Consider the following 144,179-nt stretch of genomic DNA (forward strand, 5'->3'; position numbering starts at 1 on the left):
GTAACTCAAGAACCACATGTCTTTTTTTTATTAAGTCACGTTTTTCACCACGTTAAAAATAGCACCAATGTCCGGATCGTGAATATGAAAGGTCATAACAACATCAAATTCCGCAGTTGCAAAGAAAGAATGTGTGAGCAGGCTAATGCATACATACAAGTAAAGAGCAGAGATTATATTTTCAAAATGGAAACTACCGTATCGCAGCCACGATTCAAATCAATGCATAAATATGTGGGAATGTTCTCAAATGCAAATTGCCCCAATTAAAGTTTTAACTAATAAAATCACTTCCACCACGGCCATTGAACACAACTCAACAATCTTCCAAATCGGACAATTCAATCAATTGAAATTGATTATCATTGGGACAATTGGCGGCCATCTTTGTTTATGGGCTGGTTAAATTTTTAGCGTCTCATTATACATACAGATACGACTGATTGCTTGTATCATTTTTTTCATAATTTACTTTTGCACTTCATCTGCTCCTGGCGTACGAGCGGTAGAATCTAACAGCTGTCAGTGGGAGTCAATAAACAATAATTTATCACATGAGCACATGCACAGCTTTCAGAGAGCATCAAGACACTGATCAGACGAGAGGTATCAAGATGTTGTAGCAGTAATGTGCTACCCCTGCAAACACGCGTGTCAGGTGAGTGTCAAAGTACTGACGAAGTTCTTTACTACCTGGCCATCACACAACAGGCAGGGGACCCTGACGATAGTAATGTAATGATGTGCTATCGGTATGACCACACGCTTCATCAGCGCCTGTCCAACAAGAAATGAAATATAACGTCATTATTAATGTCATCATTTCACTGTTCTTTGAAGTGGCAAATGAGGTAATCTGTAAATGTCAGCACCAATCGCCGACCGCTGATGAGGACTGACGTCGTCTCAGCCAGATGACGCTGTCTGCCCCACCCACTCCGGCGGTATCCGTCACACACTAAACATTCAAAAGCACCGATTCACGAAGCTTGCTTTCAAAAGGCATGGGTTTCTTTACGTTGGAGAGACACAATAGAATTCACTGAATCGAGTCATCCAGCATCGATGGACCATCAACGAAAATGTTTTCAATTGTCTCTAGCAACATTTTAATTCTGCAAATCACTCCATTCTATAAATGAAAGTTAGGATATTAGAGAAAGGAATCCATCCATCTAATAGCCTTAAATGCAGTCGACCTTATAAAATAACCAGAGAAAATCATTGGACTCGAATGCCATATGAATGTAATTACAAAGTAACGTTGGCAGTCGTTGTAACCATCCAAAACCCAACGCCAATGTATTGAGTCTGTTTCCGGCACCCCAAAGACATCGACTCAGACATGGTCACAAGAAGGGACGAAATGATACTATCAATTTGAAATATTTGTTGCTTCTCCTTCATGAACCATTGGGACTGCACACAGTAAGAACAAGTCTATACCTCGTGTCACAGTATCGACCAAAGCTGATAGTTCTTTTTTTTAATACGTTTTGCCAAACCAGAAACAGACTTCACTAAATCAGGTAAAGACCGCGTGTTCTTGTCATTGAAATTTGCAAACAAGGGAATAAATGGCTTGAAGTAAAATACCATTATCAGACAACCACCAGTTTCCCCAAATGCCTTACCATATTTCAAATTGCAGGAAACACCAACAATTTCCTATAGGTACATCATTTCATCCAGGTTGTTCAATTAAAGGAACGTGTTGCAGAACATGGACTTGACTGCTCATGTCATGACGGAAAAAACTACCTCATATGAAGTTCCATAAAAAATATAATGTCTTCAGAAATTAAATAATGCATCTTTCAATACATATTCAAGAAAACGTCACCACCATTTTAAGGTTGTTATTCACAATTTGCAAGTGCATATTCGTGCAAGGCGCACAATTTTGATAGTTGGTGTTTGTTGGGTGTTTGTTTGTTGACGCGCATTTGGTATGCAGCAAACAGGAATAGCGCAAAACGACATAACCAGACGTTGTAATGTTAACCGACACACATTCAATATTAATATCATCTATTTTGATACGTTATCTTCAACTGGACAACACTAATGACGTTCCACGGGCCGGTCATTACGTCGACAAGAGAACCATATTCGGTTGGTGCATCTGCGGAATCGATAGCAAACTGCCACTTTAACAGCTCCGACAATTCCTGTGTTAAGGCCTATTAGTGGCACAACCATACGCAACCGGTTGAGGGAGAACAACTTTCTGGCCCCGACGTCCAAAGAAACGCCCAATTGTGCTTCCACGCTTGGTGAAGACAGCATCTGTGGTTCAAAAAACAAGACTGGTTAATTATGTATTTCACAGATGAGTTCAGGTTTCATCTGGATAGCTCTTATGGTCGTGCAAGGGTCTACAGTCGTCCAGGATGCTTGCGGGTCTCAACGTCGTCAGTAAGTGGGGATTGAAATGTAATCGTAACAGCATTGGCATCACAACTCATGGTAGAACAAAACTTGTTAGTGGCAATTTGAATCGCGTACTACACCGGAACGACATTTGTTAAGGTCATGTTCTACCCTTTATGCTAATGCCGAGACGTAATCCCAAGTTTCAGCTGGATAATGCCCGCCCGTATGTGGCATGTGTTATGTAACATACTTTTAAAGGGTGCATAACATTGCCGTATTACGTGGCAGGCTGTTTCTCCAGATCTCTCCCCAATAGGGCATGTATGGCGTTGACATGGAATGAGGCCCACGACAGGACGAGAACCTGCCGGTAGTCCTAGTTAGGTTGGGCCAATCTTTGGTAGACATTTGTAACGAATTCCCCCAAGTCGTTTTCAATCATCAGGTGTATTCAATTCGCCGCCGCTGCATAGCCTGTATCAACGCTAATGGTGGTAACACCCGATATCGATGTTGTTGATTTGAGTTCTTACACCATCCCTCTTCTGTTACGAGGTATTGGTTTTGTCAGTGAATTTGTTATGATGAAAACCCCCCAGACGAATGACCAAATGTCATGTTGTTATTTTCAATAACATAACATTTACACCACTATGTGAAGCACAGTTACTTTTGTCCGTTAGTATATATTGATCTGTAATGTTCGAGGGCATTGCATTTAACAAAAAATAAAACTCGTCTCCAATATCTGGTGTATTGCAGAGATTGCACGTTGAAGATACACACACTCGCTCGAGCATGTAGTCAATCCCAAAACCAAGTTCTCAAGCACCGACTGTTTTCATAGTGCTACATTGATAAGGAATATTTTATATAAAAATACCAAATAGCATGAGCTATAATGTCGTATCGTTTTGTGCAGAAAATTCACGATAACAACGCTAGGCATTGAGTGGGTGTGTAAAAAGGTTTTTTGCTTGTGAAGAAGTAATTGTGATCTATCACGATCAATACATACATGAAGCTTGTTCAACCACTGGCTGAAATGATGCATGCCTTCTCTCATCATCACAAATAAAAAATTCAAATCAAAGAAGCATATGTTTAATGCAAAACTACAAAAAGTAAATCACAAACATCAGTGCTTAATGAGCTCACTTTAACAGACATTTCTCAGGATCAATATGATTAATCCAGTTTGAATTGACCGGATATAAAAGATAATATCGAAGAAATGGTTGGAAGCTAAGGAGGATGAATAATTAATCATCGCTGTTATAGCAAATCTTGCTAAAAACAACCATTTATGGCGTTCTTCATACGTGGTCTGGTGCTGTTGCTTCGGCTTGTTAACATCGTGCGCGTACAGGTCGGAGAACAAATCTGGTATGTCACGCAACGTGAACACACGTCTCTAAATTAATAAAGAAGTCCGTCGTTTATCTATCATTGGCACAGTCTGAGAAAGAAAACGCGAAGGAAATGTTCTAGATCAAGTTGTCAAAATTTTGGTGGACACATTTCGATACATTTCTGTTGATGCATGATCTCTGCTGACTGACTTGTCTCGATAGTTTCTGGTGTGTCTTTCCATCATAATTTAATCCACAAAGGGTACATTCAATGCCATATATGACGTTTTTAGTTTGACATGATAGGTCTTCAAGAGGATTTGTGTTAGCTGTAAAAATATATTTGAACTCAGGATCAGCACTCAAAATAAAACAAAGTGTCACATGGAGAAAAACTGCATAGACCGAAAAATGTCTTCCAACTTTTAACGATGTTTGCAAATCACACTTCGTTTTCGAAATAGAAGTTGACTTGTTGTAAATAAGTCGATATCATAATTTCCCGAAGGACCAGCGGTGGACTGCTATTCTAAGCAGGAGTCCCGTCTACGGCATAGTGGGGTTCAGATTTCCTTTTGTGTTGTTTTTATACAACATTTTCATTAAATGCAAGCAAGTTAGTTATATATCTCGGGGAAAAAATGACCAAAATCGACTTGGTTCGTGTACGTTAAAGCTGAGAAATATCTGCTGGAAGAGTGTTCATTGTACGATTCAGACTGTATCATGAGCACGTGGTTATGAATAACTATCAAATAGTGATGACACCACCGAGTGTATCCTGTCTACCGGCGGCACCCGTCACAAACACATGCAAAGGTAAGGCAATTTCCACACGAAAACAACGGGAACATGTGGTACAAGTCAAATGGAGCATTGCATCGGACACGTTTTTGTCACTGCGATGACGTTTTGTCACTGATGAGTCGTCGTGGAAAGACACCAAAGGCTAGATGTGCTGGAATATTGCTCAACATAAAAGGAAAGTTGACTATTGGAAAGTTGCATTCATCCCTCTTGTCATACATTCATGCGGAGAGTTGTTCGTCACTCTGAATCTTTATGCCTTGACCTTAATATTAACAGACGAAGCGGTGTCACGGGTCTCCTATATTTCTAGTCCAGGTGGGTAAATCGTTGAACGTGAATTTGCTATAAAGAAAAGCTATATATTTTAGTAAGATTTCAAGATTTAAGTGCTGTCTTCAGTGTGAACTTTGTCAATTTATGGTTTGTATTTCATGTTTCCATAAGTCTTTTGTCATTATGCCTCTGATGCCTGATCCCTGAACCGAAGCATGGTGCTTCACATGAGTGTCCCAGCTTTCTGATTCGTAGCTAAAAAACCCTGTACCATAACATACCCAATGTGCCGTTGTGTATACAACACAACGCAAAGTGCTGCGAGTCCGAGCTTTGGATTCTAACTCTGCACCCCCCAAAGCCAGTGTGAACTCCGCTGTGTCTGGGTGCAAGGCGGGCCTATTACACAATAATTTGAAAAACAATTGATTGCCAACCATCTCATTTCTTTGCTGTGCTTTGCTCTCCCAGTGAATTCACACCTAGTTATCTTCAGAGCGTATTTTTGGTGTCGTCACTTGGTGTTTTTATATGGTTTATTACACTTTGGGGGGCTCTTTTTAGAAACTTGTCTGTGGTTTGAGGTTTATTCATGGCTTTTCAACCTGTTAAATGTCTTTCAGAGTTGGTTAAGTCATTGCGTGATATTGTCATTGGTAGAATGCACAAACTGAATAAGAGGAAACAGAAATCTAATATATCAATTCAGTGCCAACTGTCATCAAAAGTCTGGCTGCTCTACATGAAAGGTTCGTAGTTGTTGCCACTGACAAGGCCTCAAATAGCATCCCCATTATATGTAAGCATCACTGCAATAATTGTTTGATCAAAGAACTTGGTATACGTGACATATCAAACGATGCCACACGTAAGTCTACTATCTCAACTATGGGAGAAATCAGTACTAAACCATGCCTCGGTATTATCATCTTTTGGCTTGACTCTATAAATGGAAGACATGTCCATTCCTCTTTTGTATTGGATTCCAAAGCTCCATAAGATCCGTATGAGAGAGATATATTGCTGGGTCCCGCAAATGTACCACCAAAACCTTGTCCAAGAGATTAACCATACTCCTTAATACTATCATGGAAGGACTTTCTTTATATTCAGTGAAAGTATATAAGACAAGTGGAATTGATACCATATGTGTTCTCAAAAACACAAAGGATTTTCTTGACTTTTTACAAACTCAGAAAACAACCAATTTAGATTCTGTCAAAACTTTTCATTTTTCAACTTTGTACACCACTTTCCCACATGACAAATTTAAGGGAAAACTTCATTCCTTGATTTGTGGGGCTTTCTTTATAAAACCTGGTGACCACAGAGGTTCAGGGCAATTTGCCGTACATGAACGCAAATGCCCCCTCAAGTTTACTGAGAAAACAATATGAGAAATGTTTGACTTCCTCATTGATAACATTTATGTAACACTTGGGGGTACGATACTTAGGCCAGCAGTAGACATCCCAATGGGGCATGGGCACCTCTTGCTGGTTTGTTTCTGTATGGAAATGAATCGGAATTTCAAAACAAGGTAGCTTGGCCAAGAAACTTATCTTCAGCTTCATGTATACCGATGATCGGATATTGTTCAATAACCATCAAATAGCCAACCCCCTTCCACTGATATACCCACCTGAACTAGAAGTAAAGGAGACCAGGGACTAATCTGTTTCTTATTTCGACATTTGCGTTATGATTCAGAACATTGTCCAGGAGACTGTATGACAAGAGGGATGATTTTAATTTTTCATTAGTCAACTTCCCTTTTTATATCGAGAAATATTACTGCAGGCCCAGTCCCTGGTGTCAACATTTCTAAACTTAAGCTTTTGAGGTACAATCAAATATGCCCTTTCTACGAAGAATTCAAAGAGCGTCTAAAATTACTCAAAAGTTTTCGAAAGCTTTCAAAAAGTTTTATTGTAGATAAATATAAGACATGTCCAAATTTGACACATCAGTGACAAAAATTATGTCCAATGAAATTCCCTATATTTACTAGTACCATGTGTTCAGGAGAACAAGTGACTTGCCTTTGCATGTGTTTGCGACGGGTGCCACCATTAGGGCAGGATACGCTCACCTTTTCGCCAATACCCGGTACTATCACGCTTTGACAGCGATTCAGAACCACACGCTCATGATATAGACGGAATCGTACATTCGACTCTGCTTTGGGCGAAGATTTCTTATGAATATAGAAATAAAGGCTTTGTGGCTTTTTATTTTTTTTGTAATGTTTATGACGTTAATTGGAAAGATATGTTTATGCAGTAATGTAATTTGGTATTTTTTCTATTTGTAAAGTAAATTTAGAAGGATGTAATTATGTACATTTATGGTTGTAACATTGTTGAATAGTTTACAGTGTACGTATATTCACTTGTATTTCAGTACAGCTTAACCTGTTGGTAGCCTAGTCATGTTGATATGTAGTATTCATAAGTAAAGTATATAGTTTATTAGTTCATGTTGTGTTTGTTGTGCTTGTTTCGATAAGATCAGGGCAACAGTCGATTTAATGGTCATGGGTGTCTGTGGCATTGCTCACTTATCTCACTGATAGGGTGAGGCTAACATTTGGTTTTCCATGTAAATATTACAAATGTTTCCAAAATATATATAGCAATGTGTATTAATATGCTACATGTTCAAACCTGCAATATAATTCCAAAACCTATTTAATTAACTTAATTGTAGTAGCCTTGAACTACTGTTGTGCCTGTTTATTTATGTTCTAATTTATTGATATTATTTTAATAGGATGGATGTCACGTTTATTAAGATTTGTTTTTTTATATTACCATGTAATGAATATGCATTATCGTGATATGTGATGTAAAGTGTATGCTAATCAGACTTCTTGTACTGCATGGTGTGTAACCTTGGCTTTTTGTTTCATCCCGAACTCAAGTCGTTCATCATAATTGAGGGTGAATTCTATCGGCTGCATCAAAAAGAAAGTTGCAGATAAGACAGTTCGTTAACTTGAATTTAAATTTTGAAATTCAGGAAAAAAGGGGCAACCTCCGTTCTCAAAACCTAATCAGTGCAGCGATGCGCTGTCACGCCATTGCCTCTACCACCACACACATTTTGACAGATAGGACATTTTTTTATGGTCAAGATCGATATCACCCCAATCCATATGGACTTCGGGCAAGTGGTTCTAGATAAAATTAACAGTATGAAAACTGTATTCAAATTTCATGGAAAGACAAATTTTGATTCTGTGCGGCCAAGATGACCGCTATCTGTAAATAATCGAGTCTGGACCAGGCAACCCAGTGACTGTCATCATAAGCATCGATCCACTCAATTGGTAGATACGATACGATGACATGCTTCAACCAAGTCGGTGAGCCTGACCACCCGATCCCGTTAGTCGCCTCTTACGACAAACATAGTCGCCGTGGGTTGCTGAAGAGTTATTCTGACGCGGATCATTCCGGATCTATTTAGGTTCTAGACCTGTTAGTATGTTGGGTAGATGGTAATGATAATGTGCACCACATATTGTATTTATACTAAAAAATACACAATTGTGCACAATGCACTCTGGAAAATGTATTTGGAACCTAAACATAAACCTGAACACGTTCCTTGCATTGTAGTGAGATCCATATATGTTTATGATTTTGTTCAAAAGATAATTTGTTATCACGTTTAGGATTCAGATATGCATATGTTTTCAGGAAAACCATGCATTTTGTCTATTCGTTTTCATAATCTAAACCTGTTTATAACCAAACGATGTTAAGGTGGCATTTTTGTCTGTACAATTTACCCGGTAATCTGAAGGACAGCATCAAAACCAACGGCTAAAACATCATAGGGCTTACTCTTTTTCATTTTTCGTAATTTAAGTGTGATCTAAGTCTACTTCATGTGTCTGGAGTCTGATCGCATTTAGATACAACACTTAACACCATTTATCCGATGAGAATTACAACGCAATCTTCAACACGTTTGGAACTAAACATGTCTGACATGTATTTAACAACTAGTAAACATACATTCACAGTTCATTAGCAATCATAACTAAGATATTCATAACCAAGTCTGGACCATCTAGTCAATTGGGACCCTGTTAGTCACCTCTTCCGACAAGCATGAGTTATCGAAGACCACATCTAACCCGGCTTTACACAGGTTACATTTAATGCGTCCCTTTCACATTACATGGCAACAAGTCGACAATGGCCAATGACCAGTCACTCAGTCGTTAACATGCGTTCTTGATGTTCCAGTTGCCTCATATTTGAGCAAGCACTGTCTTACCGTCGTAATACCTGAAAAACTCCCAGTTCCCAGCCTCCGGAGACATATCCTGTTCCTGACCAGCTGAATCCATTGATTCATGGCAGCAACTCGATGCGATGACATACATCAACCACGTCAGCCAGCCTGAGCGTCTTTCGACAAGCATGGGTTAGTTGCTGAAGACCAATTCCAACACTGATCTTCACGGGTGCATGCAGCCTGTTAGTTTGGAAACTATTATAGTTAATTAGAACATGCATGCAAACTGTTAAGGTTGTACTAACCATACTTCTTAGTTAGGCTAAATCACCCCTCGTACTATGGTGAAACGTACCAGCACGGGAAATGGAACATTCAGAATAATCAGTTTGGATGAGGCACAGAATACGTCCTGTTTCGCTAAATAACCTCAGGCGAAATTAACATCAAGCACTTAGGTTACAGCCGTTCTTTCTAGCAATATTCTTTAAAATTAACACAGGTTATTTTTGATAATATATAATAATGTTCAGAAAAAAACTCATTCCAAAACTTCCTCACAGGAAACAAAGAGGCGTTTTCTATCCTCCGGGTCTTTCCCACAGAAAGTTCACGCGTTTATATCTTTTATTTTCATCTTTTGTAATTCATTTTTTTATTGTATACTGTTTGGTGAATAAAGTTGTTTTGAAAAACGAGCAACTTTAATTTTGTACATCTTCTATAATTAGTGTATATAACCTCCCATGATGATTAAATATCAGTAATGTTTTCCCATTTTTTACACACTGCTGGTACACTTTGCTCTTTTGAAAGTATACCGTAAAAAGTTTTGCAACATTTTGATTGTGATTACTAATTAGATTCAGCAAAAGTTGATTAATTCCGGTGTTCTGGCTTATAAGGACAGTATTAAGTCTCTCTCCAGGCTCTGGGAATATTCCTAAAAACGTTTTGAAGTTTAAATAAGTACCTTTAACATTACATTTCTTCTTAAATTCTTGAAAGGACATTAAGACATCAGAGTTGTAGAGATCTTTAATTGTATATACACCCCAATTGAACCAATTATTAACAAAATGTCGTGAGTTATTGAACTGATGATTGAACCATAAACGTTCAAGAAAATACTAAGTCAGTTTGATCAGTTTTAAAACAACACCTGTACCTTTTCCACGCGGCAAAGGCTTTCTCCCCCAAAGTATAGTTTTTTTTATATTTGCCTAAACATTGCAAGATACTGAATTGGGACTTTACTGATATTTGCGAGATTTGGATTGCAGAAAAATCTCGAAATGGTTATGATCTTCAGTGAGTCAGATCAATACGTATTTGAACATTCATCATTGTAATTCCGCCTTCATTATGGTCTTTGTTTAGATGTCCTCTCTTTATTGTATTAGGTTTACCTTTCCAGATGAAATGGAAAAAGATTCTCTCTAGTTCTTTTACAAATGATTTGGTGGGGAAAGGCGCAGACGTTATGTACTAAAGTAGATTTTGTAGTATCAAATTTTCTATAACTGCTATTTTACCTGTAAACTCGAGATTTCTTTAAGATTTCTGCGATTTCCCAAGACATTTAGAATGATTTGAATTCTTTTCCTTATGTTGATAACCCACAGATTATCTACTTGTTCATTTAGATTTGTTCATAAAACCTCAAAGTTTCCTTGGTGCCAGTCCAAGATAAATTTATGACATAATTTAACTGGACTACCAGTCATCACACCTACACATATTGCCTTAGTTTCATCAATGATTATTTCAGTCCTGACATTCTATAGAATATTTCTAGAGTATTCATTGAAGCCCTGAAGCTTGTCTCGCTGCCATCTAAGAAATGCTGAGTGCTATCCGCGTATTAGCCGAGTTTAGGTTCTTTGTCATTAAATACAATTCCTTTAATATTGACATTTTTCGGAACATAATATCCACAATTTCAGCTACGAACAAAATTAATTAATGGATTCTATTGAAAATCCGTCTTACCCTGGACTTTTATTTTTCATTGACCTTATGGCTCTGGAAATTTCTTCAATTTCAATTGTTTCCTCTAATTTTGCCTTCAAAGAATTTGTCAGTGTTGGTGTTTCTATTTCGTTTAATATATTGAAACTTTCTTCATCGATTTTATTTCTGCAGGAATAAGTATCATTTATGTATCAATGGATACCGCACCTCGAGTGCCCAGGTACCTGCGCTCTTGGCCCTTGTCCCTCACCCGACGTTGCCCTCTCTTTATGATGGTGCCGTCGTACCTGCGCTCCTGGCCTCCTTGTCTCTGACCCGAAATTGCCCTCTCTTTCTGATGGTGCCGTGGTACCTGCGCTCTTGGCCTCCTTGTCCCTCACCCGACGTTGCCCTCTCTTTATGATGGTGCCGTGGTACCTGCGCTCCTGGCCTCCTTGTCTCTGACCCGACGTTGTCCTCTATTTATGATGGTGCCGTGGTACCTGCGCTCTTGGCCTCCTTGTCCCTCACCCGACGTTGCCCTCTCTTTCTGATGGTGCCGTGGTACCTGCGCGCTTGGCCTCCTTGTCCCTGACCCGACGTTGCCCTCTCTTTACGATGGTGCCGTGGTACCTGCGCGCTTGGTCTCCTTGTCCCTCACCCGACGTTGCCCTCTCTTTATGATGGTGCCGTGGTACCTGCGCTCTTGGTCTCCTTGTCCCTCAACCGACGTTGCCCTCTCTTTATGATGGTGCCGTGGTACCTGCGCTCTTGGCCTCCTTGTCCCTCACCCGACGTTGCCCTCTCTTTCTGATGGTGCCGTGGTACCTGCGCGCTTGGCCTCCTTGTCCCTCACCCGACGTTGCCCTCTATTTATGATGGTGCCGTGGAACCTGCGCTCTTGGTGTCCTTGTCCCTCACCTGACGTTGCCCTCTCTTTACGATGGTGCCGTGGTACCTGCGCTCTTGGTCTCTTGTCCCTCACCCGACGTTGCCCTCTCTTTATGATGGTGCCGTGAAACCTGCGCTCTTGGCCTCCTTGTCCCTTACCCGACGTTGGCCTCTCTTTATGATGGTGCCGTGGTACCTGCGCTCTTGGCCTCCTTGTCCCTCACCCGACGTTGCCCTCTCTTTTCTATGGTGCCGTGGTACCTGCGCTCTTGGTCTCCTTGTCCCTCACCCGACGTTGCCCTCTCTTTATGATGGTGCCGTGGAACCTGCGCCCTTGGCCTCCTTGTCCTTCACCCGACGTTGCCCTCTCTTTATGATGGTGCCGTGGAACCTGCGCTCTTGGTCTCCTTGTCCCTCACCCGACGTTGCCCTCTCTTTATGATGGTGCCGTGGTACCTGCGCTCTTGGTCCCTTGTCTCTCACCCGACGTTGCTCTTTCTTTATGATGGTGCCGTGGTACCTGCGCTCTTTGTCCCTTGTCCCTCATCCGACGTTGTCGTCTCTTTATGGTGGTGCCTTGGAACCTGCGCTCTTGGTTCCTTGTCCCTCACCTGACGTTGTCGAACCTGCGCTCTTGATCTCTTGTCCCTCACCCGAAATTGCCCTCTCTTTATGATGGTGCCGTGGTACCTGCGCTCTTGGTCTCCTCGTCCCTCACCCGAAGTTGCCCTCTCTTTATGATGGTGCCGTGGAACCTGCGCTCTTGGCCTCCTGTCCCTCACCCGACGATGTCGTCTCTTTATGATGGTGCCGCGGTACCTGCGCTCTTGGTCTCCTTGTCTCTCACCCTACGTTGTCGTCTCTTTATGATGGTGCCGTGGAACCTGCGCTCTTGGTCTCCTTGTCCCTCACCCGACGTTGTCGTCTCTTTATGATGGTACCGTGGAACCTGCGCTCTTGGTCCCTTGTCTCTCACCCGACGTTGCCCTCTCTTTATGATGGTGCCGTGGTACCTGCGCTCTTTGTCCCTTGTCCCTCACCCGACGTTGTCGTCTCTTTATGGTGGTGCCTTGGAACCTGCGCTCTTAGTCTCCTTGTCCCTCACCCGACGTTGCCCCCTCTTTATGATGGTGCCGTGGAACCTGCGCTCTTGGCCTCCCTGTCCCTCACCCGACGTTGCCCCCTCTTTATGATGGTGCCGTGGAACCTGCGCTCTTAGTCTCCTTGTCCCTCACCCGACGTTGCCCCCTCTTTATGATGGTGCCGTGGTACCTGCGCTCTTGGTCTCCTTGTCGCTCACCCGACGTTGCCCTCTCTTTATGATGGTGCCGTGGAACCTGCGCTCTTTGTCCCTTGTCCCTCATCCGACGTTGTCGTCTCTTTATGGTGGTGCCTTGGAACCTGCGCTCTTGGTTCCTTGTCCCTCACCTGACGTTGTCGAACCTGCGCTCTTGATCTCTTGTCCCTCACCCGAAATTGCCCTCTCTTTATGATGGTGCCGTGGTACCTGCGCTCTTGGTCCCTTGTCTCTCACCCGACGTTGCCCTCTCTTTATGATGGTGCCGTGGTACCTGCGCTCTTTGTCCCTTGTCCCTCACCCGACGTTGTCGTTTCTTTATGGTGGTGCCTTGGAACCTGCGCTCTTAGTCTCCTTGTCCGTCACCCGACGTTGCCCCCTCTTTACGATGGTGCCGTGGAACCTGCGCTCTTGGCCTCCCTGTCCCTCACCCGACGATGTCGTCTCTTTATGATGGTGCCGTGGTACCTGCGCTCTTGGCCTCCTTGTCCCTCACCCGACGTTGCCCTCTCTTTATGATGGTGCCGTGGAACCTGCGCTCTTGGCCTCCCTGTCCCTCACCCGACGTTGCCCTCTCTTTATGATGGTGCCGTGGTACCTGCGCTCTTGGTCTCCTTGTCGCTCACCCGACGTTGCCCTCTCTTTATGATGGTGCCGTGGAACCTGCGCTCTTGGCCTCCCTGTCCCTCACCCGACGATGTCGTCTCTTTACGATGGTGCCGTGGTACCTGCGCTCTTGGCCTCCTTGTCCCTCACCCGACGTTGCCCTCTCTTTATGATGGTGCCGTGGTACCTGCGCGCTTGGCTTCCTTGTCCCTCACCCGACGTTGCCCTCTCTTTCTGATGGTGCCGTGGTACCTGCGCTCTTGGTCCCTTGTCCCTCACCCGACGTTGTCGTCTCTTTATGGTGGTGCCTTGGAACCAGCGCTCTTGGTCTCCTTGTCCCTCACCCGACGTTGTCGTCTCTTTATGATGGAGCCGTGGAACCTGCGTTCTTGGTCTCCTTGTCCCTCACCCGACGTTGTCGTCTCTTTATGATTGTGCCGTGGTACCTGCGCTCTTGGTCCCTTGTCTCTCATCCGACGTTGCCCTCTCTTTATGATGGTGCCGTGGTACCTGCGCTCTTGGTCTCCTTGTCCCTCACCCGACGTTGCCCTCTCTTTATGATGGTGCCGTTGTACCTGCGCTCTTGGTCTCCTTGTCCCTCACCCGACGTTGCCCTCTCTTTATGATGGTGCCGTTTTACCTGCGCTCTTGGTCTCCTTGTCCCTCACCCGACGTTGCCCTCTTTTTATGATGGTGCCGTTGTACCTGCGCTCTTGGCCTCCTTGTCCCTCACCCGACGTTGCCCTCTCTTTATGATGGTGCAGTCGTACCTGCGCTCTTGGTCCCTTGTCCCTCACCCGACGTTGCCCTCTCTTTATGATGGTGCCGTGGTACATGCGCTCTTGGTCTCCTTGTCCCTCACCCGACGTTGCCCTCTCTTTATGATGGTGCCGTGGTACCTGCGCTCTTGGTCCCTTGTCCCTCACCCGACGTTGTCGTCTCTTTATGGTGGTGCCTTGGAACCTGCGCTCTTGGTCTCCTTGTCCCTCACCCGACGTTGCCCTCTCTTTATGGTGGTGCGGGGTACCTGCGCTCTTGGTCTCCTTGTCCCTCTCCCGACGTTGTCGTCTTTTTATGATTGTGCCGTGAAACCTGCGCTCTTGGTCTCCTTGTCCCTCACCCGACGTTGCCCTCTCTTTATGATGGTGCCGTGGAACCTGCGCTCTTGGCCTCCTTGTCCCTCTCCCGACGTCCCTTTATGATGGTGCCGTGGTACCTGCGCTCTTGGTCTCCTTGTCCCTCACCCGACGTTGCCCTCTCTTTATGATGGTGCCGTGGTACCTGCGCTCTTGGTCCCTTGTCCCTCACCCGACGTTGCCGTCTCTTTATGATGGTGCCGTGGTACCTGCGCTCTTAGTCTCCTTGTCCCTCACCCGACGTTGCCCTCTCTTTATGATAGTGCCGTGGTACCTGCGCTCTTGGTCCCTTGTCTCTCACCCGACGTTGCCCTCTCTTTATGATGGTGCCGTGGTACCTGCGCTCTTGGTTCCTTGTCCCTCACCCGACGTTGCCGTCTCTTTATGATGGTGCCGTGGAACCTGCGCTCTTGGCCTCCTTGTCCATCACCCGACGTTGCCCTCTCTTTATGTTGGTGCCGTTGTACCTGCGCTTCACGTCTCACGATTATCTTAACATTTCTGTATTGCGATGTGATTCAGAGCTGAAGGAAATACAGCTGACTCATCTGGAGGTCATCAATTTTAACATACAGATATGGCATTATTGGAAGACTTCCAATCTACTTCCTTTAAACTAAAGCATTTGTCTTTCTGAGACCTGAACCTCAAGCCATCGACTCTGATTTAAAACAGGTAGATGGTAGAAAGTTAAAGCACATAATCTGTTCATTCACACAACACAGTCGGAGATAACTTCTATTTCATTTTCGCATTTGTACCAGGCGGGCAATTCAATTCAAGATGCCGCAGTTCAATGTGCAAAGTTGCGACTCTTAGGCGTGCCAGAAACCTACGTTCAATCCCAGACCCTGATCTAGGACCCACAAGACTTCAGGGTTTCCTATTTCACCGAGCTGACATACCATGATGTCGGATGTAGCATCATAACGTCGGATGTAGCACATAAATGTCGGATGTAGGACCGTAATATTGGATATAACACCTAATGTCAGATATAACAGCTGAATGCCTGATGTATTATCTGAGTGCCGGATGTAGCAACTGAATGCCAGATGTAGCAACTGAATGCCAGATGTAGCAACTGAATGCCGGATGTAGCAACTGAATGTCGGATGTAGCAACTGAATGCCGGATGTAGCAACCGAATGCCGGATGTAGCAACTGAATGCCAGATGTAGCAACTGAATGCCGGATGTAGCAACTGAATGCCGGATGTAGCAACTGAATGTCGGATGTAGCAACTGAATGCCGGATGTAGCAACCGAATGCCGGATGTAGCAACCGAATGCCGGATGTAGCAACTGAATGTCGGATGTAGCACATTGATGTCGGTTGCAGCACCTTAATATTGGTTGTTACAACTGAATATCGGATCCGGCACCTGAATGTGTAACATTGTAATGTATGATGTAGCAACTGGATGTCGGATGTAGCACCTCATTGTCGGGTGTAGCACGTCAATGTCGGAACTAGCTCTTAAATGTCGGATCTATAATCTGAATGTCCAATGGAGCACCTCAATGTCCAATGGAGCACCTCAATGTCGGTTGTTGCACCACAGTGCCTGGTGTAGCACATTTGCGGGTCCATAGAGTCACGGGGCTTCTTAATCGATTCGAACTTTGTGACAACATTCAAGAAAACTATGTAATGAAACAAACATAATATTTATTTACATGTTTATGTACAAAATATACTGCAGTAATATATATATGACTGGGGTCAAGTTATATTACCACAGAGCCGGGAATGTAGCCACATAGTTTTAAACATATCACATGTCACGGTATATTTACACACATACCAATACACAGTGACAAGTTCCCTTCAAGGGAAGGGATATTTTATCAAACTTGTAGTTTGTATTTTAACATTTATCCAACATTATTGTTTTCCTTTTAATATTAATACCATATATAGTTGTATCGGAATTATATGACCATCGCGTTCACGTGTGCTTGAGTGGAGAGTTCCGCATCACCATTGTCCGAAGCATGTGTCGTATGATCTTATCGTATGAAACACGCGTGAAGCACTCCCATCATAATAACCCACCGCACATGTGCACTTCAGAACTTTTCAACACACGTGCCACGTGTCAAATGTACGTGTCATGTCATTAAGCTTCAACTATCGCCATCACTGGCACCCGTACGCGCACGTTGCCTGATGCAAGACATGTCCATACGTCTTACGTCATCGATGGCAAAGACACTGACACGACAACAAGCTTCACCTTTCGTCACCGCTACCATACACACTTGCATATGTCTCAGTGCCTCGATTTATGTCATACCTGTCAACTACACGTTCGTATTATTGTCTTATAAAACTCACGTTCACATATTTGGAACATTTATCTTACGTCACAGCTGTAACGTGAACTTTTACATGTCCAGATATCTCTCTTTAAGACACTGCTGTCAAACACACGTGCACATATTTCATTCTATCACCCTTTTAACCACTGTCATATACCTGCACATGCTTTACCACACCCAGCACACGACCGGCTCTCAGGGTCATTATACTCGTGCATCAATCACCTCTTTGCAATCCCAAGGATGTAACGTTCTTCTTGGCATACTTCATCAGGCAATACAGTAACTATAATAATAAATATATAATATTTTCTAAAATATATTCAAGATTCAGTAGAGTTACCAATTCCTAAACTCTGCGGCAGTGATGCTAAATGTTTTACAAACATCTTTTTATTTATCACACAATATCATTAAAGTTTGCATATATAGACCGGAAGCCGAGTTTCCGTGAACAGCATCTCAAGAATGCGTCAGATGGATGTCAGTATTTGGCTAGAAACAAAATGTAGTCTCGGATTCGGGATTCAAACTCAACAGCTTAAACGATATAAAACTGAATGGTCATGCTACATGGGTGTGGGCGTGCCATGAATGTATGCTAGCTTGACAAGAGTTACGATCAAACAACAGCCACATGCCAACACATATTAATATATACATTCATCAAACGGTTGGCTGGGATGGAGGTATTGTATCACTACAGATGAGCGTACTGAGTTGCCTTTCACAATTCAGGGATAACAATCTATTTTAAACCATGTCACACTTTTAAGGAGTTTTTTCCATTCTAATGAAGAGCTCTAAGCGCTTTCGGTTCTCTACTTGCATGTGTACATTGACAGACATCAACATATTTCTAAGTACACTTGTCGAACTATGGCAAGAACTGTCACGTCTTTAAGGCAGAAAGAATACAATTCCTGTAAGTTACTTCGTCGGTGCACCTCCAGGCAAACATAATGAAGCGACCATACAAATTTCACAGCTCTCAGTTCATCGCTGGATGATTATCAGAAGCCAACAAAGTTGTTAATGTTGGCCCTCGAGACGCTGTTCTCCCGGGAGACAGAGACGAGGGACATGCGGGACTTGGTTGGGGAGCAATTGGGGGCAGGGAGGTAGCGGATGCACCCTGTCGACGACTCAGGACTACGGAAGTACACTCTTTCTGTTGTCTTCGAGGATATGGAACTCTGGGACAGCCGTCGTCCCTGGCGATGTGCGCCGATGAAGGATCGGCTGGTGCTGGTGACCTCCCCAAGTTTCTTGCTTCGCCATCGGGAACGTAGACAGCAGCAACATCGTTTAAATTCTCTTTTGAAATTAATCGTGAACATCCCTGTAATAGACAGTGCGTGTTGAGGAAGCGGTATAGCAGGGATGTATGCAATGTTGACAGTCACAACCGCTATTAAAGAGTCAGCTTCGGAGTATCTAGCAATGTATTGCAAACACAGTGTGACTGAAATATGTGTGTGTTTCAGTTAGACTGTGTTTGTCTTTCTATGTCAGAAGGAGCATGAGTACATGTACTGCTGACCCGTGGCAGATTTACTGGAGAATGGGTTTCCGTTTAATCGTTGTTTAAACCATCTGTGCCATTTCTTGCTTTCTCGGCGAAATGCAGTGGTAAACATGCCTGCAACGAAAAGGCACCTGAGTGTCAATCTGATTGGAAAGATTTTTTTGACCTGCTTAATTAAAATGTATACTTTTGAAATTTGACTTTTTCAATTAGAATATTAAAAAAGCATGCAGTAAATTGCAGAAAACACTTCAGCTAACAAATGAAAGGATTTCAGTGCAGGCATGTATTACAACTTGTTTCGTCGCCACCAGAGGAACACACTTTTACATGAACAGACAGCACACGCAGACCGAAACGCACATATCTAACCAAAGAAAGACAGTGAATGAAAGCAGTGGCCTAGTGTCACTTTTCAGACAGGTTAGGGGCGGTCGGGTAGCCTAGTGGTTAAAGCGTTCGCTCGTCTCGCCGAAGACCCGGGTTCGATTCCCGACATGGGTACAATGTGTGAAGCCCATTTCTGGTGTCCCCCCGCCGTGATATTGCTGGATTATTGCTTTAAAACGGCGTAAAACCATACTCACTCACTCATCGTACCACGTGCCAACCTAAATATACTGATAAATATAAAATCATTTCGATTCTCTTTCTCAACATTGGTATCAGTACGTATTCTTCAGCCACTCAGACGAATTAAGATGAATAGTTTATCTCCTCTCCTCCCTCAGTCATTATCAATTACATGATGAATACGAACCAGATATATAAGAAGAAATGAAGACAGAGTTACTGTGATGCTGGTAATTGCCTTACCACAGCCAATAGAGTACGATATTTAATGTTTTGTGACCCACCGTTAACGAGATGTTTATAGTTTATGTTAAGAGACTGAGATATGATGCTGTTTACATCATGCCGGTGCTAAGCCACCACTGCACTATTCAGATTACCTATTAAAGATACATGGATATATTATATACCTGACATAAGAAAAAATACCTTACTAACTACAGACACTAGTAGAAATATTTCACCCTCCACAGAAACTTGAATATATAATTCACTTACTACAGACACTGTGACAAATCATTAACCAACCACACACTAGGGTTAACCATTCACCTACCACAAACACTGGGATAAATAATTCACCCACTACACACTAGTGTTAAGCATTCACCTGCTTCAGACACTGTGATAAATCAATCACCAACCACAGACTAGAGTCAACCATTCACCTACGACAGACATTGGGATAAATCATTTATCTACCACAGAATAGGGTTAACCATTCACCTACCACAGACACGCGGATAAATAATTCACCTACCACAGACTAGGGTTAACCATTCACCTACTACAGACATTGTACCTGCCACATACGCTATGATAAAGTATTTACCAACCAAACATAAGGATAGATAACATACATACCACTTACACTGGAAAAATTACTTCTCTACCAGATACACTGGGATAATTCATTCATCTGCCACAGTAAATCACCTACATCACAGACAATGGATTACTTCCTACAGACACAGAGATACATAATTCACCTACCGCATACATTAGGAAAAAAAATTCACTCACTGCATACACTAGGATCAATATTTCACCTAACACTGATACTAGGATAAATAATTCTCCTACAACAGACACTGAAATAAATAAACAAATCACCTATGATTCTCGTATTGCAGCCATTAGGATAAATAATTCACCTTAGACATCAGAATAAATAATTATATAATTACACCTACAACAGACAGTAGTATAAATACTTCATCTAGCGCAGACACTAGAAAAATATATCATCGACTATAATAAATAATTTACCAACTACAGAACCTGGGATAAATATCGTACCTACACCTGACCCAAGGATAAATAATTCTTCGACCAGAGGCACTGGGATAAATAAGTCCTGCCAAAAACACTAGGATAATTAATTCATTTACCACAGACACTAAAATATGTATAATTATCCTACCACACACACTGGGATAAATAAACCACCTACCACTTCCATTAAGACACACCATTCACCTACCACAAACACTGAGATACATAAGTCACCTACCGGAGAATAATGACTTCACCTGCCACAGATTTTAGAATACATACTACATCTGCCAGAGACACTAGGATATATCATTTGCCTACCACAGACACTACGATATACCATCTACCTTTCACAGACACCAGGATATATCATTTACCTTCCACAGACAAAAGCATAAACCGTCTACCTATCAAGACACTAGGATATACCATCTAATTATCACAGACACTGGGATATACAATCTACCTATCACAGGCACAAGGTTATACCATCTACCTACCACATACACTAGGATATACCATCTACCAATTACATACACTAGGATGTACAATCTACCTACAACAGACACTAGGATATACCATCTACCAATTACATACACTAGGATGTACAATCTACCTACAACAGACACTAGGATGTACCATCTACCAATTACATACACTAGGATGTACAATCTACCTACAACAGACACTAGGATGTACCATCTACCTACCACATACACCAGGATGTACCATCTACCTATCACAGGCACACGGGTATACCATCTACCTATTACAGACACGAGGAAAAACCATCTTCCTATCAAAGGCACTAGGATGTACCATCTACCTTTCACAGACACCAGGATATATCATTTACCTACCACAGACAAAAGCATAAACCGTCTACCTACCACAGACACTATAAAATACCATCTACCTATCACAGGCACAAGGATATACCATCTACCTATCACAGACACTAGCATATACCATCTACCTATCACAAACACTAGGCTATAACATCTTCCTATCATAGACACTAGGATATACCACCTACCTATCACAGACACGAGGATATACCATCTACCTATCATAGACACTAGGATATATCATTTACCTACCACAGACAAAAGCATAAACCGTCTACCTATCACAGACACTAGGATATACCATCTACCAATCACAAACACAAGGATGTACCGTCGACCGATCACAGACACTACGATATACCATCTACCTATCACAGACACTATGATATACCATCTACCTATCACAGACACTGGGATATACCATCTTCCTATCACAGACACTAGGATATACCATCTACCTATCACAGACACTGGGATATACCATCTACCTATAACAGACACTGGGCTATACCACCTACCTATCACAGACACTGGGCTATACCACCTACCTATCACGGACACTAGGATATACCATCTACCTATCACAGACACTGGGGTATACCACCTTCATATCACAGACACTAGGATATACCACCTACCTATCACAAACACTAGGAAATACCATCTACCCATCACAGTAACTAGGATATACCATCAACTGATCACAGGCACTAGGATATACCATCTACCTATCACAGACACTAGGATATACCATCTACCTATCATAGACACAAGGATATACCATCTACCTATCACAGACACTAGGATATACCATCTACCTATCACAGACACAAGGATATACCATCTACCTATCATAGACACAAGGGTATACCATCTACCTATCACAGACACAAGGATACACCATCTTCCTATCACAGACACAAGGATATACCATCTACCTATCACAGACACTAGGATATACTATCTACCTATAACAGACACTAGGATATACCATCTACCTATCATAGACACAAGGATATATCATCTTCCTATCACAGACACTAGGATATACCATCTACCTATCATAGACACAAGGATATACCATCTTCCTATCACAGACACTAGGATATACCATCTACCTATCACAGACACTGGGATATACCATCTACCTATAACAGACACTGGGATATACAATCTACCTATCACAGACACTGGGATATACCATCTACCTATAACAGACACTGGGATATACAATCTACCTATAACAGACACTGGGATATACAATCTACCTATCACAGACACAAGGATATACCATCTACCTATCACAGACACTAGGATATACCATCTACCTATAACAGACACTAGGATATACTATCTACCTATCATAGACACAAGGATATACCATCTTCCTATCATAGACACAAGGATATACCATCTACCTATCACAGACACAAGGATACACCATCTTCCTATCACAGACACAAGGATATACCATCCTCCTATCACAGACACAAGGATATACCATCTTCCTATCACAGACACAAGGATACACCATCTTCCTATCACAGACACAAGGATATACCATCTTCCTATCACAGACACAAGGATACACCATCTTCCTATCACAGACACAAGGATATACCATCTTCCTATCACAGACACAAGGATATACCATCTTCCTATCACAGACACAAGGATATACCATCTTCCTATCACAGACACAAGGATATACCATCTTCCTATCACAGACACAAGGATATACCATCTTCCTATCATAGACACAAGGGTATACCATCTACCTATCACAGACACAAGGATATATCATCTTCCTATCACAGACACAAGGATATACCATCTCCCTATCATAGACACAAGGATATATCATCTTCCTATCACAGACACAAGGATATACCATCTACCTATCATAGACACAAGGATATACCATCTACCTATCATAGACACAAGGATATACCATCTACCTATTACAGACACTAGGATATACCATCTACCTATCACGGACACTAGGATATACAATCTAACTATCATAGACACAAGGATATACCATCTACCTATCACAGACACTAGGATATACCATCTACCTATCATAGACACAAGGATATACCATCTACCTATCATAGACACAAGGATATACCATCTACCTATTACAGACACTAGGATATACCACCTACCTATCACGGACACTAGGATATACCATCTACCTATCACAGACACAAGGATATACCATCTCCCTATCACAGACACAAGGATATACCATCTACCTATTACAGACACAAGGATATACCATCTACCTATTACAGACACTAGGATATACCATCTACCTATCGCGGACACTAGGATATACAATCTACCTATTACAGACACTAGGATATACCATCTACCTATCATAGACACAAGGATATACCATCTACCTATTACAGACACTAGGATATACCATCTACCTATCACGGACACTAGGATATACAATCTACCTATCACAGACACTAGGATACATCATTCACCTACCATAAACAATAGGGTCCATGCAGGAGTTGGAGACGGCAAACAGGAAGAAACCTTTGTGTATTGTATGGTCCACTTTCCGAGCCGATTCCCTGAAATCACAGCAAACATCGTCATCATACTACACAGCTGGAGTCCACGAAGACTACTTCCATTTACGGTTATTTCTTGTTTGCTTTTCCTTTAATGTATAACTATTGTCCCGATTTCCTACGATAATGTTCATCAAGTTCAGCGTCCCTCAACTAGTTGTTTTTCTGTTTATACATGTCTATTTATTTCATAAGCCAACTGATTTTGTCTCATTAGACAGAACATGCAATCTTATCTTTTAATACGCATCCTTGAGGTAAAAAAAACAAGAAGAAATAATAACGTTAAATAATTCATGATGTGCTTATAAACATTTTTAAGAAATAAATTAATAAATTAATAAATGTATAGTTTGTACAGCAATTAACAATCAGTATCGACTATGGACAGTGCGCTTATCGCCTGCAACCAAAGGATGTTTACAGCGGGATACTTTATACAAGACTATCGGGTTAAAACAGTTCCATGTAAAGTGACTTAGGTGCTGAGGGATAGTACGCAGCTGTCCCGAATGGTCTTTTTTGTGGGATTCGGTTGAGATCCGACACGAGTACCCAGCTGTCCGTTGATTTCTAGTTGGGAGGGATCACCAAAAGAGATTCGACTGCATAGTGTTTAGATATCTACATAGCTTCTGGCGCACTTTCCTGGGATGCGGGTAATGACCGTTTTGAGTTACCCCCATTTCGCTTACGTATTTGCACTCTGACCCTGCTAAGTGATTCATTGAGGGAGATGGTGAAGAGGTGTGTGAGTGATGTTGTACTTGGCACTGGATTTCTGAGGCAACTAACTTGTTCCTTACAGAACTTGTCCATTTCTCTATTGCTTCTGGCATATTCGTTTCCCTGCTGCATCTGATATAATGCTTCATTGATTTTTGTTATTGATTTTCTATTGCTTCTAGAAAAAGACTTCTGTGTTGCTGCTACTGGTATGATGGTCCTTAAATATTTGAATTTCAAGGTGGGTATTACATTTTATATACACCTCAAACCCCTCGCCCCTCCACCCACACACCTATCGTTACCCTCGCTTCCTACGCCCATCAAGATGTGGAGCATGTTGATCATATAATAGTCACATTCTAGAAGGTTAAACGCATGGACGGACATAACATAGTAAGTGCTACTGAATGGCCGTGTTTTACTCTTCAAAATATATATATATATATATCCAAACTTTACATTTGGAGTACAAACGAACTATTACGTACGTTGAGATGTATAGTACTTACTTGTCAAACCACCACCAAGCTGATATGACAAAATATGGTGTCCAACACATGGCAAATACGCCCACTGAAAGCAGAAGAAAATAATTAATAAATTTTAGGGAATGGCAAATAGGATACAACCGACGCCAACACTGATCCCGAAACGTGCCACACCAGACATGTCGACGCACAAATAAAATTTATAAGGCCGGGGAAGAAAGGAATTAATGTCATTTATGCAATTTAGAAGCGAGTATGACGTGGCAAACGTAGAACAACCAATTAATGTCGACATCCTTCAATTTCTCGCCGAAGGTTATTTGAAAAATGCAGGTTGACTTTCCGCCTTAGCACCAGGAGCGCAGAACATTTTTTTTACATTTTTGAAAGGCAAGCTAATTTGATTTATCCAATTACGATTCATTAATAGACTGGTGTTTATTTATAGTCGTTATTCCCTGTACCATCATAACATTTTGTGAATATAAATTGAATCCATCTCATTTGTCTATGACGTAACAATAACCGGATGTTGTTGTTTCATCTGAGTGACCATGTGGTCTGGTAAGGTAATCATATTTAGTTCTGTTACTTTCATATGAGTTCGTTCGATGAGCTAGGGCATAGATATCATGTATACATGTACATATATAGTCACCTGATTACAAAAATGGCAAAATATCTTATTCCGTTCCTTTTGCCTAATTGGCTATGATTGACGACACCTTATTCCATTACCATCATCTTATGACTGTGATATAAACAATATATGTCTCGCTACTTTAATCTGATTGTGTTGAACAACGTCTTATTCCACTCTTGAATCTCATAAGCTATGATGTAACAATAACCTTTTACTTTCACATGATTGACACAAATTTAACAATGTCGTGTTCCACTACTTTCTTCCCAGGAGGTTGCCTTAGAAATAAAAACACTTTTGCTTAAAGTGTCTTCCTTGACAATAGGAGTGCAGAACACTTCTTTTTACTTTCTTGAAACGCAAGTCAACTTGACTTGTCATATTACGTTGAATTAAAGAGATGGGTCTCTCTTATCACTTGACTACCAACATTTTAGTCATTCAAGACATCAATAGCTTTATCTCTATTAAGAGTGTCATCATTAAAACAATATCTTATGCGCTACTTCAAACTGATTGAATATGACATAACAATATGTTATTCCGCTACTTTCACTTGAATGACTATGAAGTAACAATATGTTTATTCTGCTACATTCACTTGATTGACTATGATGAATAAACATCGTACGTCGCTGATTTCATCTGATTGGCTACAATGTAACAATATATTATTCCACTACTGTCACTTGATTGACTAAGAAGTAAACAATGTTTTAGATCACTACTATCACTTGATTGACTAAGAAGTAAACAATGTATTATTTCACTACTATCACTTGATTGACTAAGAAGTAAACAATGTATTATTTCACTACTATCACTTGATTGACTATAATGTAACAATGCATTATTTCACTACTATCACTTGACTGACTATAATGTAACAATGTATTATTCCACTACTGTCACTTGATTGACTAAGAAGTAAACGATGTATTATTTCACTACTATCACTTGATTGACTAAGAAGTGAACAATGTATTATTTCACTACTATCACTTGATTGACTAAGAAGTAAACAATGTATTATTTCACTACTATCACTTGATTGACTAAGAAGTAAACAATGTATTATTTCACTACTATCACTTGATTGACTAAGAAGTAAACAATGTATTATTTCACTACTATCACTTGATTGACTAAGAAGTAAACGATGTATTATTTCACTACTATCACTTGATTGACTAAGAAGTAAACAATGTATTATTTCACTACTATCACTTGATTGACTAAGAAGTAAACAATGTATTATTTCACTACTATCACTTGACTGACTATAATGTAACAATGTATTAATCCACTACTGTCACTTGATTGACTAAGAAGTAAACAATGTATTATTTCACTACTATCACTTGATTGACTAAGAAGTAAACAATGTATTATTTCACTACTATCACTTGACTGACTATAATGTAACAATGTATTATTCCACTACTGTCACTTGATTGACTAAGAAGTAAACGATGTATTATTTCACTACTATCACTTGATTGACTAAGAAGTAAACAATGTATTATTTCACTACTATCACTTGATTGACTAAGAAGTAAACAATGTATTATTTCACTACTATCACTTGATTGACTAAGAAGTAAACAATGTATTATTTCACTACTATCACTTGATTGACTAAGAAGTAAACGATGTATTATTTCACTACTATCACTTGATTGACTAAGAAGTAAACAATGTATTATTTCACTACTATCACTTGATTGACTAAGAAGTAAACAATGTATTATTTCACTACTATCACTTGACTGACTATAATGTAACAATGTATTAATCCACTACTGTCACTTGATTGACTAAGAAGTAAACAATGTATTATTTCACTACTATCACTTGATTGACTAAGAAGTAAACAATGTATTATTTCACTACTATCACTTGACTGACTATAATGTAACAATGTATTATTCCACTACTGTCACTTGATTGACTAAGAAGTAAACGATGTATTATTTCACTACTATCACTTGATTGACTAAGAAGTAAACAATGTATTATTTCACTACTATCACTTGATTGACTAAGAAGTAAACAATGTATTATTTCACTACTATCACTTGATTGACTAAGAAGTAAACAATGTATTATTTCACTACTATCACTTGATTGACTAAGAAGTAAACAATGTTTTATTTCACTACTATCACTTGATTGACTAAGAAGTAAACAATGATTATTTCACTACTATCACTTGACTGACTATAATGTAACAATGTATTAATCCACTACTGTCACTTGATTGACTAAGAAGTAAACAATGTATTATTTCACTACTATCACTTGATTGACTAAGAAGTAAACAATGTATTATTTCACTACTATCACTTGATTGACTAAGAAGTAAACAATGTATTATTTCACTACTATCACTTGACTGACTATAATGTAACAATGTATTAATCCACTACTGTCACTTGATTGACTAAGAAGTAAACAATGTATTATTTCACTACTATCACTTGATTGACTAAGAAGTAAACAATGTATTATTTCACTACTATCACTTGATTGACTATAATGTAACAATGTATTATTTCACTACTATCACTTGACTGACTATAATGTAACAATGTATTATTCCACTACTGTCACTTGATTGACTAAGAAGTAAACGATGTATTATTTCACTACTATCACTTGATTGACTAAGAAGTAAACAATGTATTATTTCACTACTATCACTTGATTGACTAAGAAGTAAACAATGTATTATTTCACTACTATCACTTGATTGACTAAGAAGTAAACAATGTATTATTTCACTACTATCACTTGACTGACTATAATGTAACAATGTATTAATCCACTACTGTCACTTGATTGACTAAGAAGTAAACAATGTATTATTTCACTACTATCACTTGATTGACTAAGAAGTAAACAATGTATTATTTCACTACTATCACTTGACTGACTATAATGTAACAATGTATTATTCCACTACTGCCACTTGATTGACTAAGAAGTAAACGATGTATTATTTTACTACTATCACTTGATTGACTAAGAAGTAAACAATGTATTATTTCACTACTATTACTTGATTGACTAAGAAGTAAACAATGTATTATTTCACTACTATCACTTGACTGACTATAATGTAACAATGTATTATTTCACTACTATCACTTGATTGACTAAGAAGTAAACAATGTATTATTTCACTACTATCACTTGACTGACTATAATGTAACAATGTATTATTTCACTACTATCACTTGATTGACTAAGAAGTAAACAATGTATTATTTCACTACTATCACTTGACTGACTATAATGTAACAATGTATTATTCCACTACTTTCATTTGATTGACCATGAAGTTATATTATTCCACTAATTTCACTTGACTATCATGCAACAACTTCGTACCCCGCTGCTTCTTTTTATTGAATATGATGCAACATCTTATTCCAATACTTTAACCTGATTGGCTACGATGTTCAACCATCGTGTGCCGCTGCTTTCATCTGAAATGCTACTATGAAAGAATCCTTTTTTCAGCGATACGTCACTGACGGTCTACATTTGAAAGCTCTTGGTGGCAATGGTTGTACCCCAGTTGTAGTAAAAAATGGCATGATAGTATTTCCTTGTCTTCTTTTCTCAGTCATTACAATGTCATTAAGTCTGCTAAAGTATAGTATACGCTCAAAAAAAGTATGGAGTAATACTATGATCAGTCGTCAAAGAAAGATCAGTTTTGAACACGTGATTGCCAAAAACAGAAGGGTTTCGGAACCTAAGCCTTACTCCCAAAACTTGCATGTGGACAATGCAGTTCCTCTGTGCACATGGGTAGGGGGGCAGTCTTGATTTCTCACTTCAGGGAAAGGTCGTCAAATCGCAATTTGAATTGTTGATTTTCATTTTATCAGAAACAAGTAAGCTCTCAGCTCTGGCTTTGATGCAGTATCTGTGGTCAGATTGGGAACGCGTCTTCTACAACGTGATGACCGCCTGAGGGCTATTGGCATGTTTCAAACTGGAAGAACACAGCGAGAGAAAACCAATATGCCCCATATGGCTCAGACTGATTTGCAGACTTTGGAAAAGGTTTCTGCAGACACAAAATGTTAATGATCGGCTCCGCACATGGCGACCCAGGTCAACATCAGAAGTCCAGGATCGATTAATCAGAAGCGAGGCCAATCAGCCAGTGAAATCGCTGTTCACTTGCCAGGGCACTGGCGTTAACGTTACTGACCATAAGATTAGAAATCGTATGAATGCAACTAATCTGCATGCTCGGCGCCCCACGTGTTGTATCATCCTCAACAACTCGACAAATTCTTGCCCCGATGTCAATGGTGTTTAGAGCGTAAGGGTATCGGCGATGGTAACGTGTAATGTTTTCAGATTGTTCGTTCCAGATTCACTCCGGACTTTCTGGAAAGGCTTGGACGTGTCTGGAGGCGTCCCAACGAACGCAGTGAAAACGTCACATAAGCCAACATGACATATTTCGGGGTGGACTATACTTGTGCCGTTTGCGCGCCATGCTGGTCCACTATAACGCTCGTGTCCACCGTGCATGTATAGTAACCGACTACCCCGAGCAGCAAACCATCACCTGAATGTAATGGCCAGCCATAGGCCCCGAGCTTTTCCCCAATAGAGCACGTCTGGGACGGGACCAGGATACGTGAACGCCGATGTCAAAGGCCACAACATCATGACGTTTTCCCAATACAGCACGTCTTGGACATGATCGGGGGACGTGTACGCCGACCTAAAAAGCCACAAGCTTCGTCAGCCGAACTGAGCAAGGCGCTGCAAGAGTAGTCGACACGACTCCCTTAAACTGGCATTGGGAGATTGATTTGGGCCATCCCAACCCGAATAAACGAATGTTTGTCTAATCATGGGGACATGGCCATCTCAAACGTTCATTCGTTTACTACACACCCCTATCGACTTTCTTGGTTGTTTGCATCCTCGCAATACACAACCAACATTGATTGTCATGTTGGACCTAGTCCTTCCTTTTTCTTATTTATCCCCGCCGATCATTGGATACCTCTTTGTATTTCTGTACGTATTTGTTAATTTCGACAATCCACTGCATATTTTGGAGAGTATAGATTTATATGCCTGACATATGATAAATCGTTTATTGGAGCTTTATGTGATTCGAGTGTGTTATAACACAATTTCATGTACCTCAAAGCCGTTTATATTTAGATATGAAAAGTTGTAATGGGTATGTGTGGAAACTGACAATTAGGGGAAATTGAGTAGTGAGTAAGTTTGGTTTTACGCCGATTTTAGCAATATTCCAGCAATATCACGGCGGGGGATACCAGAAATGGGCTTCACACATTGTACCCATGTCGGGAATCGAACCCGGGTCTTCGGCGTGACGAGCGAACGCTTTAACCACTAGGCTACCCGACCGCCCCCAGGGGAAATTGAGGATGCATTACATATTATATTGGTATGTGATAAGTATTATCATCTTTGAGAAGAGTGTATTCCGTTTAACAACATTCATAAAAACGCAGCATCGATCAGTGTCCAACTGTGTGGGGGTTATAATAATTGTACTGCGACTCAGAAGAGCACAGACGAGATTAAGTCAGACTGTCACAGATTGCGTGATGCTTTGTCTCTTCCCCTTGACTGATCCCTATAATAATCGCTGTAATAATGGATATTAGAATAAACAAAAGGGCACTTTCCAAATTGTAAGACAATTTCTATAATTATGTAATTTTTATTTATGAGGGGAACTGGTAAGAAAAGCCCTTGCGTCGAACATATCTGTGGTCGTTAAGTAACTGGCGAAACTGTCCTGTATTAAGTATAGATTACTATTCCATGAGCATGTAATTACGTGTGAACAGAAATGGATATGTTCTACATAATCTATTTTAATATCGCTGGATACAAGTATTTGTTGGTTAAACGAGTTTGATCTTTCCCTACATTTGGTCTCAGCTGTCGTATGGGACCGACCATTGTTCATGATTTGTTTCTCTTTTTGTTTGTTGTTGTTGTTTTGGGTGTGTTTTTTGTTGTTGTTGCTTTTGTTGTCCTGTATTGTTTTTTATGTTTTTTGTTTGTTTTTTAAATACTTGTTTTATAATAAACACCTTGCAACAATGTGTTTTGAGGCTGACAAAAAAAGGTTTTATCAATGTGAAGCGCCATTATTCTTTCAAAGCTTTTGTCACAGTATCAGAAGGTCGGTCCCCAAAGCAAAGATTATAAGATCGTGGTTTATTTCAGTGATGGATGTCTCTTCAAAAGGTACCATATAGAAACCATTTATAATGAGTTGAAACTAGAGCCATCCTGTCATCTTTTACCAAGATTTGTTTCATTTTGCAACATACAATCAACTGCAACTGCACCCCGCCCGCAGAAAGGAAATGCAATTTATGTCATCTCGATGACATAGGGAATAAATGCCTTGCTGTCTTACATTGTTATAATTCCAATGACATCAGGAAATTATACAGATTATGTCAGTATCGCAACAGGCCATACATTTCATGTTCTATAAGTATATGGTAAGTATTATCATCTTCGAGAAGAGTATATTCCGTGAACAACATTCATAAAACCGCAGTAATGACCAGTGCCCCACTATGGTGGGGTTATAATTGTACTGCGAAAAAAGCCCAGACGAGATTAAGCCAGACTGTCAGAGATGAAGTGATGATTTGTCCCTTCCCGTTGACTGATCCCTATTATAATGGCTGGCTGTAAGGATGGATCTTAAAATATATGAATGGGTACATTTCAAATTGTAAAGACAACTTCTACAAGGAAAAGCCACAATGTTTTGTTTTTTATGAGGGGAAGTGGTAAGAAAACCCCTGACTACTATACTGTCCTGTATTAAGTATAGATTACTATTCCTTGAACATGTAAATCCGTTTAAACAGAAATGGATATCTCCTTTGTAATGTATTTTAATGTCACTGGATACAAGTTTTGTTCGCTATTTAGCTTTCCTCTTAAAACATAAGCGCTGTTATGAAAATATGAAAAGTTGTAATGAGCATTTTTAGAAACTGTCAATTCTGAAATGCAAAATAGATTTTCTGTCCTGAGTGGGTCGAGGTGCATGGGCCATATGCAAGTGCTGTGAAGACAAGAATGGACGTGAAACAAAAGCAGTCCCTACTTACTGTCTGATGTCATCTGTTCATAAAGTAAAAGGTGTGAAGACAATGGGCAAGCAATAAGGTAACGACTCTGTACATGTTGTAGACGCCACAAGGTCCTATATTGGACACATTATCTACCATATGATATACGTGAATGACATAGACGAATACGCACCAATTACGAGAGTCATCTTCAACGTACGTATCCTTGCCCGTTCAATATTCCCCATTGCGGATCGCCTCAGCCCAATTTTTGCCCTTGATGATGTATCTTGAAGCTCATCTGAAATGACGACAAATTTCTCTCAAAATAAAGTGTGTTAGAATGTGTGAGTTTAATTAGTTTTGAAAAGATCTCTCACGTGTACGTTTTACTTTATAAGAATCTGATCGATTTCTTCCGTAGAAATTGAGTGGGTTTCTTCCACAGTAGGGGAGTAAGGTGTGAAGACGCCGAAAGATGACATACTTTTACTTTGCCTGGATTTTTTTGAGATTTCACAGAGTATGAGCGAGTAGGAGACTGTGATGATGAGAAGCGGCATGCCGTAGACGGCGATCACGTGGAACAGGTTGTAGGCCAGCTCGTGGATGGGCGTCGGGAAGAAGTTGAACGTGACACATTGTGTAAACCAGGGGTAGACCGGGTGCTTCTCCACGTGGAATATGACGCTCTGGAACAATGAGGTTGCACGTACAGATACCTGGTACAGTTATCAGGCTATTAAGTGAAGTAAACAGTACAATGAATAGTATTGTACAGCCTTCTGAAATTTGTTTCATATTTTCATAAAATTAATGCGCATGACACTATTCACACACAAAGCTCGACGTTCCCTCTCAACTGTCAGTGTTCAAATCTCAAAGTGAAACTCTCCCCCACTCTCCTCACAGCATTCAGTGCTCCTCTCCCCGCGCTCCACTACCACCGCGCTCCACCTAATCACACAACGATCCACTGTTCTTATCACCAGTTTCCCTGCACCACACAACATTCTCTAAACACCACACTCAACATACAACGTTCTCTGAACACCACACTCCACTCAATATTCTCGGAACACCACACTCCACACTACATACTCGAAACACCACGCTCCAAACAACGTTCTCTAAACACCACGCACAGCGCAACATTCTCTAAACACCACACTCAACATACAACGTTCTCTAAACACCACACTCAACATACAATGTTCTCTGAACATCGCACTCCACAAAGTATTTTCGGAACACCACACTCCACACAATATTCTCGGAGCAACACCCTCCACAAAATATTCTCGGAACACCACACACTACATAACATTCTCTAAACACCACGCTCAGCACAATATTCTCGGAACACCACGCTCCCCACAACGTTCCCTAAGCACCACCAACAACACAATATTCTCTATACACCAGACTCAACATACAATTTCTCTGAACACCACCCTCCACACAATATTCCCGGAACACCACGCTCCTCACAACGTTCCCTAAGCACCACCAACAACACAATATTCTCTATACACCAGACTCAACATACAATGTTCTCTGAATACCACACTCCACACAATATTCCCGGAACACCACGCTCCTCACAACGTTCCCTAAGCACCACCAACAACACAATATTCTCTATATACCAGACTCAACATACAATGTTCTCTGAACACCACACTCCCCACAACGTTCCCTAAACACCACCAACAACACAATATTCTCTATACACCAGACTCAACATACAATGTTCTCTGAACACCACGCTCCACACAATATTCCCGGAACACCACGCTCCTCACAACGTTCCCTAAGCACCACCAACAACACAATATTCTCTATACACCAGACTCAACATACAATGTTCTCTGAACACCACACTCCACACAATATTCCCGGAACACCACGCTCCTCACAACGTTCCCTAAGCACCACCAACAACACAATATTCTCTAAACACCATACTCCAAACAATATTCTCCAAACACCACGCTCCACACAATATTCTCTAACACCATACTCCAAACAATATTTTCGGAACACCACGCTCCACAAAATATTCTCTGAACGCCACACTGTTCACATTCAATATTCCCTGAACACAAAACTCCAGACAATATTCCCGGGAACACCCCACTTCACACAATATTCCCGGAACACCACGCTCTACACAACGTTGTCTAAACACCACGCCCCACACAACGTTCTCTAAAGACCACACTCTTCACATTCAATATTCCCGGAACACCACGCTCCACACAATATTCCCGGAACACCACAGTCCACACAATATTCCCGGAACACCACGCCCTACACAATGTTCTCTAAACACCTCACGCCACACAACATTCTTCAAACACCGCGCTCCATTCTGCGTGTTTCTCTTTAAACACTTTCCAAACACCAAAACATATACAGTGAATAACTTCACATTCCACGCTATTCTTCAAAACCTCCGGCTCCACTCCCAAAAAACAAACTAAGCATTGCCCCTTTTTCTAAAGATATCGAAAGGATGGGTCTTGCACGCAGCATAGTAATCATAAGATATGACTTAATTTGTTAGCCAGACCAGTAGGCACTGCTGGCAATGAGCGGTAAGTTAGACTGACAATAACACGAGACCAACGTAAACAAGTAAAAGTCAAAACATGTATTGGACAATCTACGATAGCTTGCTTCAAATTCAAGCTGGGTGATTCTTTGCCATAGTTAATTCCGAATTTTCATGAGGACCCTCAGTATTGGACAGTCAAACTGACCCATTATTATGATATGACTGTTTCATGAGAAGACGAGTGTGGTATCGTGGTGTGTAGCAATGATGTTTTTTATATGTGGCTAGTACGATGACTAAGTATTGGTTCAGAATAATACGCAAAATAATGGGAGTGTCGTGTTGTATTGATGATGTATTACACGAAATACACAATTAAAAATTGAATACAACATTCAGCGTCTATGCCTACGAGACATGGTCAACCTTAAAAACAAAAACAAAAAAATAACCGGATTACAAACTTTATCCATACCAAACCATGAGTATGTTAATTAAATGTAAATAATGAATAAAATACAATTAAACAGCTGGTAAAAACTATTTAAAGCGAGGGGTTTACTGGTGATAACTGTCGAAATGAGGATTATAATGAGACAATATCTTTCCAAAGATCATATCGTTAACAAACAACAATTGTACTTCTTCTTTACCACTGTTACTGAACAAAGTTAGTGAATTAAGTGAGTATTCGATGGTGAGAGAGCATTACTTACCCTCGTTACTTGTTTACAAATTAGTGAACTCTCATTATTTCATGATGAGAGCATTGCTAGCACACAATACAACAATACTTTCTTTACTTGTTATTAACTTAGTGAACTTTCAGTATTCCATGGTGAGAGATTATTGCTAACAACGAACACTACCAGACCTTCGTCGTTGGTTTACAAATAAGTCAGCATTCATTATTCGATGGTGAGAGAGCGTTGCTACGACTAAACACAACCATACTTTTATAACTTGTTTACAATGCAGAAAACTCTCATTATTCGGTGGTGAGAGAGTGTTGCTACGACGAAACACAACCATACTTTTGTTACTTGTTTACAATGCAGAAAACTCTCATTATTCGGTGGTGAGAGAGTGTTGCTACGACGAAACACAACCATACTTTTGTTACTTGTTTACAATGCAGAAAACTCTCATTATTCGGTGGTGAGAGAGTGTTGCTACGACGAAACACAACCATAATTTTGTTACTTGTTTACAATGCAGAAAACTCTCATTATTCGGTGGTGAGAGAGTGTTGCTACGACGAAACACAACCATACTTTTGTTACTTGTTTACAATGCAGAAAACTCTCATTATTCGGTGGTGAGAGAGTGTTGCTACGACGAAACACAACCATACTTTTGTTACTTGTTTACAATGCAGAAAACTCTCATTATTCGGTGGTGAGAGAGTGTTGCTACGACGAAACACAACCATAATTTTGTTCCTTGTTTACAATGCAGAAAACTCTCATTATTCGGTGGTGAGAGAGTGTTGCTACGACGGAACACAACCATACTTTTGTTACTTGTTTACAATGCAGAAAACTCTCATTATTCGGTGGTGAGAGAGTGTTGCTCCGACGAAACACAACCATAATTTTGTTACTTGTTTACAATGCAGAAAACTCTCATTATTCGATGGTGAGAAAGTGTTGATACGACGAAACACAACCATAATTTTGTTCCTTGTTTACAATGCAGAAAACTCTCATTATTCGGTGGTGAGAGAGTGTTGCTACGACGAAACACAACCATACTTTTGTTACTTGTTTACAATGCAGAAAACTCTCATTATTCTCTGGTGAGAGAGTGTTGCTACGACGAAACACAACCAAACTTTTGTTACTTGTTTACAATGCAGAAAACTCTCATTATTCGGTGGTGAGAGAGTGTTGCTACGACGAAACACAACCATACTTTTGTTACTTGTTTACAATGCAGAAAACTCTCATTATTCGATGGTGAGAGAGTGTTGATACGACGAAACACAACCATAATTTTGTTCCTTGTTTACAATGCAGAAAACTCTCATTATTCGGTGGTGAGAGAGTGTTGCTACGACGAAACACAACCATACTTTTGTTACTTGTTTACAATGCAGAAAACTCTCATTATTCGGTGGTGAGAGAGTGTTGCTACGACAAAACACAACCATACTTTTGTTACTTGTTTACAATGCAGAAAACTCTCATTATTCGGTGGTGAGAGAGTGTTGCTACGACGAAACACAACCATAATTTTGTTCCTTGTTTACAATGCAGAAAACTCTCATTATTCGGTGGTGAGAGAGTGTTGCTACGACGAAACACAACCATACTTTTGTTACTTGTTTACAATGCAGAAAACTCTCATTATTCGGTGGTGAGAGAGTGTTGCTACGACGAAACACAACCATACTTTTGTTACTTGTTTACAATGCAGAAAACTCTCATTATTCGGTGGTGAGAGAGTGTTGCTACGACGAAACACAACCATAATTTTGTTCCTTGTTTACAATGCAGAAAACTCTCATTATACGGTGGTGAGAGAGTGTTGCTACGACGAAACACAACCATACTTTTGTTACTTGTTTACAATGCAGAAAACTCTCATTATTCGGTGGTGAGAGAGTGTTGCTACGACGAAACACAACCATACTTTTGTTACTTGTTTACAATGCAGAAAACTCTCATTAATGGGGGGTGAGAGAGTGTTGCTACGACGAAACACAACCATACTTTTGTTACTTGTTTACAATGCAGAAAAACTCTCATTATTCGGTGGTGAGAGAGTGTTGCTACGACGAAACACAACCATAATTTTGTTCCTTGTTTACAATGCAGAAAACTCTCATTATACGGTGGTGAGAGAGTGTTGCTATGACGAAACACAACCATAATTTTGTTACTTGTTTACAATGCAGAAAACTCTCATTAATGGGGGGTGAGAGAGTGTTGCTACGACGAAGCACAACCATACTTTTGTTACTTGTTTACAATGCAGAAAAACTCATTATTCGATGGTGAGAGAGTGTTGCTACGACGAAACACAACCATAATTTTGTTCCTTGTTTACAATGCAGAAAACTCTCATTATACGGTGGTGAGAGAGTGTTGATACAACGAAACACAACCATACTTTTGTTACTTGTTTACAATGCAGAAAACTCTCATTATTCGGTGGTGAGAGAGTGTTGCTACGACGAAACACAACCATAATTTTGTTACTTGTTTACAATGCAGAAAACTCTCATTGTACGGTGGTGAGAGAGTGTTGCTACGACGAAACACAACCATACTTTTATTACTTGTTTACAATGCAGAAAACTCTCATTATTCGGTGGTGAGAGAGTGTTGCTACGACGGAACACAACCATACTTTTGTTACTTGTTTACAATGCAGAAAACTCTCATTATTCGGTGGTGAGAGAGTGTTGCTACGACGAAACAGAACCATTCTTTTGTTACTTGTTTACAATGCAGAAAACTCTCATTATTCGGTGGTGAGAGAGTGTTGCTACGACGAAACACAACCATACTTTTGTTACTTGTTTACAATGCAGAAAACTCTCATTATACGGTGGTGAGAGAGTGTTGCTACGACGAAACACAACCATACTTTTGTTACTTGTTTACAATGCAGAAAACTCTCATTATTCGATGGTGAGAGAGCGTTGCTTGGTTGCATGTGCCTATAACAAACAGCGCGATAGTTTGCGTCATTGTCGAATGCCATTTGTTCCAAATATTAAATAAGTCGCTCACGCATTTATTTTCAAGGGATATTTGCAGACTCCAAATCCAGTTAGTAACCTAGAAATCAATCACTGCAGAGTTTTGTTAAAGTTGTTTATTAATGTCTGATCAAGTCAAGTATCAGTTGCTATACTCGATGCACTGAATAATAAAACTGAGACACAGAGATTACCGTTAATGTATCCGTTGTTGTGCGCAGAAAGAATCGCAATGGGTTGTTTTGTATTGCTACGATTGAATACATCGGACATATTCTATAGATATCAGTATATGATGGTGATGTTATGGCAAGAGATCCGTGGGCGGGAGGGGTCGTGAAGCTATGGCAAGAGTTCCGTGGGCGGGAGGGGTCGTGAAGCTATGGCAAGAGATCCGTGGGCGCGAGGGGTCGTGAAGCTATGGCAAGAGATCCGTGGGCGGGAGGGGTCGTGAAGCTATGGCAAGAGATCCGTGGGCGGGAGGGGTCGTGAAGCTATGGCAAGAGATCCGTGGGCGCGAGGGGTCGTGAAGCTATGGCAAGAGATCCGTGGGCGGGAGGGGTCGTGAAGCTATGGCAAGAGATCCGTGGGCGGGAGGGGTCGTGAAGCTATGGCAAGAGATCCGTGGGCGCGAGGGGTCGTGAAGCTATGGCAAGAGATCCGTGGGCGGGAGGGGTCGTGAAGTTATGGCAAGAGATCCGTGGGCGGGAGGGGTCGTGAAGTTATGGCAAGAGATCCGTGGGCGCGAGGGGTCGTGAAGCTATGGCAAGAGATCCGTGGGCGGGAGGGGTCGTGAAGCTATGGCAAGAGATCCGTGGGCGCGAGGGGTCGTAAAGTTATGGCAAGAGTTCCGTGGGCGGGAGGGGTCGTGAAGCTATGGCAAGAGTTCCGTGGGCGCGAGGGGTCGTGAAGCTATGGCAAGAGATCCGTGGGCGCGAGGGGTCGTGAAGCTATGGCAAGAGATCCGTGGGCGGGAGGGGTCGTGAAGTTATGGCAAGAGATCCGTGGGCGGGAGGGGTCGTGAAGTTATGGCAAGAGAACCGTGGGCGGGAGGGGTCGTGAAGTTATGGCAAGAGATCCGTGGGCGCGAGGGGTCGTGAAGCTATGGCAAGAGATCCGTGGGCGGGAGGGGTCGTGAAGCTATGGCAAGAGATCCGTGGGCGCGAGGGGTCGTAAAGTTATGGCAAGAGTTCCGTGGGCGGGAGGGGTCGTGAAGCTATGGCAAGAGTTCCGTGGGCGCGAGGGGTCGTGAAGCTATGGCAAGAGATCCGTGGGCGCGAGGGGTCGTGAAGCTATGGCAAGAGATCCGTGGGCGGGAGGGATCGTGAAGCTATGGCAAGAGATCCGTGGGCGCGAGGGGTCGTGAAGCTATGGCAAGAGATCCGTGGGCGCGAGGGGTCGTAAAGTTATGGCAAGAGTTCCGTGGGCGGGAGGGGTCGTGAAGCTATGGCAAGAGTTCCGCGGGCGGGAGGGGTCGTGAAGCTATGGCAAGAGTGCCGCGGGCGGGAGGGGTCGGTTAGATGAGTAGAACCGTTGTTTATTTTTCGCACCGTCAACACACATACATCCATTCATCTGGATGTGTAACAAACACTCAAATAGTTATGGGATATATTCATCTAATTTCCTGGAAAGTCCAATACAGCAATAGTTACAATCTGGATATAACATGTAATGTAATAGAAACATATACCATATACACTCATTCATTCCAACGGCATACAACGTGCAACATCCGGTTATCTCAAATGCCATCTCAAGTTTACTGAGAAAACAAACTGGGAAATGTTGGACTTCCTCATTTATAACATCTATGCATTGATAATGTAGGCATTAATGAAGCATCCCCATGGGTACTAATTGTTCCCCCTTTCTTGTTGATCTGTTTCTTTATGCATATAAATCGGAATTTCTACTCGGATTGGCGAAGTCAAAACAAAGTAATTTGGTCAGGATGTTTAACTTAAACGACAAGTGTATCGATGATCGAATATCCTTCAATTACTATCAAAAAGCCAATTCCCTTTCACTGATTTACCCACCTGAAATAGAAATAAAGGAGGCCAGTGAGACCGCTTCACCTGTATCATATTAAGATCGATGCATAAAGATTCAGTGTCACAAAGACTGTCTGTCAAGAGGGATGACTTCAACTTTCAAGTAGTCACCTTTCTCTTATATGGAGCACTATTCGAGCAGCTCCTGCATCTGGTGTCTTCATGCCTTAACCTTTGAGGTACAATCAAGGCTACTCTTCCTACTAAGGTGTCTTCATGCCTTAACCTTTGAGGTACAATCAAGGCTACTCTTTCTACTAAGGTGTCTTCATGCCTTAACCTTTGAGGTACAATCAAGGCTACTCTTTCTACTAAGGTGTCTTCATGCCTGAACCTTTGAGGTACAATCAAGGCTACTCTTTCTACTAAGGTGTCTTCATGCCTTAACCTTTGAGGTACAATCAAGGCTACTCTTTCTACTAAGGTGTCTTCATGCCTTAACCTTTGAGGTACAATCAAGGCTACTCTTTCTACTAAGGTGTCTTCATGCCTTAACCTTTGAGGTACAATCAAGCCTACTCTTTCTACTAAGGTGTCTTCATGCCTGAACCTTTGAGGTACAATCAAGGCTACTCTTTCTACTAAGGTGTCTTCATGCCTTAACCTTTGAGGTACAATCAAGGCTACTCTTCCTACTAAGGTGTCTTCATGCCTTAACCTTTGAGGTACAATCAAGGCTACTCTTTCTACTAAGGTGTCTTCATGCCTTAACCTTTGAGGTACAATCAAGGCTACTCTTTCTACTAAGGTGTCTTCATGCCTTAACCTTTGAGGTACAATCAAGGCTACTCTTTCTACTAAGGTGTCTTCATGCCTTAACCTTTGAGGTACAATCAAGGCTACTCTTCCTACTAAGGTGTCTTCATGCCTTAACCTTTGAGGTACAATCAAGGCTACTCTTTCTACTAAGGTGTCTTCATGCCTTAACCTTTGAGGTACAATCAAGCCTACTCTTTCTACTAAGGTGTCTCCATGCCTGAACCTTTGAGGTACAATCAAGGCTACTCTTTCTACTAAGGTGTCTTCATGCCTTAACCTTTGAGGTACAATCAAGGCTACTCTTCCTACTAAGGTGTCTTCATGCCTTAACCTTTGAGGTACAATCAAGGCTACTCTTTCTACTAAGGTGTCTTCATGCCTTAACCTTTGAGGTACAATCAAGCCTACTCTTTCTACTAAGGTGTCTTCATGCCTTAACCATTTGAGGTACAATCAAGGCTACTCTTCCTACTAAGGTGTCTTCATGCCTTAACCTTTGAGGTACAATCAAGGCTACTCTTCCTACTAAGATTTCAAAGAGCGTCGACTCTTGCTTTAAAGATGATTGGTCAAGTTTATTGCATTTACTACATTCATGCGTTAGTGACGGATACGATACGGTCACACCTTTCAGGGAACACCTGGTATCATCACTTGTTGATAGTGATTCATAAACATATGTTGATGGTATAGTCGGAAGAGTACAATCGACTCTGCTTCTGGAAGAGATTTCTTATAGATAGGGAAAGGGTTTGTTGCTTGTATTTGCACACGTCACAGGCCTTCCAGGACGGGTCGACGTTAAGGATCTCCCTGTCGAGCTTTGAAACTGCTGCCGACCTTTTTACGGTGGATTAAAAAAAAGCATATTTTTCTATTTTGCCATTTACGCCAAATGGTTTCGACAGATCGCTATCCAAAGTGTGCAGTGAGGCCGTGTTATTGTTGATAGTCTTTTTGGAGACATATCCGCACATGATTATTACTGAGCACTGTTTAAACAGTAAGTTATTTTTTTAAATGTAGAATAACTATGTAAAATATGACGCTGCATCTGATAACGGCATATTACAATTTAGAATGATATGTTACAATTGCATAATTATTATCATGAAGTGCTCCCTATTTGAAAAACAATATTACAGCAAACGAATATTGCACGTTTTAATATGCTGTCAATTAGAAAGAGATATTACATGTTACACATGATGGGTGCTTAAATGACATGTCTTATTCTAAAATAGGACGTCAGGGTGTATATTACAATGGGGTTTTACCCATGCATTGCGAAGAGGTGCTGACAGAGTAAAGTTAGTGAACAGCTGCCGAGGGCGGCCCGAGATAGGGCATGACTAGTGAGACGGTCCCCTCTTGTAACATGCAGACAGAATACGGGATTTTGCTGTCCCTTGGAGAATCGATGCAGCATGTTTGACAAAGCGAATTCAACGCATGAAGTACACTCAACGCATGAAGTACACATTGTTTTAAAATAGAAGAAACGACTATAAAACCACAAACATTTTTCTTGGAATTACAGCGGAAAGGTGTGTGCCCTTTGAGGATTATTAGAAGACGGCAGGTGTAATAAAAAAAAATTCTGACGGCATGTGACTAATGCAACCATGAAATTAGGACGCAAAAATATATTTTACGAAATAGGAGTATGTTATCACAGGCGTTAGCATTTTTTTCAATCAGCCAAAAAACTTTGATCACGAAAGACACATTGAGGTTCGTGGCAGTTTTTCTAGTCCACGCTCCCCGGAAAACATACTAATTATTTCTTGCGGCGAACTGGCATCGATTACCCGTCAGCTCCACGCCGACGGAGAGACTAAATGAAGAGACTTTCAAACACACGCTCGAGGACGTTTTTTCCGCAACACAATACGTACATCGTTTTATCTCCGCCATCCGCCTCAATATGTACACATGAATAATTGTTTTGATGCATCATTTGCTTTGAAAATGTAGGGATTATCATTGACAGATTATGGAAATTTAAGCCGCATTACTTGTGTATGTTGCAAGTGAATAACTTGCGAAACCACCAAAGCTGTGTTATTACTGGCAGGGTTCAGATGACTCGTGAAAACAGTGAGATTGTTTCTTCATGATTTCACAATTTCTGTATTTCGGTCCCTATTATGTAGCAGACAGAAATGGATGTGTTGTCGCAGTAAATTAGGAAGTAATACGGTCATTCTTTCCAGCTGACTTCATCATGGTTTTAAGATTCAATTAAAGTGAGGAGTTATGCTGTGTGAGTGGTTGAAATTACTTTGACGACGCCTCAACATTTCACCGAAATTAACCGGGAATGTATCGAGAACGTCAGCAAGTAAACCGAACTGAACCCTTTTGTTGTTCACAATTATTTTGCCCTTTACGCCAAATGGAATCTGTTTCTGCCGATAATCAAGACTGGTTATTCTCTTGCATTCACTTTTTATATTTACACTCATGTTTCCAGCAGCGACATTAAATGTACAACTCAAGTATCGATTTACAAATGAATGTTGTAAATGAAAACAATATTACAATGTCATGAACATCTTTTGCGATCAGGTAAAACACACATTCTAGAAATTTGTACAAAAAATTATGAAATATTCTTTCCAGGTTTGAACTCCAGCAAGATTATTATTTAAAATCAAGATTCTTTCCCTAACGTTCATAATCTTGGGCTTTTAAAACGAATTTCTTTTTAATATGTTGAGTTTTATATAATTATATTTATGATTTTTTTCCTGTTTTCAAATGAAGGACAGAAAAAAAGGTTTCCAAACGTTTCGATGAATGAGTGAGTGAGTATGGTTTTGCGCCGATTTTAGCAATATTCCAGAAATATCGCGGCGGGGGACACCAGAAATGGGCTTCACACAATGTACCCATGTCGGGAATCGAACCCGGGTCTTCGGCGTGACGAGCGAACGTTTTAACCACCAGGCTACCCGACCGCCCCACGTTTCGATGAATGAGTGGGTGGTGCAGTGGGTAGGTTGGTGGTGGGGTGGAGCAGAAGCTGGTGGCGGATCGGACTGGCAGTGGGTGTGGATAGGCGTTGCGGGTGTGGGTAGGCGTGGTGGGTTTGGGCTAGAGGTTGAGTTGTATCTTGTTGGTGGGTGTAGGCTAGTGGTTGAGTTGTGTCCTGGTGGCGGTGGGGGATAGTGGTTGAGTTATATCCTTGTGATGGGTGTAGGCTAGTGGTTGAGTTGTGTCCTGCAGGTGCATGTGAGTTAATGGTTGAGTTGTATCCTGGTAGCGGTGGTTGAGATGTAATGTGGTGGCGGAAATGGGGTTGCAGTTGAGTCGTATCCCGGCGGCGGTGGTGGGCTAATGGTTGAGTTGTATCCTGGAAACGGTGGTTGAGATGTAATGTGGTGGCGGTGGGGGATAGTGGTTGACTTGTGTCCTAGTGGCGGTGGTGGGCTAATGGTTGAGTTGTGTCCTAGTGGCGGTGGTGGGCTAATGGTTGAGTTGTGTCCTAGTGGCGGTGGTGGGCTAATGGTTGAGTTGTGCCCTGGTGGCGGTGGTGGGCTAATGGTTGAGTTGTGTCCTAGTGGCGGTGGTGGGCTAATGGTTGAGTTGTGTCCTAGTGGCGGTGGTGGGCTAATGGTTGAGTTGTGTCCTGGTGGCGGTGGTGGGCTAATGGTTGAGTTGTGTCCTAGTGGCGGTGGTGGGCTAATGGTTGAGTTGTGTCCTAGTGGCGGTGGTGGGCTAATGGTTGAGTTGTGTCCTGGTGGCGGTGGTGGGCTAATGGTTGAGTTGTGCCCTGGTGGCGGTGGTGGGCTAATGGTTGAGTTGTGTCCTGGTGGCGGTGGTGGGCTAATGGTTGAGTTGTGTCCTAGTGGCGGTGGTGGGCTAATGGTTGAGTTGTGCCCTGGTGGCGGTGGTGGGCTAATGGTTGAGTTGTGTCCTAGTGGCGGTGGTGGGCTAGTGGTTGAGTTGTGTCCTGGTGGCGGTGGTGGGCTAATGGTTGAGTTGTGTCCTGGTGGCAGTGGTGGGCTAATGGTTGAGTTGTGTCCTGGTGGCGGTGGTGGGCTAATGGTTGAGTTGTGCCCTGGTGGCGGTGGTGGGCTAATGGTTGAGTTGTGTCCTAGTGGCGGTGGTGGGCTAGTGGTTGAGTTGTGTCCTGGTGGCGGTGGATGAGATGTAATGTGGTGGCGGTGGGGGGTAGTGGTTGAGTTGTGTCCCGGTGGCGGTGGTGGGCTAATGGTTGAGTTGTGTCCTGGTGGCGGTGGTGGGCTAATGGTTGAGTTGTGCCCTGGTGGCGGTGGTGGGCTAATGGTTGAGTTGTGTCCTAGTGGCGGTGGTGGGCTAGTGGTTGAGTTGTGTCCTGGTGGCGGTGGATGAGATGTAATGTGGTGGCGGTGGGGGGTAGTGGTTGAGTTGTGTCCCGGTGGCGGTGGTGGGCTAATGGTTGAGTTGTGTCCTGGTGGCGGTGGTGGGCTAGTGGTTAAGTTGTGTCCTGGTGGCGGTGGTGGGCTAATGGTTGAGTTGTGTCCTAGTGGCGGTGCTGGTCGAACCTGGGTTCTGGTTCTAGGTTTGTCAGCACCATACTCGTGGTTTTGACCAAAGAGGTAAACGTCTGAGACCTGCATCACTTCGGGCTTTTCATCCCGCATTAAGCTGACACAACGTGATATACCTGGAATGCTAATAAAAGCTGCGTCACTCACTCACTCATAATACATATAAACGAATTCTCACTCACTCACTCACTCACTCACTCAAAACAGCTATAAAAGCAGTCCTTACGAGTCCATCGTACGATCTCGACTATATCATTGTACGATCTCGACTATATCATTGTACGATCTCGACTATATTACTGTACGATCAAGAGCATGTGTATCGCTATGAAATAGTGATGATACCAGGTGTTCGCGAAACGGTGGGCTTATTGTGCCCCACCGACAAACACATGCAAAGGCAAGTCAATTGTTCACCTGAAAAACACGGGAACATATGGTACAAATCAAAATAGGGAATTGCATCACACATCATTTCTTCACTGATGCGACAAATTTGGAGATGTACTCCCTTGCTTACCATAAAACCCTTTTGAAAGCTTTACTGAGGCACTGAATAATGTAACTAAAAGTCTTGATCAATCAACTTTTGAGTCATAAGATTGTACCTCAAAAGTTGTAAAAGATAGACACCAAAGGCTGGAGCTGCTGGAATATTTCTCGACATAAAGGGAAAGTTGTCATTCAGGAAGTCAAAGTCTGAAGTCTGGTGGATAGTTTTAAAACATATAACTGTTTACTACAAGACATGCTTTACATCTTATAACAGTTTACTATAAGACTGGACGTTGATATGAGTCCAACTGATTGTGAATATTGCTCCTTCCGCACCAGGCCCGTGGTCGCCTATTTCGCAAATTTGCGTTTGATTGCTTGTCCTCCAATATAAAGCTGACACGCCGTGATGTGTCAGAATGTTGTTTAAAGCAGCAATCACTCAATCACTCACACTTCATGTACTCCGATTGAAATCCAACATTCGAGAGATAGTAATATTATCCACTGTCACTTCGCCTTGACAGTATGTTGAACTATTGATACACGACAGTCATTCCTTGAACACATTATCGATACTGTCTACCTTTCACAGTGGATCATGTAGATGACCATAGTGAAGGGATTGTCCACCAGGATATAACATACAGTCTAAGAAATCCTTGATGACACGATACAGTTCTCTCCTCCAGTTGCTTTCCCCGACTATGAACTCTTTTTTAAATAATACAATTCTCTCCTCCATATTTTTCCTGATGCTGATGGGGAAAAAGAGCTGGTTAGGTTTTTTTATAATCCAGCGGTTTGGTTTCCTGACAAAATGTATTCCACAGTCATGGTACAGGACTACGGTTGTTCGTAAAACTATTAACGCCGCAGCTGCGTTGACCATTAACACGCATCAGTACACGTGTAGCAGATGTATATTAATTTCCTTAACGCTACCACACCTTCAGTTTAGGTTCAGTTCATATAATAAACAGCCGGTGTCCATTAAGGCTTTATTCGGAACATGTTTGCAGCTGATCACATGAGAAATGGAGCCTATCAAGTTTATAATACCGGAATGGAATGTTGGTACCACCATGCCCCGTGAAATACTGGCACATTCTGGCACCTATATACCCAGTACTACACGTATAACTGTTCTCCATGGATAATACTGGTGTTTATATAACCACACAATGAAATGTCTTGATGATATTGAATATGCATATTTAAATAACCATTAAATATATTTAAATAACAATTACATCTACAAGCGTAAGATTCTTCAGATTGAACGTACATGTATGTAGGGCCGGACGGCCCAGTTATGTATGGCACCGGATGTGCGTCCCTAACGTATGACAGGATCCACAGATCGCGGGTTCGACTCCAAGATTCAACCCTATGGTCATCATCAAACCCGTACTCTTGAGTTTTAGCAAAGTTGTAAACGTTTTCGACTTACTTGCACTATAGATTCCCCCCCTCTTGCAATATATGAATGACATGATTTTCAGAGCTGCGTTAAACCCGACTTACTCATTAAATACATACACACACAGACTCTTTAAACTTCCTGTGTCGAGTATCAATCAACAATGTAGGGATTAAAGTTACAATGATAGCGTATCTGAACACCGGTATCTGTGGACGCTCCGGTGAGAAGGTAGGTGGAAGTTCTCAACATGTAAATATTCAGCGCATCTTGCATTGTGGTTGTCTACATAGACAGTGTTAACTCTGAATTCACTATTCTGGGTATTGGTTTATATACTCTGACTTGGCAAATGCTTTTAGTTATGGTTGTAGTGGCGTAAGAAGGTCACTGACCATATGTGATCGAAAATAAGACATAAATCTTACTTAAATAAAGCATTTATTTAAAAGACACTGGTAGTTAACGTCCAAGTGTGTGGCCACTTACATACCTGATAATAATTAATTGACTTGATTGACAGTTTTGCTTATTTAATCGTTGCACGTCGCGTTTAAGAGTCAATGAGCAATCCTTAACATCCCAAAGGACGACAGGCGGTCGGGTAGCCTTGTGGTTACAGCGCTCGCTCGTCACGACGAAGATACGGGTTCGATTCCTGACATGGGCACAATGTGTGAAGTCCATTTCTGGTGCCCTCCACCGCGATATTGCTGGAATATTGCTAAAAGCGGCGTAAAACCATATTCACTCACTCACAAAGGACGGACAAATCAACTTGTCATCCTTAATCCTCAAAAAGTAATTTTATTGTGTGACATCAGTGCGGCCATCCTATGATGACTTTAAATATCTTTATGATTATAAACTATGTCAATCTGTATACACACTTTGTGAATTTATAAATATAACAGTATCTGTATGACATTTCCCGGTTGGGTGTGAGTTGATGCCCCGCAATGACAACATTCATGTCTATGTTTAAGGTCAAAAAGATAGTATAATACAAATCCAATTTCAGCAATCCAGTTCCCAATGAGGATCCTTCAAATGGTTATAAGCAACATGAGCTGGACAGACGGTCGTACATGTAAACAAGTGATGCAGGTCACGTCGGCGTGACTGGAAGGTATCTCAATAAGAAGTAAACATGCTGACCTATATGTGTTAATTAGTTTTTAATAACTTCAACACATGTTTACCATAGCAGCTGTGGAGGCTGTGACACACAACTGCGAGACTCATGTTACTTTATCGACTGGTGGGTACACAGCGGGGATATCCACTGACACACTTTCGGTGCGTAAGGTTCAGTGATTTTTTCACTTTTGTGTGGACATTTGATAACTTCTACAATACACGCGATGCCTATGTGTAGATATACACACATCGACATGCGTGGAAACATACACATCGACATGAATGGAAACACACACATCGACATGCATGGAAACACACACATCGACATGAATGGAAACACACATCGACATGAATGGAAACACACACATCGACATGAATGGAAACACACATCGACATGAATGGAAACACACATCGACATGAATGGAAACACACACATCGACATAAATGGAAACACACACATCGACATGCATGGAAACACACACATCGACATGAATGGAAACACACATCGACATGAATGGAAACACACATCGACATGCATGGAAACAGTCACATCGACATGCATGGAAACACACACATCGACATGCATGGAAACACACACATTGACATGCATGGAAACACACATCGACATGCATGGAAACACACACATCGACATGCATGGAAACACACACATTGACATGCATGGAAAGACAGATGCTAACAACCCTTAAATGAATCCGTACAAAATCGTGTAAAGTAATTGTGTAAACATTTTCATATACTGAACTCTTAGGTTGTGCGGCTATTCTACAAAACAAGGACTTGTAAATATCAGGTAAATAGTTTGGAAACAGCGTGCACAATAATAAGCAACATAGAGAGTAACAATACAGACTCCACGTGAGGTGGGCGATTCTGTACGGAGATTTATGATCAGGGAGAAGTTCTTTAACGTTGTTATGTATATATAGATGTGCAGTACGTCGGCGAAGCTCCACGAGAGGGAGCTGTTAGGAGATGTGGTGCGGTCTTGTGTATCGAGGGGCAGTCAGATACCCGCACTATTGATCGACATGCCAATCTCGTTTGTCACACTTAACAAAACGTCTCCAATATAAAACCCACAGATTGGGAGCTAACGGTCAGTCCACTATATTAGAGACAATGACTGGCTTTCTGAGCGCTCGTCAAATTGAATGTTCTCAGTGGATGACAGTATAGCAAGGGGTTAACGTAACCCCGGGGAAGGTCATGCAGTGTCCAAGCGAAGGCTTGAGGCAAACAAGAAGATCCGTTATAACAACGAATTGTGCTGACAACATTAAACGTGCTTCTGTTTCCATAGGTAATCATAAGTACTAATATAAGTACGGATACTATCTTTCATTTGAAGAAGTGGAAATGACTTCCCTGAATTGAAATGAATTTACTATATTCCCATATCCGATGATATAGTGTGCTATTTCCTCAAAACAGTATCCGCTATGGACCTCCCCACTTGAAATAGAATCACATGTCACGAATTTTAATTTACGAAGATGCTGTGTTGAGGTACTTTGAAGGTTTCTTCCAGACAGAAGTACGTATCGTTACCTTCCACTTCGCGATCACAAACAGGGTCAATGTATCGACGCAGACAGATAAACTATCATCGCACCATGTTCTCGTTAGACGCAAAGATCTCCTCTTGTCTGATTCCTGTCCTCATTATCGGCATAACGCTCGTTACAGGTCTCATGTGCGACAGTTCCGATTGCATCAGGAGAGAATGGTCACTACGGATTAATTTCAAGTCACTTTACAGGCTTATAAAGGGCGAATGTTGGTTGGAATAAGGTAGTAACTACATGCATGTTGATACTGGCAGACAGATGAAGGATGTTGGCTGGAGTGTTTGACGCCTGTATCCTAGTGTAGATTTTCAAAAAGTTTAAAAGTTCAACAATATGTTATTTACGTAACTTCAATATTGTGAAAATGTTACGTGCACTCCGACATGAAATCTTTTGTGTATTTGGCTATACGACGGCTGTCTGTAAATACTCTAGTCTGGACCAGACAATCCAAAGACTGACATCGTGAGCATCGATCCACGCAATTGGGATACGATGACATGCCTCAACCAAGCCAGCGTGCCTGACCACTCGATCCCGTTAGTTGCCTCTTACGACAAGCATGTCTTGCTGAAGACCAACTCTAGCGTGGAATTAATTCTTCCTTTTGACATAACAGGGATATAAGTGGATAATGACCAATGACCATTCACCCAGTCTTAAAAATGCGTTCTTGGTGTTTCAGTGGCCTCACATCTGAGCAAACACCGTCGTAATACCTGAACAACTCCAATCAGTTCCCAGCCCCCGGAGACATATCCTGTTCCAGGCCAGCTGAACCCATTGATTCATGGCAGCAATTCAAAAGAACAAATGCCCGGTAATGGCTCGTGATGTAGAAGTATCGGTGAGGGGGCACAGAAGGGGAAAGGCGTTTGTCAGTTTGCAGACACTGGCAGGAGTATAGAACCATGGCTTGACAGTGTAATGAAGTTTTGCGAAAGTCAAGACTAAATCCGAAAATCAATTATCGGTGAGTGTGACACGTATTTGAGTTGTGGTGTATGAACGAGAATCGGTCATCTCATCGATGGGGAAGACGCCAAAGCAAGCATCAGTACTCTCAGAGTTTGACGCTCGGTGAAGCAGAATAGCTGAATCATTGACAAACCGTAGACAGAGAGGGGAATTTAGAGTTTTACATCATATCATTGGAGGACACAGGTCTTCATCGACTTGGTCATAACTCTTCATTATTCAGGGTAAACCTGTCATACAAAGGTCTTTAAATGACCTTGGCAAGAGACCAAAAGACACACAACAACCACAGAAAGGTTTAAATCGTTTTAAGTTTCATTTTACTCTTAAATGTTTAATAGTTTCGATCAGTCGACTAAAATATTCATATTCATACTCTGTTCTGCCTATTTCTAAAGCCCTTAAGAGTTTCCTTTTGTGCCAGAATTGCACGTCAATTCAGTATGCTTGACCTTTATATTGCCATTTGCCTTTATGTGCTGTGTCAGCAATTGAGTCTAGATTTGTGGGTTCCAGAGACATATACGGATATGAAGCCGTCTCTAGATGTTTGAAAAAATAGCAACAGTTATAAATGTTTAGAGTCAGTATAGATAAAATAAGAAATTAAACCACTTCATATTATGAAGCTTAATCGTGTAAATGTTAATGTAAATTCCTTGCAGAGAAAGCCAAATGTGTGTTCAAGCTAATCCTGCAAATCACTGATGTATATATACCAACCTCGTCTTCCGTCTTATTGTAAGTCAACTTAATTTTCTTTAATAGTATCTTGTCGAGTTAATGTTTATAAGTTTCATATATATGCTAACCCTTTTGATTAAATTTGCCTTAGTCTCGTACAAGTACAATCACCGAAATAAAGATGGAATTTTGGTGGCTCTCATCTTTACGATTATGAACGCGAATATAACCAATTCATGTGTATCATATCACATTATCTCCAGGGTATCGACAAACCATGCCTTAAACATGATTTGTTTTTTACACATCGCTTTAGCGGCGTCTTCTCCCCCGACCCACAAGGACTGATACTATACATCACTGACAGGGACAGTGTTCAGTTTGTATGGTATTCATCTGATGTAACCCAGACTGTTAACCCGCTTATGTCGGTGATAGCTGACTACGGGTACCGCGGCGTTATGAAGACTACGGCTTTTCTTTATCTGCTCCCGATACGGAGGACTGTTGGCGTTATCTGTGACACCGGATGTCCATATCGCAATAAGAGGGTGGCTTTGCCGGCACTGAGATTGACAAAAACACTTCAAACTCATCTCAAGAATATGTCATTCAAACATTTCGGCAACATCTCTAGAGTATTTTATAGAAACGTTTCGTATTTCTACGGCTCATAACGTAGGACCTTAGTACATATCTGCTACGGGTAATAGGAGCTATCTCTTATATTAACTACCACTATCTTAAGAAATCCCAGCCCTATCTATATATCGTAAACCCTCTTACTCCAAGCTGACCTGCAGCAAAATATATGTGGAACTGATAGCTGACCCATATCAGTCTAACTCTAACCACGGACACACTATCAGCAACATGAATACCGTTGCTACATGCTGGAGAAAGAAAACGATTTCTCGGAAAGGATATTAGGAATAAGTTACTATAAATCGTCAATGCAAGAGAATAGATAACCCGTCTAGGCTATCCACTGAAACAGATTCCATTTGGCATAAAACAAAATAGCTGTGAAAACTTTATCAATCAGCGATGACACCATTTGTTCTCGAAATGGCTAAGCATATCCTGCCCTCTCGGGAGGACAATGTAATTCTGCCCCGATATCGTTCGAAAGTTAACAGTAACATTCAATGTGCTTCCGCTGTTTCGTGAAAAACTTGCAAATTGTAAATTGGCAAAACTTGTAAATAGGTATAATGTTAAACACATGTACAGTTTATTTTCAGATATCGGGCCACCAAAGTATAATCAAGAAGCCGCCATATATGTAGATATGATCTCATGTACTCTGAAGATGTCAATGAATACGGAATTGTGTTGTGATTGAGGGCAGTGATTAGATTCAGGGTTTAAATTGAATGAGAATATTGCAAACAATTTTTTTTGCAATGTTGATATATTATCAGTGTTCAATACTGACGATAATACCTACCGTGAAGATGTTATTCAGCAATGAAGACTATCAATTATAGTTAAAGGGCCTGCAGCTCACCTGACTGTCTCTGTAGTATGCGCTGCATTAGATAAACGGAAAACGTCAACGCCAGAGAATATCCACTCTCGATTATCGGGCGCAAGAGATTCCATTGGGCTTAAGAGGTCAACTAGCGGTAAAAATGTACGACTGGATCAGTGATGGCACAAGCCGTTCGCGAAAAGAGCGAGCATGACCCACTCCACCAGTAGAACCCGCCACTCACACAATTTGCATGAAAAGGTAAGTGTTTGTTGCCTGACGTGGCGCAGCCGTACTCCTTCTATGAAGGCCATAACACAAGGATAAGAATTAAGACAAGTAAGAATAGTTTTCAACAATATACATCACTACATTGATCACTGGCTGAAAGGAGGCTCAGCCCAAATGCTTGACATAACGTTTGCCTATTTCAATACACATGTATGCCTATGAAGATACAAAGAAAATGTGTCATGTATTCATGTTCTCCCAAGTTGCTATTCATGAAAACTGTCATGTATTCATGCTCTCCCAAGATGATGTCCATAAAAAGTGTCATGTATTCATGTTCTCCCAAGTTGCTATCCTTAAAAAGTGTCATGTATTCATGTTCTTCAAAGTTGCTATCCATAGAAAGTGTCATGTATGCATGTTCTCCAAAGTTGCCGTCTATAAAACGTGTCATGAATTAATGTTCACCCAAGCTGCTATCCACGAAAAGTGTCATGTATTCGTGTTCTTCCAAGCTGCTATGCATAAAAAGTGTCATGTATTCGTGTTCTCCAAAGCTGCTATCCATAAAAAGTGTCATGTATTCATGTTCATGTATTCATGCTATCCACAACAAGTGTCATGTATTCATGTTCTCCCAAATTGCTATCCATAAAAAGTGTCATTTATTCATGCTATCCACAAAAAGTGTCATGTATTCATGTTCTCCCAAGTTGCTATCCATAAAAGGCGTCATGTATTCATGTTCTCCCAAGTTGCTATCCATAGAAAGTGTCATGTATTCACGTTTTCCCAAGTTGCTATCCATAAAAAAGTGTCATGTATTCATGCTTTCCCAAGTTGCTAGCCATGAAATGTGTCATGTATTCATGCTCTCCCAAGTTGATGTCCATAAAAAGTGTCATGTATTCATGTTCTCCCAAAGTGCTATCCATAAAAAGTGTCATGTATTCATGTTCTCCAAAGTTGCTATCCATAGAAAGTGTCATGTATGCATGTTCTCCCAAGCTGCTATCCACGAAAAGTGTCATGTATTCGTGTTCTCCCAAGCTGCTATCCATTAAAAGTGTCATGTATTCGTGTTCTCCAAAGCTGCTATCCATAAAAAGCGTCATGTATCCATGTTCATGTATTCATGCTATCCACAAAAGGTGTCATGTATTCATGTTCTCCCAAGTTGCTATCCATAAAAAGTGTCATTTATTCATGCTATCCACAAAAAGTGTCATGTATTCATGTTCTCCCAAGTAGCTATCCATAAAAAGTGTCATGTATTCATGTTCTCCCAAGTTGCTATCCATAGAAAGTGTCATGTATTCACGTTCTCCCAAGTTGCCATCCATAAAAAAGTGTCATGTATTCATGCTTTCCCAAGTTGCTAGCCATAAAAAAGTGTCAAGTATGCATGTTCTCCAAAGTTGCTATCCCTGAAAAGTTTCATGTATTCATGTTCTCCCAAGTTGCTATCCATGAAAAGTGTCATGTAGTCATGCTTTCCCAAGTTGCTAGCCATAAAAAAGTGTCAAGTATGCATGTTCTCCAAAGTTGCTATCCATGAAAAGTGTCATGTATTCATGTTCTCCCAAGTTGCTATCCATGAAAAGTGTCATGTATTCATGTTCTCCCAAGTTGATGTCCATAAAAAGTGTCATGTATTCATGTTCTCCTAAGTTGTTATCCATAAAAAGTGTCATGTATGCATGTTCTCCAAAGCTGCTATCCATGAAAAGTGTCATGTATTCATGTTTTCCCAAGTTGATGTCCATGAAAAGTGTCATGTATTCATGCTTTCCCAAGTTGCTAGCCATAAAAAAGTGTCAAGTATGCATGTTCTCCAAAGATGCTATCCATAAAAAGTGTTATGTATTCATGTTCTCCAAAGCTGCTAGCCATAAAAAAGTGTCATGTATGCATGTTCTCCAAAGCTGCTATCCATGAAAAGTGTCATGTATTCATGTTTTCCCAAGTTGATATCCATGAAAAGTGTCATGTATTCATGCTTTCCCAAGTTGCTAGCCATAAAAAAGTGTCAAGTATGCATGTTCTCCAAAGATGCTATCCATAAAAAGTGTTATGTATTCATGTTCTCCAAAGCTGCTAGCCATAAAAAAGTGTCATGTATGCATGTTCTCCCAAGTTGCTATCAATAAAAATCGTCATGTATTCATGTTCTCCAAAGTTGTTATCAATAAAAAGCGTCATGTATTCATGTTCTCCAAAGTTGTTATCAATAAAAAGCGTCATGTATTCATGTTCTTCCAAGTTGCTATCAATAAAAAGCGTCATGTATTCATGCTGTCCATGAAAAGTGTCAGGTATTCATGTTCTCCCAAGTTGCTGTCCACAGAAAGTGTCATGTATTCATGCTATCCATAAAGAGTGTCATGTATTCATGTTCTCCCAAGTTGTTATCCATGAAAAGTGTCATGTATTCATCTTCTCCCAAGTTGCTATCCATGAAAAGTGTCAGGTATTCATCTTCTCCCAAGTTGCTATCCATGAAAAGTGTCAGGTATTCATGTTCTCCCAAGTTGTTATCCATAAAAAATGTCATGTATTCATGCTATCCATGAAAAGTGTCATGTATTCATCTTCTCCCAAGTTGCTATCCATGAAAAGTGTCAGGTATTCATGTTCTCCCAAGTTGCTGTCCACAGAAAGTGTCATGTATTCATCTTCTCCCAAGTTGCTATCCATGAAAAGTGTCAGGTATTCATGTTCTCCCAAGTTGTTATCCATAAAAAATGTCATGTATTCATGCTATCCATGAAAAGTGTCATGTATTCATCTTCTCCCAAGTTGCTATCCATGAAAAGTGTCAGGTATTCATGTTCTCCCAAGTTGCTGTCCACAGAAAGTGTCATGTATTCATCTTCTCCCAAGTTGTTATCCATGAAAAATGTCATGTATTCATGCTATCCATGAAAAGTGTCATGTATTCATCTTCTCCCAAGTTGCTATCCATGAAAAGTGTCAGGTATTCATGTTCTCCCAAGTTGCTGTCCACAGAAAGTGTCATGTATTCATCTTCTCCCAAGTTGTTATCCATGAAAAATGTCATGTATTCATGCTATCCATGAAAAGTGTCATGTATTCATCTTCTCCCAAGTTGCTATCCATGAAAAGTGTCATGTATTCATGTTCTCCCAAGTTGTTATCCATAAAAAATGTCATGTATTCATGCTATCCATGAAAAGTGTCATGTATTCATCTTCTCCCAAGTTGCTATCCATGAAAAGTGTCAGGTATTCATGTTCTCCCAAGTTGTTATCCATAAAAAATGTCATGTATTCATGCTATCCATGAAAAGTGTCATGTATTCATCTTCTCCCAAGTTGCTATCCATGAAAAGTGTCAGGTATTCATGTTCTCCCAAGTTGCTGTCCACAGAAAGTGTCATGTATGCATGTTCTCCCAAGTTGCTATCCATGAAAAGTCTGAGGTATGCATGTTCTCCTAGTTGCTATCCATGAAAAGTGTTACGTGTTCATGTTCTCCCAACATGAATACACGACACTGTTTATGGAAGGCAACTTCTTTTAGTCTTTGTATGTGGTATACCCATAGGCGAAAATGCGTATTGAAATCGGCAAACATTGATCATGACGTAGTGAAATACGTCTTTTCAAACTGCAAACGTACATCGAACGTCATGTGTCATGACCTCGTGGCACAGTAAAAAGTGAAAAGAGTGTTTTAATATATCCTGTCGATTCACTTGCTCAATCGTATTTGTAATAAACATAACTTAAAAATGAATTATAGAAAACTAAGTATATTACAAATTGAAAAAAATCAAATTTAGTAGACACTGAAAGTACAAAATTAAGACAACAGCATCTGCATGCCCCATGAAGAGAAGTTGCAACAGAACATGATTTGACCAAATGGCCCTCAGCTTAATACATGATATGGTGAAAATGTCAAAATAAGGAGAAAAACATTGATTAACAAATCTAATAAAATGTAAAATCCATCACTCTCGTGTGTAATGTTAAATGTTAAAAGTCAACTAAAAGTCAGAGATGCCAATATTGCCTAATACTTTTCCGTGTACATCTGTCAATGACTGACTAATATGACAAATGATTGGGTGCACTTTGCTGTCAGTGTTCGTGGAGCTAAGGTCATTTCTGAAAGAAAAATGTTAACCGAGATCGATGCAACATACGTCAATAAAAGTATCAAATGAAGAAAGGTACTCTTTGCACCAAGATTGTTGCATTAAATAGGTTTCCTTTGATATATATGATAATGTTTAAATGTGCGTTAACTCAAAGTTTCTATTTTTGTAGATTCAACAACAGCTGCACCGTGGAAGCAAAGATCTCGAAAATATTCATAAGAAGAATTATGACATTTGTCCGTGCTTAGTATAATATCAAATGAGAACTTATCTGTCTAACTGATGAGATACAGAGAAATTCTAAGACAATATCATGCACTGAATTGAAGTCAAGAAGTTATGTTGACAGTTATTGAACATTATTTTTATTTTTAGAGCCATAGATAGACAGGTTAATGTACAACATAATGTCTTTTGTAACATTAATAGTTATAAAGCTCGTAAGATAGGTCTAGCATGAATAAGCCATGTCTCATACGTTATAAGCCCTTTCGGTATTTAACTTGAAATAGCCTTTCACGACAGAAATTCACCAGAGAATAATCAGTCTCGAATATCTGCCGAAACAGATTCCATACCGTGTAAATAGCAAAATAGTGATGAATATTATATAGATTACGAAACATTTATGATGACACACTTGTCCTTAAAAATCACGTTCCAGTGAATAAGTACATGTACACGCAGATGTGAAAACCCCATGTACAAATCATAGCATGGGATGTCACATTTGATACATTGAATTTCACATTGCATATCTACCATAAAACGTTTGGAATGACTGAAATGTAGTGAAAACCTTGGGTCATTGTAGGTCTGATTGTGGAGTATATGCACAAATAAGAGCGGCATATTGTTATTTCTGTTTCATTAGGCTTGTATTTCAACCTGGTTGATGGTCATCTTGGAGAAGAAAAACCTATCAGGGCAATGTCCTGAAATATTCGGTGAAGCAACATCTGACACCATGCTTAGCTTCATCCGTTCAGCAAAATGACAGATACAGATGCTTGTAATATTTATTTAATAGGGTTTGTCTTAAGTTTCAACCTGGTTTGAGGCCATCTTGACAAAGGTGTCCATCTTGGAGAAAAATAGATTCCTACAACATCCATCACCATGCAGTAACAAAGATTCCTTCTTTATCACCAAGTGCACACTTCACCTAATTTCATCGCGAAACGACAAGACCAACGGGACTAAAGTGAATGAATACGCAATTCATGTGAACGATAAAAGATTCATGATATTATAACGTCATTTTGAAATACAAGGAACGGTGTGAGTGAGTGAGTTGTGCTCAACGCCACTTTTAACAGTATTCCAACAGTGTCCCTGAAACCGCGCAGCAGTACTGTCATCCTCTGCTGGCGTTTCATTCGTCATACATGAGATACGAATATGGTAAATAAAGAATACTACACTCATTCTCGTTAGCTACCATAGAAAGTTCACGAGTTTCGTAAAAATGGTATCAAACGAGAACGAGTGTGGTATTTTATTTATTACCCGCGTTAAATATACATATTTAAGTGTAAATACATAACAACTTTCGTTCGTTGACAGACCAAACTGAAACCGGTTGCAAACTCTCGTTGCGCATGAATATTGATATATGCCCAGATATTATTATTTGCAAACAAAACAGCACCGACGCTCAAGATCCTTTTGAAAGAAATTCTTCAACTTATGGTTATTCAAGCGTACGCTATTGTTAGTACGCAGGACAACTGAAAGAAAATTTAAAAAGTCACATTAGCGCCGCGCTTTGACCCAACAGTCGGTCACTCGCACTGCCTTGCAATCAAAATGGTCCGGTTCCCTTGATCTATCAGCTGAATTTATATTATGTCCATACCATTTGGGAAAACGGAAATCAGAGTGTTCGCCAAATACATTCATGTTAACTGTACCCCCCTGTACTGAAGACGTGAAAATCAACAAACTCAAATCTGCTTGCATGTCAGTGAGAGTTTCGAACGATCGAAGGGCAAGGTCACCACCGGAATAACAAAAGACAACCGTGATCTACTCACAGCGTTTTACGCTAGAGATAGGGAATGTTATCGTTCACATTTGGGATGTTTGGGGCCACAAAATCAGAAGTCAGGCACACTTCCACGGAGTTTTCGAATGATTTGTATCGGAACTGTTCACGTTTAGTGATCGAGTCGTGCTGTTGTGTACGTTCATTCATGAACACCCCCTTCCGAAACAGGGCCACAAAATTCGTTTCGAAGGGGACACTGATGGCACAACCGGATCCTCCTAAGTAAGTCTAGATAGTTGTCCAGATAGTTTAAACAGACTTCATTTCACCACGCTTATCCTTTTAGGTTAAATTAAATTGAAAGTTGCGAAAGTGGTAGGGTGCGTCACGCTCATGGGGACCCTCGCTCTATTGATCGATAGTCGTATATTGTAAACAGATATAGCTCGATTATATTGTTTGGTTTTATAAAGTGTAAATATCTCTCGTTCTCATGAATTTCTTCAGTACTGCTTTGTAGTTGCAAAATGAATGACGTCTCGCGATTTTTTATGAATGAGAAAAGTAGTCCTGATGTGACAGAGGTCACGGTTATCCAATCAAAACGAATAAAACAAGGTCAACCTTGTACGACACACGTGCGACGTACGAATTTAGTATCTTACTACCTGTATCGTCACCACGTGGGTAATAATGTTACTTATTACCCACGAGGACAAACATATCGGGGTTTATAAAAATCATATGTACCCTGGTGTCATATCACGTCACAAGACAACGGTGTATTGTTTCCGTCATTCGGACGGCATTGTTGACATCATTCAAATCTTATTGTGACGTGAGGTCGGAATGACGTCACACTAGAAACGGCGTCATAGCTGAAGATTGTTAACGTCATTCGACAAATTGTGGTTCCGCTGCTGTTGCGACTTGTTTTCCTTTTTTGGTAAACACTAAAATTCGTCTCTGTATGTAGACATCTTCTTCGCTAATACATAGAACATTATATTCGTGTTCATGTCATACTTTGTTTAGAGTGTCTATATCCTGTATTTCCCGGGCGAGAGCGAGGAAAAAACCGGAAATAGACACTATTGTCGTAAACATAGTATGACATGAACACAATTAGAATATCCTTTATACATTGCACGCCTACTGATGCACGTAATATGTCAGTGAGTGAGCGAGCTGGGTGAACCCCGCTTTGCAGTACTTTATATATACTGAACCAAATTAAAGACTTCACAATCCTAAAATTTAACATTTTGACCACTTATCATTGTGGGCCTTTATTGTGTATTTAAACAGTAATGGCAACGTATTGTCTTCAGATAACACCCGTTTTTGTGAAGGTGAATCGATCAAAATCGTGTGCACAGCACTATAGTGGCAAAAGTGGTTTTTCACGTGCAACTAGTCACGTGGCCATAATACCGCACGTGTTTTCAGCCATACTTGTTAGCAGTCATTAACAAAACAAAAACAACACAAGAAAACAAAAGTCTTTACGGCCATTTGCCATGCCACGCCTTTCAAATGTGCAACGTGAACGTGACATCGGCATGTTGCCGACGGGAACGTCCGTAGCTGAAGTCGCAAGGACGATGGGTTGTAGTGGACGGACTATTTATGATTTACAGACGCGTTTACACCAAACGGGTACCACCGTGGATCGCCCTCGGCCAGGTCGACCACGTGTGACGTCACATGAAGAGGATCGTCAGATTGTCTTACGTCACTTCCGTAACCGATTTTTGACGGTTACATCAACCAGAAATGAACTGTTTAGGGGTAGACTGAGTGCGCAAATAGTTCGAAACCGTCCGAGAACTGCTCACCTTCAAGCACGACGGCCATACTGCGGGCCGATTCTGACTCAATTACACAGACGTCAACGTCAATTGTGGGCACAGCGACACTTACGATGGAGGAAATGGAGGAATTGGAATCAAGTCGTCTTCAGTGATGAATCCCGATTATTATCTTCGATTTGCTGATGGTAGGGCGAGGGTGTGGAGGCGCCGTCATGAACGTTACGCCCAGTGTTTTGTACAGGAAGTTGACAGATTTCGAGGCGGAAGTGTCATGGTGTGGGGTGCTTTCTGTGGCAATGCAAGTTCCAGGATTCTTGTCATCCGTGGCAACCTCAACGCTGCTGCTTACCGCGACCAGGTACTGGCACCAGAACTTCTGCCTTTATGGCAGCACATGGTCCCGGTTTGATCTTCCAACACGACAATGCCAGACCCCACACAGCAGTTTTGACAAGGAATTTCCTTCAGAATGCGGGAGTCAATGTCATGGCCTGGCCGTCAAGGTCTCCCGACCTCAATCCCATCGAACACGTCTGGGATGCTCTTGGCAGAAGTCTGCACACATTTCAGAACCAACCACAGAATTTGCAAGATCTTGGCACCATTTTGCAGCAACAATGGCGTCGTCTTCCCAATCATGTGTTCACAAGTATCACAAGGTCCATGCGGGGTCTTGTGTGGCAGTTGTCAACTCACATGGTAGCCAAACACGCTACTGAACTTGTGTGACATCAGATTCTCGTGCTTGGGACTTATGATTTAAACTGTTGATGTTATTACCGAAAACCGTAGGTGCTTGGAACAAATTATGGTTACCACCGTTAATTAAAATCCTTCTTTGGACATTAATGATTAAAAATTACCTTCTCTGATACATTTGTCCGTTGTATATCATATATGGGATTACTGAAGTTTTTAATTTGACTCAGAAAAGTATTCGGCGTTTAAGTTCAATGTGGGTTGAAGGCGTTGATCGGAGAAGAGTACCCCGTAGGTTCAACTCATGAGCTACATTCTTCAAAATACTCCAGAAACTTCCAATTGATATTTAATGCTGCACAGCTAGGCCTCTTACAAACAACTTCCCTGATCGTGTTGGAACGGGACTTGAAGGGTAACAAGGAAACTCATATCGCGGGCTCATTTAAAGCAATAGAGAATGTCTTATATGAATACCACGAAAGGCAGTTCTGGTAAATGTTTGTTAAGCGAAATTTGCTATTACTGTCCACGATGATGTAATAGTTATCGTCTGTGAGCAGTCCCCTGTGGTTAACAACTTCTACGGCCGTTTAAACTCATTTGATCCTCTACATCGAGATCGGCGAGACTTGTGCATCTGTTCATCTTCACCATGGCAACGTACACATCGTCTGCTACCTTCTCTATCAAACTATAGTTTTCAATATCACATTTAGCTTCAAGACATGAGCTTCAAATGCCCAACTATCTCTATGGTTAGATTTTCACAAAGGCGCCGTCTTTACTCACTTTATGTGAGCTATAAATGGCAGTGCCTTTAGCATATAACAGATTCAATGCAGTTATATCACAGGGATGATCATCTTCTCGTATGAAACACGAGATAATGGCACCTGAGGTCATCAAACAAATAAGACAACGGCAGCTGGCAACATATTTACTTGAAATAATATATCCTCAGAGGAGGAAAACTATTCATGTTTAAGAGCATTATTTTTTCGCCATTTTCACAACTATCTCTCCTGACTCATTGCTTTTAATGTAACTTTTGTGCGTGGCAGGTGCTATCTGTAGAGCACGTAATGGCCGCTCTTTTGGCGACCACTTGGTGTCATCATTGATTTTAAGTGATCCGTTCATATCATTTTCATAAGTAATTGCTTTTTTTAGACCATGTGGAATCTCTTTCGGGAGATATTCAAGACTGCTTATTCTGCGTTGACGTTTGTACTAAGATGAACACTTAACAGTAACAATAAACACTGACATAAGATGTCCAACCAACAGCAACAATGGTCACACTACCGCAAGATGAACCCCTAACAACAACGCTGACAACTGGCATAAGATGTCCAATGAACTGCAACACTGATCACTAACACAAGATGAATGCCCAACAGTATCACTGACAACTGGAATACGATGAACTCCAACAGTATCACTGACAACTGGCATACGATGAACCCCAACAGTATCACTGACAACTGGAATACGATGAGCTCCAAACAGTATCACTGACAACTGGCATACAATGAACCCCAACAGTATCACTGACAACTGGCATACGATGAACCCCAACAGTATCACTGTCAACTGGCATACGATGAACCCCAAACAGTATCACTGACAACTGGCATACGATGAACCCCAACAGTATCACTGACAACTGGCATACGATGAACCCCAACAGTATCACTGACAACTGGCATACGATGAACCCCAAACAGTATCACTGACAACTGGCATACGATGAACCCCAACAGTATCACTGACAACTTGCATACGATAAACCCAACAGTATCACTGTCAACTGGCATACGATGAACCCCAACAGTATCACTGACAACTGGAATACGATGAACCCCAACAGTATCACTGACAACTGGCATACGATAAACCCCAACAGTATCACTGACAACTGGCATACGATGAACCCCAAACAGTATCACTGACAACTGGCATACGATGAACCCAACAGTATCACTGTCAACTGGCATACGATGAACCCCAACAGTATCACTGACAACTGGAATACGATGAACCCCAACAGTATCACTGACAACTGGCATACGATAAACCCCAACAGTATCACTGTCAACTGGCATACGATGAACCCCAAACAGTATCACTGACAACTGGCATACGATGAACCCCAACAGTATCACTGACAACTGGCATACGATGAACCCCAACAGTATCACTGACAACTGGCATACGATGAACCCCAAACAGTATCACTGACAACTGGCATACGATGAACCCCAACAGTATCACTGACAACTTGCATACGATAAACCCAACAGTATCACTGTCAACTGGCATACGATGAACCCCAACAGTATCACTGACAACTGGAATACGATGAACCCCAACAGTATCACTGACAACTGGCATACGATAAACCCCAACAGTATCACTGACAACTGGCATACGATGAACCCCAACAGTATCACTGACAACTGGTATACGATAAACCCCAACAGTATCACTGACAACTGGCATACGATGAACCCCAACAGTATCACTGACAACTGGCATACGATAAACCCCAACAGTATCACTGACAACTAGCATAAGATGAACCCCAACAGTATCACTGACAACTAGGATACGATGAAACCCAACAGTATCACTGACAACTGGCATACGATGAACCCCAACAGTATCACTGACAACTAGAATACGATAAACCCCAACAGTATCACTGACAACTGGCATACGATGAACCCAAAACAGTATCACTGACAACTGGCATACGATAAACCCCAACAGTATCACTGACAACTGGCATACGATGAACCCCAACAGTATCACTGACAACTGGCATACGATGAACCCCAACAGTATCACTGACAACTCGAATACGATGAACCCCAAACAGTATCACTGACAACTGACATACGATGAACCCCAACAGTATCACTGACAACTGGCATACGATAAACCCCAACAGTATCACTGACAACTGGCATACGATAAACCCCAACAGTATCACTGACAACTGGCATACGATGAACCCCAACAGTATCACTGACAACTGGTATACGATAAACCCCAACAGTATCACTGACAACTGGCATACGATGAACCCCAACAGTATCACTGACAACTGGCATAAGATGAACCCCAACAGTATCACTGACAACTAGGATACGATGAACCCCAACAGTATCACTGACAACTGGGATACGATGAACCCCAACAGTATCACTGACAACTGGCATACGATGAACCCTAACAGAATCACTGACAACTGGCATAAGGTGAACTTCCAACATCAAAATTGTCATTACTAGTAATAATGACATCTGACATCTCTCAACAGCAACACCAACAGCCGGTTAAAATGGACGCTCCACAGCAACGCTGACGACACATAACTTACATAACCAGCAGCGGTTCCGAAAATGACAAGACATATATGCCAGTCTTCAATACACATACATGTACCACACCCATTTCAGGTGCCTGTGAACGTTCGAAGGGAGATGTAACGCTGAAGTCGACTCCTTACCAAACTGACGTCAACTGATTCATTGTCTGCATATTCATAAAGGATGATAGGCTCAATCTATTATCTCCTTCGTCAAATGTGTGAGCCTGTTATCAAAGGATGGCTGTTTTATATCTGTTTAGGTGGTTTAGATACGCGAAAGAAAAGGAATTGATTATTCTCTGTCATCAGAAGTGGCCAGTGGTGTTAATTATCGCCTGTAGTAAAAGCTATTTCAAAGCAACGGATGTAACAAAGATCGGATCCCTTCGCCTCGAACGTTCTAGGACTGTACATCACACGTCGATCCATAACGCTGATATTCTGGTAAATGGCAACATTGTTTATTGCTTACTGCGGGGTCAAAACCTCTATAGGCATTACACGACACCAGTCACGACAACAGGGAACAACAGGCAGGAACGCCATTTGGGCCGCAAGAGATGCCTACAGCCAAATGCTTCCTCACCGGAAAATTAATTTAACACGTTGGAGGTAAAACCACGATTAGGCAACGATTAGATAAACTGATTTTATGTTATGTCCATGTGAGTAAATCAGATTAACAAATTCAATCCTGTTAGTGGTTGGTGAGGCATGGGGTCATCACGGACGCACCAGAGAGGTGACGGAGGAACGATTACAATCAATTAACTGTAAACAGCCTTGGAATTTCGTTTAAATTTTCCTTACATCGGCACACCATTTACGTTTATGTTTTAACACGTGGAACACGACAAGATACACTGCAGACTAACCTACGTTTGTCCCCTCAGTCGAGTTTACAGATGCGCAAAACAAGAGAATGTCGGTAAGAGCAAGACAGGACAAACATAATTTCCCCCCTTTTCTGGCAACTAGGATACCATGCAGTCAAACAATTGCAAGCCTGTAAAACACAAATACAAATTCTCAGAAATATTGGCTTATGAAGGAGTATTGCCAGATCGATGTAAATATGGCTCAAAACCCCGGTATAAGTGCTTGCGCTGCAATCACTCACGGGGTTTGCCCTTCAATTCTTGGGTTGTTTAAGTGTGAAATATCCTTAAACCCTTTCTATCGTTACGCGATCTTCACTTAAATGACACCCACAGCAAATGTCAGAAATAAAGCTGAACGATTCTTGATCGTTAATATCTGGTTTCGTCATCTACCAATTGAAGGTTCCAGGATGGTAGTGCTTATATATCAACCGTATCTTCAGCTACAGGTTGCTCGGAGCGATGGTATTCCAGTCGACCCTTCACGCGTGACATGGTTCTGCTATCTCTCCCGCTGTACCACTTAACATAAATACATGTGATCTTATGACGTTATCCAATTAAAACTAATCCTCACAAAGGTAATTATGAAACCGAATCAATTCACCAAGGTGAAGGGTAGAACAGGTGCAATCACTGCATCGAACGGCATAGTTAACAAGGTGACTCGCATTACTGTTAACATAGTATCAATAATTAACTAAGCCAGTACAGTTTATATGGAAACTCTCAATAATTATTTCAGTCATTGCTATTTACATGGAGGTGAGGTGAAATGGAGTTTAACGTCGCGTCCAAGATTATTGCACTTATATAACTACGTGCATGTACGCGTGTGTGTGTGTGTGGCTGCTTGTACTAGTCCGGACTGATGCCGATTTATAGTGCTAGCCCACTGAGATACCATGCCGCAGCTTAACATGAATACCCCACTCAGACACAGTATACTGACTCCGAGCCGACCAGTCCTTGTTTAAGCCCCTTAATGCCGAGCGCCAGACAGGGTAACAACCATCTTTTAACATCTGTTGGTATGAAGCGGCCGGGGATCGAACCCCGGACCTTCCGCTCTCCGGGCGGACTCTCTACCACTAGACCACGGAGGCGGTTTTTTTACATGGACATTTTCCACGCTTTTCCAGATATTACGGAGTATATAAGGAGCCTCGCCATTTGTACCTTTTATTGATAGTATGTAGGACGTGCAACGTTTTGTATATGATATATAAATATCATTTTGCTTTCTAATTAACAACGAGCCTGTGAACATTGTTAGTGTATGTGACCAATGCGACAGCTCACCAGAGGCATTCTCATGTTATTCTTGTCATTCGATCATATTGTTGTAAGATCTAGGTCATTCGGGCCCTGATTGATAGGGTCCCCTGTCACAAATTATGGTATCATTGATTCTTCCTTTGGATTTATCGACGCAGTGACAATTAGTTTCAGGGAATATCCGGTTGATATAATAGTATATCAGTTTCCCAGACACTGAAGTGCTTCATCAGTCATCAATTCTCAATGCTGCCTGTACTGAACTGGACGCACTTGCTGTTCTGAGACACGCGGAACGGGGGTTTGTATGGATCTTTGATGTTACTGATTCTGATTACTGACTAGCAAGAGTGATGACTTTAACTTGTAGTAGTCATCTTTCCCTTTAAGTCAAGCAATATTCCAGTAGCTTCAGCCTTTGAAGTCTACATGTAAAACTTTTCAGGTACAATCGCGCGCGTTCCTTCAGTGAAGATTGCCAAAGCGTCATATGACTTTTATTCAAAGGTCAACATTTATTCATCATTCAACGACTCCGTGAAGCTTAAAAAGGTCTTATGGTAGGCATCTGGATGGAATTGCCATATTTGACATAAAGATAATTTGCTATAATGACCGGCTATATAGTTTTTCCTCTGTCTTGATTCCTACACCAAAACAATGCAAGACCGGAGGACAATGGCCACAGAAGCTTACCATTATCCAGTGATAGCGTGAGTGAGTATTGTCTTATGCCGTTTTATGCAATATTCGGCAATATCAGATGGGAACATAAGAAATGGATTTTACGTATTGTGAAGGTGAAGGATGTTGCCTAACTGGTTATTTTGTATACTACCAAACACAATGTGTTTTGCTATTTTTTCAAAATAAATTCTCCAAACATTTTCTGATGTTCTTTTAATATCTTCATATTTTGGCGTCTCTGCAGACAAAAGAACAATTAACTGTAAGTGATATTCCAATGTAATATATCCCTAGTATCTATGAATCCTGTCAAATGCATGTAGACAGATACTACCCATATCAGACTGATTATGAATAGAGTTAGAGCGCAATTACAATAGCAAAACCATGAACACATGGAAATGTACAATGAATATGGAAAAGGTTTTATTGCTTTCATTTTTATACTTGTTATTTTCAATAGTTAATATATTAATAATGTATGTATGACACATTATGTCGTCTCAGGTTATACCTTAAAATATGCCAACCAAAGACGTTGCTGGTGTCATCACAGATTTTCAGTGATCCATATATATAATATTCCCCACTATTTTGCCTCTAACGATACGTTGCATCTATTTCGGAACAATATCGAGATTGGTTGTTCTCTAGTGTTGACGTTTTATATTGTACATCCTTTTATTATTCTTATTGTGTATGACTCATTATGTCTCAGGTTATACCATAAACGATGCGACCCACAGACAATGCATGTGCATCCCTTTTATCAAGGCATGCTTCTTTGTTTCGCAGCACCCTGTACCTAATGTCGACATTTAAAAAAAACTTAACTCATGTGGTTGAATACAAGCAATAGTGATAAGAGCCATTGCAACATTTACTTTTTCAAAACTAAAATCTTACTTCATTTTTAGGAGGTATTTTGTGAGCTGCATTGGCGGCCATTTTGAAATTTGACAATATACAGTTTACAGTTGATAATAGAAGAAGATTTGTTATTCTTAATTTCGTTATCTCTAGATCAGGTTCTCATTTGCTGTATATATTTGATTTCAGCATTATGTATGAGTCATTTATACCATTTCTGTCGTCATTTTCTTTATATATTTCAGTACCGATTTATAAATTTCACTCTGTTTCTGTTTGCTACCCTTTCGTTAATCCAAAGACGCAGACCGATCATATGATACCCTAAGTACAGCCATAGGAAATGCTAAGTCTCTCTCCGTTCGACCTCAGATTCAAGACATCAGAAAGTACAATGTTAAAGATCAGTTATGAGCTACTGGTTCATTCCCGCTGACCGACATTGGAAGCAGTGATCGTCACTGTACGAACAGATGACTCAAACTCAAACTAACTCAACTCAAAAGCTTGTCAGTGGTAAACCACATATCATGCAACCTTACCTTTACATCTGCCCCGTTAAAGAGGATAACAATGGATAATGTGGGTTTTGGGTCCTAATTAGATGTGGTTCAGAGAAGGGGTTGTTTCATAACTAGACACATATTGTCGGTTGTTTGCACCGAGGAACGGTTCAGAGAAGACGGATTGATTTTCAACGAACGCTACACTTATATCGACACTTCGACAAGCATAACACCAACCTACATGTATATGGGACTCCCCAGCACTTAGACCAGTACATCATCACCCCTGCCTATATAGACCTCGGAATAGTTAAACCAGCATAACAGTTCTTTGTATGGACCTCCCCAGCCAGTACATCATCCCTGCCAATATATACCTCGGAACAGTTAGACCAGCATAACACCTCTTTATATGGACCCCCTCAGCCAGTACATAAATCACTCCTACCTATATAGAACTCGGAACAGTTAAACCAGCATAACACCTCTTTATATAGACCTCCCCAGTCTGTACATCACCCCTGCCTATATAGACCTCGGAACAGTTAGACCAGCATAACAGTTCTTTGTATGGACCTCCTCAGCCAATACATCATCACCCCTCCCTATATATGATATGCCGATCTATCGCAACCAATGCTTGTCGTAAGAGGCGATGGGGGTCAAGCTCGGTAAAGCTCGGTCAAGCTCGATTGATATATGTGAACGTATCCCAGTTGCGTAGAACGATGCTTATGATGTTGATTACTGGATTGTCTGTTCCAGAGTCAACCGCTATCACATATCTAGAATATTGGTGATCATGAGTGCGACGTTAAACAACAAACAAACAAACAAACGAACAAACTGGCTACATAGACCGCCATTGCACACAGTACATCATCGCCAATTACTGTATAGACCTCCCCAACACTTAGACCAGCATCACGTACAACAACCCATCTACCTGTTTAGCCCCCCCCCCCCCGCCCCCAGCTTCATTCCTGTCTATATAGCCCCAATTACATATAGAGCTGCATCACTTATTGCTTTATTTACCTCCTCAAGACTTCGACCAGTATCACCCCTGCCAATATGTACCTCTCGAGCACTTAGACCAGCATTACCTCTACCTATATATTTCTCTCGTGCACTTAGACCAGCATTACCTCTACCTATATATTTCTCTCGAGCACTTAGACCAGCATTACCTCTACCTATATTTTCTCTCGAGCACTTAGACCAGCATTACCTCTACCTATATATTTCTCTCGAGCACTTAGACCAGCATTACCTCTACCTATATATTTCTCTCGAGCACTTAGACGAGGCATTACCTCTACCTATATTTTCTCTCGAGCACTTAGACCAGCATTACCTCTACCTATATATTTCTCTCGAGCACTTAGACCAGCATTACCTCTACCTATATATTTCTCTCGAGCACTTAGACCAGCATTACCTCTACCTATATATTTCTCTCGAGCACTTAAACCAGCATCACTACCATCCACAGAGATTGAGTTTATTCCTAGATTCCTGGACAGAGTAAATGAGGTCTAATCACTCATATATGAAATGTCATCATTGTATTGTGCGTCTCTCAGTACAACACGTACAACGGTACAGTGGCCAACAAGACTTCGCCGGCTGCATTCCAGAATGGGGCTGCTTTTTCATAAACACATGACTCGAACATACTAAGACAAGTACAAATATATATTCATTACATTTAAGATTTGATTTGTTTCATTTAGTTCTTCTGCACAAGACCGTGTGTCTATTGCAGTATTTTAACGTATACAACAGATGTGACCAATACGGCATCGGACATCAAATTATTCCTTTCACCGGAATTAAGCCTACCGTAACCAGCAGGTGGGTGAGGTGAGGTGATATGGGGTTTAACGTCGCGTCCAAGATTATTGCACTTATATAGCGACGTGCATGTACGTGTGTGTGTGTTTGTGTGGCTGCTTGTACTGGTCCGGACTGATGCCGATTTACAGTACTAGCTCAATGAGATACCATGCCGCAGTTTAACATGAATACCCCACCCAGACCCAGACCCAGTCTCCGAGCCGACCAGTCCTTGTTTTAGCCCCTCAATGCCGAGCGCCAGACAGGGTAACAACAAGTACCATCTTTTAACGTCTTTTGGTATGACGCGGTCGGGGATCGAACCCCGGACCTTCCTCTCTCCGGGCGGACGCTCTACCACTGGACCAAGGGGGCAGTCGTAACCAGCAGGACACATGTCTATGGTATATGTAGGTATATGGATATGCAGGTAAATATACTACTATGGAAGTGTTACTGTTTTATACGTTATCGTACAATCTGTCATAAATTTTGAACGTTTGCAGCCCTTAGGGGACACTAAGTGTAGCACATAGAATCTGCAATAATAATTCTATAGGTATATATCAAAGTAAACATCGCCATATCGTGATACACCACAGACATATCTCAAACGTCAAACATAGCATTTGACATATCTCAAGGAGAACACGATCCTACTCGGATGTTCTAAGGCAATACCACAACCTTTTGTGCCTTTCAAAGAATAACCTTCATAGATGAATTCTCATTTCCTTCCAGACGAAGAGCCCTCAAGAGATAACCTGCATGCAACGGTTTTCAATACACCAGTGTTCTGACACATAGTTCATCTGACTGTACACATCTAATCAGGTATGCCGTAAAAGGCAACAGTGCTTGTCGTAAGAGGCGACTGACGGTATCGGATGGTCAGGCTCGCTGACTTGGTTGATGCAACAAACAAACAAACAAAGATATGAGCTATTGATGTGAAATGATTGTCATGGGATAGACGTAGTTTGCTTTCTCATTACTGGTAACGAATGTTCCAATCAGTGACGGCGATCTCGACCCATTTGCATTTAACACTATCAAGGGTGTTGCTGACCACCCAAATATACATGTATCATCCCCACTAAATATATGTAGTGGTGGCAATATGCTACTACACAATGTACACATAACATCAATTTACACTTAGATGCTTTTAGAATACCGCTGTATATTTCAACTTGCTAACATCGAAATCAATAAGTCAGCTATAAAAAGGGAGAATTTATATCTAATGAAATATGCATTAGATCTGCAAAATGCCAATCTGGTTTAGGGAGTGTATTCACGTCTATCAGAAGACTGCTCCGCAGTAAGGCTTGGTTATAATAGCACCAACCTTGCTCTTCGAAGTAAATGGTAAATAGACAATAACACACCTACGCGAGGAGTTCACAAAGAACATACATAAGGGATACATTAGTACACCCTGCTGATGGTCCTAACCTTATCGTCTGGCTGCAAAATGGCGTAAGATAGCAATCCATGGCACTGGACTTTCAATATATCAAACAGGAAATATTTAACACTGATCACTTCGTCTGGCGAATTCCTCTCTCAAACCCTCACCGTATCGTTGTTGAAAGAAGTATGGGGTTACATCGTTGTCATATTTCACGACACAGATGTAGATGGTGCCCTTCCTTAACCCCAATACAACTGTCAGTGTACGCAGGTAGCAATGCGTGGCATGGTTAGCTCCAATACAACTGTCAGTGTACGCAGGTAGCAGTGCGTGGCATGGTTAGCCCCAATACAACTGTCAGTGTAAGCAGGTAGCAGTGCGTGGCATGGTTAGCTCCAATACAACTGTCAGTGTAAGCAGGTAGCAATGCGTGGCATGGTTAACCCCAATACAACTGTCAGCGTAAGCAGGTAGCAGTGCGTGGCATGGTTAGCTCCAATACAACTGTCAGTGTAAGCAGGTAGCAATGCGTGGCATGGTTAGCTCCAATACAACTGTCAGTGTAAGCAGGTAGCAGTGCGTGGCATGGTTAGCTCCAATACAACTGTCAGTGTAAGCAGGTAGCAATGCGTGACATGGTTAACCCCAATACAACTGTCAGTGTAAGCAGGTAGCAATGCGTGGCATGGTTAACCCCAACACAACTGTCAGTGTTAGCAGGTAGCAATGAGTTGTGCGAGGCGTGGTTAGCTCCGTGCTGTGCACAGTGTAGCGAGACAGCATTCGCTGACTGAGCTTGAAACTCATATCATATCCGAACTCACGGCATTCAAAGTGGTAGACGTCATCAAGCCATATCATAGCGATATGACTTCTGTACGTCAATGGTAAAGCATTGGCGTTACTATCGCAGCGATATCACCATCGTAAATCAAAGTTAAAGCATGGGAGTTAATACTGTAGCGATATGACTGCCGTACGTCAAAGTTAAAGCATGGGCGTTATTACCGTTGCTCTGTGACTGCCGTACGTCAAAGTTAAAGCATGGGCGTTATTATCGTTGCTCTGTGACTGCCGTACGTCAAAGTTAAAGCATGGGCGTTATTATCGTTGCTCTGTGACTGCCGTACGTCAAAGTTAAAGCATGGGCGTTATTATCGTTGCTCTGTGACTGCCGTACGTCAAAGTTAAAGCATGGGCGTTATTATCGTTGCTCTGTGACTGCCGTACGTCAAAGTTAAAGCATGGGCGTTATTATCGTTGCTCTGTGACTGCCGTACGTCAAAGTTAAAGCATGGGCGTTATTATCGTTGCACTGTGACTGCCGAACGTTAATGTTCAAGCATAGGAGTTAATACTGAAGCGATATATGGGAGTTACGTTCACCTTAGCGCCAAGATAGCTTTGTGGAACTGGGCCCATGTTTAACTTTTGATTTGAGAGTCAATACGAAATAAATTTTCATTTATGTTCTTTGAGTAAGCCTTGTAATGTAATTGCAGCCTAGGTGAAAATGACACGCATTGTGGTAATACCAAAGTCCCTCTCTCCAGAACCACATCCTCCTGCAGTAGCAAACCACAGGTGAGTTCCGAATCAAATGTCACATCCGCAAACGGCAAATATTGAACATATGACGAACAGAAAGGTGTTACTGATAATATATACAATACGGTTTATAGTGTGGTTTATTATGCACCGAAATACACACACACACACACACACACACACACACACACACACACACACACACACACACACACACACACACACACACACACACACACACACACACACAAACACACACATTATAACACACACATTATAACACACACACACACACACACACACATTATATAAAATTAACACTAGCCCGCTAGTCCGGGGCTAGTACAAATTCCTGCGGGCTAGTACAAATTTCAAAATTTCCCCATTGATTTAATTAACATAATAAGGGCATTTTGTTTATTTTTATCCCGGGCTAGTAAAACGTTTGAGTTTACTGCTAACACTGTTATACATATGGCCCCTAATACGTACACGCAATTATCTGCACAGTCGTATTACAACCTTGAACACATGATGAGTCCCAGTTGTGATGTAGACGGAAGTAACTTTGGTCTCTTCAGGCGCTCTCGTTGCAACATGAACTCTGATATACAACGAATTGAATTTGAAGGTTAATATAAATATTCAACTTTGTAGATAATTGCGTGTCCGTATTTGGTGCCAAGTATTATGATTAATATAGGATTCCCTTGGGGTGTTCATATTTTCATCGCAAGCACAGAGAAATCCAAGAATCCAATCAAGATGGAATTGACAGTTTCATTAATAATAATGATTAATGAAATAATGTAGCATAATTTTGTGATGACACAATATGCTCGCTTAACGACCGAGGCCGTCACACTGGGACCACAACATATATTGACGGAGGCAAAATATTACCCCAATTGTTTAGAGATCTTACATAAATTCACCTGATTTGAACTGTCTGAAAACAGATTTAGACGTGAAACGAATTACAGTGACGGGGATAATAATGTTTGTTTCCAAAGATGGATTCTGTTGCACAGAGATTGGTTAGGGCTGTAGGTTTCTTGTTTGAGTTACAAGGAAAAGACGACGTTACTTTCATAATCAAACAGAGTGCAGGACCCATATGTAGAACTGTGATTGAATTCCCTCGCATTAGCTGCCGCTACTTACTTAGGCAATACGGAAGCACATACTGCTACGTGCCCCAACTTATAGAAGATTGTATTGGACGACAGTTTTATTGTTTGCAAAATCGAAATATTGACCACTCTGTCAGCTGGCGTGATCCTACAGCAGGGATAATACTGAAACACGACAGAAACATGTACCAAGAGTTGAATTCTGTCAGCTCATACAACACCGACAGGAAACAAACTTGTATTTTGTATCAGTACATCAACACCGACAGGGAAAAAACTTGTATTTTGTATCAGTATATCAACACCGACTCGGAAACAAACTTGTATTTTGTATCAGTACATCAACACCGACTCGGAAACAAACTTGTATTTTGTATCAGTACATCAACACCAATAGGGGACAAACTTGTATTTTGTATCAGTACATCAACACCGACTCGGAAACAAACTTGTATTTTGTATTAGTACATCAACACCGACTCGGAAACAAACTTGTATTTTGTATCAGTACATCAACACCGACAGGGGACAAACTTGTATTTTGTATTAGTACATCAACACCGACTCGGAAACAAACTTGTATTTTGTATCAGTACATCAACACCGATAGGGGACAAACTTGTATTTTGTATTAGTACATCAACACCGACTCGGAAAAAAACTTGTATTTTGTGTTAGTACATCAACACCGACTCGGAAACAAACTTGTATTTTGTATCAGTACATCAACACCGACAGGGGACAAACTTGTATTTTGTATTAGTACATCACACCGACTGGGACAAAAAAATTGTATTTTGTATCAGTACATCAACACCGACTGGGACAAAAAAAAATGTATTTTGTATCAGTACATCAACACCGACTGGGACAAAAAACTTGTATTTTGTATCAGTACATCAACACCGACTGGGGAAAAACGTGTATTTTTGTACCGAACAGGAGGCAATGTTGTATCTTGTGTCAGTACAAACAAACATGTATGTCAAAATTCCAAAAGACATCACGAGACATGTTGTTTGAATATCAATTTGAATTCAGGACCTCCTGCAAATGCTAAAATGCATTATATATATATGGTACTACCACGTACCCCATGGCCAGATTACCCTAAAATGGACGGGCGGATATGCTGGGATTGATAAATAAGACAAGTTACCTTTAATGACTGGCAAAACATTTATTGTTGGTTCATGGTATTTCAGCATTACAACGTTTTCAATGTACGACATCGAAAATAGAATATTTCAGAACAGCTACAGTTTTAGCCCAGGGTGTAAAATACATTGTTTCTCTTGCTTTCAAACTACTTATATTCGCTTTCTTCCATTTGTTTTATCATGCTTGGAGGACTCGATGTTGGTGAATCAAGTCGGATACATCTCAGGTTGAAGTGAGATTTTTCATTTTCATTTTCATTTAACTCTGTGATGAATTATGTTAGTTTATGCTGTACGGGCGATACCCCTGGATTTAGGTGAGTTGTGTTAACCCATAGGCCGGAACCCGTCTTGTGTTGTCTTACCTGTGGGATGCTTGCGACGAAACTGAAGATCCATGCCAGCACCAACATTATCTTCCCTCGTTTGTCGGCGTCGTTTAAACTGAGAGGGCGCATGATGGCAAAATACCTGTCCAGGCTGATCGTGACGAGCGTGAAGGAGGAAAGGTACAAACCGAAGGCACGAAAGAACATAAGGATGCGGCAGGCGGCTTCACCAGCCTTCCATGCGACTGTGATGTTCCACGTCGTCTCCAACGGCAGCATGACGAAAGTAACTATTAAATCCGCTATTGACAGGTGCATGATGAAGAGATTGACACGGGACTTGATATTCCTGTTCCGAAATAACGTTATGAAAACAGTTAGGTTCCCACAAGCTGCCACGAGGAACAGACAAGAGTAAGCGATCACAGACACCAGGTTGTCATTGTCGAATGTAATTTCTCTTGGTAATGTCCCTGATGCTGGATCCATGCATTTCAACTGGGACACGTTTCCCGTGATGTTGACACAGGGAACTTTGACGGAGTCATTAACCGCCGTCGCTGCATCTGTGCCGTTCATGCCATATGCTCCGGGAAGTTTACCAAATGTAACATTTTCTCCCATCATGAAAGAAAATAACGTCACTGATTTCCTCAGAGGCTGACCATTCCTACACTACATCCCGCCTGAACTCTTCTGAAACACTTGAATCGCAAACAAAAGTTATCTCGCTCCTTCACCGACGTTATCAGACAGTCGTGGCCGGCTAAAGTGGCTGAGACTGCCTTCCTCCTGTATATCGTCATTCACTGATCATAGCGAGCGATCAATACAACCACGCGGCCTCCTATAGGCCGCATCGCCCAACACATGCGCATAGCCATCAACACCAATACATCGGTTTCTGGAAGGTCGATCTTAACAAATCTTCCAATATCAACGTATATACAAATAAGTGAATCAAATCATTGTTGGACGGAAATCCGGCAAAGATGTTGTTAGAAGCCGTGATGCTGCTGTTTCACGGCAGAGTTAATAAGTGTAGATAATCAGCGTCTGATTGTCTGGGGAATAAATAGCTTAGGGTCGACTTAAAGTATCGACAAATTGAAAGGGGAACTCTATGTATTGGCTGGCACGTGCTGCGCTATCATTTCCTTTATTAAGGTCTGTGACAAGCAGGTTCTACAGACATGTATCACCAACTCACCATGCCAAGAATGGGCAACCGTAATACTGAGGTGATACTCTGTTGTGTATATCACACACTGCTGCCTGATATCACTTACATTCACACTGTGCTCAATTGTGGCTGGAAATAAAGGCCGAGGACCATATTTCCATGTCCTTCTTTTATACAAATGTTTTACTCCTTATGTAGACTAACATCCAGACTGAAATAAAAAAAAATAGTTGTTAAATTATCTTAATAAGATATAAGACCCGTGAAGATTCCGGGGTAGAATAGGTCTTGAGCAACCCATACTTGCCGTAAAAGGCGACTATGCTTGTCGTAAAAGGCGACTTACGGGATCGGGTGGTCAGGCTCGCTGACTTGATTGATACATGTCATCGATCCCAATAGCGTGGATCGATGCTCATGATGTCAATCACTGGATTGTCTGGTCCTGATTCGATTATTTTACAGACCGCCGTCATATAGCTGGAATATTGCTGAGTGCGGCGTTAAACAACAAACCAACCAACCAACAAACCAATAAAATGTAAGATAAAGGAGACTCTGTTCAATTTCAGAAACTGCACTAATCTAAAGTTGGCAAATATCATAGACTTGCATGGGCTTGGAGGATATATCTGTTTCCGGGTCTGTATAACAGACTACTCGTTATGCAGTGTATCGATAGATATGTTAAGTTAATGATCAGTGGCGTTGTCCTTGTTGAAAGCGTAAAAGACACTTGATGCCGGGGTCAGTGGTTCCGCGCGTTGTTCAACTTCATGCATACTAATTCCCAATATATAAAGGGGATTGTTTGGGTGAAGCTAATCCAGACGTGTATGGGCAGCCTAGTGGTAAAAGCGTTTGCTCATCACGATGAAGGCAAGTGTTCGATTCCCTACATAATTATGTACAATGCGTGAATTTCTGGTGTTCCCCGCCGTGATATTGCAAAAAGCGGCGTGAGGCCATGCTCACTCACTCACTCATTAGTTACATGTCTGATTATATGAATGTCGGAAGGGTAAACTAGCTTTGTGAGATGTAAAGGTTTGAGTTATGTTATATGAAAATTTAAAAAAAGTGTTTTTCTAAAATATGGCGTGTATTACCGAGGCCTTTGCCATGCAAATTTGCAGCAAAAGGCACGTTCAAAATGGCTTTGGCTAAAATAGACTCATCACTACAGATCGCGAAACGATTCGATCTAACTCCCCAAATGGCGACACACACTCGTATGTTTCGTCAAGCTATCGATAAGATATACTCCTAGAAAGGGATTTTGACATTTGGTATACACACAAAGCTAAGTGAAAAATGATGCTTATGAACGTCTAAACCAAGGATTTTCATGTGTTTGATGTTACATTTAACGTTTGCGATCGTAAAATAATATGCAAAGTTTGCCGCAAGGCACGGTCACGCAGCAGGTTTACGTGCTTGCTCTACAAAAATAATAATTGGACTTGTCGGACTTGAAACACGCAAATAGCGGCTGGGGGGTAGATTCTTTTCCTATTATTTGACTGTGTAGTGTGATATGTTTGATGTGAAGGATTATATGTGGCATTAATGATATGGATTTTGTAATGTAAGAAATTTTCATGTAAAGTTCTATCACGAATGATACGGTAACTTTAGTTTCAGAGATTAAATATATATATTTTATTCAACTTTAATCAATATATATATTCGTGCGTCAAATAGAAATGGAATTTATTTACACTTTGCTTAATTAAATTGTGAAAGGCATTCAATCAAAAGCATTTGTCTTTTCGACAACCTCAAGGACAAGAGAGCTCAAAATATAGTAATTACTATCCCTGTGAGATGTGGGGTATTTAGATTTAAGAAGTACTTGATTTTACTGAACATAAATACAGACTACGTGCTATGGTCAAATACTCTTCTAAGACGCTACTTGCCATTGTTAGGTGACGTATGAATGATACTGGCCATAACATGTAGTAGGTTTCTTTAAGGCATTATCATTGGTTTTTGTCGTAATATACAGAAACATAGTTATTGGTCATAAAATATATACCAATCTAAACTCACACTTACAAATACTAGTGTGCATTTATAAAACACATTGATCCGTCTTGAATTAACCTAGAACTATACCCTTAAATCAAACTTATGTTCTTGTATTTTCATACACATCCCAGATGTCAATTTCATTGACACAATGTGCATATACGACATCTTGTGGATTAGTTCTCTCTTTTTCCAAAGGACCCAAAATATGTTCTGAAGAATGAGTAATTCCTATTTTGCGCTTTGAACAGTATTGTAGTTATAGCAAGGTGTGCTAGCGTGATGTGAGGAAACATTAAGTGATGCAATTCTTGGACGGTAATACTAATTTAATGAAACCCATGAGAACGGACGTGATGCTCACAAGCAAAGAGTCGTAATCAAGGCAAATCTTGAATTCGAAACCTCGATCATAGGATTCTGGCACGCGTAATGGACCATGGTGGTGGTGGAAATCTACCATGGTGGTGTTGATATACATCATGTGATAAACCTGTATGGACGTTTTCAATAATGCTGAGTTGCTGGACATGCTACATGTGAACTAAGGGATGTTCATACATGGCATTCTACATGTGAACAAACGAATGTTCAAACATGGCATTCTACATGTGAAAAAATGAATGTTCAAACATGGCATTCTACATGTGAAACAATGAATGTTCATACATGGCATTCTACATGTGAAACAATGAATGTTCATACATGTCATTCTACATGTGAAACAATGAATGTTCAAACATGGCATTCTACATGTGAAACAATTAATGTTCATACATGGCATTCTACATGTGAAACAATGAATGTTCATACATGGCATTCTACATATGAAACAATGAATGTTCAAACATGTCATTCTACATGTGAAACAATGAATGTTCAAACAGGGCATTCTACATGTGAAACACTGAATGTTCAAATATGGCACTCTACATGTGAATTAACGGATGTTCATACATGGCATTCTACAAGTGAAACAATGAATGTTCAAACATGGCATTCTACATGTGAAACAATGAATGTTCCAACAGGGCAGCCACATGTGAAACAATGAGTGTTCAAACATTACATTTTACATGTGTAACAATGAATGTTCATACATGGCATGCTACATGTGAACCAATGTTCAAACAGGGCATGCTACATGTGAACGACTGAATGTTTAAGCTGGGAATGCTACATGTAAACGACTAAACGTTCAAGCTAGGCATGCTACATGTGAACGGATGAATGTTCAAGCTGGGCATTCGACACTTGAACCAATGGATGTTCAATCTAGGTCTCCTAAGTGTGAACTAAGAGATGTACAGACTAGGTATTCTACATGTGAACCAATGGATGTTCAGACAGGGAATGGTACATGTGAACCAAAGGATCTTCAAACTGGAAAGCTACGTGTGTTCCAAGGGATGTTCAGGCTGGGCAAACTACATGTGAACCAAAGATTTTCAAACTCGCTCTACGGGAAAAACAAGTTATGATCAGGCTGGGCAGGCATCAAGTGAAGCAATAGATGTGCCAACTTGCAATCTTCATGTGAAGCAATGGATGTGCCAACTTGCAAGCTCCACGTGAAGCAATGGATGTGCCAACTTGCAAGCTACATGTGAAGCAATAGATGTGCCAACTTGCAAGCTACATGTGAAGCAATGGATGTTCCAACTTGCAAGCTACATGTGCAGCACTGGATATGCCAATTTGCAAGCTTCATGTGACACAATGGATGTGCCAACTTGCAAGCTACATGTGCAGCACTGGATGTGCCAATTTGCAAGTTACATGTGAAGCAATGGATGTGCCAATTTGCAAGCTACATGTGAAGCAATCGACGTGCTAACTGGCAAGTTACATGTGAAGCAATGGATGTGCCAACTTGCAAGCTACATGTGAAGCAATGCCAACTTGTAAGTTACATGTGAAGCAATGGATGTGCCAATATGCAAGCTTCATGTGACACAATGGATGTGCCAACTTGCAAGCTACATGTGCAGCACTGGATGTGCTAACTTGCAAGTTACATGTGAAGCAATGGATGTGCCAATTTGCAAGCTACATGTGAAGCAATGGATGTGCTAACTTGCAAGCTACACGTGCAGCACTGTATGTGCCAATTTGCAAGCTACATGTGAACCAATGGATGTTCAGACAGGGAATGGTACATGTGAACCAAAGGATCTTCAAACTGGAAAGCTACATGTGAACCAAGGGATTTTCAAACTCGCTATACGGGAAAAACAAGTTATGATCAGGCTGGGCAGGCATCAAGTGAAGCAATAGATGTGCCAACTTGCAAGCTTCATGTAAAGCAATGGATGTGCCAACTTGCAAGCTCCACGTGAAGCAATGGATGTGCCAATTTGCAAGCCTCATGTGACACAATGGATGTGCCAACTTGCAAGCTACATGTGCAGCACTGGATGTGCTAACTTGCAAGTTACATGTGAAGCAATGGATGTGCCAATTTGCAAGCTACATGTGAAGCAATCGATGTGCTAACTTGCAAGTTACATGTGCAGCACTGGATGTGCTAACTTGCAAGTTACATGTAAAGCAATGGATGTGCCAATTTGCAAGCTACATGTGACACAATGGATGTGCCAACTTGCAAGCTACATGTGAAGCAATGGATGTGCTAACTTGCAAGTTACATGTGAAGCAATGGATGTGCCAATTTGCAAGCTACATGTGAAGCAATCGATGTGCTAACTTGCAAGTTACATGTGAAGCAATGGATGTGCTAACTTGCAAGTTACATGTGAAGCAATGGATGTGCCAACTTGCAAGCTACATGTGACACAATGGATGTGCCAACTTGCAAGCTACATGTGAAGCAATGCCAACTTGCAAGTTACATGTGAAGCAATGGATGTGCCAATATGCAAGCTTCATGTGACACAATGGATGTGCCAACTTGCAAGCTACATGTGCAGCACTGGATGTGCTAACTTGCAAGTTACATGTGAAGCAATGGATGTGCCAATTTGCAAGCTACATGTGAAGCAATGGATGTGCTAACTTGCAAGCTACACGTGCAGCACTGTATGTGCCAATTTGCAAGCTACATGTGAACCAATGGATGTTCAGACAGGGAATGGTACATGTGAACCAAAGGATCTTCAAACTGGAAAGCTACATGTGAACCAAGGGATTTTCAAACTCGCTATACGGGAAAAACAAGTTATGATCAGGCTGGGCAGGCATCAAGTGAAGCAATAGATGTGCCAACTTGCAAGCTTCATGTAAAGCAATGGATGTGCCAACTTGCAAGCTCCACGTGAAGCAATGGATGTGCCAATTTGCAAGCCTCATGTGACACAATGGATGTGCCAACTTGCAAGCTACATGTGCAGCACTGGATGTGCTAACTTGCAAGCTACATGTGAAGCAATGGATGTGCCAATTTGCAAGCTACATGTGAAGCAATCGATGTGCTAACTTGCAAGTTACATGTGCAGCACTGGATGTGCTAACTTGCAAGTTACATGTAAAGCAATGGATGTGCCAATTTGCAAGCTACATGTGACACAATGGATGTGCCAACTTGCAAGCTACATGTGAAGCAATGGATGTGCTAACTTGCAAGTTACATGTGAAGCAATGGATGTGCCAATTTGCAAGCTACATGTGACACAATGGATGTGCCAACTTGCAAGCTACATGTGCAGCACTGGATGTGCTAACTTGCAAGTTACATGTAAAGCAATGGATGTGCCAATTTGCAAGCTACATGTGACACAATGGATGTGCCAATTTGCAAGCTACATGTGAAGCAATGGATGTGCTAACTTGCAAGTTACATGTGAAGCAATGGATGTGCCAACTTGCAAGCTACATGTGCAGCACTGGATGTGCTAACTTGCAAGTTACATATGAAGCAATGGATGTGCCAATTTGCAAGCTACATGTGAAGCAATGGATGTGCTAACTTGCAAGCTACATGTGCAGCACTGTATGTGCCAATTTTCAAGCTACATTTGACACAACGGATGTGCCAATTTGCAAGCTTCGTGTGACACAATGGATGTGCTAACTTGCAAGCTACATGTGCAGCACTGGATGTTCCAATTGGCAAGCTTCATGTGACACAATGGGTGTGCCAATTTGCAAGCTTCATTTGACACAATGGATGTGCCAACTTGCAAGCTACATGTGCAGCACTGTATGTGCCAATTTGCAAGCTTCATGTGACACAATGGATGTGCCAACTTGCAAGCTACATGTGAAGCAATGGATGTGCTAACTTGCAAGCTACATGCGCAGCACTGGATGTGCCAATTGGCAAGCTTCATGTGACACAATGGGTGTGCCAATTGGCAAGCTTCATTTGACACAATGGATGTGCCAACTTGCAAGCTACATGAGAAGCAATGGATGTGCTAACTTGCAAGTTACATGTGAAGCAATGGATGTGCCAATTTGCAAGCTTCATGTGACACAATGGATGTGCCAATTTGCAAGCTTCATGTGACACAATGTAATGTGCCAACTTGCAAGCTACATGTGCAGCACTGGATGTTCCAATTTGCAAGCTTCATGTGACACGATGGATGTGCCAACTTGCAAGCTACATGAGAAGCAATAGATGTGCTAATCTGCAAGTTACATGTGAAGCAATGGATGTGCTAATTTGCAAGTTTCATGTGAAGCAATGGAAGTGCTTATTTGCAAGTTTCATGTGAAGCAATGGATGTGTCAACTTGCAAGCTCCGTGTGAAGCAATCAGTTGAACATTGCATGCTACATGTGAACCAATGTCGATGTCGATAGAGATTTAGCGCAAAGAACTGTTTATGTTGAAGAGAATAGCCATGAAGCTTCGGTTACACTGATTTACTTAGGTGCCGCGTGTCTGGTCATAAACCTTTAACTGTCATCCACTAAGTATTGATCATCTGTTACTAAGAATATCGGGTAGGTTGGTAGGTATATTGTCATTCATCAGCTACAGAAAGGAAACAAAGTATAACTCACGTATTGCTTAGAATTCAAGAAGAAATTTAATTTCACCATATTTTTCTTATGTAGTAACGTAGTGATGTCATATCGTATTTATTTAACAATTCCACATACAGCTTGAACAATGAAATTTGAAAAAAAAGAAAAGATCTTACACTCGATGACTTAACCCGCATCCATGTTGTCCGACATCTACCTACCGACGGCTTGTTACAGAATACCACGCTTTGCTTGGCGTTATGTATATACATATATGATATAAAATTCACCTTGTGCTACATGTTATGATCACGTGCTCATGACGGATATTGGAAACTGTTCAAAAGATGTGGACTCAGTCGGGCTTAGTCCGACAACACACTGGTAATTATAGATCTCAAAACTAATCTACCTTTGATGTAATATTAAACGCAACGCTCTGCAGAGTCCAGATCCGTAAATAAGATCTGTGTCACCGTAGGTCTGTATTTTCGCTGCTTGTTTGGGGTATTATCCTCCAGGACAGGAGGGTTACGAGACTGGGGAGGAAATCGATGTCTATACATAGAACGCTAGGGTAACATGCCATAATATAACATTACTTTTTCAGCGTTCCCTGTAGCAGCTCAGATTGGCATGGCTCACCCTTGCCCGACATTGTGCAAACCGAAACGTCTTAAATAACCCTCCATCCTTGTTGTGAAAATGCCAGAGTTTATATTACCCAGTGTCGATAAAAGCAAATTTCGTCCATGTGAACAGTACGAGTGAATTATACTGATTCAATAAGCGATATCTACTCATCGTCCTCTCATAAGTTACTAACTGCAACTGTACATTTACTAAGCTTGTAGTACGTTTACTAAACTTTAATAGAGGGTCGTTTTTGTTCATTCTGCGCTCCCTGTTAACATCTTTTGAATACATTAAGCAATAAAAACAACATACAGAGGTATACAAAATGACATAAAAAATACAGAGGAAAGAGTGAAAGAAATAAACGTATGATGATTTTTAATGGCATTGTAAGTTATTTACACAATATTACAAAAAGTAATTGACCTGTAAATAAAATAAACAAATATTGTTTTACACTGGCGAAAGTAATTAACCTCCCTTCTTCATTGAGTTAATGTTGTATTGTTCATTATTTTGCCAGTCAGGAAAAAATAACTTTAACAATGTTACAAAGCCAAAATATACCTAACGCTCTGACTCGTGATCATCTTGTTTACTCAAAATGGTGAGCGTGACATCACCAAGGTGGAAATGAGCGCCGAAGCACTACCCCTTCATTCAACAGCTGCCGCGTGCAATAGTACATTCGCTGTTTACGTACCTTCTTGTTACTAACGAAGTGAATAGAATTCACTTAGCCTTTTTCTTAGTGTGCCTGTACGAATTTTTTTCAGACCCATATTCATTTAAAATGATGTCAATTTATAGTCGTAGTCAATTTCAATGACACGGAAAACACTGTACTGACCGATTGGGTCCATAAAGGTATAGCTTGTCAACATAACATAATCAGTTGAATAGGAAACAACAAGATTCCAGCAAAATAACATCGTTAAAAGCAAGGATCTACAGTGATGAATATTACGTTGATAACACAAGGTCGTACCGAAAGAGGAGAGCATACATCTCAGGGTTAATGATATATATCGATCATGATCATAGTTTGCTCAAGATGAACTCGCATGTACATACGTGTAAAATACAGTTGTTATTTACAAGATTACATTAATTTTAAGTAATCGTGAATTGTTTATCAATCTTTAACCATTAGCGGAGCATTTATTAATTTCTCTTAACATTTGTAAAGTTCATTGTCGAAACACGGTTTGATACTACATTTACTCCAATTAATAATTCATCACATAATATGATGCATAATATGATGCATTGTGGCCTTACGTCAGGGTGTTCCAACATACACGATAAGGTACTACATTGTTTTGTTTGGTTACCTTAGATCTCGCATGTGATAGTTTCGAGGTATGTGTAGGCGTGCCTTCATGTTAGCGTGAGTGTCGACTTCAATAACAGTATCTCTGATACTGCGATTATTATTGATGCTCTACATGAGATAAAGCTCATCCTAGTAGGTAATGAAGAAGTTCATGCTTATGCAAGACCTTTGTCTTGAAATCTGATACAAAGTAAAGGAAGATTGATTTTTGCCAAAAGGATTTTGTTGCAAATGTCATTGGAGCTATGTCAACGGACGAGAATACACCATCTTTGTTCACTGGTTGTTTGCTAGAAGTCTGTGATCCCGCCGTATGCGGAAACATATGAATGTATGAATACTGACATTCAGCTGCGGATTCTTAGAATGCAACGAAAAACATTAACGTAACATTATATATTACGATTGCTAACAGTTTGAATAAAAGGTGAAATATCAGGCAGCCAAGTGGAAATACATCACACTGTACTGTATATGTTTGTATCGATCATTATTCTAGTGAAAAAAGAAATTTATTCTGGCTTTTAGTTGCCACACCAACGAGACATATATTTTACTGATGCATGATGAACATGTATCTGGAGAGATGGAGCTTCAGTGTTTCTACGTTGAGATATCAGTCGAGGACTAACCTATTAATGACTGAGGGTGAGGGGGTGAGTAATTGTTGTTTAACGCCGCATTGAGAAACATTCTAGGCCTATCGTCGACCTGAATATGTAGAGAATGTGCCGAACAAACAAGGGATTGATATTATGAGCAATCTTATATGTCGTCGGGGAGCAATGCAACTACTCAACCAAGTACCCTAGCGTGACCACCCGATTCAGCTTGGTCGCTTTAGTCGACAGACACTGGAACGTTTGGGAGCAAAGACAACCTTGAATCCAACCGGATTGGAGCAGATGGGCCAGTAATAAACTCATAATTAATTTTGTTAAGAAGACGCGTAACACAATGAGAAAGGTAAATATAAATATAAATAGGTAAAATAAAACTCAGTGTTTATTATCCCGTAAACTTTCGGAACCAAAGTCATGTTCGACGTCATCAACTTTAATTCCTACGTCCCAATACTCTGTTCAACTCAAAACTACACATATGAAGGTGTCGGATTCGGTTGGAAGTCCTATATTCTGTGACATTAGACCCGTGAAGATCCGGGGTAGAATAGGTCTTCAGCATCCCATGCTTGCCGTAAAAGGCGACTATGCTTGTCGTAAAAGGCGACTAACGGGATCGGGGGTGGTCAGGCTCGCTGACTTGGTTGATGCATGTCACCGATCCCAATCGCGTGGATCGATGCTCATGATATCAATCACTGGATTGTCTGGTCCAGACTCGATTATTTACAGACCGCCGTCATATAGCTGGAATATTGCTGAGTGCGGCGTTAAACAACAAACCATCCAACCATCCATCTGTGACATTATGTTACATTCGTTACGGTTTAAGTAGAAAGTAGAACAAATAACAATATCTGAAAATAGATTGAATGGAGAAAATGTTATTTTCATCCTATACTAAATCCGCATTCTCTGCGTTTCTTTATGTATGTTGGCCTTTATCTAAGAATCCGGCAAGTCGTCTTAGAATTCAGTTATGTAAACATTCCATTGATGATCGTGGAAGTCTGTGTTGTCACAAAAAACATCATTCTGAATTTCATCACGTTTGGAGGCGAGATAAAAGGCGCCACCAATCAGCTAATAGACAACATAGATGATTGTCGGAGGCAGGGTGAATCATCCAAACGGGACATGCATCACTGTGTCGTGGATAGTGCGTGATATGCTGGTTCTGCGAGGTCAGTATCAATACATTTGAAATAACATCTGTCGTTGCCCACATAAATCATCAAAGTTTCGTAATATTGTACCAGGCCAGTGTCATTCAAAAAATCTTCGTGAAGTACGTAACTCAAGTCAACAGCGGCGTCGATCTGCTGTTTACGGTGCAATCTTCCTACAGAAACGCGATGTTTACGTCACTTCCCAAGTGTTCCATACTTTTTTGGATGCATATATCCCACATTGCTACTATTTCTGGATGGCGCATATTAACCTCCAGTTCCATCATGGATGTTGGTAGAGAGCCAGAATAACTCTTGTTACGACTGCGACCATGCATGTCTATCAGACGACATGCGCAAGGTCACGATGTAAACACTACCGCTTAAAGCTTTTGTAATCTGGTTCGTTCCTTCACATTCTGCTTGCTATCATCCTCATAATTCGCGGTCCATCCATCACCTAACCCACAGCAGATGATGCACGGACACGTCATAATTCCTTATATATTTTCAATAACCTTGTACCGTTCAGGATGTTTTCACTAAACGTTGGCAATAGATCTGGAAGGGATGGTAGTCTTGCAAATCATTTTTCTGAAGCTTTCAAGTATATCTTTGAACAGTTAGCACCCTTGCAGCCAGCACAACAATTTTGGATAACAAGTGAAATACCAGGGAGCCAAGTGGAAATACATCACATTGTTTGTATCTATCATTATTCTAGTGACAAAAGAAATTTATTCTGGCTTTTAGTTGCCATACCAACGAGACATATATTTTACTGATGCATGATGAACATGTATCTGGAGAGATGGAGCTTCAGTGTTTCTACGTTGAGGTATCATTCGAAGACTAATCAATTAATGACTGAGGGTGAGGGGGTGAGTAATTGTTGTTTAACGCCGCATTGAGAAACATTCTAGACCTATCATCGTCCTGAATATATATTCGAGAATGTGCCAAACAAACAAGGGATGCAACCACTCAACCAAGTACCCTAGCGTGACCACCCGATTCAGCTAAGTCGCTTTAGTCGACAGGCACTGGAAGTTTGGGAGCAAACATAACCTTGAATCCAACCGGATTGGAGCAGATGGGCCAATAATAATTAATTTTGTTAACAAGACGCGAAACACAATGAGAGAGGTAAACGTTGGCAATAGCTCTGGAGGGGATTGTAGTCTTGCAAATCATTCTTCTGCAGCTTCTAGTATATCTTTGAACAGTTAGCATCTGGCAAGTTGGAAATCATACACAACAAATTGAGAAAACATATTCAGTGTCTTTTCTGTATCTGTGCAAAAGAATTAGAAATGATGGCAGCCTCAGAGTCAAGTTGTCCGAAGGATGACTTCGGTTTCCCAATCGTGAATGTCCCCTTCAAGTCGAGCAATATACCATTCAATTTGGCTCCAGATTATCACCTCCACATTTTTAAGCTGTTTTTCAGCTAAGCTTAAATCAAAGTTTCACCCCAAAATGCACCGTTGGTCATTCCACAACTTTTATTGTGTACATTCAGAGGAAGTATTTAAATATGACAGGCCGCTTGTCAATATCCAGACTATGAACTTTACACACACTCTTAATCGCTGGCATTATTGTTTTAATGAACAGAAGTGTGAGTGGCGTGCGCTACATGTCGAGCAGGGTATGCTAACCCTTTTCATCACTGACTTTCAGTGATCCATTCACATCAGGTTTATCACTGTTTAGCCCCATACGTCCAACGGAATCTGTCTCGGCAGATATTCGAGACGGATCATTTTTGACGTTTTGAATTCTGTATGTCATCACATATACATAGTGCCGTTTTCCGCCGGGGAAACATGGTTCTGTGTCTGTCAATATTGGCAAATACGGCCTGTAGATGTCCATGATCGAGCTAGTGCATATTCATAGTACAGGAATGTTTCAATAAACAACGTTTAATTAAAAAAAAGTCTGCTGATGTCTGAGATAATTAAATCACAATGCAAACTGCATCCACACTTTATTCATTTACGTATGAATCATTTAAGTTGGAATAGTTATTCATTTAAACATGTGAATGTTTGGCACCAGTCCAAACGAAGAATAATCCATGGAAGATTTGAGAAAATACATCAGTAGTGTACCCGCCAAAGACTTGCACGGTCCCAGTTTCTACAAGTGTTCAAGGCTGCCATTGTCTCATGTCTTCCTTAAGTTCTCTATAGGCTGATCTATCCTTGATTGATTAAGTAAACAGAATGCCTACTACAAATGCATCTGTATCAGTACTTCCCAGCGAGGGTCAGGTGGTATAGCAACATTCATACGTAAAGGCGATTGGTGTAGGGTATCCGTTATTAATACATTACAAAGCCAAAATGTAATCGGAGTAAATATAAATTGTCAATGCAAGAGAATAACCAACCTAGATTTTCTGCCTGAACAAATTCTACTTGGCGTAAAGGGCAAATAGCTGTGGAAATGATACGAATGGACCATTGAAAATCAGTGATATCAAGTGATCGATGAACCAGAAAATCCAGTGACACGAGAGTACTATTACTGATTAAAATGATAGACTATATGTTTGTGAGTGTAAGTTATCTGAATAATGTTATTGGTTATACCATCAATACTGATATACCATATACTGTATCAGACTATCTGTCTTTCCTTCCGTGTATGAAAAAGGACTGTCCAAAAAAGATCATATGGTGGATATATTGTTTGTTTGTTGTTTAACGCGGCACTTGGCAGTATTTCAGCTGTATGGCGGCGGTCTGTAAATAATCGAGTCTGGATCAGACAATCAGTCATTGACATCATGAGCATCGATCCACGCAATTGGGATCGACAAAGTCAGCGAGCCTGACAACCCGATCCCGTTAGTGATCTCGTACGACAAGCATAGTATCTACTGAAGTAAGTATCCCATCAACGAAGTATAAACCCTACCCCAAACCCTACAGGAAAAAAACCTTGAAGATATTACATGATGAAAAGCGCAGTAAAGGGCGATATTGGCTAGAGAATGGTAGGTCACATGCTAAGAATGATGATAACTTTGCTATATATAAAGATGCAAAATGTAGTTATAGAAGATAGCATCAGAGATGCAAACACACGCTCAGAGGTAGCAGAATGGAAGAACTATGTGAGGCAGCTGAAATAGATACTAGTATACAGGAATATTGAAAAACGGTATAACAAAAATAAAGGTAAAATACACAAACCTTTATATAAATGTCATCAAAGAAGTAAAGAGGAAGGTAGTTGTGGTATCTTTCGTAAATACTTTAGAGACTTGTCAATCCCAAACATGGAAAGTAATTTTGACAGTTCCTTTGCTGATGATGTAATATGTTAAGTCACACATATTGAAAACAACGAAACCTCTGATGCTGACAACGAAGTAACTGTCCATTGAAGAGACCATTCACTATAACAGAGGTACGGTTAAAGGGCTTAAACAAAATAAATCACCAGAACCTAATGGGCTAAAGAATCAACTTATAAAGTAAGCCGGAAGATCGGTATTAAAACATATGATTGTATTATTCAATGCTATCATTAAAAATGAATACTTACGATCAAATGGGCTTCACACATAATACCCATGTCGGGATTCGAACCCGGGTATTCGGCTACCCGACCGCCACAGTTAGACTATGGATGGACAGAAAAGCATGTCGTTAAATATTGGTGGTGCAGTTAAAGGTGGGATCAAGTCATGCGAAGCTGCTGATACTAAACGAATGTATCAATTCTCAGCATGCGTACAAATAGCAAATTTTAATTGTCCATTTAAATACACCATAAGCAATGTTATTCATATGTATACGAACTTATTCCCATATCTATCTATCTGTCTATCTATCTATCTATCTATCTATCTATCTATCTATCTATCTATCTATCTATCTGGGGCGATATTTACCTTAATACATGTTAAGAAGGCAATGTTGTGATGAACATTGACTCGAGCAGCAATCTGTTTTAAAGACATCCCCTCATACCAATGTTCCATCTTCTGCCCCTTCCTATCCTGTAAGCGTGTTCAAAGTGTGTAAGGCAAGACTTCTCCAAAATCTATTGGTCGTTCAAACAAGGTCATTTCTGCAATATGATGTAAACATCATAAATTGTCCACCGGTCTCGAGGAGGACATGGGTTGATTTACCCTAGCCTCTATGTAACATAGAGGGTACATCAACCCATGTCACCTGAGGGAACGGTACAGCGAATGAATCTTAACGCACACCTAATTACATGGATTCCATCGACCCCTGGATCGATGCTCATGATATCAATCACTGGATTGTCTGGTCCAGACTCGATTATTTACAGACCGCCGTCATATAGCTGGATTATTGCTGAGTGCGGCGTAAAACAACAGACCAACCAGCATTACAGGTATGTCTTCTGTATGCATGCTTTGGTCAGAATCGGTAAGAATACCACAGTTAGGCAAAATAGCAGACTACAGAAAAAACAACGCTACAGTTATCCCTCCCAGATATATTCCATTCGGAAAATATCGTAAACATTCGGAGAGTGGCGTCTTAAATCAGTAATTCGGTTGATATTGTCGCAAATGTAATGCCAACAGTTCGGCAATTCGAGCGGAAACCATAAGAAATGTACTGTACGTGTTAGCGAGGTACACTGAAAATAATGGGTCTCAAACAATCAGAATCGATTGAACATAGAGGCTACATGAATTGCAGCTGGAGGCTACCTGAATTGTACCTGGAGGCTACGTGGATTGTACCTGGAACCAGGAGGCTACGTGGTTTATATCCTGAGCCAGGAGGCTACGTGGTTTGTGCCTGGAGGCTATGGGGACTGTACCTGGAGGCTACGTGGATTGTACCTGGAGCCAGGAGGCTACGTGGTTTATATCTTGAACCAGGAGGCTACGTGGTTTGTGCCTGGAGGCTATGGGGACTCTACCTTGAGCCAGGAGGCTACGTGGTTTGTGCCTGGGGGCTATGGGGACTTACCTTGAGCCAGGAGGCTACTTTGTTTATATCTTGAGCCAGGAGGCTACGTGGTTTGTGCCTGGAGGCTACGTGGATTGTACCTGGAGCCAGGTGGTTTATATCCTGAGCCAGGAGGCTACGTGGTTTGTGCCTGAAGCCAGGAGGCTACGTGGTTTATATCTTGAGCCAGGAGGCTACGTGGTTTGTGTCTGGAGGCTATGGGGACTGTACCTGGAGCCAGGAGGCTACGTGGTTTATATCTTGAGCTAGGAGGCTACGTGGTTTGTGCCTGGAGGCTACGTTGATTGTACCTTGAGCCAGGAGGCTACGTGGTTTATATCTTGAGCTAGGAGGCTACGTGGTTTGTGCCTGGAGGCTACGGGGACTGTACCTGGAGGCTACGTGGATTGAACCTCGCTATGTTTAGTGACTACGTGGAGTATACCTCGAGGCTACATTGATTGTACCTGGATTCTAAGTGGATTGTATTTATGGATAACGTGGTAAACGTCCAATTAATTAGGGAGTGAGCAAATATGGTTTTACGCCGCTTTTAGTAAACTTTCAGGAATATCACGTTGGAGAACACCGGAAATCGGCTTCATACATTGTCCCCATGTGGGAAATCAAACCAGGTCCTCCCGCGGATGTTTTCCGTGATGATTCCGGGTTAGAATTGATCTTGTGCAAGCCATGCTTGTCGTAAGGGGCGACTAATGGGATCGGATGGTCAGGCTCGCTTACTAAGTTGATGCATGTCATCGTATCCCAACTGCGTAGATCGATGCTCACGATGTCAAGTACTGGATTGTGTGATCAAAATTCGAATATTTACAGACCGCGGTCATACAGCTGGAATATTGCTAAGTGCGGTGTTAAACAACAAACAAACAAAAAACATCCCAAAACACACAAGTGATAACATCTTTATCATGTCATATAATTTTTTAATTTTATCATTCGTTGGTTTTATCTTGTCGAGAAACCCACACACATTATGATAAATACTAAAGACGCTGTCTTACTTTGTGAACAGAGTACGCTACATAATTCATCCCATGAATGACAAAAATGTATCATTTTAGTTCCTTACTGTGCCGTTTAAGATAATCACTTTTCTCAACCAACTGATGAAACTTAACATTTTGCAAGAAATACAATTTCCGCTAGGATATAGTTTAGTTTGTTGAAATAGTAACAATGTTAGAATCACACCAGCACATCGCCTACCTAATATCCGGGCTGGTCAGAGCGTGAATATAACAGGCTTCTTGTTATTTATACATAACTATATAATGGTTACAAAACATCCGTTACATATCATTCAACCACGCAGCAGTTTGTTTCGCTCTTACAACACGTTCAATAAAATTCACCATCCTACAAAACTACATTGGACAAGAGTGTACCGGCTTCACGTGTACATACTAGATAGATGATAGGTGGGTCTGAAACATTTTGTTTCCTAATATTTTGTTTAATGGTACAGTGAGGATATAGTCTTCAGGAAAATAATGTTTAAGGTACAGTCTGTCTGTATGCTAATTATGATCACATGAATTTTTATAGATTTTTGTTTGTTTGTTTATCACCACATTCTCCGGTATCCCAGCTCTATCGAGGTGGTTGGTAAATAATCGAGTCTGTACCATTTGTTTGTTTGTTGTTTAACGCCGCTCTCAACAATATTGCAGCTATATGACGGCAGTCGAATTATTGACATCGCGAGCCACGAAAATGGGATACGATGACATGCAATTGACAAAGTCACCGACCCTCGCCACCACATTCAGTTAGTCGCCTCTACGACAACCATCCAATTCGGTTGCTGGTGGCATACATTCTTGCCCAGAATCCCAACCGGGACAAGCATTAGATGTTCATTATGATATTCTGTGGTCCTGTTTGAGCTCGGTATGGGGGTGATGTTTACGTGTATGGGCTTGATCCTGTAATGTGTAACGCCACTTTTGACAGTTTTCCAGTTGGATCACGACGTGTCAGTTAAATGTGGGAGGCACGAAGTGATGCAGGTATCAGACGTTTACCACTTCGGCCAAACCCACGGCAATGGGTACGGTATTGACAAACCTATAAACCTGTAAAAACATCGGGGCGAACCTGGTTTCGAACCCACGATCACAGGTATCTAGCGTGACCAAGGGACGCAACTCTCCACAGCGAATTGAGGCGCCTTAGACGACTAGGCCACCCGTTGTGGCCACCACCAACCCACCTCCAACCCCAACCCACTACCACCTCGTGTTTCAAAGATGTGCCAATGTAATACGTTCTTGCAGTTCGGCAGTTATGTTGGTACGAGAGACTCATACACAAATTTACTACTTCAGACTTGATCATATACATTGCTAACGCAGACATAGATTTCCATAAATATATTGAAATAATGTTTCACACTTGGCAGTATGAACAACCTAGATACCCCTAAAAGGCTGCTGATAGATAGGATTCAAGCGAAGCAGCGTTTAGAACGCTGTATGTAACGACGTACCACGTGGGCGACATCCCCGGGTCAACTTCGGACAATGGCACTTGGCCATCCAGATAACTGTGGTAAAGTGATCAGCAGTTGTGAGGCTAAAACGTGTGGAAGCTTGATAATAAGACACGTGACCATCGGTGACAGCACAAGATCACCTCTAAGTACCATGGCACTCAAGTGAAATCGTGTGGTATTAATATTTGAAAGTCAATCACTCACAAAGCACATTGTCAGTGATCATACACGTTGACACTGGTTACCATGATTTCAGTGACAGGCATTCCTTGACATCGACCAAACTTTTTTGGCAAGGTTCGCATACATGTTGTGTTTGTCCTACTATTTCGCAATAGTCGTGGGTTCGAATCCATGCCTATTTCTGAGGATTTAACTAAAGTGGTAAAGTGGAAAAGGTAAGCTCATTGCACTACCTTGAACCGACACATTAAACTGGAATGTCGTGGTCACTCAAATAACAGTGTTAAGGCAACTCACTCTATCTGCCGATCCCTCACACAGACAAGGGTATGTCCTGTCCACTGGCCTCTGAAATCAACTAACTGGAACTCCAGGAGCGGCTTTATCACCGCTTGCACTCAAGAGCGCTTTCTATGCAAATATGTTGCCCAAATTGGGAATGAAGTTAGTAGACTAAATTGTAGCTATGATCCAATTAGTTTTGGAAACCGATGGATTCAACTTGGTGAAAACCGTCACAAACTGGAGTACCAGCCGCTGTAGGTAGAGTATAGCTTATTCTTCAGCCTACTACTGTGTACGTTTACCATAATGCAAATGAGGTTATTTTGTGTACGTTATTTGCTATAGGAACTCTTAAATATTTATTAAATCAACAAGATACTGACACGAATATTTTTTTATCACCCATGTCACTTTCAAGAAAGACGCGTGCTCTCTCAGTGTCACTTTATACATTATACATTATACACTACATTAACATGTTCGATCGTTTCATGGTCTGTCGCCACATGTCGTAACGCTATATCCCCACAGCTGCAATTAATATGACAGTAGAAACTCATGGCGATGTTTAACAGTCGTTTTTATGAATAAAACAAGTGAACCATCCTCGAATTAGGCCAGAGGATCCAAGTGTTGCTTACTGAATTGATGTACCTACAGTGTTGAGAAGTCTTCACATTCTCCGAAACGTTCTGGGTGGGTTTTACTTGGCAGCGCTTCCTGCGCCAGTTGAACCGTTACTTATCCCCCAATGCGATACCTACACACCAGAAACACGCTTGTCAAACTTCAGTGTTTAATTGCAGACGTTACAGAGGCCGGGCAAGGGAGATAACTCTGGAGACTTGCCATTATAATAACCCCAAACAATAATGTTGGCGTGACCACCTTTTGTCCTTCTCTACAGGAGGATAATGAGGTTAAACCAATGGATGGACAATCATTGACATTTATAGTAGTAAAAATTGCGAAATAACTGCCTGTTTTATAAAGTCCAGGATTATTGAATTTATGAAATACTTATTCATTAAGCACTATAAGTCCCTTTTTGTTCATAAAGTCACAACATAAGTCAATGTTTTGAAAGAAACTGAAAAAGAAGAGTACTGATGAACCATCATTGGACAGACTTACCTAAGGTTCATGGGGATTATTCTGCCCCTTTTTGCGTACTCGCAAACACAAGTATTTATGTTTCAATCATCTGACATTGTAAGCAAACACAACACAGTATTAGAACCGTCATAGGACAGACTAACATCAGGTTCTAGGGGATTATTTTGCCCCAATGAAGAAAAAAAAACATTTAAAAAATATAACACAAAATCTTGAAGATGTGAGGGTCTCCTTCTTTCCCGTTTTGGATGGCTAGATGTAAGAGGTTGGCTACTGTCCTGTATGGGTTCTGGAGGCTGGACTATCTCTGAGGGAGGATCTGGATATTGTGGAGGTTCGCTTCCATTTTGATTGAATAGGGGTTGGACCATGACACGTTCTGGCGGAGCCTCTAAAGGCTGATGTGGACTCTTGTCTGTATGCTCAATGTCTACCATGACTGACTCGTTGGACTCATCATTGTCCTTTTGCCTGACTTGGGGTTCTGGAAGGGTTGGCGAGACATGATAGCAATCTGAAGATTGGACACGATATGCAGTGTCTCGCAATTGTGTTCCAACAAACTTGCGTATATCGCACCATGGGCCATCAACATTGGTGACGAGATACCGTGAACGAGAGCAAGCTTTATTCCGATCTGATTTCGAGTACACAATGTCCCCGACCTTTAAGACCTGGTGTGCTGGTAAGTTGCCATTTCCAGCTTTGGCTTTAACACTATGAGGGTGGTTTTTCACACGAGATTCGTGTTGTGAGGATATTAATGTTCTGTCTGACATGGGAATCTGTAAGTGAGAAAATTGGTCTCGTTGGGTCCAAACTTCTCGAGCTGAGAGATCACCTTGACGAATGCGTGTGTTTAATGAGGCAACAGCTACAGCTAGGGTTGCTAATGGGATCGGTCCCCGGGTCTGTTCGTAGAATTCAAGTTCCAATTCTTGAATAGCTTTCTCAGGCACTGGATTTTTGTTAACGTTTTTAACACGGCCTATTTCAAGTGACAATCTGTGCTTTAGTAGCAAGGGGTCGTTTTGCAGGGACAGAAATCCTGGGGCAGGATCAACACGAACGACGCATCTAGGGCCATCAAGTGGACACATGCCTACACACAAGCGAATAAGAGCATCACGCAGGGTACATGCCTTCTAATCTTCAATGAGACATGATACTGTATATGATGATACACACTCTCTGAGTACAAAAATCATTTGTCTCTCTCGGCGCATCACATCAGCTGCATAGGCAATTCCTATCACTTCGGGTGGTTCGGATGTTGATTGTTCGACTCTTACTGTTGGTGTCTGCCTAAGAGCTGCACACTGAGGACAAGCTGTTTTGTCAAAATCGAGGGCATAAAAATATCTATGCAGAACCTTCTTCAGTTGATATGCTGAGGGATGGTTAAACTTCAGGTGTAAAGCAGTTACAACACCGTCAATAACCCTACAGCGGATAATGACACACTTTCTTGGCGTTTGCAAGGGATCAGCATACTTTACGACCAATAACCGTCTTTAGCCATAGTGGCAACAGCTAGATAACGTTTGATATCTTTGATATTGGTCAGTTTCTTGGAGGGGCGTGTGCTTGAACTAGGTGAGCATGAGTACGCCTCAAATCATTACATTCCCCCTGTAATGATTGCCATGTACTGCGAGTCATAAATGGCAAACGGGTTTTCCCGGACATTATATCCTCAACTGTGGTGCTTCTTACGACAGAGTCTTCCATGGTTTCAATGAAGGAGCATATTTGACAAGATTGGTCAGAACACTCAGGTGCATTTCTGCTGGCAAAATCTGAAGGAATGTTAGACTTTCCTGCTAGTGATCTATTTTGGCTTGATACTGAGTTACAACAGAGAGGAAAGTTGATAGCCCCGGACTTGCTGAGAACTCTCCCTTGCGCAATTTCCGAAAGGCAAGTACACAAGGTTTACTATCTGTGAGGACGTGTGTTTTGTGGCATGATTGTATCAAGTATGGGCTGAAGTGCCTGATGGCAGTAGCATTTGACAATGCTTCAACCTCACATGGTTTCCAAGATATCTGAAGTGGTTTCAACTTGGCGCTGAAAAATCCGGCTAGTTTCGTTTTTCCATCTCGGACAAGGTACATTGTGGCGCCAATACCTGGTTTTCTTAAAGCGCAATCTGTTACAATCCAAAGCTCATCATCAGCATAACCTTTACATCTTCTGATGTGCGTATTTCCTCTAACAATGAGTCCAAAGCCTGAGAGATTTCAGGTTTGATTGAGGCAAGTGTGCGTGAACGTACCGTGGTTTAACTAAGCGAGGGAGGTCTTTGTGTAGAAGTCGTAGCCATGTCAGTACTATGAGATTCTCTACAGTAGGTGATACTTCCTCATCTTCTGGGTTTTCCTCACAGTGATGAGTAATACCTGAGTCGCGCTGAAGCAAGTTGTCCTCAATAAATGCTGTTAAACGCTGGTATAAGTCCTCTGGTCTCTTGTCTGCCCCAAAGTGAATGTCGTCAAAGTCAAGAAAGTGACCTCCAGTTGACTGAAACCCATAATGAAGGCGAATTGATTGCCATATGTACGGTAATGAAGTTGAATTTTTCACTATTGTACTCCTTGATATGACTGGAAATAGTTGGCAATCTGGCCTAACATTAGTTCCAAAGTTCTAACTTTCTGAACGGCAGTTTTACGCCGTGCCTCGGCGACGCCCTCGCCATCGTCAGTGAACCCCCTGTTTGGGTTTGCACGAGATTTCTTTAGCCAACTAACACCTACTTCTAATAAAGGGGTAAATGCGGTATCTGTTGATAAGGTGTACAACAAATTTTGTTTCCATCCCTCAAAGGAATTAATTGTCTCATTCTTTGCGAGAATCCACTGTTTTGGAGCCCTGTGTGTTTGTGCCTTGTGGTAACACGTGGAGTTACTAATACTAGCGCGTGATAATCAAAACATCGATGCGTTTACAGATCCTAGCTATAGTGAGAGCGTGACGCTACGATATCGCCTTGGAGAGGTTTACCAGTCTCATTAGTTGCTACCGAAGGGTGAATACGTTTCCACGCTGCCACCACGCCAGTTAAATCGTTACTTATCACCCAATGCGATACCTACACACCAGGAACACGCTTGTCAAACTTCAGTGTTTATAGCAGACGTCACAGAGGCCGGACAAGGGAGATAACTCTGGAGACTTGTCATTATAATAACCACAAACAATAATGTTGGCGCTGGGTAAAGGCCCATTCGCTGTCTTGACTGCGTGTGGAGGGGGGGAGGCCCCTGAGCTGATGATGAGCCTAACCAGTCTGACTGTGTCAGGATCACCAAAACCCTCTTTGCTGCATTTTGTATTTGAATCTGTTACTCTTTTAGGAGAATGTGAAGACTCCTCAACACCGCAGCCTTCTGCATTACCCAGATTCTCAGAAGGGCTGTATTCCTGGAAGAAAACCTGGGTACTCATCCAAAGTCAGCCAACAGATTGGGGGGTACGAAACCTAAGGCACTGAGAACAATGGGGAGTCGAAAAACTTGGTACTTGTGATGCAAGCGTGACATTTCGAAAGCAAGGTCCGCATATTTTTTCCGATATGATGTCAATCCAAAGGTGTCAAAAGGGACAGAAAATTCAGTAACATAAATGATTTCATTGGATTTATCAAAAAAGACAAGTTCAGGTTGTTGGCCTGGATCCTGTAAACGGGCCTACTCCAAAGAATTTTGTATTGATCATTTTCCATGACGCCCTCTGCATAATCCGGGTCGTACCATTGATGGACCTCTGTGTCTAAACCACAACGGTAATAAAATGATCGAGCCACTCCATCATGTCGCTTAAGATACTGTGTTTGTGCCAAAACTGGGCATCCACTGACAATGTGTTGGACAGTCTCATTAGATTCATTACATAATCTACATTTCATATTTACATTTTGATGCAAAATCACACATTGACGGTTTCGAGTGGGAAGTGACTGGTCCTAAACAGCTAACAGAAAGATTTCTGTTTCACTTTTCAGCCGACCTCATCCAAGCGAGGGACTCTGCAGGGTTGCTGATCTTCTCAAGATACTGCACATAATCTCGATGCAGTGGTCGTTCAGATAGCCTCTCCTAGACAAATTGAGTCTGGGCCAATTTGATATGGCACTTTGCTTGGTTGACACTCATTTCTGTACCGTGCAGCACTACAGAACCATCACCAATATCAACACTGACATTGAGATTATGTCCCACATCCTTTGCTTCTTTTAGAAAACTGTGGAATGGCTTGTTTTCATCATGAGTCTTGAACAGCAGTGGTGACTTTATTTTGTCGTGTACAATGTACAATATCATTGTTATCTTCCCCCCATGATTCCTCGAGATAACATTTGCCGGGTATAGACCACAACTGTTTCCAAAACCTTTCACTGGAATCCATGGTGGATCTTTTCTCATTACTGCCATTGGTTTAAAATATACAAGGGGTAATCACAAACATCATTGAAAGAAGAGGGGTCGAAATCGGCAGGGAACCCAAAATTGTCGACATTGACATCAGGGATTTCATTTTGTTTGTACATGTGTGGGCATCAGTGACAACTTCATCTGGACATTTTGGGAGAATAATGCGAACGTTCATTTACAATTTCGGGTCTGCTACTGTTGGAACTGATGGGTCATAGAAAGGGGCCTGGTGAGTGTTGGCAGATAGCTCACCAGGTTCACGGCACATGTACAGCTTTAGTCGCCGGAGCTTGTCACGAATATTCGGCTCTGTCAGGTATGCATACCTTGCATGGCTTTGTCCAAATGCTGCTTCAGTAATTTGCCGATTATTCGTGGTATGAGTGGCCATCCTGTTGCTTTCGAACTCTCACGAAGTGTGGACTTCAGTGGTACATCGAAGATAATCTGGGATGGCTTCGTTGCCTTCCCTAGGTCAAGTCCCATCTCAAGTTTGGTTGGTTTTTGTGTACCGGACTCGGCTGTGGAGTTAAAAGATGATTTTCTTCATTGCGTTCTGTATAATTCAGTGTTAACCAGTGTTAATCCAAACTGAAAAAATAGATTCTCCTTGTCGAGTAAGTTTCTAATGATATTGGTATGTCCTTTTGACTCGACAAATGCATCATTCTTCATCTGAAACGTGGCAAGGTTGAAAAGAGAGGACGGGACAGTTACTTGGGGGAGAGGTTCTTGACCATCTCGTGGAAGGTCAGGCCCTGTACATGCGGGTTTTCTGAACGACCACTGCATCGAGATTTTGTACAGTGTGTTGAGAAGATCAGCAACCCCGCAGCGTCGTTCGCTAAGATGAAGTCAGCTGGACTAAAAAGGGAAATAGAAGGAGTTCTTTTTGCTGCTCAGGACAAGTCACTTCCTATTCGAAACCGTCATTGTGTGGTTTTGCATCAAAATGCAACTATGAAAGGTAGATTATGAATTCATTGAATTTAATGAGACTGTCGAAAACATTGTCTGTATCTTAAGCGACATGATGGCGAGGCTCGAACTAGTATCACCGTCTATATCACCATTATCATGGAAAATACTACTACTGCTATTAATGATATTAATCAACTTTTATCGCGCATGACACTATGCACAATGCACACTCGAATCACAGTAAAAAAAAAGTGAATATCACACCAAGAGTTATTAGTCTCGATTATCTGCCGAAAAGATTCCCAAAATAGTGTTGAAAATTATGCCAATGGTTATGACACCAGGTGTTCGCGAAAAAGGGTAACTAACGTATTGGCTACATAGACACAACAGTCAGTAAGACCCGGAAGTACACCATCAGCACACAACGAAGACTGCGAGTCAGTTACCGAACGTAATATGTGGGCGTCACACCTCGCACCACATAATGGAAATGGTCTCAATTTGTGCGGGTGTATTGCAAGATTTGTTCGCTCGCTAATGACATTACTGCTCTGGCCTCTAATTATCTTCTGTGGTGCGGCGTTCCTTCACGCGAGGAGGGATGGACATCGATCAGTTGATAAGATTACCGCGGGAACTTCATGTGGCATTATGTAACATGAGCACCCTGTTAATAAACACTATAACTTGATATTCACAAAATATTAGATACAATTACCGCATTGTCATGGACACGTTTTGACCATCTTATAGCACGTAGTGTTACTCGTGATCACCCGATGAAGACATCACTTTTTAATAAACTGATGTGATTATACATTCTGTAATAACATTACGTGACGACAGGCTATTTTGGTCATGAGCTGGTCATTGTAGCCTGGACGTCGGCAGCACCGGGTGACGTCTTCTCTGCTCCCAGACGGATTATCTACTTCGGCTGGACCACAGATACATCGATATGAATTTGAAAAGTCACCAAACGGTTTTTATTGTACTTGAAAACTTGTCAAGTTATTCATCTAGCGCAGGACTCGGAGATATATGTAGGCACTCTAAACCACTGATGTAGCAAGGTGCATCCTGGCATTAATTACCCATAACCACACCCACACCCACACCCACACCCACACCCACACCCACATCCACACCCCTGGACTAAGTGGGTAGTCCAGATGAATTTCGTTCTCATTAAGGCAAACGATACCAAATTGAATGTAAATATTTTAGCGTGGAGATATCTGTTGTTCAAATATTATTACTGACATATTGCAAATCTTCATAATCTCTTTCTTTTCGTGTATACAATATCAAAGGAAGATGCATACTTTATTGTTAAGTCTCACGTTGAGAGAACAGTCTGTGGACGAAACATCATCCACGTATTATAACGCCACTCTTGGCGCCTATTGTGTAAGGTTGAAGTGAAAGAAGTAACGAGTAATGAAGAAATTGCTCCACACTCCCCCATTAGATCCTGTTTTAAATTACAGCCCTATGTGTTTGTTTCTTTCTTTGGGATTTTTGTTTGTTTGTTTGTGTGTGTGTCAGCAATATTCCAGCTACATGACGGCTGTCTGTGAATAATCGAATCTGGACCGGACAATCCTGTGATTGACATCCACATCGATCTACGCAATTGGGATACGATGACATGCATCGTTAAAATCAGCGAGTCTCACCACCCGATCCCGTTAGACGCCTCTTACGAGAAGCATAGTCGCTTCTTATGACAAATATATATTGGTTGCTGAAGACCAATTGTCTGTGGACAGAACAATGACAACGACAAGTATATCAAGAATACATTGAAGACAGAATTGAATTATGGATTTCGTCTCCTTTAATATTCTACCAATGCGAAGTATCGGCACGGGTACAGCTACATGTACCAGGCAAGGGAAAACCGTCTATGTACGACATCAAAATATACCTTATGTGTGTGTATAGACTCATACTCAAGCGATCAATGTATCAGTAAAGGACTAGGGTATTTACTTCTCTTAAAATCTCTTCCTGTATGAGACATGGCGTCTTCTCCTTCGGTGGGTGAGATCCACGGTCAGCAGTTTGCTTTCGATGAATAATTTACCTCGCAACTCAAGTAGAGTACACTGATTTTCTATTTCTGTATAGAAGCTTTGTTGTCGCTTAATTCAGTCTTTTTGTATATTCTCCATTATATTAATGATTAATATGAATTTTAGGAATCTCTAGAAAATACGTCATAGGACATATTTGATATGACTGGCCAGTATAAGCGGTTCGGATGTAACGTTTGTCCACTGCTGGAATCGGTAATAAGCGACATAGCGAAATGGTCGACTTAACAGCAGCTTATTGTTATTTAGGTATTCATTCCAAGTTAAAGGAGGCAATAGTTCTATTGGTGATACAAGCATATACATGATCGGTCTCCTTGACACAATTCGTTTACCAACGATCAGTACAGTATGGCCGACGCTTAACTCATCCATACAGGGACAAATATCACTCACAAGATTGACACCAATTGTTCCTGTCTGTGCCACAACATAAACTCACAGGCTGTTGATACAGATCTTCAGTACAACTCGCCCTCGTCTGAGGAATGATGTTTCTATTCATATGAGACATTAAAAAATGAATATTTTAAATCACTTTTAAACACACAACTTTCCGTGAAGCATATGACTCGCATGAGGCTGATACATGAGTTGAGACACTGTCCAGGGAACTGTGCCACGTACTTGTTTACGTTTCCACACAAATTGATTATTATTGTTCAACTATAGCGCTTTGAGCATGTACAACAGAGATTAAAATTAATGAATGTAGCAAAGAGGGTTTGAGTGATCCTGGCACAGTCATCCTGGTTAGGCTCATCATCAGCTCACGGCCCATGCCCCCTCCACATGCTGCTCAGACAGCGAATTGTACTTCTCCCAGGAAGCGCTGCCCCGTCTAACCCACCCAGAACGTTTCGGAGAATATGAAGACTCCTCAACACTGCAGCCGTCTGCATAACCCAGATTGTCAGAAGGGCTGTATTTCTGGTAGAAAACCCGGGTACTCTCCAAATGTCAGTTAACAGATTGGGAGGTACCAAACCTAAGGCATTCAGAAAAATGGGGAGTCGGACAACTTGGTACTTGGATGCAAGTGTGACATTTCGAAAGCTAGGTCCGCATATTTGCCATGTTTTCCTGAATCTTGTCAATCACATTTGTATAAAAGACAGAAAATTCAATGATATAAATGATTTCATTGGATTTATCAAAAAGGACAAGTTCAGGTTTGTTGGCCTGGATAGGTCTAAGGCTGTAAACGGGCCTACTCCAAAGAATTTTGTATTTATCATTTTCCATGACGCCCACTACATATTCCGGGTCGTACCATGGGTAGACCTCTGTGTCAAAACCACAAGCATGGCGAAGACGGTTATAAAATGATTGAGCTACACCATCATGTCGTTTAAGATACTGTGTGTGCGTCAATGCTGGGCATCCACTGACAATGTGTTGGACAGTCTCATTAGATTCATTACATAATCTACATTTCATATTTACATTTTGATGCAAACACATTGGCGGTTTCGAGTGGGAAGTGACTGGTCCTAAACAGCAAACTAAAGCCTTCTGTTTCACTTTACAGCCGACCTCATCCAAGCGAAGGGCTCTGCAGGGTTGCTGATCTTCTCAACACAACGCACAGTAACTCGATGCACCTCTTTGAAAAGTCTGGGCCAATTTGATATGACACTTTGCACACATTGCACACACACACACACACACACACACACACACACACACACACACACACACACACACACACACACACACACACACGTACTGATCATTGGTATGTGTGGATGTAGAAACGGCCCTGTTCAGAGCATCCCATATAACAACTCGCCTTGATATAACCGAACTACTTTTCTTTTTAATGGGGAGTTAATCGCTAACTAAATGGGTAACAACTACTTTGTCAGAGTAAGAACATCATTGCTGCAGATCTGTTTCACATAATTTATATTCAACCTAGATTTTCCCTAAACGTCATATTCAGAAGGTCGATGACGTTAGTTAACGTCCTTGTTCTACAATGTCAATATAAGCCGCGTTTTTACGGCATAAGATGTATCTTACAGATTTCCCTGATCAGAAAGATCTATTCATAGTTCCACACTATCTAAATGTAAAACATATCGGCACTTTAAAAAATCGTTCTTAAGAAATGTCTTTGTGTCCACAACACTCTGACATTTGCCTGATCTTTGTTGCAGGGAAGAGGAAGTTGTAGCGCTCCATGGGGCTCACAGGCCAAGGGCAACAGTACAGCGTCTCTCAATCACGGCTCTACTGAGGACGAGGCTTGATGCCAAGAGTACTCTTTCAAAGGCATTTTGTAGTCTTTGCTAATGAGTGTGTCTTATTGTGCTATGTAGGATAGCTTGCAGTCACTGGTTAAGAATGGTGTCTTATTGTTGTATATAGAAGTACCATAGTATTGTGTTTTTGTGATGTATAACCTCCTTACTGTCCTCTTAAAGGTGGCGTACTTATGTGATACATAGATGACACAGTCCATGGCGGATGTCTTGTTACTCTGTGTAAAGTGTATGTCAGTCCATGATGGATACCTTGTTACTCTTTGTCTTGTCGCCCTGTGTAGTCGTAGACTGTTGTCTAGACTAAAGTTGAAGCTTATCTTGACGTCACCTAGTGTTCGAAATCCCAGGAGTTGGCATGCAATATGCATGATAACACCAACAAAGCGATCAGGAAGATTATACTATCTTTGTTCATTTGCCATTTACTAAATACAATATGTAATCAGAAATCAACAGATTCCCACTCGTTGCTTCTGTTATCCCAGATTATAGATATGTATGTATAATTTGTGAATGGATGACATTTGATCTATAAAATAATCTTCTGTTTCCATATTGGATGTCTTCCAAACATCCATGCATACTTGAGTTATTGATATTTATTTTGAAGAGATACTGGTTTATGAGCGTGATATTTGGATGCATAAATAATTTCGAAAATCAATGCTGAAAATGAAACATGTGTTTTGTTTCTCCGTGTTCCCATGTAAATGTGTTTGTGTCCATCGAAAGCCACGGTTATGTTGATCTGGTCCAACATGTATGGTAAACAGTGGCCGTCGGTTACATGGGAACAGTCAAATGTGTTGAGAATCAAAGCTTAATGAGGTTAGAACCTGATGGAAGTAAATCATCCATTTAAACACCATTTGTACAGTTGCGAGGACGCCAACATAAAAAGTTCAGAAGTGGTATTCGTCACACCCAAACACATTTCCTCTTTCCCCCGTTGACAAAGACCACAAAGAACTTGAATGCAGTTCGTTGATTTAATGATAGAATAAGAAATGCATATTTTCATAGACTCCTAGCCTCCCGTTAAACGTAATGTCAAAGATAGTGTTCGCCATACGCGGTGTCTCTTGACATTCAAGCATAAAGTAGCCCTGGAGATGTTGAAATTGTTAGGTAAAAACGAAACCCAAATTAACATTTGGGCGGTTGGATGACAGTGAAGCATGTAGCTATGTGCATAATAGCAGTGATCACTGCCCAGCTGGTCGGGCTCAATACTGGCCATTACCGAGGAGACTTCACTGGCTGCGGTAGTCGGGATGTCGGTTGCTCGAGCATTCCCGCAGATAGGTGATTAGGACCACAACCTACTGATTAGGCTGGAATTAACCGCTTTGTGTTAATCATGAGTCATGATGGGTCACTTAACCACGCATACAGAGTGCCGGAGTATCTTTTATCAAGCTAGTTATGACTATGATACAATTTTTCTGTTGATGGTATTGAAAGCGCTGGGCTTTCCTGCGTTATTATTCATTGTGCAGATGAAGCCTGGAATTGACCGCTTGGCTTATCAGATTAGCATATGCTTGTTTGTCCACATTGGTTTATGCGAGGTAAAGAGTTCAAGCTATCCTTGACATGCTTATACTGATTAATCTCCGTACGACTACTGAGATAGCGTTTGTCATCCTCATAGATAGAAAGATAGATAGTCAGGAACTATCTTAGTCATTAATATATACATTACATTACTCTTTAATATATATATATATATATATTAAAGAGTAATGTGTCACGATTATATATATTAAAGAGTTATGTATAAGCATGTCAAGGATAGCTTGAACTCTTTACCTCGCATAAACCAATGTGGACAGGACCAACAAGTATATGCTAATCTGATAAGCTAAGCTTATATATACATACATGTATATATATATATATATATGTATATATATATGTATGTATATACACACACACACACACACACACATATATATATATATATATATATATATATATTTATATTTATATACATGTATGTATATATAAGCTTAGCTTATCAGATTTATATATATTAATTGCCAGTGTGTGACATAGTGACACAGATTCTCATCTCCGTTCCTGTATTTCACAGCACTTCTATTACTCACAGAGCAGGCAGTGGTTATCATTCAATTGAACGGAAATTGAAGGCATTGTTAATTAAAAGGCCCCATATTGCAATTTTCTAAGTAGAACTGTGACATGTCAATTTTTTGGAATTTGGACGCCAACGCGTAAGATGTAGGGTGGTATTGTAGATGTCAGTGTCTACAGTTTGTTCAAGATAGCAGTCCTTGCTAACATTCAGAGCGAGAAAATTAATATCCACGCGACTGTTTGACAGGAGGTATGACTTCAATTTTCCAACAGTCAACTTTCCCTTTATGTCGAGCAATATTCCTAGGTACCAGCCTTTGGTGTACGCAATATGGGAGTCACCGGTGGGCAGGATACGCTCACCTTTTCGAAAACACATGGTATTTTGACAATTTGATAGTGATTTCATAGTCTCAATCGCACAATGCTTTTAGCAGAGGTTTTTGTATGATTACGGAAAACTGTCACTCTTATTTACTAACTCCTTAACAATAAGGAATGAATTTATACGAAACTAACCAATTAGTTGGAAGGTTTTGCTATGTTTAATTGTAAACATCCTTATTTCGGCGTGTTGCTTGTCCTAAGAAGCGACAAACGGGATCGGGTGATCAGGCTCGCTGACTTGGTTGATGCATGTTACCGTATCCCCATTGCGTGGATTGATGCTCATGAAGTCAATCACTGGATGGTCTGGTCCAGACTCGACTTTTTCCAGACCGCCGTCATATAGCTAAAATATTTCTGTGTGCGGCGTTAATCAACAATCAAACAAACAAAGATATGAGCTATTGATGTGAAATGATTGTCATGGGAAAGACATAGTTTGCTTTCTCATTACTGGTAACGAATGTTCGAATCAGTGACGGCGATCTCGACCCATTTGCATTTAACACTATCAAGGGTGTTGCTGACCACCCAAATATACATGTATCATCCCCGCTAAATATATGTAGTGGTGGCAATATGCTACTACACAATGTACACATAACATCAATTTACACTTAGATGCTTTTAGAATACCGCTGTATATTTCAACTTGCTAACATCGAAATCAATAAGTCAGCTATAAAAAGGGAGAATTTATATCTAATGAAATATGCATTAGATCTGCAAAATGCCAATCTGGTTTAGGGAGTGTATTCACGTCTATCAGAAGACTGCTACGCAGTAAGGCTTAGTTATAATAGCACCAAGCTTGCTCTTCGAAGGATACGCTCACCTTTTCGAAAACACATGGTATTTTGACAATTTGATAGTGATTTCATAGTCTCAATCGCACAATGCTTTTAGCAGAGGTTTTTGTATGATTACGGAAAACTGTCACTCTTATTTACTAACTCCTTAACAATAAGGAATGAATTTATACGAAACTAACCAATTAGTTGGAAGGTTTTGCTTTGTTTAATTGCAAACATCCTTATTTCGGCGTGTTGCTTGTCCTAAGAAGCGACTAACGGGATCGGGTGATCAGGCTCGCTGACTTGGTTGATGCATGTTACCGTATCCCCATTGCGTGGATTGATGCTCATGAAGTCAATCACTGGATTGTCTGGACAAGACAGATAATTTACAGACCCGTGTCATATAGCTGTAATATTGCTGAGTGCGGCGTTAAACAACAAACAACAACATATTTCGGCTTGTGGCTTGCAATTGCAGGATTGCTTAGTGTGTAGTTCACTTTGGTGACACCCACAGGCAATGGTGTGGTGCTGACAGCTATGTTAATCGAAGTGAATCTAGGTTCTGACGTCGTGACCAGCGGATAGTTCCGAATTAAGGTACCTCTGATCCATGGACCCGGCAAGCCCTTTTTAAGTGAGACTGACACCTTGAGCCAATTTGTTCTCACGAGATCACATGAGGATAACGGTTTAGAAGGCGCATTAGTTCCTGAGCATTGCTCTAATCACAGCACTAATGACGCAAACTGGTCGAACTTTGTTATCATCTAAGCTACCATCCATTTGATTGGTGTGTGTGTGTGTGTGTGTGGGGGGGGGGGGGGGGGGGGGGGGGGGGTGCTTTATTAATTGAATAGTTCGTTTAGAAATCTATCTAAAATGAATAGGCCATTGGCAGGGGGGAAAATGATGAATAGTTTTTTTGTGGAAAATACCCAAGCGTGCCTTAATTGTAAAAAATGAATAGTTATTTGATTGCGTTCAGTAAATATATAGTTTGCTGGATACAGGTAGGAAAAATCTGATTCTTCTCTAAAGACCCCTATCAATATTATTGTTCTTGAAAAGAAACCTAAATTAGGCAAACAAAACCAAACGCATTAAATATAATTTAAAATGATTTGACCAGAACACGACATGATCCTCTCCAGCGGCTTGCTACACACAAGGTTTTGCTACAAATGGTTTCTTAAGAAGCGCGGCCCACAGCTAGACCTGTAATTCCGTCTTTATTGTTAATCGAGGGAAAATGGAGGTAAACCTCTATTTCTTGAATACACTGCACATATATAACTAGTTGCAAGCTGTTGTGAGATCGCGTTGACTTGCGAAGGTAAAAGGGAATACATTCATTGATGGAATCAATAAGACATGTCTATACACTGTTTGTATCACAAGCCATGGGTATACTGTATTCTACTAGGGCATGGTGAACGTACACAGCAACATTCTGGAGCAGTTTTCTGGAATGGTTAACAAGATTTTCAACAAAACAAATCACTCATTTTGGTTATTTATTGTTGTTTTATCTCATTTCTAAATATTTTTGGCAATTTCAATAACGTCCAAATGATATACCAATGATGTTATGTAATTATGTATAAATACATTTTTTTAAGATTTCAGTGGAAAACTTAGAACATATTGTAATTCAAATATACATATGATTAAAGGCAATAAATTAAATAATCAGGTTTATATATTTATACCCATTTGATATTTCCTCTAACAGTACTGACATGTTAATTTGTTTACATTCGACATGCATAACGCTCGTTAACTGAATTCAACTGTAAATCTATCATTTGATTTAGGAAATGATGTAATGAAACGTATCATTAACTCGACTAACCGAAACATTGTCAACGTGGATATCGTTAGCAGATTGTTAAAACGGTTTGTTCTTGATTTATCAACAGATATAGAAGGTTCAGCAATAATAACATCTGGTACATTGCAGGGCACAGTGTGTTCTAATGAACATCGGTCACGCAGCGCAGGACTGACTCAGGTCGTTAACTGGTTTGGATGTTATCTAGAGCGAGGGGCCTTTTCAGGAAGGACATACAACCGGTTACTTTTTAATGTTATCCAAATATAGATCCGTTGTGGTACCGTCTTACAAATCTTGTCCATCAGCTGGAAAGAGACCACCATTAAGCCATTACAAGTGGAAAGTCACCTGTTACAACAAAAAGCATTTGGGAATGGTCTTTGTTATAATCACTGTAAACAAACTGCGGGACTAAGCATAATTCGGTATGATATAAGTAAAAATAATTATATTGTGTCAGTGAAATTGAATCTGACTGGAATGGTTTACCTGCACCAAAACAATATCGGTGTGACATAGGTTGTAAGCGGCATACGTCGTCAATCTGACCAGAATGGTTTACCTGCACCAAAACAATATCGGTGTGACATAGATTGACGACCTATGCCGCTTACAACCTGACTGGAATGGTTTACCGTCACCAAAACAGTATCGGTGTGACATAGGTTGTAAGCGGCATACGTCGTCAATCTGACTAGAATAGTTTACCTCCACCAAAACAGTTTCGGTGTGACATAGGTTGTAAGCGGCATACGTCGTCAATCTGACTGGAATGGTTTACCTCCACCAAAACAGTATCGGTGTGACATAGGTTGTAAGCGGCATACGTCGTCAATCTGACTGGAATGGTTTACCTGCACCAAAACAATATCGGTGTGACATAGGTTGTAAGCGGCATACGTCGTCAATCTGACCAGAATGGTTTACCTGCACCAAAACAATATCGGTGTGACATAGGTTGTAAGCGGCATACGTCGTCAATCTGACCAGAATGGTTTACCTGCACCAAAACAACAATGGTGTGACATAGGTTGTAAGCGGCATACGTCGTCAATCTGACCAGAATGGTTTACCTGCACCAAAACAACAATGGTGTGACCTAGGTTGTAAGCGGCATACGTCGTCAATCTGACTGGAATGGTTTACCTGCACAAAAACAACAATGGTGTGACATAGGTTGTAAGCGGCATACGTCGTCAATCTGAAATTCTATACCTGTAGTGTAAAAGTTCGGCGACTTCTCAACAGTCATGTTGGTGGTTTTCAAGATCAACTTTCGTCGAAAACGAAAACTAACTTTCGGCTATGATAAATGAGTACACTCACATTTCATAATCGACGTGGCATTGGGACATTAGCAGGAAAGTGTTGCGGAAATATGATTTGAAGAAAGTCGATTCATTTCTGATATTGCCATGGAATTATATTTTATTCACTATCATATTAAAAACTGTATTGTCCACTCTTATTGATTATCGATTTGTGAATGAATAAAAAGTAGAGCCGTCCACCACTTCCCCACCAATCAAGTTACGTAATTAATCATTATTCAGTCAATCATATTGCTAGAAAGTGATTAGTTCTCACTGAGAATTTACAGTAAACTTAACTCAATCACCCCATCTGCAAATATGTTTAGACTCTCTGTTGTAGCAACACACTGGTACGGACGTTTATTGTCGGACGCTCTATTTCATCAATGTACTGAAGCACGGACGTTAATTATCGGGCACGCTTTTTCATCAATGTACTTAACATAAGGTGTCAGTGCAAGAGAATAACCAGTCAAGACGCTCTATTGTACCAATGTACTGAAACATGGACATGTATTGTCGGACTCTCTAGTGTACCAATGCACTGAAACACGAACGTATAGTGTCGGACCCTCTAGTGTACAAATGCACTGAAACACGAACGTATAGTGTCGGACTCCCTAGTGTACCAATGCACTGAAACACGAACGTATAGTGTCGGACCCTCTAGTGTACAAATGCACTGAAACACGAACGTATATTGTCGGACTCCCTAGTGTACCAATGCACTGAAACACGAACGTATATTGTCGGACTCCCTAGTGTACCAATGCAATGAAACACGAACGTATAGTGTCGGACCCTCTAGTGTACCAATGCACTGAAACACGAACGTATATTGTCGGACTCCCTAGTGTACCAATACACTGAAACACGAACGTATATTGTCGGATTCCCTAGTGTACCAATGCACTGAAACACGAACGTATATTGTCGGACTCCCTAGTGTACCAATGCAATGAAACACGAACGTATAGTGTCGGACTCCCTAGTGTACCAATGCACTGAAACACGAACGTATATTGTCGGACCCTCTAGTGTACCAATGCACTGAAACACGAACGTATATTGTCGGACTCCCTAGTGTACCAATACACTGAAACACGAACGTATATTGTCGGACTCCCTAGTGTACCAATGCACTGAAACACGAACGTATATTGTCGGACTCCCTAGTGTACCAATGCAATGAAACACGAACGTATAGTGTCGGACTCCCTAGTGTACCAATGCACTGAAACACGAACGTATATTGTCGGACCCTCTAGTGTACCAATGCACTGAAACACGAACGTATATTTTCGGACTCCCTAGTGTACCAATGCACTGAAACACGAACGTATAGTGTCGGACCCTCTAGTGTTCAGATGCACTGAAACACGAACGTATAGTGTCGGACTCCCTAGTGTACCAATGCACTGAAACACGAACGTATAGTGTCGGACTCCCTAGTGTACCAATGCAATGAAACACGAACGTATATTGTCGGACCCTCTAGTGTACCAATGCACTGAAACACGAACTTATATTGTCGGACTCCCTAGTATACTAATGCGCTGAAACACGAACGTATATTGTCGTATGGTAGCCCAGATAGTAGAAGATGTATACTTTGACATCGGGGCTGAATTCATATAATCTGCATCAAGAGGCATAAGTCCCTGGAACTTACAATCAATGATCTACCTATAGACGGGAACATATCTCAAACCAGGATCATGCCGTGTAAGTATACGGTATTGTGGAACTTTCAATTTCTCTGCAAAGTGTCTTTGGAATAGTGCCATGTTAACATGATTACAACATTTTTTGTATACTAGCCACATAAAGAAACTGTGCACGGAGAAAATATAGATATAAGGGCACACCGTCCATATATGAAAGATAGGTTTGAACACAGCAATTATTGGAGACATTCAAACGCTCATGCACGTGCCATGCGATATGACGTCATTGATGGGGGCCTATGGACGTGCAATGTGTTACTGCGCGTGCATCCTGTGCAGCTGTACACAGCATGTGCAACTCAAAATTCGCTGTCACTTTGGAAAGCATGATCTGTGGTCATTCAAAAATGCAAAACTTCTCAGGCGCAGACACAAGCATATCACAAGCAAATCATGCTAAGATTGACAGCTGCACAGCGTCATAAAGCCATTGGAATGATCCGAGCGGGAATGAGGCAACAACAGGTGGCAACACATTTCCAATGCCATCGTAACACGATATCGGCATTGGTGAGGCGTTATCAGAACACAAATGACGTTGCCGACCACCCACGTTCAGGACGTCCCTGATTAACGACGCCAAGACAGGACAGATGGATTCGAGTTACACATCTCCGACACAGGTTCCAAACAGCAGTAACGACGTCCCAGACAATTCCTGGACTGCGCCGTATCCATCCCAACACTGTCAGGAATCGTTTAACGTCAGTATGGGATTCGACCACGACACCCTACCATACGTCCCATCCTGACACACCGTCATCGAGTCAACCGTCTAAGATGGTGTCGAAATCATGTTCTCCAACCTCGAATATGGTGGAGAAATGTTGTCTTTACAGATGAATCGAGGTTCAACATTTCCCACAGTGACGGGCGCCAACGTGTCTACCGGCGTTTGGGAGAACGTTATGCACGCAACTGTATTGTGGAGAGTAATCGTTTTGGAGGTGGCTCTGTGATGATTTGGGATGGGGTAACAGCACGGCACCCAACCCCTTTAGTGGTTGTTCAGGGCAATCTCACCGGTGTTGGCTACAGAGATCAGATTCTGAGGCCTGTGGTCAATCCTTTCCTGCCACGTCATGGCCCGGGATTGACATTTCAACAGGACAACGCTCGTCCTCACACGGCTAGGGTCGCAATGGATTTCCTTCACCATAACAATGTCATGTTACTGCCATGGCCTGCAATTTCCCCAGATCTCTCCCCAATAGAGCATGTGTGGGATGAAATGGAGTGCCGTCTGCGTCGTCTTTCACATCCTCCAGATAACGTCCGTGACTTGGCACAGGATTTGAGGAGGATATGGCAGGCCATTCCCCAGGCCTACCATGCCCATTTGGTGGACTCCATGCGTCGCCGATGCACTGCTGTGATTCACGCACAGGGTGGTCATACCCGTTATTGACTTTGTGACTTTGTCGTTTGACCCCCTACTCCATTTTGATCTTCTGACGTCATCGTAACAGATGTTGTTCAGATCCCGTTGACATTTTCTTATGGTCCGATCATTCAGCTGCTACAGCGTCTGCATCATTTTGTTCTTGCTGTGTTGTATTTCAATCCAGAATATATTTTCTCCGTGCACAGTTTCTTTATGTGGCTAGTATATATCACTCTCCGAAACTAACACCGAAATTAAGCACTTAATGCAAGTAAATCATCCGCAAAAACATCTAATAGTACACCTCCATTGGACAATAACAGTTCAGTATCACGATACACTGCTGATAATGTGATCCAGAAGATAACTAAATACTCTCTGTTCTCGTTTTGCCCAAACCAAGAACAATCAGCTGGAGCATTTAATAACTGAGATGACGAGAAAAGATTGCATGCATTACACACAAAATAGAATACTTGTCCAAAACCGGTCCCGCAATCAGCTGGACACATCTTGTATCATTCACATAACTGCGGCGCAGAGGCATATAGCATCAGGCATCGACATTGACATTAATCAACGAAGTGCAAGAACCAGGAGGCATATTTTGAGGCCGCGTGGCTTGGTTTTTACAAGTGGAATGAGCAAAATGAGAACTGGCAATGCAATGAGAGACGTCATGGAGGATAAGGGTATTGGTGTGACACATATTAGATTCAATGACAATATTCCCATGGACGGTCACTCAGTGTTCACCCATTTGAAAGAACTGCAGTGGACAACACAAACCTTTGGCCTGAAAACATCATTGTAAAAGAATCGACCCCGTGGAGTCATTACCAGCGCAGTAATGAGTGCGTTGAAGCTAATCACTTTGACTTGCAGGGGACTAACAACCTCATGTGAATACCTGTCCTACTGTTTGCATAACGAAACAGTTGATATATGTGCTCTTGCAGAACATAATCTTTTTCCTGCTGCCCAGCATATACAGCTGAATTGTTTGATAGGTATTACTTAGAAGTTGACGGATGACAAAGTGGACAGTTATCAAGTCATCAAGTGGAAAGTTATGGATAACAACTTCTTTATTTACTGTAAAGGCGACGTTTAGGTATAGATCCTTATACAGTATTTAAGGAAGTTATTATCCATAAATTATGTTTACTTTGTGCATATACAGATTCGGAGACGGCACCATACTTCTTTGAGAGATGATGTTGTAGTATCTCAACGGGTGTTACCTTTCGTTCAACACACAGATTCAGAGTATGACTTTATCCTTGGTCCTTGGTGTAGAAATATATATGTCAAACAGTAGAACATTCAGTGTATTTGCCTGTGGCGTCTCAGCCAATGAACAGCTTCCTGTGGGCTGTAGGCTACGGATATACCAGACAGCATTATTGAAGCCAGCATTGATGACCGCGACGTTAAAGGGCCTAAATGCTCTTTCAAACGTGATGCCAGTAGTCGTAGACAACGATCACTGTCAATCTTCAACATTTATCCTTGGTGACAGAATGTCAGGGCTTCATGGTGGAGGACCAAAGACTCATAGTCCACATCATTGCATCAGATAACGAGAGATTGAACTTTGTCTGCTGGTGCTACTATCTTGGACGACCATGGATATAATGTATCTGACATTGCCTTTCGTTTGTGTTTGACACTGATAAAGACTTGCCTCACCAATGGCCTGACAAGACCAGACCTGTTAAACTGAGGGGCAAACGTACCGAGTTTATTTGTGAGTGAGTGAGTGAGTTGGGTTTAACGCCGCTTTTAACAGTATTCCAGTTATATCGCGGCGTGTCAGCTTAATGTGGGAGGAAAGCCCCAAATGATGCAGGTCTCAGACGTTTACCACTTCGGTGAAACCCACGAGCACGGCTATGGTGCTGACAAACCTACAAACATAATCGGGGCGAACCGGGATTCGAACCCACAATCATAGGTTTCTGACGTGCCCAAGTTTATTTGTGATGTAATTGAAAATTGAAGGATTTTTTGTTAAAACTGATTATATCTTTTTAACCATTACACATTCCTGTAACAGCTTGTTACAAACAATCTGTGGATTCGTAAGTTTGTGTAAAATTATATTGGTTTCATGAAAACTGGGTTAAATAAAGGCAACATTACCCTTCCTATAGCCACTCGGAATCTCAATTTTATTGATTTACAAAGATAAGATCTCTTCGATACCAATGAGAAGTTGTGTATTGTGGGAATTTTCTTTATAATTTTTAAAAGTTTTAAATCGAATAATTCTCACCGCCAAAAGAAAGGCGAACAATAAAAACATACAGAGAAGTATGTACGTCAGGAGAGATGTTTCCCATGTGTACTGTTTAATGACAAAACTAACAATCGGTTAAGTGTTACCACAGCGTGTCTTTATATTTAACACGATATGGTGCACGTGATTTCCAAACCTTACGCGCTGATCCCGCACGAGACAACTGGTGCATCTCCGGTCATGGATCTATGACGTCACATCTGATGCGTTCACGAGCGTTGGTTCAGCGATGTTCCTTTGTGGATCAAACCAATCTAATATCTCTCAAGTATGAGTAATTCTTCATATATCAACCAACATGTATCATGGAATTCGCGTTCTTCTTTGGCGTATATATTACACAAACTAAAACCATATAGAACTATTCTTTGTGGGCTGACTAAGCGCCAGTACAATTCAGTTTGTTGATATAATATCACTAATTTGATATGTTTTCTATTGACAATCAAACATATGATAAAATCAACGGAGAAGTATATATAGCTTCTCTTGCTGCTCGGTTTTAAATTATTCGGATAACAATAAAGACAATCATTCCCGAAGATAGTCATATTGATGGAAAAATGAACCCCAACATTTCGAAAGTGTGTTCCGCGCAACCAATCTAGCACACTTGGACGAACGCATATTTGAAGTTGAGGAACAGATCAAGAGAAATAGGAGGCTGGAATGGATGATACTTGGGTTTTGACATCTTGTATAACCATGGTGCAGGTCAAGCCAGGCATCGAGGCGCTGAAAGTCTGGTTGTGTAGATGGGTTAGTGTAGGAACACCTGAAATTTGGCTTAATTACTTACATGTATAATCTCTGCAGCCTTTTCAACACGTTCATAGAGACGGTGTTGTCAGGTATATCCATAAAGGAGACGGAAACTCTAGAAACCATTCGACCACATACAGACCATCTACTTCCACATAATTTCCCATTGTGCAAAAGGTGCCGTACCTAAAAGGCTTATGTTCCACACACGCTTCCTTTGATTACAAAAACCGTACACCACTATATTGAACGGGATAGTGTAGTCCATGTACATTTCAAAGACAATATCAAAGCCTTTGTTAGTGTCTTGCATGACGGTCTACGAATGAAGCTGTATGATGACTGTTATTGACAAACTGTATCACCATTCAAATAGAGTGTAAGCAGTCTCACTGGTTTCCATTGCAACAAGGAGTTCGCCGAGGTGGGTGCTTGCAGCACATTTGTGTCAACCTTAGACAAGATTGTAGACTCCAAACGAGGATCTATGACGATGAACTTGAATACTGGATGTCCAACATGGACTGCCACCTTGGTCAGTTCACGTTCAGCAAATAATTTGGTTCTTTTGAAAATCTGCAGTGTTAAAGCATAATCAATAATAAAGCTGTCAGCATAAAACGCGAGATTTATCTTTCAACTCTGTTTTTTCACCTAAATAATAATCTAATAAGAGCCCACCATTTCTAATTTTGAGAGCGCCCCGGGCGCTTATTACGTCGATTACGGTATCTCATTTATCACTGTCATATTTTTTAATCATCTGGTTCCGTACACAAGTCTATAAAAAGAAACAAATGGTTTTTTTGTTATCAACATACAAAGTCCGTCATGAACCACCTTTGGGATGTACCTGTACCTGAACCATGTATCATAATGATTTACTGTAGCCTTCCCTGATTCAGTGTTTCCAAGTCCTAGGTGAGCGAATACGCCATCATTCCAGTTCCAGATTTAAACTGTGTCTTTCACAGTGACATCCGTGAAGACCCAGGTTAGAATTCGTCATAGCAACCCATGTTTGTTGTAAGAGACGGGATTTGGTGTTCGGGCTCGCTGACTTGGTTGATGCATGTGTATCCCTAGATCGATGTTCATGATGCCAGTCACTGGATTTTCTGGTCCAGTCTCAATTATTTGCAGACTGTCGTCATATATCTAGAATAGTGCTGAGTGTGCGTTAAACAACAAACAAACATGGTGACATGTGTATAGATTTCTTCCTAGGAATATATGAATTCGTCGAACTTTAGAACTCATTTCAATTGTTTCGGTTGCCAGCAATTACACCGTGAAGCATGTAAGCTTCATGCAAACATCACTGTGTCCCAACTATTCACATATGTGAAAAGAAAATGTCTTACTCTGAAGGTCGTTTGCTACAAACCACAAACACAGTAACCATATGTACTGGAAGAAAGAGGAGCCTTGTTGATGTCAATGAGTGGGTAAGTTTGGTTTAACGCCGTTTTGAACAGGATTTAATTTGTGAGAGGAAAGTCATGCGAGTCTTAGACGGTTACCGCGTTGGCGAGACAAGAGATCACGGGCATGGTGCTGCAAAACCAAAAAACATAATCAGGCAAATATGGGATTCGAACCCCCGATCGTGGATATCTGCGACACATAAAGGACGCAAACCTCCACAGCGACTATGAGACAACTGGGCCTTTCGATATCAGTTGCACAGCACAGTGACCAGTTTTATAGGATTATGTAACCACGCATGCCAAATTCATGTTAAACGTGATTATATCGTAATGCTTGATCAATGTAACTTATGCAATCCCTCATTTTCCAGCCTGCAATTGTAATCATATTTCTCATGTTGACCTTCAGTCGGACGGATGATCTGTTGGCGTCATGCTAATGACCTTCCCTTTATGCTTTTAGAAAGGAGTTTCTCCACAGTTTTATTCATCGGCAATTACGTCTAACAAATGTTATATTTGGGATAACACTTTCTTAATATAGTACAGATTTTCGTTCTAAATGGCATTGTGTATTCATAGCCTTCGGCCATGGGAGCCGTGCCAATTTACACTTGTCAGAGGGGTACTCAAAGTACGTGATCTAGACTACCAGTTGTCGGACTTTCATTTTTGTGGAAGCCTCGGTGGCTGAGTGGATTAGATCGCTGACTTTGTGTGCTGGCGATTATGTGCCTCACTCTGGCAAGTGTGGGCTCGAATCCCGGACGGGACTCAACCCAAAAAAGTACGAGAATCTGTACTTTACTAAGAAAGTATGGCATTGTGTATTCATGGCAATTACATCGCTTTCCCATATTGGTCCGTCAATAACTATAATTGTTCATGCATTTTAATAATTATATTAGACGTTTCGGGATTTGAAGTTACTGTACTTATGTATCATGCTTTAGCCATGAGTTTGTATTTTCGGACAAGGACGTTATCGATCCATAACAATGTACCGGCGAAAGCGTCCGTATGACATGCTGCACTAATACAATGTATGAACTCTGCTGTCAAGAGAGTGATCAGCATGTTTACAGGCTAGTAATTGATTTACATGAGTTAATACAGCTGTAAGATCAAAGAGCAAAGATTCAATCTACGACTAAAAGGTTTCCTGCCAGGGCCGTAATAGCACTGAAATGACAGTAGCAGTATATTCCTAGGGGGCATGAGATATTGTGGCTCGAATGCATTGGGAATATTCACAGAAGTGAGCCCCATCTTTCAGAATAGCATTTGGATAATCGTGTTAGATGTGTCTGTCATGGTACAGTTCTCTTCTCAATGTTTTAATGAATGACCTACTGAATGTTTCAAATGTATTACTACCTCCATGTAGCCCTACATTTATTGCTACAGGTCCAGGTCGAAATGTTCCAACTGTATAACTACATATTGCCCTTAATGTATCCATACAGGTTCTTTCAAAATAGGGGGGGGGGGGGGGGGGGGAGAGAGAGAGAGGCGGCACGGGTGGCCCAGTCGTCTAAGGCGCCGCGATTCGCTGTGTAGAGTTGCGTCCCTTGGGCACGCCAGAAACATGTGATTGTTGGTTCGAATCCCGGTTCGCCCCGATTATATTTCTAGGTTTGTCAACACCATACCCGTGCTCGTGGGTTTTACCGAAGTTGTAAACGTCTGAGACCTGCATCACTTCGGGCTTTCCTCCCACATTAAGCTGACACGCCGTGATATAACTGGAATACTGTTAAAAGCGGTGTTAAACCCAACTAACTCAATTATCTTCTCCAGCATTATATGTTCCCGATTTCTGACAACACGCTGCAAACCTGTCGTCGTCTTTCAAAATATTAATAATATATTACTTCTATATATTGCCCTCAATGTATTGCTACAGGTGCTTTCAAAATGTTCCATCTGTAATACTACCACAAAATACCCTCAATGTAGTGCTACAGGTCTTTTCATGATGCCATGATGGCATTAATACAGGCCTCATGCTGCCGATTGTATAACTTGTTTTCTTGTTGCCCTCAATGTTGTTACCGCATACCCTTTCACGCTGTTCCCATTGTATAACTACACGTGGTAAGTAGAATAAATTCACTTGTATAATTCCCTTTATAGATAACAACTACAATCATGGTAGTTATGCGGTACTGCTCAAGGCAACGGATATCTCGGGAACTGTCGCGACTTGTACGGCATCTCTACTTGTGATTAAATTGTGTCTCTGAAAATAAAGGAGCTGAACTCACCAATAAAGATAAGTGGATTGATTTAAAGGTCTTCAGTGCGTCTCACGGAGTGTGCATATGGCTTCCACTGATAGATGTATGGTGGTCTCTCCTGTCAATGTGAACAGATGGCGGTTGACTGACCTGCACCTATTTTATCTCAACCTACACATTGGGTAGCAATCATTAGAACCATCAGTGGAGGAGATCGATAATGATTATATATGTTTGCAATGAACAATGAGATCAGATGATGACACTGGACCGAAAAGGGTTATCAGTTCTTGACCATCTATAAGTACTAGGATGCTTAATGAATATTACCATTAATTACGGATAATAAAGATAGTCTTCATAATGAACACGTGTTATTCATGACGTACATTTAACATGCTGGCAAAAATGAAAAACAGTTAGACCAGAATCGTCAGAAGCTGTGAGACATTCCTACCAATGGAAATAGTGGAACTATTCTCCGACCAGTTACGCAAGAGGAGCTACTCCGCCAAAATCGAACTTCCGAAAATGGTAACCAATTAGAACCGGAACAACCAAACATTTTGGTGTACGAAAACACTCCAATTTCTTGCAGGACATCGCAGGTCCACGCAAGTCCTAAGACTGCTACACGTGCACATGATTATATAGCTATAACTAAAAATATCTAGAACAGCAGCTTTTTGATCAAAACATAACTTCATATTATGTGAGTAATTACTATTTCTCAAATAATTCAACTCCCATGCTATGTAGCTAATACAATATTCCATTCAATAACAAACACACAGATGAATTTAACTTGGATAACCTTCACGACATAGTCTTTATAAATTCTATGAAGAGTTGAACTGATACTGCTTGTTGTGGAGAGGTCTCAGTAGGCTACGGATGATCGATCCACCGGTCGGCCAGGGAAAATAATTACAAGCAATCCGGACTGCACCAATTGAGTCTTCCAGATGAACACAACATTCATTTATTTGTTTGTGAGCCAGATGTCCTCAATTTACGGCTATAGGGAACTGATATCATTTTCCCGTTTATTACATTCGAGCAATGTTGAACGTTCTCGTTTATACGCTGGCGACTACCAAACGCAATTAGCTTCGCGCTTTTTTAACTGGCATTTGAGTGCATGTATAAATATATACGAGCAGGAACAACTAACTGTGATTTATGTAAAGTGGTGCAAATGTTATGTTATTGAAAATAACCACATAATATTTGGTCATTCGTCTGATCAATGTTTTATCATAACAAATTCATTGAGAAAACCCATACCTGGTGACAGGAGACAGGGGAACACGCCCATATAGAGGGATGGTGTAACAATCATCAATGTCAATATCGGGTGCGACTACCATTTACGTTCATACAGGCGAGGGGGCGGTGGCCCATTGAAAACAGCTAATGGTTTTGTGTTCCAAACGTCAACCAAAGATTTTCTAATAGAGCGAGAGTTACCGGTTTGTTCTCGTCCTGTCGTAGGCGTCGAGAATCTCAACAGACATGAGCTCTGGAGAATTAGCCGTTCATGGCAGTACAGCTCAAAACATCAGTTGCAACACATCAACATGTAGACGGACATTATCCTGCTGGCGAAGGAGCGGTGGCCATGGGTTTTGTGTTCCAAACGTCAACCAAAGATTTTCTAATAGAGCGAGAGTTACCGGTTTGTTCTCGTCCTGTCGTAGGCGTCGAGAATCTCAACAGACATGAGGTCTGGAGAATTAGCCGGTCATGGCAGTACAGCTCAAAACATCAGTTGCAACACATCAACATGTAGACGGACATTATCCTGCTGCAACGTGACATTACGTCTCTGCATTTACAACAATATCTCGAAAGATGTCATCCTGTAGATTAACAATGATGCCACCCCGCCCCATATCATTACACTTCCATCCCCAATTCGATTTCGTTACGCGTTGCTACAACGTTCTTCTGGACGCCTGTAGACGTTTGCACGACCATCAGAGCTGTCCAGATGAACAGCATACCGTCCAAGTCCTATCTTCTGAAACACAGATGCCGTCTGCACCTAGCTAGGCGTGCATGACGGTGGCGTTGAAGCAAATCTAGGCGTATCGCTGGACGTCGATCAGGATGTTTTGCTCCCTCAAACAGTTGCGCACAGTTATGCCATTAATTGGGACTTTGGTCCAAGCTGTTAATGTGACAAGTTTGGTATCGATGTCGAAGATGCACCAACCGAAAATGGTTGCCTTCTTGACGACCAGCCCGTGGCATGTCATAAGTGTTGACCTGCTGTCGGCGAACTATCAGTGTGTGCTGTTCACATTCTAAAAATCACATGTGTGAGTGTCCTGTTCCCAACAAACATGCAAACATCCACTTTGTGCGCCATGCATGAACATGCACGTGCAAATTGTGCTGCATTTATTTATTTTAATCTGTAAATGACAATCATGTCCTGTTTTCACCGGTTGTTAATAATCTTGCAGTGCAATTTGATGCGTCTCTCAATATATAAAAAAAGGTCGTGATATAGTCAGGAAGTGCTATTTGCGTCATAGAAACATTGACACAATTCGGCATCATCTATAGCAACACTAATGACATCCATCATTCTATCCAGGCTTGTTTACTGTGATAGCCTTCTTGCTGGAGCATCGATCGTTAGAACAAAATATTCGACCACAAAAGATACAAAATAGTGCTGCACGTTTTGTAAACATGATTAAGCTCGACGAAGCTACGGTCACTCATGTGGAAGCTCCTGTTATTTCCCGGTGAAGATACGGTCACTCTCACGGCCACTCACGACGAAGCATCGGTTACCTACTGTAGAGCTGCGGCCACTCACAGTAAAAATACGGTTACTTTCTTGTGGAGCTATGGTTAATCACGATAAAGATAATGTTACCCACGGTGATGCTACGTTTACTTACGGTAAAGATGCGGTTACCCGCGCGGAAGTTACGGTTACTTTCTTGTGGAGCTACGGTTAATCTTGGTAAAGATACGGTTACTTCCTGGTGAAGACTCGGTCACTCACGATCGAGCTGCGGTCATCAACGGTGCAGTTACGGTTACTTTCTTGTGGAGCTACGATTAATTTGGTAAAGATACGGTTACTTTCTGGTGTAGACTCGGTCACTCACGATCGAGCTACGGTCACCAACGGTGCAGTTACGGTCAATCACGCGGATGCTACGATCACTCACGGTGCAGCTACGGTCAATCACGGGGAAGACTCGGTTACTCACAGTGCAGCTACGGTCACTGACGAGGAAGCCTCGGTTACTCACGGGGAAGCGTCGGTCTCTCACGGGAAATCATTGGTAACTCACCATGAAGCTACGGTTACTCAAGGGAGAGGCTAGGTCACTCACGGTGAAGCTAATATTACTCACGGTGAAGCAATGGTCACTCATAGGGAAGAGTCGCACATTCACGGTGTAGCAATGGTCACTCATGGGGAAGACTCAGATATTCACGGTGAAACAATGGTCATGGCGAAGACTCGCACATTCACGGTGAAGCAATGGTCACTCATGGCGGAGACTCGGACATTCACAGTGAAGAAATGGTCACTCATAGGGAAGACTCGCACATTCACGGTGAAGCAATGGTCACTCATGGGGAAGACTCGGACATTCACGGGGAAGCAGTGATCACTCATGGCGAAGACTCGGACATTCACGGTGAAGCAGTGGTCACTCATGGCGAAGACTCGCACATTCCCGGTGAAGCAATGGTCACTCATGGGGAAGACTCGGACATTCACGGGGAAGCAATGGTCACTCATGGCGAGGACTCGGACATTCACGGTGAAGGAGTGGTCACTCATGGCGAAGACTCGGACATTCACGGTGAAGCAGTGGTCACTCATGGCGAAGACTCGCACATTCCCGGTGAAGCAATGGTCACTCATGGGGAAGACTCGCACATTTACGGTGAAGGAGTGGTCACTCATGGCGAAGACTCGGACATTCACGGTGAAGCAATGGTCACTCATGGCGAAGACTCGGACATTCCCGATGAAGCAATGGTCACTCATGGGGAAGACTCGGACTTTCACGGTGAAGCAGTGGTCACTCATGGCGGAGACTCGGACATTCACGGTGAAGCAATGGTCACTCATGGGGAAGACTCGGACATTCACGGTGAAGCAGTGGTCACTCATGGGGAAGACTCGGACATTCACAGTGAAGCAATGGTCACTCATGGGAAAGACTCGCACATTCAGGGTGAAGCAATGGTCACTCATGGCGAAGACTCGGACATTCACGGTGAAGCAGTGGTCACTCATGGCGAAGACTCGGACATTCACGGTGAAGCAGTGGTCACTCATGGGGAAGACTCGGACATTCACGGTGAAGCAATGGTCACTCATGGCGAAGCCTCGGTTACTCACGGGGAAGCGTCGGTCTCTCACGGGAAATCATTGGTAACTCACTATGAAGCTACGGTTACTCAAGGGAGAGGCTAGGTCACTCACGGTGAGCTAATATTACTCACGGTGAATCTGCGGTTACTTAACAGTGACGCCTCGGTCACTCACAGTGAAGCAATGGTCACTCATGGCGAAGACTCGGACATTCAGGGTGAAGCAATGGTCACTCATGGCGAAGACTCGGACATTCACGGTGAAGCAATGGTCACTCATGGCGAAGACTCGGACATTCACAGTGAAGCAATGGTCACTCATGGCGAAGACTCGGACATTCAGGGTGAAGCAATGGTCACTCATGGCGAAGACTCGGACATTCACAGTGAAGCAATGGTCACTCATGGCGAAGACTCGGTTACTCACTGTGCAGCTTCGGTCACTGAGCGGGAAGGCTCGGTCATTCACGGTGAAGCTACAGTCTGGAGATAGACAAGTGGCCTACAGTAAATAATCCTCTTTAAGGTTGTACAAAGAAATAAAATTGGATACAGTAGTATACGTTCACCTCACCGAAAGTAAACCTGAAATCACTGCCGCCATGAACCTTCGATCGCCTTGGAAAAGCCTTTCTTTTATTCGAGTGTCCTAACTACAAAAACTTCAGTGACACAATTTCCCTCTTTAGGTACAGTGAGATAGCGTTCTTTCTATTAACGAGAGTTGATATACAGCTCAACCCACATCGTACTTACACACGCGGTACGTCTCCAAAGAGGTCTCACGAGATGCGTATGTGCTTCCAAGCGTTCGTTGTTTGCTTCACCACTTGCAAAATAAAGTTTTTGAGAAAAGTCAGAAATGTCAATAGACCTGAGATTAAACTTGATAGCAACATAATTAATAAAAGAGATGTGCATGTTTGTAAGTACCAAACCAAACGGAAAGGTCACCTGAATCATTGTGACGTTTGTCATTTTATGATTATCCTTGAGATAAACTATTTCAACATCAACCCATACTTATAGTTCGTACGTTACAATAATCCCTGTTCCCAGACCTGTCACATGATCGTAGACGTCTGAGATACTTGATACAGATGCAGAACGTCGGCGCCCGGCTAAAATAGGCCATAAGGAATACAATACCCGCACTGTATGTTTATGCAGCAAACGCTTACAGAAATAGAAATGGTACTCCTGGGTTATTCAGATTCGTATCAACCAGGTTTAGAATTTATTATATACTTAAGTGTAAAAGACTGAGTTTTCCGAAGTTGAGAAAAGGGATATTTTTACTGCAGTGAACATAACACTTGATATTTCACTGCTGTGAACATAACACTTTGACGAAACTATTGTCATACAAGAGTGACCTCCCCTGAAATTCTCTCCCTTTATCGTAAGTGTCTGGCCCGTTCACAAAATGTTAACCTTTTACGTTCGTTCCAAATTGGCACGGCAAAATAATGACAGAGTGTCATTTATGGAGTTAATATCGCTTCATGGCGTTTGTTATTCTCTTGAAAATGTTCCGTTATAACTTGTAAATTTCTCACTTAACTCGTCAATCGAGACCGTTCGCAAAGCGCCACTTTTGTTGACTTGTCAGCGGTCTCGATGTTTTCAAGAATATTTTTTTGAAAAGTTGATTTTGTATAATATATCTACATGTAAGATACAGAAATTTCGCGACCCTAAATATTTTTGGTTACTATTGTTTATATTTTTATGATTTTGCAAACACGAGACTACTTTTTTAGTCGCAAATACAATGGGTGGTGACCCGTCCCTGTTTGTTAGGTAGGGATGTTTCAAGGTTTTACATTTGTAATGAAATAATTTAATTTTCCGGTAGACAACTACACAAAAAGAATATAATAAATAGGATAATCAAAGTAAAAATAGGATAATCCATGACGGAGGAAAAGGAGATATTTTCACTCGTATCTTCTTTTCCCCCGTCACATATATTTTACTCCACACATGATATGTCCTCTATATATCTCAGACACCCAGTTCTGGTCATAGGAGGCGACTTAATACGAACGACTGGTCGGACTTGGAGACGTGTCTGATTTCATCATCGTGCTCCGGTATGGGAATCGTTGGTCATTTTCTTCATCAATTACAGACTGGATATAACTGACTAGATTCCTGACTGTGCGTATATGCGTATCTCTTTCACAGTCAACGGAAGAAAACGACCAGGGCCCCGTTCCACAAAGTGATCGTAACTACAATCAATCTTAGAGACTTACGTCGATTCTAAAATTGTCTTAGCTAAAGTTTACAACCGTTCCACAAAGCGATCTTAGGGCGATTGTAACTTTACAAGTTCTTAAGTAGCCTATCATAACAAAGATCGGAATCTTCAGCCATAAAGATACGAAATTTTCCCTTGGAGTGGCCTCCCTTGGTCATGTTTAGCAGACGACGCATTTCCTTGCACACCATAATCAAAGTCGCCATCTTTGTTGTTATGGTACAATATTTAAGATCGATTTTAGCAATCCTAAGTTGGTCCAGGGCAACTTAGCATTTTGATCTTAACTTACAACTCTCTTAGTTAAGATTGCTTTGTGGAACGGGCGGCTGATCGTAACAAAAATTTAAGATCACATACTTAGTGAGTTACAATCAACTTAGCCCTAAGATCGCTTTGTGGAACGGGGCCCAGTTCAAGACCCTACTCAAGCTGTTGATTCACAGCGATACTGTTCACGAAACGGTAGAGTATTGTTCTTCCCTACTGGTTTCACCTCGATCCTTGTGAATGAAGGTCAAGGGCGGGAAGCGGTTGACCCTCGAACTATTCTTCTGACCGTCTACATCACGGAAATAGAAACGGCAAGTAATTTGTGGATGGCGATATTTGAAAGTGTGGCAAGTCATTAGATAAAACCCTATGGCAATAGATAATGGAAAGTAGTTCGCAACACAAGAAACAGGTCAGAATTCCATTTGGACGCTTCACGTACCAATTGAAGCAACACTTAGATGTCCGGATTGCCATTTGCTATGTTGTGATAGCCAATACAGACGAGGAGAAACATCAGTCTTGAAGTCTCTAACAGGCGGGAACATTAAACATGGTGGGATTTTAAGTGAAAATGACAAAGACCTTCTCAATCAATATTGTATATACTGAGGCGTTTACCACAGACCAGGATATCACGGAAATGTGTCAAAACACCACTGAACTGTCTCGCGGTGGTATATTTTTGTCGACACTCAGAAAATCACTTGCGATAGCTAGTCTGATTTGTACCTGTCAAACTGTCTGTCTACTGACACAACACTGGATATTGCAGGGATACAGTTTGCACGGATGATGTGAACACTGTCGCCTTATCGTCTATGCTCACATGACTTCTTTACAGAGCAAACTCGGGGCAGATTGGATGATAGCGACGACGTTTCCTTTTCCTGTATGTGGACAAACAACGTCCGAGATTTCCGATGTTTTCCCAGACATTTAATGCAGCCTGAACCAATTGATGTGTCAGCTATGCAAGCCACAGGTTCACAGACTGCATGCTTCAAAGCAGAGTTCCGGGAAATTGTAATGTCTTGCGGAATGGTTCTCTGTGACATAATAACTTCGTATAGCAATTGTGATCCGCGTTGACCGCCTCCGTTTTCTGGTAGATAGATCGTCTACATAGAGAACGAAAGGTCGCGTCACACCAAAAGAAGTCAGAAGATGGTACTTGTTATTACCCTGCCTTGCGTTCGACATACAGGGATGGATTGGCCGCTCGAAGTTAAATTGCGTTAAACTGCGGCATGGTATGTCAGCTGGCTAGAACTATAAAAACGGACCATTACAAGCAGTTATACAAACGTGCCTGCACGTCACTATGTAGGTGCAAACATTTTGAACGCTTCGTTTAACACCATGTCACCTCACCTAACCCGATCCGCGTTAATTGTAAACGAGTCGCGAATGTGAAAAACTCAACTTTGTGCCTACACAAAGATAAATTACATTGATGCAAGGAGTACTGTTCAAACGTTTCTCACGGCTGAACTATTCCTGAACGCATATTTTGTTTCCATACAAGAAACAGATGTCAGCTTAATTATTTGCCTGCCTTTGCGCGAACTTTTTTTATATATATTTAAATTGCATTCTGGTGTCATCAACAGAGAGTGAAATTGGGCGCAGCCCAATCATGTATTTTTACGTCCTATATATGGTGATGAGTACTTCAGGACTAAACGTTGCAGGGGTTGCTCCGTTTACCAAGTGACGCCCGTTTGAAACACGTTCAGGGTAACTGGGCCAGGGGATTTTATTCTAATGTAAAGAAATCCTTCAGGTACCACCATTAACATTGAATGGTCAAAGTTATAACGAGTAATAGCCATCTGTGGTTTCAATTTAGAGATTTTGATACCTCCTGTATCTTATTAAATTTCGAAGACTCTTAACGCGTTCGGTTTTAAATTAAATTTACCGATATCCAACACAAGTTCGAAACCCCTTTTATGAAAACACAGTAAGTTTATCTCCTATAAAATACAAAAAAGTACAAAAATATATGTGTTATCATTGCCATGGGATTTTTAAAATATAGACATGTAATACATATGCGTCATTACATAATTATCCAACTACGCTTATAGATTTCATAGATTTATAAATAAATTGCAAATATAAGTTGCCAATGCAAGAGAATACCCGTCTAGCGATTCTATGGCATTTGAATGGTTAACCAGGGAGTTTTTTTTGCATTTATGTTTCCATAAATCCAACACAAATTAGGCCACGCCCACTAATAGACAACTCTTTTCTGATTGGTTCATGATAAAATTGGCGGGGCTTTTGTTGCATTATTTTACTGAATGATGTTGCCGGTCTCGTACTGTCTACAGGGTTTTTTGTGTTAATGATAACATACGCAGTCTGTGAAGTTTTTATTGTTGACGTATTTATAAGGATTGACTTATATATCTTAACGCGGATTTCCAACGTATGCACACCGGTGTTTACTTTTATATCCCCATAAACGCAAAATATATTGAAGTCACCTCTTATGATTCTTATTGTTTTAACTGTGTCAGGAGCTAACTTTGTCTACATATGCTGCCATACCAGCAGCTGTTCACGTGTTCCTTGCCTTGGTGCACTGCTGAAGGTTGTGAACGTCAAACCATCATGCTGAGCTGAATTCCTGCGAGTCTACACATCCAGCAGTGGGTTAGGAGAAAGACGGTGTATGACCTAGAGTCTTGACCGCGACAGGTCCAGCTTACCTAGTCGAAAGAAGACAGATGGTCTTCACCGTCATACCTGACCTTATGGGTAAGAGGACAGCAGCCTTGATTTATTAACCAAATGTCAATATCATCCACTCGAGACCTTCATTAAGTCGCTTTGGCACAAGTGCAGCTAGGCCATTGATTATAATGGCACGAAATCATCTGTCTAATGCACACATAATGATCTTTATATCTACAGCTTTCCTAAAAGGAAACGTGTGTTTTGTGATCGCAAAACCAGTAGGTCGTAAGCACGATGAACAAACCATTATCTGGTGAGAATGATGACAGCTATTCTGTGTTTGCTTCCAATAATATCACAAAAACTCTTATCGTTCAAAGTGGATTTGTTGAAACAACTCAATTGCAGACTAAAGGTATTCAAAGAGGTGTATCTACATGAGTAATAATACCGCGTACTTACACACAGAGAGAGGGATAGACAGACAGGCAGAGGCAGACACACAGAAACACACACGCACGCACGCACGCACGCACGCACGCACACACAAAAACACTCCGCCAGGAACTTCATTTGGAAGATATACCACAAGATAATGATTTTAAATATCTTAGGTATAAAGAAATGTGAGACAAGAACCAATAATAGTTGAGCTTCCACCATACTTGAATTAATTGCAATTCACCCCACCTTTCCCCGACAATTTTAATAGTGATGGTAATGAACCACAAAGACGTTTCTTTGTCAAGCGAATCAAACACTACAATCTTCCATTGAGATCCCTTTCATTTTCAGTGTAAAAATCAGAGCTGTTACTTTATTAACTGAACTGTACATCTCCAGATATCTTGTAGACCTCAAACACCCAAACTCACCCCTTTTTCCCGAATAAAATAAGAACTTCGAAGTGCTCCGTTGAAAAAAGAAAGTTTGCTATCATGATTTAGGACGTGTGCGCGAGGTAATGCGAGAAAACACATGTCTGACAAAAGTTATCTTCGTGTTGGATAATAAACAATTGCAATGTTGTTAATTACAAAGTATGACAAAACATTACTTCATAATGACAAATATAGAATCCAGTGTACATCAAATTCAATTTTAAATGCAAACGGGTTATATTACCACGTTACCTTTACTCCATCGTATGGTGGCCGAGACGGGCCATTTTGTCATCACCCTGGGAATGCGTGAGTGATGTAACAATGGAACGATGCGAAGATGGAGTGATCCGGTTAAATGATGGCGCGATGAAATGATGGGGCGGTAGCTTTTTGTTGTCGGATGGCTAGAGCAGCCGGATAGAAAATTGATTTGGGTGTGTTGATCCCCGGGTAAGTCGAACTATTTCTTTGCTCCTCATGAGTTCGAGACGACGGACATTTTGTTGTTCAACTGGAACACTCAGAAAGAGTTACTAATTGGCAAATGAACAAATGAGCGTCCATGTGCACTTTGACCAGCTTGCCGTATTTTGTTACTCGATCTCATTGTTGATGAGTAGCCTGCCTCACTGCTAACATGCCCCGCTGCGTGATACATGCACAAGACCAACATGTTGAGAGTGCTAAGTTGAGTAAGTAGTGCAGACTAGGCAGACAACGTACATGATGGCCGCATGCTTATCCGAGGAAACCGTTACATGGTTAAGTTGCTATATCGGCGTACGCGTAATACTTCAGTGATACATGATGGAGGCTGACTGGGGTATATTGCATAAACGTATTGGGAAATATGCGATTCTACACCCACGTCTATCATGTTACACAGTAAGCATGGATATAACCAAATACAGGGGACTGTTGAACGATTCCCAAGGGCATCTCCTAACTCGATGTACAGGATACTCCTTGGCGTTTAGCAGATATGCTAGAACGAATCCTTACCCGTTACCATATGACCTAGCACTCTTTGTTACCCATCACAGATGTCCTGGGACCTTTCCTTACACGTTACCAGAGGTAATATGTGAAATGCTGGACATCCTGATTGATAACATCTGTGTAAAACTATGGGGTGAGACATTTAGGCAAGAAGTAGGCATCCCCATCAGCACCAATTGTGCTCCCCTTCTTGTGGATCTGTTGCTTTAAACATATGAATCGGAATTTCTGTTCGGATTGGCATAGTCAAAACGAGGTAATTTGGACGAGAAGTTCAACTAAAGTTTCAGGTATATCGATGATCGGATGTCGTTCAATAACAATAAAATAGCCAATTCCCTTCCACTGATTTACCCACCTGAACTAGGAATAAAGAAGGCTGTCTCATCTGTTTCATATTTAGATCTATGCACAAAGATTCAGAGTGACAAAACACTCTCCACTGTATGACAAGAGGGATGACTTCAACTTTCCCTTCATGTCGAGCAATATTCCAGCAGCTCGAGCCTTTAGTGTTAACATTTCACAACTTTTGTAATACATTCGAGCATGCTCTTACTACGAAGATTTCAAAGAGCGTCATAGGACTCTTTCTAAGAAGTTGTTTGATCAAGGTTACAACATTCAAGGCCTCGGTAAAGCTTTCAAAAAGTTTTATGGTAGACATGTGGGGGACATTTCCAAACTTGACGCATCGGTGACAAAAGTGATATCCGATGCAATTCCCTATTTTGACTTGTACCATATGTTCCCGTGTTTTTCAGGTGAACAATTAACTTGCCTTTGCATGTGTTTGTGACGGATGCCATCGGTGGGGCAGGATACATTCACCTTTTCGCGAAAACGTGGTATCATTACTAAATTGATAATGATTCATAAACACATGATCATGATACAATCGACTCTGCATTATGCAGAGATTTCTTTTGGAGATGTAAAGGGTCTTGTCGCTTCAGTACCACTGCCCAATTTCGATTGGAAGATGGTCAACAGGTGGTTTTGGCGTCAATAATGAATTCTCTATTTCGAATAATTTGTTTTGTTTATATATCTTCTACCCATGAAACCAACTATGACTTTGAACAATAGAAGACAATGAGCAACAAATATGACACAGTGTGAATGTCTTACATTTCAGTATGAAAAACAAACTACGAGATTACGAGGTTTCGATATTCTTTTAGTCCCATATATTCACTGAATATTTCTGAAAAGACGAAACGATGACGAAATGGAATCATATTCTATGACAAATGTATAAAACATATTAACGTGTTGTGTGACCAGATCAGCTGCCAGGAACAGGTGTGAAGAAGAGAACTGCCACTGACTTGGAATATACCCGCAGCATGATCACTGTTGACCTGACACCCGTCAGTATGAGTAGCGAGAAGGCTGGCATCACATATTTCAAAACATATTATTATGTATCATAAGCATGTGTTTATAAATCACTATCAATTACTGATGATACCAGGTGTTCGTCAAAATGTGAGCGTATCCTGCCCCAAAGGTGGCACTCGCCAGAAACACATGCAAAGTCATGTCACCTGAACATATTGCTCATAATATAGGGAACTGTATTAGACATCAATTCTACAACGATGGGTCAAAATTAGAAAGGTCGTCCATATACCTCCATGAAACCTTTTGGTGAAATCCTTTAAAACGTCCAGGAATGTTATATGAGTATGGGGCTCTGCGAAATCTTCGTAGAAATAGTTTGCTCGATTCTACCTCAAATGCTGTGAAATGTAGACGGCTGTTTGAATACAAAGGTAAAGGTGACCACTGGAACATCGAAGTCATCCCTCTTGCAACTCACTCTTGTGGGAGATGTTTTTGTCACACTGAATCTACTGAGGTATGAATATGAAACAGAAGAGGGGCGTTTGTTTGTTTGTTTGTTTGTTGTTCAACGCCGCACTCAGCAATCATCCAGCTATATGACGTCGGTCTGTAAGTAATTGATTCTGGTCCAGACACTCCACTGATGGACAACATGAGCATCGATCCATGCATTTGGGATCGATGACATACATCCACCAAGACAGCGAGCCCGACCACCCGATCCCGTTAGTCGCCTCTTATGGTTGCTGAAGACCTATTCTACCCCGGATCTTCACGAATCTGATGAGGGGCGTTCACTGGTTTCTTTTACTTCCCAGTTCAGGTGAGTAAATCAGTGGAAAGGAAATAGGTGTATGACAGTTATTTGGCTTGCATCGCGGTCTCTAGCTGAACGACAAACACAATCGAGATCCTCACTATTGGCTTCAGACGACAACTGCCAAAGATTCCACCTGGACTTTCTATAACAATGGGAAATGACAATATCAAAGTGTCTCCCTCAGGAAGAAACGTTAGATTTATCTTTAAATCCAACATGTCACTTGAGGAAAAAGTCAAATCTCTCTGCAAATCATGTTTCTTTTACATCCACATCATCAGCAAAATTCGTTATCTGCTTTACGGTCAAACAACAGAGATCAGGACTAGATTTCTTCAATTCACTTCTTCAATATATCTGCAGAAAATACATATTTCAGCAACTTGTGTTGTCTCCAAAACCCGTCAGACTTAACATATCACTCCTGTTTTACAATCCTTTCATTGTCTCTACCTCTCGTTCACAACATTGATGAGAATCATCAGAATGTCTCAGAAATCTTGAGAGCCTACATGTACCAAACGCTCACATCTATCTATGGACTCCTTTCGTCTGACAGAAGCTTCAGAACCGCTGTCGGACACAAAGTATTCACTGCAGCAGGTCAAACACTATGGAACAATCTGACAGACAGACAGACATTTCAGTTTCATTTGTTTAGTCACGTGATATACATGATATACAAAAACTATCTGACAGAATATATATGTTTCAACAATATGGCCAATGAACGTGTAACAGCAGAGTTAAATATTATATCATCAGCAAATAGAAGTAACATTAAATTTCTAATACCTTATAATCAATTGTGTGACAAACACACCATAATGACATTCGTTATATTTCTGTGACAAGCTCATAAATGGAGAAAATAAACAAAACTGGACTATATATAGCCTGCAACCTCGGGGTATCGCGGTACTTGTCATGTACGCTAAACGGAACAAAATGCACTCACTAACCTTTATGTTTATTCGTGTTCTCTGTATCAGATATCATTCATGTTATCAAACAATGCATATTTTACTTATAAAAGTTCATTATTTACATCAGTAGCTCCGAGTAAAAGCCGGGCCTCGCGCTCAGTTTGACAAGGGAGAGAACTCCATCGTATCGCGGTACAGAGAAAAGTTGTGTATGGAGGTCCGAATTGGACAAAAAGAGGACATAATTCTACCAACCACTTGGTATGATCATGCCAGACATCAGTGATTTGTCCAGACATGTGCAAAGACAGCACAAGTAAAATTCTAAATGTGTTATCAGCAATAGGTATTCAATGCATATTTACCGAAAAGTAAGAGAAAAATATTTTTATAAGCCAACATCAAAATATCAGAAATGATATGTACGCTATCAAAGTTTACTTGGGGAACTGCGGGTTATATCGTTGGCCATTGATAGATGGGGGTAAGGCAATATTACAACAGATGCCAGAAATATGTATCAACGGATTAATAACTCCTTACTTACAGCAAACGGAACATTCCGAGGAAATTGAAATTGTTTACGAAGTGAGCACTTCCTGGTTACTGATTAGCATTAATAGACAGCCTCTAAGAGGCGTGTCCCGCGTGAACTACCGGAAATCACAAATGCCGCGATACGATGAATGCCGCGGTACGATGGGGTCCGAGTATACATCCCTGGCGTACACCACTTGATGTTACGAAGCACTGTATTGTACCAGATTGCGTTTTAATACAAGCCTTTACCGCTGAATACATATTTTGTAGAACTAGAAACAACTTCACATGACATCCTTTAGTAAGAAGTAGATATAACATTATTTCTCTGTCTACAAAATCGAAAGCTTTTTTCAATTCTACAAATGCACAATAAAAGCAACCCCTGGCAAAAACCACCTTGACAGAGAAGATTATTCACATCCGACCGAACCCTAAGACGCTTTTATGTAATAAAAGTAAACAGCTTTCCTGTTACATTTAAAACAGAATTAGCTCTGTAATTAAGGGGCTCAGACCTCGTACCGGATTTATACAATGGTAATCTCTAACCAATGTTCCACGATTCCGCATCCGGAAACACTACAATATCTGCAATTGTATTGAAAAATAATTTTAAATATTGTACAAGAATTTTGTCTGATAACCATAAACATTTAGGTGGTATTCCATCTTCACCGGCAGAAGTACTAGATTTCAGATTGGGTAATGCACACTTAATCTCTTTCTCTGATATTTACCTGATAATAGATCATCTGTAAGTGGTAATTCGTCACAATCTTCACATGAATGGGAATTTACAAACTGCGTTAAATAAAAATCAAAGGGCTTTGCTTCCAAATTGTTAAATGCGGGGTTAAGTAGGTCTTTAAAAAAGGTGAACCAGATATCTGGTGACAAGGAGTAACCAGATGTATTACCTTGCATCGCCCTTTGTAATATATACCGGAAACGTTTACAGTTCCCGTGTTTTGCTGCCACCTTTATATCATCACACAGTTTAGCATCCAATGCATTCTTCGTTTTTTTTCACAGCGTTTTGTACTCAGATTTCGCATTTAGATAAAGGTTAAATCTACCTATTCGACATATAGAGCAACCTATATTTTCTAGAATTTGTATTAGTACAGTCTATATGAAATCAGGGCGGTTGTTTCTTATCATGCTTTGTAGCAGGTGTAACATGTACATATCCTCCTACCACAATGAATTAAAATAGCACTAAATTTCCCACTGAACTATCAATATTATCTTCTAATAACATTATAAGTTAATGAAAGATTTCCGTACTGGCATTGCTGCATAAATAGTTTTGGTACAAGCTGATCTTATCTTCAGGAAGTCTGTATCTAACTGTATGGTTTATAAATAAATGTGTCGTTGCAGGCTACTTATTGGGTCACTTATAGATAGATTCAGTGTACATAGTATTGGCAAATGATCTAACTCAGTTTACTGAAGAACCGACACATCTATAATTGTATTTTAGAAATTAGGAGCAATGTAAAATAGTCAAAAACGCTGCAAATTCAAGTCAAATTGCTGGGGATGTCTGATTTGAATCTTCCATTAACTTTATGGATGTCAAGTGTCCTAAACATAATAATTAATCTTGAGATTGTCGAGGACAAGAGAATATGTCGGCTTAATGGTCCTTGTCAAAAGGTAAATAATCAACATTATCATTTATTATATAATCTACATCATTTCCAGTCTTTGCATTGAAATCTCCACATAAAAAATAGATTCGCATGAATCGCCATAATCGTAAGGAATGTTAAGAAGTTGCCGTTCAAACATGTCGATTCCACTCACTTCTCTGTTTGCCTATGCTGGTGAATCCTTGGGGTAGATGTAAACAAACGCAGGAAAATATGTTGTTTGTTGTTTGTTTGTTGTGTAAAGCCGTACTCAGCAATATTCCAGATATATGACGGCGGTCTGTAAATAATCGAGTATAGACTAGTCAATCCAGTGATTGACATCATGAGCATCGATCCATGCAATTTGGATACGATGACATGCATCAACCAAGTCAGTGAGCCTGACCACCCGATCCCGTTGGTCGCCTCTTACGACAAGCACAGTCGCCTTTTACTGCAAGCATGGGTTGCTAAGACCTTTTCCAACCCGGATCTTCACGGGTCGGAAAATATGAAAGGGAGACCCTGAAAAAAAGGGCATTAAGGGACTGACAGTAAACTCTCTCAAGAAAGGGGGATATACTATGTTTAATACATACTGGCCATCTCCATGAAAACCTTCCACGGCATTATCAACGTTTTGGACTGCAGCTAAAGATATTACAGTCGTTAAATTTTGCAAAATACCATGCGCATTCATACACATTGTCTCTATTAGACAGAAAATGTCATAGTTTTTACCAAAGACAGAACAATCCGAATACTAAATCTTTTATATCAAGCCGTTAAAATTCCATGAACATATGGTGGTAATAAAATCTTTTATAACTAATGCACTGTTGCCACTCATAATATCAGTTATATTCATGTCATGGAACAATTTGCCAATTTCCATCAGGACAATCTCCTCACAGGAAGCTTTCAAGACAGCACTAAACACCCGGCTTTTCAAAACTGCTTTTGTTGGTGATATGCGAGACATATGTTACATATAGTGTGTGTACCTAATGTTGGAAACGAAGCAGCTATATCAGTCAATTATTGCTATTGCAGCAGAGGGTCGGGTTATCCTGGCCCAGTCAGGCTCATCATCTCAGGGCCCTTTCCTCGTGACAGAGCGGACGTTCTGGGGATCAGTGAAGTCAGCTTTTGAAAGGAGTATTCTGAGCTTTTGAAAGGAGTATTGTGCGACCCTTGTAGATCCAAGGAGCAAATTATAATTTTCAATAATTAAGAGTGGACACAAGCCCCACGTGCCGTATTAGGTTTTTTTACTTTTTAATGACAGTTTTCAGGCAGTCTGATGTTGTATAACATAGAAATGGCGATGGATTTTTCTCATGCACAACATGATCATATTCACCGACCCATGGTTTCTAAAGGTTACAATTGCCGGGTTTTGACCAAATGTGTTCCAAAAACCATTGACTGGTAATGCACACTTGATTTCAGTTGCCTTTAAAATTGTTTTTAATACTTTTTGAAAGGTTAATGCTTAAGGCATTTCGTTTTCTTTCTTATTTCCCTTTTTCTCTTTCGTTACAAAAATGTAGTTTTTGGCCTTCAGGGAATTAAGTACTTACATGAGCACTTTGTTTGTTTTTAGTGGTCCTATTTTCAGGTTTTTATTCATTTACAAATTGACTTTTGGTGTTTAGTCATTTGATTCCTAGATGATCGTAATTCAATCCAGTTCAAACCAGGAGATGTTTTTTCTTGTGTCAGTTAATTGCCACCGCTTTTTCTTGAGGCTTTAATGTAGCTCCTCCAAAGTTCGAGCAGCAGCTTACACAATTAATGTCACGTAGAGAAGAGTCCGCAGGTAGAGTTAACGAATAAAATTCGTTTATGGGGTGTGATTGGTTTGTCTGTCCGTCTGGCCGTCCGCTTCTCAATGGGTACAAACCTTCATAAAATCTATTTTGGAGAAATGAATCTTTACACTCGGATGTTTAGGGTCATGGTCTCAAAGGAGTTCGAAAATAGGTGTTTTAAATTCTTTGTAAAAAGTTATTGCCCTTGCAGCATGATTTTGAACTTAGTGCATACTGTGTCTCAGAAATGACTGAAGTTATATGAATGAAAGTTT

General features: G+C 41.1%; 1 protein-coding gene across 2 annotated transcripts; it reads right to left on the reverse strand.

Moving 5' to 3' along the window:
- Positions 1-16,599: 16,599 nt before the first annotated feature.
- On the reverse strand, positions 16,600-79,144 carry LOC124149486 (adipokinetic hormone/corazonin-related peptide receptor variant I-like). 2 transcript variants are annotated; one of them, XM_046521107.2, is made up of 6 exons: positions 78,395-79,144; positions 33,553-33,757; positions 33,259-33,366; positions 25,323-25,386; positions 23,996-24,084; positions 16,600-18,611 (listed from the first exon to the last, which is right to left on the reverse strand). In XM_046521107.2, the coding sequence occupies exons 1-6, from the start codon at positions 78,983-78,985 to the stop codon at positions 18,283-18,285; spliced, it is 1,386 nt and encodes a 461-aa protein (XP_046377063.1). In that variant the 5' UTR covers positions 78,986-79,144; the 3' UTR covers positions 16,600-18,282. The 2 variants fall into 2 exon arrangements, with proteins under 2 accessions (XP_046377063.1, XP_046377065.1); XM_046521109.2 differs by having other exon boundaries at positions 18,478-18,911.
- Positions 79,145-144,179: the final 65,035 nt, after the last annotated feature.

Source organism: Haliotis rufescens, unplaced genomic scaffold (genome assembly GCF_023055435.1).
Source record: "Haliotis rufescens isolate VD_foot unplaced genomic scaffold, xgHalRufe1.0.p SCAF_1, whole genome shotgun sequence".
In the NCBI taxonomy this organism is placed as follows: domain Eukaryota; kingdom Metazoa; phylum Mollusca; class Gastropoda; order Lepetellida; family Haliotidae; genus Haliotis; species Haliotis rufescens.

What these genes read in the sequence shown, in the direction of transcription:
- LOC124149486 (XM_046521107.2), bottom strand. Translation starts at nt 78,985, where the DNA reads ATGATGGGAGAAAATGTTACATTTGGTAAACTTCCCGGAGCATATGGC. An exon ending in GAAGATGACTCTCGTAATTG is followed by an intron (nt 25,387 to 33,258) that starts GTGCGTATTCGT and finishes TTCTGCTTTCAG; the next exon opens with TGGGCGTATTTGCCATGTGT. An exon ending in GCTTGGTGGTGGTTTGACAA is followed by an intron (nt 24,085 to 25,322) that starts GTAAGTACTATA and finishes CTGTGATTTCAG; the next exon opens with GGAATCGGCTCGGAAAGTGG.